Source organism: Alosa pseudoharengus, unplaced genomic scaffold (assembly GCF_046254945.1).
Source record: "Alosa pseudoharengus isolate Yale_2024_CS ecotype anadromous, Long Island Sound unplaced genomic scaffold, YU_APseudo_1.1 YU_APseudo_1.1_scf_16, whole genome shotgun sequence".
NCBI lineage: Eukaryota > Metazoa > Chordata > Actinopteri > Clupeiformes > Clupeidae > Alosa > Alosa pseudoharengus.
Genome location: NW_027468630.1, coordinates 18454098 through 18577427, shown reverse-complemented (window position 1 = coordinate 18577427; position 123330 = coordinate 18454098). Strand labels below are relative to the sequence as shown.

General features: G+C 41.1%; 3 protein-coding genes and 1 long non-coding RNA gene across 4 annotated transcripts; all 4 read left to right on the top strand.

Annotated features, from left to right (window-relative positions):
* Nucleotides 1-3570: 3570 nt before the first annotated feature.
* On the top strand, nucleotides 3571-35352 carry LOC143125243 (mucin-5AC-like). Its single transcript, XM_076286584.1, has 41 exons — nucleotides 3571-3649; nucleotides 3816-3869; nucleotides 4284-4545; nucleotides 5221-5335; nucleotides 5662-5749; nucleotides 5857-5963; nucleotides 8500-8716; nucleotides 8798-8923; nucleotides 9024-9141; nucleotides 9384-9522; nucleotides 10705-10797; nucleotides 10913-10930; nucleotides 10974-11043; nucleotides 11148-11285; nucleotides 11371-11535; nucleotides 11635-11729; nucleotides 13364-13490; nucleotides 13814-14069; nucleotides 16191-16243; nucleotides 16426-16526; nucleotides 16735-16886; nucleotides 16978-17116; nucleotides 17268-17378; nucleotides 17483-17662; nucleotides 17765-18004; nucleotides 19110-19266; nucleotides 20159-20287; nucleotides 20936-21086; nucleotides 21175-21218; nucleotides 22808-23077; nucleotides 23242-23340; nucleotides 23501-30090; nucleotides 30288-30396; nucleotides 31601-31848; nucleotides 31957-32140; nucleotides 32552-32735; nucleotides 32867-33045; nucleotides 33153-33222; nucleotides 33910-34038; nucleotides 34720-34795; nucleotides 35176-35352. Exons 1-41 carry the CDS (start codon nucleotides 3571-3573, stop codon nucleotides 35350-35352), a joined length of 12039 nt encoding a protein of 4012 aa, XP_076142699.1.
* Nucleotides 35353-36118: 766 nt separating this feature from the next.
* On the top strand, nucleotides 36119-36802 carry LOC143125654 (uncharacterized). Its single transcript, XR_012987304.1, has 3 exons — nucleotides 36119-36166; nucleotides 36314-36425; nucleotides 36515-36802. It is a non-coding gene; the product is annotated as an uncharacterized LOC143125654 (long non-coding RNA).
* Nucleotides 36803-52418: 15616 nt separating this feature from the next.
* On the top strand, nucleotides 52419-77787 carry LOC143126053 (mucin-5AC-like). Its single transcript, XM_076287976.1, has 45 exons — nucleotides 52419-52459; nucleotides 52660-52670; nucleotides 53205-53466; nucleotides 53778-53892; nucleotides 54113-54203; nucleotides 54303-54409; nucleotides 54641-54857; nucleotides 54939-55064; nucleotides 55165-55282; nucleotides 55612-55750; nucleotides 57173-57280; nucleotides 57492-57561; nucleotides 57667-57804; nucleotides 57890-58054; nucleotides 58154-58248; nucleotides 58351-58477; nucleotides 58592-58847; nucleotides 59535-59599; nucleotides 59772-59872; nucleotides 60117-60268; nucleotides 60373-60511; nucleotides 60871-60981; nucleotides 61086-61265; nucleotides 61373-61612; nucleotides 61710-61866; nucleotides 62341-62469; nucleotides 63090-63240; nucleotides 63329-63372; nucleotides 63475-63657; nucleotides 64455-64581; nucleotides 65315-68028; nucleotides 68169-68337; nucleotides 68597-71726; nucleotides 72568-72745; nucleotides 72903-73150; nucleotides 73284-73467; nucleotides 73940-74123; nucleotides 74255-74433; nucleotides 74531-74600; nucleotides 74975-75032; nucleotides 75304-75444; nucleotides 76731-76859; nucleotides 77188-77230; nucleotides 77380-77491; nucleotides 77583-77787. The coding sequence occupies exons 1-45, from the start codon at nucleotides 52419-52421 to the stop codon at nucleotides 77785-77787; spliced, it is 11709 nt and encodes a 3902-aa protein (XP_076144091.1).
* Nucleotides 77788-90519: 12732 nt separating this feature from the next.
* On the top strand, nucleotides 90520-93108 carry LOC143126052 (uncharacterized). Its single transcript, XM_076287975.1, has 6 exons — nucleotides 90520-90629; nucleotides 90725-90851; nucleotides 90958-91582; nucleotides 91675-91842; nucleotides 92039-92493; nucleotides 92654-93108. The coding sequence occupies exons 1-6, from the start codon at nucleotides 90520-90522 to the stop codon at nucleotides 92906-92908; spliced, it is 1740 nt and encodes a 579-aa protein (XP_076144090.1). The 3' UTR covers nucleotides 92909-93108.
* Nucleotides 93109-123330: the final 30222 nt, after the last annotated feature.

The following is a 123330-nucleotide window of genomic DNA, read 5'->3' as shown; positions in this document are numbered from 1 at the left end:
AACTGAAACTAATCTATAACGTTGGTATCAAAGCTCCGCTTCAACCTGTTGGAAGGCTATTTATTTATTTAACAAAACTTAATAGAACGACGTTGTTTTTTGGAACTTCCATAGAAACAGAGCAGAGACTGTATAATACACTTTATAGCATTGAGTATTGTATAGTCAAATTTCAATATAACGTGGCCAAAAGCTATTGTAGCCTTCTTTCTGGGTACATGTACTGTAGATGAGCCCTATGACCCCAAAGTCTGCCATGACCGGGCCTCAGGTCAAAGAAGTTTGAGAAAGGCTGGTCTATATAACCTGCATCAGAATGAGGTTTGCAATTGTGCGCCTGAAGGCACGGGTTGAAGACCCAGCCAGTTACGTCACGATATGCACGAAATTTGTGTAAATTCATTCCTATGTAATCACCATGACCAAAATTTTACTTTTTTTTTTACTTTGAATCTTGAAAAAAAAAATATTGACCTACCTACCGACCCATTTTTATTTTTTTTTGGCTGTTACTGCAAACAAGAATATTTTTAAGGATGGCCTTACAGTATAACACCCAGATTTTTAACAGAGTCCTTTGCTTTAAACCAGAAGAGTGGTAACTCTAATCCTATCATCCCTCTTGCTAAATATAATTACTTCCTTCTTGTCCTTATTCAGCTGGAGAAAGTTGTTAATTACATTGATGCATTCACATAGAGTCAAGGGGATCATAGTCATTTGGTGAAAGGGCTAGGTCAATTTCGATGTCGTCAGCATACCTGTAGTAGGAAATCTCATTGTTCTTGATTATTTGTCTGAGTGGGAGCATATAGAGGTTGAACAACAGAGGCCCCAGGATCGATCCCTGAGGGACACCACAGGTTGAAAGACGTCGTGATAGATGCAAAGTCACCAATAGGAACAAAGAAACTCCTATCCTGTAGGTATGTCTTGAGCCAGTTTAAAACTGTACCTGAGAGGTCATTCCAATGTGTAAAAGTATGTTGTAGTCAACAATATCAAATGTGCTGAGGTTAACTTCTCAACTGTAGAGAAAAGCACACAAAGTGTTGTTAATGTTATTGCTGATTATGTTAGAGAACAAATTCTGTCTTGCCTTGCATATCTCAGAATTATATGTATGGAGCATTTCTTTATGGATCTGATAATAGTTTTGGAGTTTATATTTGTGCCATTTTCTTTTAGTCTTCCTGCATTCTCTTTTAACAAGCTTAACAGTTGGATTTAGTGTCCAAGGAGCTGTCTTTTTTTCTCTGACTGTTTTAAATTTAAGTGGGGTGACGTCATCCATGATTTTCACTACTTTATCACATTTATCATGTACTGGGCCTGATAATAGGCCAGGGTTCTGAGAGAGTTCCTGCTCAAAAAGAGCACAAGTGTGATCATTCGCTTTTGAAACCTTATGCATCTCTTCTGAGTGTCAGGTGACATTAAAACATCAAAGTAAACAGAAATGGTCTGGTAGGGCCTGGTCTTTAACAGCTGATGTAATGGTGAAACTCCTTGTGATCACAAGGTCCTGGGTGTGGCCAAGAGAGTGTATTGGCCCCTGTACTTAGGTTGAAAGTGTCCAATAGTGCAATTAAATCTGTAGTTTTCAGAGACATCGATATGGAAGTTGAAATCCCCTGATATAATGCCACAATAATAATTATATACATATAATTCACAGGAGGTTGTTCAGCTCATCAAGAAAAACTTTAACTGACTGTTTGGGGGAGAGCTATAAATAGTTGCTGATAAAATCTCTGTGTGCCCTCATCAAGAACACTTGATGAGGGCACACAGAGGTATTCAAAAGATAAAAAGTCACCAAATGATAACCGCATGCAATGAAAGATGCTCTAAACAAAGTGGCAAGTCCTCCTCCTCTTCTGTTTATGGTTTTACTCATAAAAAAAACAAAGTCTGGAGGCTGATTCAGTGAGAGTAATGTTGCTAGTTTGAGCCAGCCATGTTTCAGTTAAAAGCAGAAAGTCCAGTTTGTGTGTGCGGATAAGATCATTATCTAAAAATGACTAATTTAAAAGGGACCTGATGAAAAAAGAATAATGTTCATAAGCATGTTCATCTCAACAGAATAGCAAAACCACAGTGCATTTTAAAACAATTAATGGTGGAGCCGTGAAAGGATCATCATTAATAAAGTTTAAGAATGGATTATAAACATAGATTACTGATTATTACTCATCAAATTTAACCAAAATTCATTTGCACTTGCAATGAATCCTAACACCATACCATGTTCCACCCATGACTGGGTTGGTCATGGTACAGCACCAAAGTGAAATGAGTGTATTGTACCTACTATCTATGACCAGACTAGTAGAGGTGATTAGTAAAAAAAAAGAAAAAATGGTGTTAGGTGTTGTTTCACATTGACTCAAATACCAGAGCCGCCTTGCACATTAGGAGTTGTGATTGTATAAGATAAGAGACAATAGAATAGGCACACACTTACTGACAAAAGAAGGGAAAAAAAACCTATGCAGCAGTCTGAGTGTACGGTGGAGTCAAAACAAGACAAGTAAACAAAAGGTTCCCCTTCCAAAATCCATGAACTGTAGATTAGTTCCTATTTGCCTTTACTTTATTAAATTAAATTAAACAGTCAACATTCTCCAACCTTCCTGAATGTGTTTACATTGGCGCTTTGTAGAATTAAATTTCCCCCTCCTAATGAGGAGGAAGTCTCTGAGATCTGAACAGTCACATTATTATCATTCCATCCACCCTTCTTAAGTCTTTCTTGTCTACAATTTTGTCTGCTATCACACATGTAAAACCAAAGCTTCACTCATTTCAGGTAGATTTCATGTTACATTCAAAAAATTTCAGATTTATATCAATCAGAATTATAGTTTTGACTTTACTTGACTTGTAAATTATCAGCTTTACCTATTCTTACCCCCTATTTCTGTTTGGATTTCTGTATGCCCCTGTAAAACCTTCAGCTTAATCTGTCCTAAACTAAACTCCTAGTATTTTAAGCCAATCGAGCTGTCCCTCTAAATATTAACATCCAGCTCGGTACTTCATGAATGACCCCAGCTAGAACTGCACTGTGTCATAAGTGATGATTGACTTCACTTCAAAAAATAGCAGTGAAACTATCTGCAGCATTCCAAAGAACAGTATAATAATGCGATATTAACAGGACTAACTGCAAGTGTAGTTTGTTGCAGGTGATTTAAAATGCAGCGGCACGTCTTTAATCTGCCAAACAGGACATATGTTACTCCTCTACTACTCTTGTAGTAATAGTAGTAGCTCTTGTTTTTAATTGGTTAATTACTATAATAAGTGACCAAAATCAAAATCATAAAAAATTTAAAATAAACCTAAACATATTTCTAACATTATCTAAAATCAAAGGGAAAGCACACAAGTCATCAAAGCAAGAGAGTTGCTATGGTGACTTTGATGGGGTCAATCAAGTCAATCAAGTTCAGCTCTATTGCCACACCTTCCTCCCAGCAAATCCACGAAGACTGGTAGTATAAATTCCAGAGTTCAGGTTTGTACCTCTCTCACACCTGTGGAGCATCAGACCACAGGACCACTATGGGGACAGCAAAGGAGACACCCTTTTGGGTGCTAGTATGGATGGCTGTATGCATCGGACTTACTACCTCAGACACAGGTACAATGGCTTTGCCCATGTTCATTGTGTGGCTGGTTTAGCAGTGCACAGGGAAGGTTTTATATTTTGATATGGGTGTTGTTGTCCACATGAAAATATACACATATTTTTTCTTCAAGTATGCTCTTTTTATTGACTCTTATACATTTTTATTTTACTTTTACAGGTTCCGCACAGGTTAATGTAATTCCTACAATGACCAAAATACAAATGCTTGCAGGTAAGGTCATATCCTTACATCACATGACGCTAAAGGCTTGATAATGCCGGATTCATAAAAGTGCATCTCAAATAATCTTACAAATACAGCAGCTCTATTCATTAGGGGCCTACTGTGGCACTCCCTTCAGGGTGTGTATTAGTTTAATTCAGAAATATACAACAGAAAAGAGCTGTTTTATAAGATAAAAACCAACAATTCAACAAATTTCAGTGTTATCAATATGCATGTGTGTGTGTGTGTAAAACTGGAGAACAATATAAAATAATTTCTCCTACACACCCAAGAAGTAGAGTAAATTGAAAGTTACATTGGCATTATATTGAAGATGACTCTGAAATCAATTGATACTGATGAGGAATTCTGAAAAAAAGAACAAATGAAAATGTGAATAAATTCAACATGTATTCTTAGGAACAAGCCCAGTGCACAATGAACAGGTCTGTAGCACGTGGGGTAACTACCATTTCAAGACGTTTGATGGAGACATCTTCCAGCTCCCGTCCAGCTGCAACTACGTCCTGGCCTCTCAGTGCAAGAGCAGCTATGAGGATTTCAACATCCAGATGAGGAGGGAGCTGGAGAATGGCCTCCCGATCATCAGCAAGATCACCATGGTGCTGGAGGGCACCGTAGTGGAGCTGGTGAAGGGCTCTGTCTCCGTAAATGGAAAACTGTAAGTGGATATTCAATGTTTCCGTTATTTTCTCTTCTGTCATTAGAGATCTCGTTGAAGAATACTGGTCAATTCTATTCAGAATTTGAGTCTGGTACTGCACCATTGGGATGTGATTATGGGGCATGTTTCAACTGATACAGGGGATGCCTCTGCACACAATTGGTAGACCTAACCAATCAGAGCAACGAAATATGTGAATCCTGTAGGGAGAATGGCCAAAACATCCTTCTCGACAAATTAAATGCCTTAATTGCTGTTCATTTCTGTTCATTTTTTGTTATTACGCTTTCAATATCTTGTACAACAGACACGATAGCTAAATGTCTAGCTTCTCTAGCAACAGCCTTTTTGTTGTAAATCAAATCAACCGAAATGTGCTCAGGTGACATGAATATCCACCGTTGATCATCTGTACATCATCGCCTAAAGCCCACCCAGACGATTTAATTGGTGTGCACAGCTTTCATACGGGCATAGAATCCAGACGGAATTTTCTGACCTCAAATATTCTGGGCGTGATCAGTTCAGGCCTGCTTCCATGCTACTGTCAGATATGACCCAAACATAGATCCTCTAACAAAGGATGTAATCATTTCAAATAGTAAGACAGCATGGTTCAAATGAAATTGGTCTGATGTGCATTTCCTTGGGGACATTTGTTTGTGTTTTTAGTGTGATACTGCCATTCAGTGAATCAGGGGTTCTCATTGAGAAGAGCTCATCCTACATCAACATCAAGGCAAAGCTGGGGCTCTTGGCCAATTGGAATGAGGATGATGCCTTTATGGTATGAAACTCTGCACCTCATCTACGACCTTCATACGTTTTTTTATATATTTTTTTAAATGACAGGTTATCATTTCAATAGTTATCTTAAGAGAAAAGATTAAAAGAAATGTAAGTGAGTATTTAAGATTTGGGGTTTCATCTTAATTCCTTTTTACCATGTTTTAAGAACTGTATGGGTGATTCTTCAAAAGTATTGCAAAACTATTCTATCTAGTAGCATATTAATTTGACCTTCAAGAGCTTGAGAGCAGTGTCATAGAGTCAGTACTGTGTTCTGGTCAACTTTCAACTCTTAGCTGACACAGAGACTCTTTATGCTCATAGGTGGAACTGGACAAGAAATATGTAAACCAAACTTGTGGGTTGTGTGGAGACTTCAATGGTGTCCAGACACACAATGAGTTTGTCACAAGTGGTAAATCATTTTCGTCATTATAACATTCTGACTTGTAATGATCAAGTTATTTGTGTGGAGAACAATGGTTGATTATACACAATATGGTTTTCTTTTTAATTCAGAGGGTGTGCCCATTTCTAATCTTGACTATGGAAGCCTCTGGAAGCTGGATGGTCCAACTGAAACCTGTACAGAGCCAATTACACCTGAACCAACGTGCAAAGATATGGTATGACTGGATCATAGAATTGCTACCACATTCAAAATAATTTTAGAGGAATACACTACTCAGTGCCATAAAGAGTGCAGATTTCTTGTTAATTGTTTCTTATTAACGATTGATAAGTAAGTAAGTAAGTAAGTAAGTAAATTTAATTTATAGAGCACATTTAAAACGGTTTCCACTGACCAAAGTGCTGTACAGAGGATATGGCTAAACATAGAAAATAAAAGCAAATCAGAACAAGCAAAATATAAAAGGCAAGCACAGAGAGAGTAAGCAAGACAAATACAGAAATACAATAGACAAATAGACAGCCCTAAACAAATAAATAGCAACAGTACAGAAGACACTAAAATATGAAGAAGAGAGGAGAGAGATGGACAGCTAGGAAGCAGGGAAGGCCAAGGAGTAAAGGTGGGTCTTTAGTCTTGATTTAAAAGTGGTGATGGAGGGAGACAGTCTAACATCTGGGGGCTGACAATTCCACAGACGTGGAGCTGCTACCGCAAAAGCTCTATCGCCTCTTTGCTTGAGGCGGGTGCGGGCCACAGAGAGAAGACCCTTGTCAGCAGATCTAAGGGACCTGGATGCTGAGAGGGGATGGAGGAGGTCTGAAATGTATGAGGGAGCCAACCCATGCAGTGCCTTATAAACAATTAGAAGGACTTTGAAGTGGACCCTAAAGCTAATGGGGAGCCAGTGTAAGGAGGCCAGAACAGGGGTGATGTGTTGGTATTTCTTGGTGCCAGTAAGCATCCTAGCAGCTGCATTTTGTACCAATTGCACACGAGAAAGTTGGGACTGGGGGAGACCAAGATAGAGGGAGTTGCAATAATCTAAATGTAACAAATGCATGAATTACTGTTTCTAAGTCTTTGGGAGACAAAGAGGGTTTGAGATGGGAAATAATTCTCAGCTGATGGAAGCTACTCTTGATAACAGAGCTAATCTGCCTTTTAAAACAGAGCTCTGAATCAAGGATGACACCTAGATTTTTGGGATGTGGCTTGACAAAAGAGGAGAGGTGGGCTAATTTCCCTTCAATCAGGGGTCTAGCTTTAGAAGGACCAAAAATTATGACCTCTGTCTTATTATCATTTAGCTGAAGGAAGTTATTATTCATCCAGCACTATAATCCTGGAGACAATCCAGAAGAGGCTGAATGGAGTTATCAGATTTTAAGGGCAGGTATAGCTGGGTGTCATCAGCATAGAAGTGAAATCATATCGCCGGATGATGTCACCAAGGGGGAGCATGTATAAACAGAACTGCAAAGGGCCCAAAATGGAGCCTTGCGGGACCCCATAGGAAACAGGAGCTGAGGAGGAAGAGAAGCAACCAAGGGATACTGAGAAAGTTCTGTGTCTGAGGTAGGAGCTGAACCAAAGTAGTGCTTTCCCTTTTATGCCTACCCAGTCCTCAAGACGGGTAAGGAGGGTGTTGTGGTCCACAGTATCAAACGCTGCGCTGAGGTCCAATAGAACCAGGATTGCATTTTGACCTGAATCTAGAGTGAGAAGCAGATCGTTGGTGACTTTTAGCAGAGCCGATTCAGTACTGTGGAGTGTTCTAAAACCTGACTGGAAGGGCTCAAGGATGTTATGCTCAGTCAGAAAGGGAAGCAACTGGGCCAGCACTACTTTCTCCAGTACCTTGGAAAGGAAAGGGAGTTTAGAGATGGGGCGGTAATTATTCAAAGAATTTGCATCCAGGTTGGGCTTTTTAAGCAGGGGTTGGACCACCGCATGCTTTAAGCAGGCAGGGACAGCACCAGATGTCAAACAGGAGTTGATAACTAGCTGTATGGAAGGGCCCAACATATCAAAGGCCTCTTTCAAGATAGGAGAGGGGACAACATCACCAGGGGAAGATGTGGGTTTCATACAGAGGACTATGTCCTTGAGATCTGCTAGCGATACATCAGCAAAGTGACTGAAAGTAAATAAAGGGCCTGAAGACACCTTAACTGGGGGGGAAGGCAGAAGAGGGGGAGAGAACAGTGCTCTGATGTTTTCGATTTTATCAATGAAAAATTTCTTAAATTTCTCACAAGCATCAGCACTTGTGAAGGGAGCAGGTGAGAGTGGAGGGTTCGTGATTTGATTAATAGTGTGAAACAGAATTTTGGGTCTGTTAGCATGTTGATTAATAATATCAGAGAAGTATTTAGCTCTGGCTGCTTTGGCGGCTGCCTGGAAGGATGCTAAAGTAGATTTAATGTCAAATGTAATGTCATTTAAATGTCATGGGAGACTGTAAGACGGTCTTTTAGCCATTTCCTTTCAGCTCTCCGGCAGGTCTGCCTGAGTGAGCGGGAGGCATCATCTAACCAGACTTGAGAAATTTCGGACGCTTGTGACAAAGAGGAGCCACCATATCAAGAATGATATGGTGGCTCCTCTTTGTCAGAATTATTGATTAAAAAGTATACCTGCTGATATTTTAAAAAGTCTCCATGACCCTTGTGTTTCTTGAAATAGAATGTATGAAATAAATACATTTGGTAAAGGTTGTGATTATTCTGTTTGTTTGTCTTTATTAGACGTCTGTATGTGAGCAGCTGCTCTCCAACCATGCCTTTGAAAGCTGTAAAGCCGTAGTGAATGCCGACTCATTCATCAAGGCCTGTGCGAGGGACCTCTGCCTGTGTGCCAACAGCTCTGACTCCTTCTGCCTGTGCGGCACCATATCTGAGTACTCACGTCAGTGCATCCATGCCGGAGGGAAACCCGGCGAATGGAGGACAGAACAGTTCTGCTGTGAGTACCTCCTGTTATCTCCGTCAGTATCCACAGGGATGAGGTGAGCAGCAGTAACTAATATGCCCATATGTCCTCCAGCAAAATCATGCCCCTCCAACATGGTGCACCAGGAGTGTGGAAGCCCGTGTGTGGACACCTGCTCAAACCCTGACAGAGGACAGGTGTGTGAGGAGCACTGCATGGATGGATGCTTCTGCCCACCAGGTATGAATCTCTGACAAATCGGTCTTCTGTTTCATTTATTGTTGGTGTCCCTGATATATGAAGTTACTCAGTAGCTCAAAACCTATTTACCTTTATATAGGCACTGTGTTTGATGATGTCACTGGGAAGGGCTGCATCAGCTCAACAAAGTGCTCCTGCAGCAACAACGGAAACATATACCAACCTGGAGAGTCTTATTCCAGCAACTGTAAACACTGGTAAGTACTCTGGAATGTTGCATGTAGCAGTATGCACAGTGGTGCCTGAGGTATTTTGAAGGTAACTAGTTTTTATATGTTCCTAAAGTTGCTCATGGTGAAATGTAAGAACTGTTTTTCCACAATGATGCCACCATGTTATTAGTGTTTGCAAGGCATATCTTTTGGCTTTAGAATTTTGAATTGCTTGAATGATAATTTGTTCAAATTAACTAAATGTACTCAATTGTGTTTTTAACCAGTACCTGTGGTGGTGGCCAGTGGAGCTGTATAGAGAAGGACTGCCCAGCAACATGCTCTGTGGAGGGAGGCTCCCACTTCTTCACCTATGATGGGAAAGCCTACACTTTCCATGGGGACTGTACCTATGTCCTCACCAAGGTCAGTTTCCATACACAACTCCGACAGGTGCTGAGATAAACTCCAGTACTGACATTTCTTTTATTTTAATGATTTAGTCCTGATAATCCATATATTCTGATACAGTTTGAGAATCTTTACTGATCAAAGAAATACATACTTATATGTTCATGCTTATTCTAAGCTTATAAATTAAGCTTGGCCTTTGCCTTTCCCGGCAGCACACCCAGCCAAATCATCGTAGAGAACTTAGATGAGCATTTATGCTGGGGTGCTAGATAGATAGATAGATACTTTATTGATCCCCATGGGGAAATTCAAGAATGTTGGGAAGTAAAGTGTAGAAGTGTGTAGAAGTGTTTTTCTTGTCATTCATCTTGAAGTACTGTGAATTCTGTACACTCTTCTCTTTGAGAAATAAAACGACTTTACCATATTTCTGTTAATTTGGCCAAATGTCTTTGCCATCCTGCATACCATAAATTAGCGTTTTTTTGTCTTTCTTGTTTGGATTGCACAACTTATTGTGTCAAATGTGCGTCTTCAAGACGCATGCGACCTATGCTCTTTTACTTCATCTTGCCCAAAGTCTTGTCAAATGTCATGTCATTATTCCACATCAGGCTACCAGTCAGGCTCAGCAGTCAGGAATACACAAACACATTTTTTTGACAATTATGGAATTCAGTCAACAGTTTTCACCGATTTAACTTTTTATTTAAAACGCGTTCTGTGTTGTTCATCCCGTGATTCCGTTTCTTCTTTCAAAGGTTCATTCATTTTGTGCAGCTTGAGTCTAACTTCAAATTGATGTCTTTATCCCTTCTGGGTCAGAAACTAATGACGTTCTGCAGTCGTAATGGAATCAACTTTTATCTCGTATATTACCCCACTAATAATGCCCTGAATGGTATGAAACTTCTACAGTAGTACAACTATGACCTTTAGTCCAATAACGAGGCATTAGAAAGTTTGTAAGTGCACCAGGAGTTTTAAGGAGTTTATTTAAATAACACTTGCCTGATTATCTGCTACTATACCGCTGTGTCGACGTTTCTTCCGTGATTTGGGAAAAGCCCGTAAAAGTAATAATGGTGTCTGCACCTATGATTAGCAGTGACTGGTGTGGCCTGAACTGTGTTTTGATCTAGACCCCAAATATACATGAAAAACGTCTAATATTTTGTATATATGTTTTTGCAGCAGTGTAATGGGGCCGACTTCACAGTGCTTGGGGATCTTGTCAGGTGTGGTTTGACAGACACAGAGACTTGTCTAAAGGCTGTGACGCTGGCAGTTTCTGGAGATACTGTGAGTACTACTTGCTAATGTTGACATATAAAACTTCTCCACTCATGGTTGACAATACCAAATTTGTTTAATTTTGTGGAAAATTTGTATCTATTTTTAGATCACATCAAATTCAGTAGTTACATACATGTCATTTAAATGATTTTGTCTTCATTTTCTAGGTGATTAATATCCAGCCCAATGGAAAAGTTTTTGTTAACAGGATGTACTCGCAGTTGCCCCTGTCTACAGGTTTGTTGCTGGCACATAATGCTGGAATTAACAGCCTAAAATGGTCATGACTGGTTTATTTGGTAATGCATTCATAACATGGCGTTCTTTGATTACTTTTATAGCTGGAGTGACGATTTTTGAAGCATCCACATTTTTCATCATTGTTCAGACCTCAGTTGGCATTCAGTTGGAAATTCAGCTGTCCCCGATCATGCAGGTGTACATCACAGCAGATTCTAAACACAAGCAAAAGACATGTGGTATGTACCAATGTAATGAAACGCAACAATGTCCAACAAAGACCTTCAGATGGGCCTAATTCAGTTACTCTCAATGCACCCACAGGTCTATGTGGAAACTTTAACAACATTCAGGCTGATGATTTCTTGGCGATGAATGGAATTACTGAGGGAACAGCATCAGGCTTTGCCAACACCTGGAAAACAAGAGCCAGCTGTCCTGATGTGAAGAGCAGTTTGGAGAACCCCTGCAGCCTGAGCATCGACAATGGTAAAAATAGCATGACAAGCTTGTTGATGTGTTTGCAAAATGCATGCTAAGGAAGGCCAGGATAATAAGCTGATGAATACGGTTTTCTTATCATTACAGAGAAGTATGCCCAGCAGTGGTGCTCCCTGCTCACAGACCCTGACGGCGTGTTTTCCCCATGCCACAGTGAAATCAACCCAGACATCTACAAATCGGTTTGTCCTTAAGCATACTATGGGGCATATTTTTTATCTAAAACGCATGATCTGAAGCATATTGTTTAAGTGCATTTAGGGTGTGTCCAGGCCACATTTGATAATTTGACAGTGGAGCAAGTGATCGGATTCCAAGTGTTCAGATGCCAGGCACATGGTTCAAATAGGCTGTTCATATGATCAGATTCCAAAAATAATTCAGTGGAAATGCATGGATTCCAGTTGCTGCTACTGGAAGAAACTGGAATCCATGCATTTCCACTGAATTATTTTTGGAATCTGATCTCTTATCATACCTGTTCATTCTTACTCGTCGCTCGACTTATCGTGACTAAATTCAAGATGGCTGCAAACGCTAAACTTCGTGAAGATACTGTCTGTATAAATCGTCTTGTAAGTAAACTACCAGTGCTTTTTCAAAGTTCTCAATGTCTCATTTTAAATGTCAGGGCCCTCGGAAGTCTACCAATGAAGTGTGGAGATACATTGAGCCTCGTAAATGGTGTAAAACAGTGATTTATTTGCATGGCTAGCCGAAGCACCACCATTGAAAAAGCTGTTGGTAGCATCGGCTAACTAGCGCCAGATTTTGGAGTGCAGGGGACAAGCCGAGATGGGCTATGAGACATACGTTCACACTCGGTATCATGTTTCAATACACTTTAGGTCAATATCACACCGGAATTCTCCTTTAAGTCATAAGCAACGACAAAACAGTGTCTTACACACTGTTATTTTACGTTTACAGTACTGACTGATGAGGTTATAATCGAAAACAAAGCAACACTTACCCTAATAATATTCAAATGACTGCATAAAAAGCCTAAGGACTTTCATCCAAGCACAGTAGTAGAGTCTTTGTGTTACGTTGTGAGGGGGTCGTTGCTAAAGGGCAGATCACTAGTTATACTTCTTGACAATGCACTCTGAAAAAAACATTGTGATACTGCACATGTCATTTTAGACCAAGTTTTTCTTGGTCAGTGGCATTATCATTTTCAGTGGTGCCAAAATAGCAATTTGTGATCATGCTGTTGACCACACATTGTGCAAAGACAGTTGCGTCACGTCTGGCACTGCGATGCACCAGGTGTAAGATAGGGCCCTAGAGGTTTTGTCAACTAGTCGACTAGTTAAAAATCACTAGTCTGTGCTGTAAACAGCAATCAACTAGTTGTGGGCAAATGTAGGGAAGTATTTCACCAAAAATGAAACTTGTTTCACAGTGACATGTTAGTTGTGTACAGCTGTACTTAAGTACAATAAGGACATGTCTGCTATGGATCTAAGTATCTTGCTTAAGGCACCAAACCCCTTCAGCCGTTTCTACTGGTCGGGGTTCGAACCGGCAAACCTCCTGTCTGAAGTCTAAAGCCCTAACCAGTAGGCCACGGCGGCCTAATGCATAATGTTAGCGCTAGCATGGTGCAAATATGCATGGTGCATACTGGTGCAAAACGACTAGTCAACTAGCCAACAACTATTATGAAAAACTTGTCAACTAGCAAATATCAGCAGTCGTGAAACCTTTAATACACACGTTACAACATCAACTGCAACAGTTATGATCACTATGAGTAGAGGCATGGCAAACCAAATTTGATTTAGATTTTTTTGGTGATTTTCTGCTGTAGAACTGCATGTACGACAGCTGCAACTGTGAGAAAAGTGAGGACTGCATGTGTGCTGCTCTCTCATCCTATGTGCATGCATGTGCAGCTAAAGGCATCCAGCTGAACGGGTGGAGAGACACAACCTGCAGTGAGTGAGAACACAGCATCCAACACAAAACAGTAATTTACCTGTGTAGATATTGCTCTCATGACACCATGCTATGCGCAGTTCACGACAGTCACCTTGGCCCATGGACATTTCATTTTGAATGCAATCTCTGAACTAATTTCACTTATGTAATGTATTTTTTGTTATTGTTTGTTATGTCTTAATGTCTGTGTGTAGAGAGCTTTGTGTTATACTCTGTGCATGACAAATGCACTATATAAAGAAAGTACTTACTTACTGACCTACTCATTGTATTATATAATGCAGAAATTGGTGCTGAAAACATCTTTTTTTGTCTTCAGAGAAATATGCCAACAACTGCCCGAGCAACATGGCGTATGCCTACAGCATACAAAACAGTGACCGCACATGCCGTTGCTACAGCGATCCTGACTTCACCTGCTCAGCTACATTTGCACCTGTGGATGGATGCATCTGTGAAAAGGGAACATATCTGGACGAAGGTGGGACATGTGTTGCACCAGCCAACTGCTCCTGCTACTACAAGGGCCAGGTGATTCCTCCAGGGGAGGTCATCAGCAAGGACAAGGCCACATGGTAAGAAGCTGTTTACTTCTTTTTGTGAAAACATCATGAAAAACGTGTTAGCTTTGCATTCTGATCCTTTATCTTCTGCAGAGTATCCCAGTACTCTGCAAAATGCTATAGTCTTTCTGTTGGGGTTTCCACTTCATATTAATTGATTGTGAAAGAAGATTCACTATGATGGGGAAATCCCAAATATTAAAGCATTTCTCTATTCACTATCTAACTTTAAATTACATAATTTCATAAATGAACAGGAGAATCCGCACTTCATCAAACCATTGGATCTCAGAGCAGGGACAGGGACATATTTTTAATATGGTGCAAACAGACTAACGTCAGGACTCGTAGCCAGGAAAAAATAATGTATGAATGGCACCTTTAAATGGTCAGCCTACACGTAATTGCCAGTCTCTTATTGTTCAACATGTCAATACACACAGCTTGTTTGACACCACAATATAAGAAACAATTAATAGTTATCCAAAAGAAATTGCATACAGAACCAAATACACAAAGTCATGGAAAACAAGACAAATTCATTTCTTAATGTAGACCATATGGCTCTATGGTGTTTTGTGTAAATATCCAGCAAGTTTGTCTGCGGAGGAGTTTGTTAACAATATCACTGCCTCTTGACAATGTGGAGATTGTCTCAATGCCCTGAATTTTGAGAGAAGCATGATTATTATTCAGCCGTGCCCTTGTGTAAGTTAGATTTTTTGATTGAACTGCGTTCTTATGTTCGGCTTGTTTCGTTTGTCCAACATACAATAAACTACACGTACGTACACTATGTGAGTGCTGCTGCAATTGATGAAATTATTGATCTTCAAGCTTTTGCTTGTGTGCGGATGTTTGAGGAATTGACCGATCGGAGCAATGGGCACAGTGACCATATTAGTAAAACCCTGTAAGGGGGGGGGGGGGTGGTAGGAAACCAGGAGGGGGGAGAAGAGGGTGCATGTCTGTCTGAGTGAACTATGTGGTCTCTGATGTTATGTTACCTGCACATCTGAAGATGATCACTGGCGGTATAGCAGAAATTTCTTAGAGGGATGGATTTTAGAAATATCCCAATGTAAATAGTGTGTTTGATCTTGCTCACTCTTACTGTATGTTAAATCCTGTAGAGAAGCAGGACTGGGGAGGAGCGTGAGACTTGAGTTTTTTGGTTCGAAGGAAGTGTCAAAGAGCCTGCTGCTCGTTGAACGGCTATCTGTAAATACTGTTCTGAATAGCCTCTAGCTGTAAAACGTTCTTTCATAAAACAATGGCTTTTGGATGAAAATCACCAGGCCTATCTGAGCTACAATTTCTGTGCTATCTTAGAAACTGGCCAGTGAGAATATTTTTAATGGAATGTTTAGGTTGGTTGCTGTTGTAGTAGTAGTAGTAGTTTGCAGTTGCCCATTTCAACCTTTGTAAATGGTTAGATCTAGAAAATGTCCATGTCCACAAGGCTGTAGCTACTTCTTTGCAAATGTCAAATTATCTGTTGTAGAGTTCAAATACTGAAAAAAATCATTAAGTTTGTTTGCAGTTCTTTTCCTTTTTTGTTTGAAGTTTTGTGAGTGCCCATACAAATTGAAGGCCATAAGTGATCTCATCTGACAGACATTAGGCATTGAAAGATTGCACCAGAAAATAAATGACAAATTTAGCACACCTGCAACAATTCTGTCTTTAATAAGCAGTTTAGCCTCATTTTCTGAAGATAAATAAATAAATATTTGAGGTGCATTATTTGCGGGCCACCTTCTGCTAAATATAATACCCTATGGCCTTGAAACACATGTTTGATTTAGGGCTGAGAGATACAGAATATATTTGTCTTTCTTTACTTTACTTAACAGTGGATGTTGCAGTGGAACGGAAAATTTCTGCATTTTTGATTGAGGAAAAACAAATATACAAGCTGGTGTAATTTCCCAATTTGTTGAGTTGATACCGCCTAGCCCTATAGCCATGACCCCTCCTCAAGACTGTGTAACATTTACACAGATTTCTGGATGATTTTTTTTCCAGAAGAGTGCCTTTAGTTTGAAAGATGGAGACTTTTTGTGTATACTCCGTTGTGGTCATTTAAATTTCTCATGAAAATGTTTCTTCTTCTTCTTCTTAATATTTCAGCACATGCAAAGCTGGTAAACTCAGCTGCATGGGAGAAACTACACATCTTACTCGTAAGTCCATTTTTACAGCCATTACAAATGGTATACAGTCAGAAATATATGGTGTGATTTTGTGACAATGCCTATACCAATAACAGTAAATCAGATAGCTGACCTTAACCGACCTCATCATACACTGAAATAAGTGAGAAAGATCATGTGAATGTGGGATAACATCTCTAATCTGTCAACAGCATGCCCAGCCCCCATGGTGCATTTCAACTGCTCTAATGCTGACGCGGGAGCCAAAGGTGCTGAGTGTCAGAGGAGTTGCAAAACCCTGCATATGGCCTGTGTGAGTGTTGGGGAATCCCTTGCTAGTTCTTACTTAGGTTTAACCTGAGAGTGGTGATCTCCCACTTTACACCCTTGAGAAAATCTCACCCATCCCCAGCTTCTGTCTATCAGAACTATACTTTGTTCTTAGAGTCTGTACCATTTCCCCTCACTTAGGAAAAGTAATGTACTTTGTCTTAGTAATGTACTTTTGTTTGTTGAAACAGATCAGCGCTGAGTGTGTCTCAGGCTGTGTGTGTCCTTCTGGTCTGGTCTCTGATGGAAAAGGTGGCTGTGTAAAGGAGGACCAGTGTCCCTGTTACCACAATGGAGCTCAGTACAAAGCTGGAGACAGCATCAAGGTTGACTGCAATGAATGGTATGGTTGTAAGTCCACCTTTTATTATCGATAACAGTACAACTGTTTGGAGACTTTTTTTCTCTAAATATCTTCCCTTGTTTGGAAACAGCACTTGCAAAGACACAACATGGGACTGCACATCGAACTTGTGCCATGGCACCTGTGCCATCTATGGAGATGGACATTACATCACTTTTGATGGGAAGAGATTCAACTTTGATGGGAGCTGTGAATACATCCTAACTGAGGTGTGTTGTTGTGTCCCTTGTTTTGAGTGCAAGCGTTGAACAGACAAAGGGGCATGAGGAGCAGTTCACTAAATTTGACAAAGTGTGTACAAAGGGTTTACAATCACAGACCGCACCTTTAACGCATTTTACAATTTTTTGCTGTTTGCAGAATTATTGTGGACATGGAAGTACTAATGGAACCTTCAGAGTCATCACTGAGAACATTCCATGTGGAACCACAGGAGCGACATGTTCCAAAGCCATCAAACTGTTTTTGGGGGTGAGGACACATTTAAATGACTGTAATGGTGAATGGCTGCTATATGAAGTCCAGAAACCTGATGATGTTTGCTGTCCTCTTTTTGAATGCTGTCCTGTTTGTAGAGCAATGAGTTGATACTGACAGATGGAGGTTACCAAGTTGTTAAAAGAAATTCAGGAGCAGAGGTGCCCTACCAGATCCGCACAATGGGGATCTACCTTGTGATTGAAGCTAACAATGGTCTGATTCTCATGTGGGACAGAAGAACAAGTCTCTTCCTTAAGCTGAGTCCAGATTTTAAGGTGAGGATCACTAATATTTGTGTAATTTTTGGATAGTGTCAATAAATGGAATGAATAAATGACAGTTTTTGTTTTTCACTGATCACTTTATTCTTTTTAAAGAGTCATGTTTGTGGCCTTTGTGGAAACTATGATGGCAATGCTAACAATGACTTTGGCACAAGAAACCAAGGACAGGCCATTCAGTCTCTGGAGTTTGGAAATAGTTGGAAAGTTTCTCCAAGCTGCCCTGATGCAAAACGGATCCAAAGTCCCTGCACATCCAACCCTTACAGAAAATCTTGGGCTCAGAAAAAGTGTAGCATTATCATAAGTGAAGCATTTGCATCATGCCATTTTCAGGTAAGATGAATGTAACTACCGTAAATCCTCAAATTGTGACTGGGGTCTTTTATTTACTTTACGCAAAGTACAGGTCTTTATTTGGGGCAGGCTTATATTCAAGGCAGGCCTTTATTTCTTATTAGGCTTCTGTTGTAGAATTTTATTCTTAGAAATAAAGTAGGCTAAAAGGCTACTCATAAAATAACAACTTGCCAGACACGCCTTCATGAACAATAACAAATTAGCGTAAATAACAGCAAGTTAAGGATATTTTTTTTTCTAACACGTTTTTGTTGTGAGACATGCGTTTCGTTTGGAGCGTATACAGGCTATTAAAAGCAGAAGTTTTTCGTTTTGGTTTGGGATTTAATTTACTGTTGGACTGTTTGATATTGCTAAATGTTGGGACTGATGGACACTGACATCTGGGGGGTATTTGAAGGTTCACTATTAAGTTTCATGTAGTTGAAAGAGTGTCCACAGGATTTCCAGGAAAGGCAGCCGTTTTCATTTTATTGAACGTGCGCTGTGCTTTAATGAAAATCTTATTGCGTAGCCAAGTAACTTAAATTGAGTTAAATTGAGAGTAATTTTTTAATGATCTATGATTTAGGCCTACTTGTTGTATTAAATCCATAGGCTGGAATGCCTCAAGGCAACAACTGTGTTTAAATGTAGTAGGCCTGTAACTGCTTCAGCCTCTGGCAAGCTCAGAAGGGGGTGGCAAGCTACTGGTAGATTGACAGCGACATGATGGAGACTTTTCATTGGCAACAGTAGGCTTGCAACCTTAAGGCCGACAGCCTATTAAACCAACCAACAATATAAAATATTAAAAAGAGCTAGTTTCTTACATTGAGTTAAATCGAAACAATATCTTCTAGTGCTCGTGGACTGATAGCCCTACTAGTCGGCAATTATTACCCCGGCTTGTATTTGGGGCCCGGCCTTTATTTGTCCGAATCGACCATGACCCGACTATTATCCGAGGTCCGGCTATAAATACAATCCCGGACATAATTTGAGGATTTATGGTATTGCTGCTTCTTGGATCTTTAATGAGCCCCTCTTGTTCTCCCTGTGCAATTCTTGTGTGCTTAACTGGCATATCTTTCCTGACAAGGTGGATCCTTCTCCATTCTATGATGCCTGCGTGAGTGACTCATGTGCCTGTGATAGTGGTGGAGACTGTGAGTGTTTCTGCACTGCAGTGGCCGCTTATGCAGCCGCCTGTAATGAAGCTGGAGCCTGTGTAGCCTGGAGAACCCCAAAGATCTGCCGTAAGTAATAACAACATATCTCTAGAGTACTCCCACAGTTATATAAGTATTTTATACAAGTTTTCAAATGGTAAGTTCAGAGTGATCTTTGGACAGTGACACAATTGTTATACTTTTGTTTCTGTAAACCACCAGAATGGATCTGAAATTAAGCACTCAGGAAATGTTTGATGCGTAGATTTTCAGCTTAAATTCAACGAGCTGAACTAAAATATTACATGTACATTAACCATTTAAGAATAAAAGTAATTTTTAAACATTGTCTCCCCATTTTTGAGGCTCAAAAGTAATTGGACGAACAAACATTACTATAACTAGATGTACAAAATATGACCACTGCCAGTCCTGAACATTATCTCCCCAATAATAAATCATACTTGTCAATTTGTCTCAATCTCCTACTCCATCCCCTACTCTTGCAACTTTTGTGTATGTAAATTAGTGTGTACATATGTACGTTTGTGTGACGCCCCTCTGCTCCCCCCCTATATGCCGTTTTCCGTGGTGGCCACACGGGCAGGTTGCTGGCTTGCAGTGGGGAGACTAATTAAGGGAGATTGGCCTCACCTGGCGCAGTGAGGAGACTAATTAAGGGAGATTGGCGACGGATCAAAATGAAAAACAATGGTTCCCTGTCATGCTTGTGGGGCTACATGCCCATCAAGTTTCGTGTACCCAGTCTTTCAGTGTCCCGGGAATCGTTGACACAAAATTTTTGAAGAAAAAAAATCCGGAAGACATAATAATAATAACTATTACATTTTTGTGAAAATCCATTTGCACTATTTATGCAAATAGTAATCTATGAAGTTGAAAATGGTGTGGCCCTGACCTGTGATCATTTTCTAATCCTGTCTAAATAATTTCCCAATGGCTTGTCCTCTCATTGCAGCTCTCTTCTGTGATTACTACAACCCACCTGGTGAGTGTGAGTGGCACTACAAACCCTGTGGAGCTCCATGCATGAAGACCTGCAGGAATCCCACTGGGCAGTGCTCTCAGCAGATACCAGCGCTAGAGGGTAGGAAAGACATCACACCACACACATTTAACATACTGTGTATGCTTGAACGTCCACTTTCATAAAGGTGTTGTACTCATTTTAGTGTAGCTTCCCAGTTGTTTACTTAATTGAAACAGGCAAAATATCAATTAAGCGTTTTCTGGTTCACACTCCATTTGTTGAACCGTTCAGAACAATTCGACCTAAGATAAATCAGTTCAAAACCTGAAAAATTATGTTTGGAGCTGCTACCAATAATAGTTGTTTTTTCCTGTGAACCGAAGTGGGTGTGTCATTCGACAGGTTAGTTATGCATGCTACACCCTCTGTTGATGCATCCTGGGTTCCATTCAAAACTAGTGGAAATGCAGGCTGGTTCACTAGATAGCACCAAGGTTCAAATAATTTGGAATAGAACCGGTTCAAGAACCAGAATTAAAAACGACTAGTAAGAGCTGATTTATTTCTTGTGGGACAAAGAATGACGTCCAAAAGATCACATTTGAACGCATCATTGTGCATTGGGAAAATACTTTTTTCAAGACAAGAATTTTTCCTTTGGGTCAAAACAATTGTAATCACTGTTAATAGAAGGGCATTTTATCTTTGATCATAAGGATCTTCCAACATTGTATGAAAAAGTTTATTCTGCCCCTTCACCCTCAGGTTGTTACCCTCAATGTCCTGCTGATGAGCCCTTTTTTGATGAAGACACCATGAAGTGTGTACAGAGGGAGAAATGTGGTTGTTTTGATAGTAATGGCAGACACTACAGCAATGGAGAGAAAGTCCCTTCCACAGCAAACTGTGAAACATGGTATATAAGACAAAGTATATTAAACAACAAATGCACATGAGACGACTGGATAACTTAGACATTAAACTTATCTTTTATCTTTCCACAGCCAATGCATTTCCACAACCATCAGCTGCAAATTTGATGCCGCAGGTGAGAATTGCTTTATTGAATTGTACACTGCAAAAACTGCTTATCTAACAAAATCTAACCAAGTGTTATTAATCTTATATCAAGATAAGAAAAACTAGTTGGTATTGTTTTCAGTATAAAGAGACTTACCTAGCGCTTTCTTGTGAAATCATTTGACTTAATTCACTAAAAATAATTCACTTATTTTAAGATATCTTATCTTGAAAACAAGCAAATTTGTCTGCCAGTGCGTTAAGCAAATTTGTCCTAAAAACAAGCAAATTTGTCTGCCAGTGCGTTGAGCAAATTTGTCTTGATAAGACTCCTTAAAATAAGTTAAAGACTTCTTAAATTAAGTCAAAATGATCTTTTGAGAGGGCTCTAGGTAAGTCTTTTCATACTAAAAACTAGATTTTAGATTTAAAATTAGATTTTTTAATCTTAATATAAGATCAATAACACTTGGTTAGAATTCATTTTTTGCAGCGTATTGAGTCTCTGTTGTAAAAATGCATTACTAGAGCCAGATTTTGATCAAATAAAATTATATTGTATTTGCAGCTTGCACCTGTCTATACCATAATAAGGTTTACCACATTGGCGAACATATATATAACACTACCGATGGAATGGGTAGCTGCTTCATAGCTGTTTGTGGAGAGAATGGGACTATTATTCGGTCAATTTATCCTTGTCCCACAACCCCAACAACAACAGTGCCATCACCAGTGTTTACCTCCACTACTCCAGGTAAGTGCACATACTGTATACTAAAGTTCAGCAGTTTTTTCCTGCAAAATATTGTTAATAAGGGGCAATGGAACACATATACATTTGCATAGAAAAATATACATATTTTGATGGTCTATTTTTTTAAAAACTTGCTCAACCAAACCATTGAGTTGGGTGTAATGGGTCACTATTGTAAATAAATGGGCATGAAGGAACTATAATTTCAAACACTGCCAAATTATAGAAATTGGAGATTAAGGACACAAAAATGCTAATTAAAGCCACTAGAGATGACATAACAAGGAATTACCAGTGCATGAAAAATATAGTATATTCATTGTTGAGATATAGCATTCACAAGAATGGGCCTTTTTTATGGTTACAGTGAACTTGAACATTAACCTTTTATCATCATTTTTCCCCATTGTTTTTTTCCTACAAAGGGCTAAACAACAAATCATAGATTTTTTTTAAAACATTGAGTGCAGTTCAAGTAATACCAGAATTACTAGATTTGTGTTTTGTAATCAATTATGCTTCTTTTATGTCAACAGAAACAACAGAATATATCTCAACTGACTACACAACACCCACTGTCCCCCCAATAACATCAACCCCATATTGCAAAGTATGTACTTGGTCAAAATGGATAAATGTTGATTATCCACAATTTGGCCCTGGAGGAGGTGACAATGAATCAATTAGTAATATCATTCAGAAGGGTTACAAAATATGTGAAAGACCAGTTAATGTCAGTTGTCAAGCAGCCCATTATCCAAAGGTCCCTCTGTCAGAACTGGATCAAAAAGTGACCTGCAACACTGAAGTGGGATTAATTTGTAAAAACATTGATCAAAGCCCAGTACCGATGTGCTTAGATTATGAGATAAAGGTTGAGTGTTGTAAGATGGAGCCATGTCCAACAACAACAAATACTCCAGCTCCAATGCCAACACCAACAACAACATCCACCACGACCACAACAACAACTCCATTAACAACACCTCCATTAACAACACCCAGTACACCTATCCCACGCTGTACCTGTGAGTGGTCTGACTGGATTGACCTGGGACCCCCAACACCTGGCACTGATGGAGGAGACTCTGTATCAATCTCACAACTCATTAATTCTAGACGAATTGGCTGTGAGCAACCCAGAAATGTTGAATGCAGGGCCAAGCTGTACCCAACTTTACCACTCTCTCAAGTGGGACAGGTAGTCACATGCAATCCATCTGTTGGACTTGTTTGCTTGAACAAAAACCAAGGGCTCCAAAAGATTTGCTTTGATTATGAAATTCGAGTGCAGTGTTGTGGGCCATGTCCAACAACAACAACAACAACAACACCGTCAACTTCAACAACTACTCCCACGACCACAACGACATCTACTACATCTACCAGCACCGTAACATCGACAACACCTAGTACACCTATCCCAATTTGTACCTGTGAGTGGTCTAACTGGATTGATCTCGGTCCTCCATCATCTGGCCCTGATGGAGGAGACTCTGAATCAATTTCTCAACTCATAAATTCCAAACGTATTGATTGTCCACAACCAACAGAAGTTGAGTGCAGGGCTAAGATGTATCCAACATTGCCACTTTCCCAGTTGGGCCAAGATGTCACTTGCAATCCATCGGTAGGAGTTGTTTGCCTGAACAAAAACCAGGGAATTAATCAAGAGTGTTTCGATTATGAAATCAGAGTACGCTGCTGTGGACCATGCACAACCACTACCACTACAACACCCACAAGTACATCAACTCCTTCTACACCTACAACTCCAACATCAACAACAACCTCCACAACAACTACAACCACTGAAACACCCTCAACAACTGTACCAACGACACCGTCAACTTCAACAACTACCCCCACGACCACAACGACATCTACTACATCTACCAGCACCGTAACATCGACAACACCTAGTACACCTATCCCAATTTGTACCTGTGAGTGGTCTGACTGGATTGATCTCGGTCCTCCATCATCTGGCCCTGATGGAGGAGACTCTGAATCAATTTCTCAACTCATAAATTCCAAACGTATTGGTTGTCCACAACCAACAGAAGTTGAGTGCAGGGCTAAGATGTATCCAACATTGCCACTTTCCCAGTTGGGCCAAGATGTCACTTGCAATCCATCGGTAGGAGTTGTTTGCCTGAACAAAAACCAGGGAATTAATCAAGAGTGTTTCGATTATGAAATCAGAGTACGCTGCTGTGGACCATGCACAACCACTACCACTACAACACCCACAAGTACATCAACTCCTTCTACACCTACAACTCCAACATCAACAACAACCTCCACAACAACTACAACCACTGAAACACCCTCAACAACTGTACCAACGACACCGTCAACTTCAACAACTACCCCCACGACCACAACGACATCTACTACATCTACCAGCACCGTAACATCGACAACACCTAGTACACCTATCCCAATTTGTACCTGTGAGTGGTCTGACTGGATTGATCTCGGTCCTCCATCATCTGGCCCTGATGGAGGAGACTCTGAATCAATTTCTCAACTCATAAATTCCAAACGTATTGGTTGTCCACAACCAACAGAAGTTGAGTGCAGGGCTAAGATGTATCCAACATTGCCACTTTCCCAGTTGGGCCAAGATGTCACTTGCAATCCATCGGTAGGAGTTGTTTGCCTGAACAAAAACCAGGGAAATAATCAAGAGTGTTTCGATTATGAAATCAGAGTACGCTGCTGTGGACCATGCACAACCACTACCACTACAACACCCACAAGTACATCAACTCCTTCTACACCTACAACTCCAACATCAACAACAACCTCCACAACAACTACAACCACTGAAACACCCTCAACAACTGTACCAACGACACCGTCAACTTCAACAACTACCCCCACGACCACAACGACATCTACTACATCTACCAGCACCGTAACATCGACAACACCTAGTACACCTATCCCAATTTGTACCTGTGAGTGGTCTGACTGGATTGATCTCGGTCCTCCATCATCTGGCCCTGATGGAGGAGACTCTGAATCAATTTCTCAACTCATAAATTCCAAACGTATTGGTTGTCCACAACCAACAGAAGTTGAGTGCAGGGCTAAGATGTATCCAACATTGCCACTTTCCCAGTTGGGCCAAGATGTCACTTGCAATCCATCGGTAGGAGTTGTTTGCCTGAACAAAAACCAGGGAATTAATCAAGAGTGTTTCGATTATGAAATCAGAGTACGCTGCTGTGGACCATGCACAACCACTACCACTACAACACCCACAAGTACATCAACTCCTTCTACACCTACAACTCCAACATCAACAACAACCTCCACAACAACTACAACCACTGAAACACCCTCAACAACTGTACCAACGACACCGTCAACTTCAACAACTACCCCCACGACCACAACGACATCTACTACATCTACCAGCACCGTAACATCGACAACACCTAGTACACCTATCCCAATTTGTACCTGTGAGTGGTCTGACTGGATTGATCTCGGTCCTCCATCATCTGGCCCTGATGGAGGAGACTCTGAATCAATTTCTCAACTCATAAATTCCAAACGTATTGGTTGTCCACAACCAACAGAAGTTGAGTGCAGGGCTAAGATGTATCCAACATTGCCACTTTCCCAGTTGGGCCAAGATGTCACTTGCAATCCATCGGTAGGAGTTGTTTGCCTGAACAAAAACCAGGGAATTAATCAAGAGTGTTTCGATTATGAAATCAGAGTACGCTGCTGTGGACCATGCACAACCACTACCACTACAACACCCACAAGTACATCAACTCCTTCTACACCTACAACTCCAACATCAACAACAACCTCCACAACAACTACAACCACTGAAACACCCTCAACAACTGTACCAACGACACCGTCAACTTCAACAACTACCCCCACGACCACAACGACATCTACTACATCTACCAGCACCGTAACATCGACAACACCTAGTACACCTATCCCAATTTGTACCTGTGAGTGGTCTGACTGGATTGATCTCGGTCCTCCATCATCTGGCCCTGATGGAGGAGACTCTGAATCAATTTCTCAACTCATAAATTCCAAACGTATTGGTTGTCCACAACCAACAGAAGTTGAGTGCAGGGCTAAGATGTATCCAACATTGCCACTTTCCCAGTTGGGCCAAGATGTCACTTGCAATCCATCGGTAGGAGTTGTTTGCCTGAACAAAAACCAGGGAATTAATCAAGAGTGTTTCGATTATGAAATCAGAGTACGCTGCTGTGGACCATGCACAACCACTACCACTACAACACCCACAAGTACATCAACTCCTTCTACACCTACAACTCCAACATCAACAACAACCTCCACAACAACTACAACCACTGAAACACCCTCAACAACTGTACCAACGACACCGTCAACTTCAACAACTACCCCCACGACCACAACGACATCTACTACATCTACCAGCACCGTAACATCGACAACACCTAGTACACCTATCCCAATTTGTACCTGTGAGTGGTCTGACTGGATTGATCTCGGTCCTCCATCATCTGGCCCTGATGGAGGAGACTCTGAATCAATTTCTCAACTCATAAATTCCAAACGTATTGATTGTCCACAACCAACAGAAGTTGAGTGCAGGGCTAAGATGTATCCAACATTGCCACTTTCCCAGTTGGGCCAAGATGTCACTTGCAATCCATCGGTAGGAGTTGTTTGCCTGAACAAAAACCAGGGAAATAATCAAGAGTGTTTCGATTATGAAATCAGAGTACGCTGCTGTGGACCATGCACAACCACTACCACTACAACACCCACAAGTACATCAACTCCTTCTACACCTACAACTCCAACATCAACAACAACCTCCACAACAACTACAACCACTGAAACACCCTCAACAACTGTACCAACGACACCGTCAACTTCAACAACTACCCCCACGACCACAACGACATCTACTACATCTACCAGCACCGTAACATCGACAACACCTAGTACACCTATCCCAATTTGTACCTGTGAGTGGTCTGACTGGATTGATCTCGGTCCTCCATCATCTGGCCCTGATGGAGGAGACTCTGAATCAATTTCTCAACTCATAAATTCCAAACGTATTGGTTGTCCACAACCAACAGAAGTTGAGTGCAGGGCTAAGATGTATCCAACATTGCCACTTTCCCAGTTGGGCCAAGATGTCACTTGCAATCCATCGGTAGGAGTTGTTTGCCTGAACAAAAACCAGGGAATTAATCAAGTGTGTTTCGATTATGAAATCAGAGTACGCTGCTGTGGACCATGCACAACCACTACCACTACAACACCCACAAGTACATCAACTCCTTCTACACCTACAACTCCAACATCAACAACAACCTCCACAACAACTACAACCACTGAAACACCCTCAACAACTGTACCAACGACACCGGCAACTTCAACAACTACCCCCACGACCACAACGACATCTACTACATCTACCAGCACCGTAACATCGACAACACCTAGTACACCTATCCCAATTTGTACCTGTGAGTGGTCTGACTGGATTGATCTCGGTCCTCCATCATCTGGCCCTGATGGAGGAGACTCTGAATCAATTTCTCAACTCATAAATTCCAAACGTATTGGTTGTCCACAACCAACAGAAGTTGAGTGCAGGGCTAAGATGTATCCAACATTGCCACTTTCCCAGTTGGGCCAAGATGTCACTTGCAATCCATCGGTAGGAGTTGTTTGCCTGAACAAAAACCAGGGAAATAATCAAGAGTGTTTCGATTATGAAATCAGAGTACGCTGCTGTGGACCATGCACAACCACTACCACTACAACACCCACAAGTACATCAACTCCTTCTACACCTACAACTCCAACATCAACAACAACCTCCACAACAACTACAACCACTGAAACACCCTCAACAACTGTACCAACGACACCGGCAACTTCAACAACTACCCCCACGACCACAACGACATCTACTACATCTACCAGCACCGTAACATCGACAACACCTAGTACACCTATCCCAATTTGTACCTGTGAGTGGTCTGACTGGATTGATCTCGGTCCTCCATCATCTGGCCCTGATGGAGGAGACTCTGAATCAATTTCTCAACTCATAAATTCCAAACGTATTGGTTGTCCACAACCAACAGAAGTTGAGTGCAGGGCTAAGATGTATCCAACATTGCCACTTTCCCAGTTGGGCCAAGATGTCACTTGCAATCCATCGGTAGGAGTTGTTTGCCTGAACAAAAACCAGGGAAATAATCAAGAGTGTTTCGATTATGAAATCAGAGTACGCTGCTGTGGACCATGCACAACCACTACCACTACAACACCCACAAGTACATCAACTCCTTCTACACCTACAACTCCAACATCAACAACAACCTCCACAACAACTACAACCACTGAAACACCCTCAACAACTGTACCAACGACACCGTCAACTTCAACAACTACCCCCACGACCACAACGACATCTACTACATCTACCAGCACCGTAACATCGACAACACCTAGTACACCTATCCCAATTTGTACCTGTGAGTGGTCTGACTGGATTGATCTCGGTCCTCCATCATCTGGCCCTGATGGAGGAGACTCTGAATCAATTTCTCAACTCATAAATTCCAAACGTATTGGTTGTCCACAACCAACAGAAGTTGAGTGCAGGGCTAAGATGTATCCAACATTGCCACTTTCCCAGTTGGGCCAAGATGTCACTTGCAATCCATCGGTAGGAGTTGTTTGCCTGAACAAAAACCAGGGAAATAATCAAGAGTGTTTCGATTATGAAATCAGAGTACGCTGCTGTGGACCATGCACAACCACTACCACTACAACACCCACAAGTACATCAACTCCTTCTACACCTACAACTCCAACATCAACAACAACCTCCACAACAACTACAACCACTGAAACACCCTCAACAACTGTACCAACGACACCGTCAACTTCAACAACTACCCCCACGACCACAGCGACATCTACTACATCTACCAGCACCGTAACATCGACAACACCTAGTACACCTATCCCAATTTGTACCTGTGAGTGGTCTGACTGGATTGATCTCGGTCCTCCATCATCTGGCCCTGATGGAGGAGACTCTGAATCAATTTCTCAACTCATAAATTCCAAACGTATTGGTTGTCCACAACCAACAGAAGTTGAGTGCAGGGCTAAGATGTATCCAACATTGCCACTTTCCCAGTTGGGCCAAGATGTCACTTGCAATCCATCGGTAGGAGTTGTTTGCCTGAACAAAAACCAGGGAAATAATCAAGAGTGTTTCGATTATGAAATCAGAGTACGCTGCTGTGGACCATGCACAACCACTACCACTACAACACCCACAAGTACATCAACTCCTTCTACACCTACAACTCCAACATCAACAACAACCTCCACAACAACTACAACCACTGAAACACCCTCAACAACTGTACCAACGACACCGTCAACTTCAACAACTACCCCCACGACCACAGCGACATCTACTACATCTACCAGCACCGTAACATCGACAACACCTAGTACACCTATCCCAATTTGTACCTGTGAGTGGTCTGACTGGATTGATCTCGGTCCTCCATCATCTGGCCCTGATGGAGGAGACTCTGAATCAATTTCTCAACTCATAAATTCCAAACGTATTGGTTGTCCACAACCAACAGAAGTTGAGTGCAGGGCTAAGATGTATCCAACATTGCCACTTTCCCAGTTGGGCCAAGATGTCACTTGCAATCCATCGGTAGGAGTTGTTTGCCTGAACAAAAACCAGGGAAATAATCAAGAGTGTTTCGATTATGAAATCAGAGTACGCTGCTGTGGACCATGCACAACCACTACCACTACAACACCCACAAGTACATCAACTCCTTCTACACCTACAACTCCAATATCAACAACTAACTCCACAACTACTACAACCACTGAAACACCCTCAACAACTGTACCAATGACACCGTCAACTTCAACAACAATATCGACAACAACTGCCCCCACGACCACAATGACATCTACTACATCTACCAGCACCGTAACATCTACAACACCCAGTACACCTATCCCACACTGTACCTGTGAGTGGTCTGACTGGATTGATCTCGGTCCCCCTACACCTGGCCCTGATGGAGGAGAGTCTGTATCAATTTCACAACTATTCCATTCTCGACGTATTGGTTGTGGACATGCTACAGAAGTTGAATGCAGGGCAAAACAGTTTCCCAATATGCCACTGTCCGAAGTAGGCCAGGACGTGATATGTATTCCATCTGTTGGACTTGTTTGCTTGAACAAAAACCAAGGGCTCCAAAACATTTGCTTTGATTATGAAATTAGAGTCCAGTGTTGTGGACCATGTCCACCAACTTCAACAACGACCACAATCACAACACCTTCAACCACAACAATGATTACAACAACTCCATCAAGTTCAACAGGTACAACTGTACCTACATCTACCACCCCATTTAATGTGATTACCGGCACAACTAGCACCTATGTTACACAACCTCAGTGTACTGGATGTGAACTCCAAAATGGAACAATTTACCAACCAGGCAAGAGATTTTTTTTATTTATATATCAAGCACATACTGTATGTGAGAATTTCTGCCATTTAATTTTTTTAACCAAAGTTAATTTTTTACACAGATTCTGTTATTTATAGTCATACCGATCTTGGAGGATGTACTTACTTTGCCCATTGCCTTAAAAACTGCACAATAAAAAAGGGCATGTTATGTAGCTCCACCAGTGCTCCATCCACAACTCGTTCAACTTCAACAACAACTCCTTCAACTTCAACAACAACTCCTTTAACTTCAACGACTCATTCAACTTCAACAACGACTATTTCACCAACAACTCATTCTACTGACTGTTATCCCAATATAAAGGTATTGTCAATGAAATCAGTCTGTTCATTTTCTTGTAAGGATTTTCGACTGTCAATAGACTGACTGTAATTTTTCCCTATTATTTCTGTGCAGAGTGGAGAAACTTGGGTATCCGCCACTGATAAGTGTATGCTAGAAACATGTTTCAATGGTGAAATCATCAAGCACCCTAAGAAATGTCCACCTCAACCACCGCTTACATGTGTTAATGGCCTCCAACCAAAGACTGTTCCTGATGGATCAGGCTGCTGTTTCAAACAGGAATGCCAATGTGAGTATTTCCAAAATCAAAATCAAATCGGTTAATGATAATAATCACCCAGATAGAAGAAATACTCTTTTCTGATTGGTTAGTAGGATGGCTATTAATTCTGTATAATGGGACACCTATGAAGTAGATCTGATAAAAAAAAGATTAATCACACTTCCATATCAATGCTTTGCAACAATGGAATCAACTGTAAACAAGCTAACTGCCCACCATTACTGAACTGATCAAGTCTTCTTTTTAAACTAAACCGCTTGTTTACTTTGCATGCTATAAAGGCATGACTATTGCCTATATTGTGGCAACTCTGTTTTGTCCGCTAATTCCGTATATTAGGATTCCTCAGCTGCCGTGATCCCTTACATATACTAGGAAAAGCTGGATTGTACAAACTTTCTTATAAAATGGTTCATACAAGCTACTATATTGTTACTACATATCCAAAACCAATGACTGACATAATTCATACGTCTTATCTATTGTAGGTCACTGCTTTGGCTTTGGAGATCCTCATTATGTGACATTTGATGGAACATATTATAATTTCCAAGGAAATTGCTCTTATATATTGGTTAAAGAGATCAAACCAATATACAACTTCAGCATCATCATTGATAATGTGTATTGTGATGCACCAGATGGTCTTTCATGTCCTAAATCACTGACTATTTATTATAAATCTTTTGAAATTTATATGAGTCAAGATTTCTCTCCAGGAAATGTCACAAACTTGGTAAGAAAATATTGTCCTGATTATCAAACTTCTTTTAAAACATATCTGTTATATTATTACTATTATATGTGTTTCTTAATGTAAACACTTATTTCATTTTTCTCATAGATTTATGTCAATCACAAGCGCATCTACCCAGCTTACAGGAACAGTGACTTCGAAGTCACCAACACTGGCATTGATGCTTTCGTGACAATACCAGCCATCGGCGCTCAAATAATGTTCTCTGGGCTGCAGTTCAGTGTTGAACTCCCTTGGAGTATATTTCATGGCAACACCGAGGGACAGTGTGGTAAATGCTGTTTTCAATTGTTGTTCATAGAACTGGTAATGAGGAAGTTATCCCTCATTTGATGAATAAGAATGTTAGAGTTGAAGTTTTGCATTTTTTTTAAATTTATGCTTGTTAGCAGATTGTAAAATTCAAATTGTAACAATATACTGTATATTTGTTGTATTATTATATCTAATAATAATTACCATTCAACATTTAAAGAACAGAATGAATATATAGCTGTACAGGAAGTAGTAAATCAAATCAAATATAGCTAGGTTAATCATTGGGCTACCCTATCAATTAGAGTTGGAACAATATTTTTTTTTATTTTCAATCCATGGTTAAGCATGACTATTGTGTCCATTTGTCAAATGCAGCACTGTTATCCTCTGATAAAATTCAAGTATGTTCTCTTATTTGTCACAGGAACATGTGACAACAATAGGACGGACGACTGCCTCTTGCCCAATGGAAAAATTGATCCATCTTGCCCAGATATGGCCCACCAGTGGAAGATTAATGATAGCAACTGCCCAGTACCCCCAACCCCTATCCCACCTACAGCCTGTCCACCAGAAACTTCAGCCATCTGTAAAATCATTGCAAGCAAGTAAGAAAGTGACAAATAAGATGACGCATCGTGTTGGAAAAAAATAATTTATATACTTTTAATGTAATTTGTAATCAGTTGGACAAAATCTGAAATGTGCTGTTGCTGATTATGACATATCTCCTTCCAAGGGTCTTTGAAATGTGCCATGAGGTGATCCCCTATGATGTATTTATTGAGGGATGCGAGTTTGACATATGCTATACAAGAAATATCTCTATTGGTTGTGCCAGCCTTCAGTCTTATGCTCAGCAGTGCGCTTTGAATGGCATTTGCATTGACTGGAGAGGTGCCACAGCTGGAGTGTGTGGTAAGATTTGTAGAAATCTATTTTCTAATCTCACAACTGAAATTATACCTTATTATACATACCTTATTATGCCTTTTCATCTTATAATATGTGCCCTGTTTACACAGATTTCGAATGCAATGCACCCCTGGTCTATCAGGCCTGTGGTCCACAAGTTCCATCCACTTGTGATAGAAGGTATACTGAACTAATGAGACTAGAGTGTGTTTAATCTTTTCAAATACAAATAGGAAGTCATCTGATTTTATATCAACTTTCCCTTATAGCTATAATTACAAATTCATTCAAGAGAAAACTGAATTCACCTATTCGACATCTATGACATGGGAAGGATGCTATTGTCCAAATGGAACTACTTTATTGAGCCCTGATTCTAATGAATGCGTTAAAGAACCATGTGGTAAGAAAATGAAACGAAGGACAAAAAACATCTGGTTTTGTTTCAAGCAGTTCACAACGTAGATGCATTACTTGTTGTATGTACCAAAGAAATGACCAGGGCGCAATCTGTGTAGAAAATGTTATTTCTAAATGAACATTTTCTGTTATTTTTTTTCCTTTTAAGTTATTTGCCGCCTACCAAATGGAAAGTGGAAACAGGTAAAGAAAACTCTCCAATATTAGAGCTCTAAATATCTCAGATCCTTTTCTCTGTGAACAGAAAAACAACCATGATATTCATGTAGACATTAATTGTGAAAACAAAATGCACAAATGCGTGCCTTTTGGGGTCGAAAAAAATCAACATTTATTTTACATGGATTTTAGGTCAATTTTTTCGTCCAACGTTAAATTGATTGATTGATGTCTACATTTTTTTTTACTTGTTCTTCTGCTCTGACATGTTCTTTATTGTTAAATCAGGGAAATTCAACTTGGATCGATGGCTGTGATCTTTGCACATGTGATGCAGACAATGAAAGAGTCTACTGCAATCCTTTACCATGCCCATCTGAGCCCCCTGTCATCTGTGATCAGCCTGGCCAGATTAAAGTGACTGAAAAAGTAGGATGCTGTGAAATAAACAAATGTGGTAAGTAACCACTGACAGATGTTGACAGTCATTGGTAGGGAAAGAAGACTGCAAGTCCCTATGTAACCTTTTTTGTTTTTGTAGATTCAAGGTGCAAAACCAAGTTCCCTTTATTTTTGACAGTAATTTAAAATAACAACAGAACACAGACAACAAACAGTAAACATCTAAAGAGTATAATTTGAATATGCCTGTGGTTTTGTCATTATAGTATGTGATGTCACCACATGTCCAACCCACTCTTGTCCCATTGGCTACATTCAAAAGACTGATGTGGGGGCATGTTGCCCTAAGTGTGGTAAGGATTTATCTAGTGCAAAATTTCTGGTCCTAAAACGGTTGCTCCTTCATGGCAAAAGTTAATTACAAAAGGTATTTCTGTTTTTTATTTACTTTGCAGTTCCTAAACCTGTTTGTGTATACAACAACACGGAATACTTGGTAAGAACTCGCATGAAATCTCATGTCTATGCAGTCATGGTTAACATTTAGCATAGAACTTATTGTGTCGTCATATTACTTGGTCATATACAAGAAAAAATCCTACAAATCTGAATGATTTTTATAAAAAAAATGTTTCCTGTCCTATTGCAGCCAGGCAGCAGTGTGCCTATGAGACATTGTGAAACCTGTCTGTGTAGTGACAAACTGGAAAATGATGGCGGCTTACACAGGATCCTATGTGCGCCTATTATATGTGACACTTACTGTCCACAGGTAAGAGGCTTCCTACATAGTCAAAAAAACAACAGTGAAGTTGTAGGAATTTACACACACACACACATTTGACCTGAGCTGAATTTTCAAAATCATTTTGGAGGCATGCTGAGTATGTTATGATGTCTTCTTTTCCTAAGGGCTTCGAGCCAGTTTTGCCACCAGGAGAATGCTGTACAAAGTGTGTGCAGACCATGTGTGTGGTTGTGTATTCAGGAAACCTCACACACTCTATTCCTGTGAGTTAATAACCAAAATATTATATGTTGCAGCCAGCCAATATCAAAGCTGTGTATGTAATGCAGTTAAATGTATATTCAAGTGCACCCACTCACAAACAAAACTAAACACTATTATATGGACTTTGTTGTTTTTGACAGGTCAATGGTATCTGGAGTCCACCTGGGAACAAGTGTGTTAAGTATGAGTGTGTGAAGGTCGGGAGCACGTTCATCACTATGGAGGCCAGGACACTCTGTCCTCCCTACAACCCCAATGACTGCATTCCTGTAAGTGTGGAACGACTAAATGTGAATAGGCAATTTGATCATGTTTGAGCCATACACTAGAGAAATTAAGTACTAGTTAAATGTAATCACTGTGTAGGCTTAAATAATCTTATTAAAAACTTAAAGTAGATCATTTTGTAATGTTCTAAGTGCCCCTATCCATATTGTAACAACTGGGGAGAAGGCTATGCTATTTAGTTTGTACACCATCATCACATACTGCCAGTCACTGTGGTCTTATGATAGCATCACCTATATCACCTACAACCGCTACAATTGGTCCAGAACGCTGTGGCCCGTCTGGTTTTCTTTATATATATATATATATATATATACTTTATTGTGTTTATTTCATTTCATCATTTGAAAGTAATTAAAACAATCATTTCCATGACCGTCTGGTTTTCAATCAACCAAAAAGGGCACGTTACCCCACTTTTCATTGAGCTCCACTGGCTTCCCTTAGCCATCCGCATCAAATTCAATGCTTGCATACAAAGTGGTTGCTGGGTCTACACCCACTTACTCTCATAAAGGCTTATGTTACCCCTCGGCCACAGCACACCTCCAAAAAGCGTCATCTGGCACTGCCTCCCCTACTCCCACGGCAATCCAGACTTTTTTCATCTGTGGCCCCCTGATGGTGGAACAATCTGCCGAACTCCCTCAGAGCAGGGGCGTCCCTCTCTATCTTCAAAAAAACTCTTGAAGAGACACAACTCTTTCAAGAATACCGCTTTGGACAAATGTATCAAATGAATAAATGTATATATATGTATATATAGATCTTATTTTTTATCTTCTGTGTGATCTGTACAGGGGACAGAGGTCATGGCACCTGATGGTTGCTGTCATTTGTGTGGTAAGTTCTTTTGTTAAGGTTTTATTTTAATCATCAGATATTGTATTGATTTGTATTGATATCAGTAATTGGAAATGTACTAATCCACTGGGAGATGTTAAACATTGAGAGCAGTGCTAAAAGCTGCATGTCTGTTTCTTTCTATAGTAAGGAAATGCAACCAGACAACGGAATCTACATACCTGCAGCATAATGGCTGCACATCCTCCCAGAAGGTTGACTTGACGACTTGTCAAGGTCTTTGTCCAACATACTCCTGGTAAGTAGCAGATCAGCAGAACAAAGAAGATCTTGTCAAATCTATAGTAACAATAACTTTCTCTAACACTTCCATATGCTGTCTTTCAGGTTCTCTCCGAGTACAAGCACGTTTCAGCCGTCCTGTTCCTGTTGCCAGGAGATTACAACTAGCAAAAGAGAGGTGGAGATGGTCTGCCCTGATGGCTCAAAGTTCAGTTATTCATATAACTACATTGAGCAATGTGGCTGTCTTCAGTCAACATGCACCACCATGGAAAACACAGCGACTAAAAAGCTTAGAAGAAGACGTTAATGAGTTAGTGCATCATTGCACCTCTTATTATAAATCACCTTCTCCATTTATGTCAGACGTAAAGTAATCAGCAGTTTCGTATGGTAGGAGCATGAGACTGCTTTTGTATCTTCCTAAATTTTATTTTAATAAACATAAGTATGCATGCATGATCGTGTCTTGACATTATTATTTATCATAAGTGCTGCTACATTTGATAATTTTGCATGTAACAATCATGATGAATTTATTTGTAGCCACTTTTAATGCACTGGAAAAAATAAATTGCAGTTATGTAATGCAACCACTACAGAATTACACACAACCATTCATAATACTGTAATGCCTGACCCAGCTAAATGATGACCCAGAAGTGCCACAGGTTGCTCTTAAAAAATATAAACATTGTTAACCACTTTTTTAAATGCTGACTTGCTGTAAATGAGATTTCTCTCTCCATAAATTATACTGCTGACAAGAGTCTAGAGGAGTCCAGTGGTTCTTGGACAGAAATTAAAAAATGGCATGTCCAAAATTATTCATACCCTTTTTAAATAATAAGTGTAAACATTTTTATTTGCATTCATAGCTCTCACAATGGTTCTTATAATACCTACCAAGCCTCTCCATGTCTCCACAATGAGTCTAGACCTTTTTAGCAGCAATTCAGGTTTTGAGGCAGGAATGATTCTTTGCTATCAGGGCTGGACTGGGACAAAAAATCGGCCCGGGACAATCGGTTAGGCACACTCACACTCTCACTGTGTAGCCTAATAATTTAAATATCAATATGATGTATTTAAATTACTAAATATGTTTAGCTATTAGTAATTATGCAGATCATAAAATACTATAAATTTTTAATTATATATATTAAGTTTATATGCATTTCATAATTTTAGGGGCAAGGCCACTTGGCCTTCAGTTGGGCATATTTGGTGGGGGACACAAGGGCCACACGTCAGGGCACCAAATACGTTGTACATTTTAGGACATCCTCAGCTGTCAGAGTCAGGTTTCAGACATCAGATAAATAGGAGTCAGGTTTCAGGAAAACAGCTATTTCTGTTAACTGGTACAAGAAGCAAACTTATTTCTGATATAATAGGCTACGAAATAGTTGTTTGAACTAGCTTGTTCTGTAGACAGTGTAAGCAGTAACACAGTGGGCCAGTGGACAGCCAGTACAGTCAGAGGTCATGGAAGTGTAGAGGAAGGTGTAGAGGCAGATTCAGTATGCAGAGAAGTCTATCTCTCATCTTCCCTTAAGTGAAGCATTGAAGAGCTGTATGGCCCTGGGGACAAATTACTTCCTCAGTCTGTCAGTTGTGCATGGCAGTGAGTGTAGTCTCCAACTGGTCAAGCTCTTATGCTTTATGATGGTGCTGTGGAGTGGATGACAGTCATTGTCCAACATGTTGATCAGTTTGTTCAGAGTCCTTTTGTCTGATATTGAAGTGATGCACTCCAGTTCAGCTCCCACAGCAGAGCCAGCTTTCCAGCCGGTCCAGTCACCCAGCATCTCTCTTCTTAGTGCTTCCTCCCCAGCATACCACAGCATAGAAGAGGACACTATAGCAACACAACAGACTAATAAAACGTCCAGAGGAGCTTGCTGCAGACGTTGAAGGACCGAAGCCTCCTCAGGAAGTACAGCCTGCTCTGCCCTTTCTTGTAGAGTGTTGACTGACCAGTCCAGTTTATTGTCCAGGTCAGGGATGGATTACTGGCCTACCGGGCCCAAGCCTTTGCATGGAATCATTGCCTCAATATCAACAAATCAGGATGTAGGCTATGAATCTGATTGAATTTAGTATTGGCCATCCTCAAAATGGCCATCCTCAAAATCCCCCCCCGCACACACACACACACACATATACGACAATAAATGGGGGGGCCTTAATACATCTGGGCCCAGGGTCCCAAAAGTTCATAATCCACCCATGGTCCAGGTGTATCCCTAGATACTTGTAAGTGTTTACCACCTCCACATTGACCCCCCTTAATGGTGACTGGCAGCAGAGCAGGCTTAGACCTCTGGAAATCCACTACCATCTCCTTGGTCTTAGCAGTGTTGAGTTGTAGAGGCATTTCCCCTCCTGTATAGAGCTCAACAGTAACAACCCACTCAGGTTTCAGAAGTAACAATCTAATTCACATTGTCCACTGAGAAGTGGATCATAAGACATACCATCCTAACCACTCAAGGTAGACAATCAGCTATGGCATGATTAAGCGAGTATCCTGTATATGCTCATATAGATGCCAAAAGTTTATGGGGCATCAACCTTGTTTTGACTTTTGAGGAAAAACATATTTTATTTTCAATTTCATGGAAAAATACCACACTACCCAAAATCTGAATCTGAGTCAAATGTGTTATTTATTTGTTATTTAAGGTTTATTTAAACATAGACAGTGCACATACAGTAAATAAACATAAAGAAATGTAAATGCGCCAGAATTAGCCAAAATGGCTATTTTACATCTATTGTCATGGGCCGATGTTAACAGGCCAGATGTGCCTAAAAGAAACTTTACACACATCATTGCAGACCTAAAATGACACTTTACACATAAAACGTATGGTAGCCTAACACTTTACTTGACAGTATCGACATAAGAGTTTCATGACACTGTCATGAACACATGACACTGGAATCCTAACCCTAACCCTAATTACCCTAATCCTAACCCTTACCCTAACTCTATCCCTAACCCTAACCTTAAACCTAATCCTAAATTGTTCTGCCAAAAACAGAATGTCACTTAATAACAGAAGCGTTATGTCATAAACTTTTATGACTTGTTTATGACATGTTCATGACAGTGTCATGTCACTCTTATGTCGATACTGTCAAGTTAAGTGTAACCAAACATATTATGAAAATATTACAAACATATGAAAATATTAATCTAATAAAATGAAGGAAAGAAAATAAAAGAGAGCATGGGGCAGGAATGGTAAGTGTGCAGTCACTGATAAAACTGACAAGCAGAGTCGTTAGCGGTGTGTTATTGTGTTTGTTTTGTTCAATGTTGACAGGTCTGGTTGCTGATTAACCACTTCTTTAGATCAAGGCCGTAGTCATGATGTCAACATTGGGGGGGACCAAATCTGTGGTGGGGTCTGAGGGACCCCCAAACAGAATTTCCTACAATGCAAAAATATTATTAAAAATCACAAACAAGTCGTTAGTTAGGTCAGTCAATTAGGTTATTCCAAACTTTTGACGGACCCCCCCCTGTGAAAAGAGAAGGGTGGAGAAGAAGCAACTTCACTGGTCCGTCCCTGGACCCGTGACTCCATTTGTGTTCAAAATGTATACTTTAAAAAGAAATTACAAACTAGAGTATCTTATGATAACCTCTATATTACACAGAATCAAGGCCGTAGTCATGATGTCAACATTGGGGGGGACCAAATCTGTGGTGGGGTCTGAGGGACCCCCAAACAGAATTTTAATACATTTCCTACCATGCAAAAATATTATTAAAAATCACAAACAAGTCGTTAGTTAGGTCAGTGAATTAGGTTATTCCAAACTTTTGACGGACATAGGCATGGCATGGATGGATTATGAACCCCTGGACACAGATGCCCCCCCCCCCCGCTGGTGAGTTTTGTGAAAAGAGAAGGGTGGAGACAGAGGCTTGGGCTTCAGGGCCCCCTGAGCTCTTGGACCCAGTAAGCCCATTCAGTAATCCATCCCTGGACCCGTGACTCCATTTGTGTTCAAAATGTATACTTTAAAAGAAATTACAAACTAGAGTATCTTATGATAACCTCTATATTACACAGAAGATTTTTTTAAACTAAGGCTTAGACTCATAGGTTTGGAGCCTAATACGATTTTGTCTTTTAATTTAGATTTTATTATGCTGGCGGCTAATCACACCATTTTAACGTAGTTTGAAAGGGACAGGATTCAGGAATAGGCTACTAAGACAGGCCCCTCTTCTGTCTGACTAACCTCATGTTACCCCTGTATGCATTATAGACTGGCTTCTGACAGAAATGACGTTTTGTGCCAACATGTAGAAACACTAGGCCTACTACAGCGTTTAATTGGTGAATGGAGGTGCAAATTCCTTTCTTTGGTTATTGTCCGCGATTCACATTAACTGTAGGCTATCACGTATTGTAAACGTTTTTTCCAACTTGTGTGCCGTCGCCACATTTGATCACGTTTTGCCTGCATGGATGCGCGATTGAGTGCGCATCTAAATAATATGCAAGATGCAACAATCATTTCTAAGAGGCCTATACACGGTAATTTCTGGCACTACTACTAGCATATGAATGCATTGTTTATGTTGAAAGACGGGAAAGAAATGACACAGGCTTGCACAAATTCATCATTTAAAATAAAACGTTTCACTTTCGCTATCATTGCGAGAATAGGCTATGGAAAATGTTTCCTTTCAGTCTGATCGGCTCCAAACATGTATGGGATTTCCTTAGCCTGTGCGACACCTTTCCAAGAAGTTTTGTGAAAATTGTACCGGTAGCTTTTGCGATATTGTTGACAGCCCTACCTCACCGCAGTAGGGTGCAGTAAATGGAAGCTTTTGAATGCGCACACCACTAACGAAAAACGGAAAATCACCAGGACAAACCACTCAGGGGTGTAGGCTACTCTGGAACCAGAGGTCACTAATTTGTGCGTTATTTACGTTTGATTACATTTCAGATGCGTGTTGGTTTCCTGTAGGCCTAGTATAGCGCTTTATTCTTTCTTTATTTTTCTATGTCCGTATATTGGGGGGGACATTTTGGTCATATTTGAATATTGGGGGGGACACGTCCCCCTCAATGTCTATGGTGACTACGGCCCTGCACAGAATGTGGTTCTTTGACTTATTACTTACACCTGAAGATTTTTTTAAACTAAGGCTTAGACTCATAGGTTTGAGATTTTGTCTTTTAATTTAGATTTTATTATGCTGGCGGCTAATCACACAATTTTAACGTAGTTTGAAAGGGACAGGATTCAGGAATAGACTACTAAGACAGGCCCCTCTTCTGTCTGACTCACCTCATGTTACCCCTGTATGCATTATAGACTGGCTTCTGACAGAAATGACGTTTTGTGCCAACATGTAGAAACACTAGGCCTACTACAGCCTTTAATTGGTGAATGGAGGTGCAAATTCCTTTCTTTGGTTATTGTCCGCGATTCACATTAACTGTAGGCTGTCACGTATTGTAAACGTCGCCACATTTGATCACGTTTTGCCTGCATGGATGCGCGATTGAGTGCGCATCTAAATAATATGCAAGATGCAACTATCATTTCTAAGAGGCCTATACACGGTAATTTCTGGCATTACTACTAGCATATGAATGCACTATTTATGTTGAAAGACGTGAAAGAAATGACACAGGCTTGCACAAATTCATCATTTAAAATAAAACGTTTCACTTTCGCTATCATTGCGAGAATAGGCTACAATATGGAAAATGTTCCCTTTCAGTCTGATTGGCTCCAAACATGTATGGGATTTCCTTAGCCTGTGCTACACCTTTCCAAGAAGTTTTGTGAAAAGTGTACCGGTAGCTTTTGCGATATTGTTGACAGCCCTACCTCACTCACCGCACTAGGGTGCAGTAAATGGAATCTCTTGATGCACGCCACTAACGAAAAACGGAAAATCACCATGACAAACCACTCAGGGGTGTAGGCTACTCTGGAACCATAGGTCACTAATTTGTGCGTTACTTACGTTTGATTACATTTCAGATACGTGTTGGTTTCCTGTAGGCCTAGTATAGCGCTTTATTCTTTCTTTATTTTTCTATGTCCGAATATTGGGGGGGACATTTTGGTCATATTTGAATATTGGGGGGGACACGTCCCCCTCAATGTCTATGGTGACTACGGCCCTGCTTTAGATTGGATTTGAGTATGAATGGAGAAATTAATTTACTTATTTCTGGAGCCTGACTGAGCCATCGCAGAGGTGGGTGGTGACTGTTGAGCTCTATTGGTTGAAACACGCCCCGTAACTACATCCCAATGGTGCATCTCTTCACTTGTCAAAATGTCTGTGCACCAGAAAAGGTTCTGGAACCCAATATCAACAAAGTCTATCTGCCAACAAGGTCTATCTTTTGAAATGTCAATTATTATTATTTTTATTACTTTTTTTTGATAGTGTACACATTTTTTTTAATGGAGGAAAAAGGGCAGGGGCTCATGCCCCCTCTGATGTCTATATGCCTGGTCAATTCAATTCAATTCAAAAAACTTTATTTATCCCCGAGGGGCAATTTTCTCTATGCAGGCATAGTGACATATAATACATAACACAACATATAAGACAGGACAAAAGAAAGAACAGGACAGACAGGAGTGTAAGGGGGGGGGGGGGGTAGTCCCAGGAGATGGAGGACGAGGGGGCTTGAAGCATATTCAAGTTCAAAAGGCCAATAGCCTCAAAAGTAAAGGTTGCCTTCCTCCTGTTAGTCCTAGCCAGAGGACAGCGCAGACGCCTGCCAGAGGGCAGCCATTCAAAAACTCTGTGTAGGATATGGGTAGAGTCTTCTAGGATGCAGTTGGCTTTCCTTAATGTTGCCTTGTCGTGCAGTGATGTCAGAGACTGAAGAGGGTGGCCAATGATTTTAGAACATGTGTTCACAATGCTCTGGAGGTGTTTCTTATTTTTGACTGAGAGGGAGTGAAACCAGCACATGGATGAAAAGGTCAGTATACTTTCAATAAAGGAGGTGTAAAAAATGCTGAGAATCTTCCTGTTCACTCCAAAGGAGTAAAGCTTCCTCAAGAAATACTGCCTCTGTTGACGTTTTAATAATCACCTCTGTATTAGAGTCAAAACGCAGTTTGTCATCAATGACAGTGCCCAGGTATTTATATTCATGTATAACTTCCACTGGTTCCCCATGGATTGTAGTTTCAGTCCTGCTTCCTCCATGCTTAGTGAATGAACATCTCCTTGGTCTTTGTAACATTTAGCTCCAAAAAGGAGCTATCACACCATTCCACAAACTCACTGAGGACAGGCCCGTGATCTTGGACAGAACCATGTAGCAGGGAAAGGAGAACAGTATCGTCAGCAAACTTCACTAGATGACGATCAGCATGGCGGCTTCTACAGTCATCTGTGTACAAGATGAAAAGTAGTGGTGAGAGGACACAACCCTGGGGTGAGCCAGTGGACGTGTATCTGATGTCAGAGAACCTCTTGTTGACCAGCACTGTCTGTGTTCTTTGGGTCAGAAAGTCTGTAATCCACAGAATTAGCTGATGATCCAGGTTGAAATAGTCCATAAGTTTTTTAGCCAGCATGTGAGGTTGAATGGTGTTGGCAAAATAATTTGGGCTTTCTACATGTTCATGGATGGCATTCAATATGTAGATTTTGGCATCAATTCAATCATTGGTCAATGGCTGCAGGAGCTGGGGACGTTTTTGTACATTTGTCACACTTACAACCCCATTTTCAAAAAGGTTGAGGCACTGCGTAAAATGTTTACTATAAACAGAATGTGACTATCTTCAATCACAGAAACCCATATTTATTTGCAAAAATAACCAAATGTTGAAACTGATAACTTAAACTGATAAACATTCTGTTTTATGAAAAACGTGCACTCATTTTGAATTTGATGCCAACAACACGTCTCCAAACAGTTGGGACTGGGCAACAAAAGGCTGGGTAAAGTTGTAATGCGAAAGAAAACACACGGAAAAACATTTCAGAACTCATTAGGTTAACTCACACCATGATTGGGTGTAAAAAAAGCATCCAGAGGCAGAGTATTTCAGAAGTAAAGCTGCAGAGGCTGTCATCACTGTGATAAACTGGGGGCAAATAATGCAACAATATAAGAATAAGAATATATTTTCATCAGAACATATTATCATTACAATATTCAGAGAATCCAAAGAAATCTTTGTAATACAAGTTTGTATACAAAGGACAGGCCTGAAAAACAATATTGGTTGGCTGTGGTTTTCAGGGCCAGGTTTCAGGTTTTCATGGCTTCTATAATGAAACCACTGTCATTGTTAACAATAATAATCTTCCAATTACCGTTCGTCCTCTTGGAATTATAAGGTTCTATCTGCATTCTGAGTAGAGATATTGAAAGTGTTATAATTCCATAGAGTTATATTGATAAGTGGAACACTCATTTTCGGATATAATGTCCAAAAAATGCATACAACTTCAAACACCTCACCTCACCTTAAGTTGTCACAGAACATATGTCAATAACTCAATTTTGACCAAAAATGTTTGATAGAACCTTGAAATAAGGGGAGGCATTGTCTATGAACATTATTATGATGACCGCCGCGCAGCGAAGCGGCGGTCATATAGGTTTAGTCAGATTTTTCTTTTTTTTTTTTCTTTTTCGCATGTCCAAATTTCCGTCAATGATTCCCAGGACACTGAAAGACCGGGGTAGACGAAACTTGGTGGGCATGTAACCCCATATGGATAGCATGGAACCATCGTTTTTCGTTTTGATCTGTAGCCCCCCCGCTGGACTGCACCCCCCGAAAGGAGGGTAGGGCAGACACAGTTTTCTGTGAATATCTCGAGAACCGTAAGGTTTAGGAGGACCATTTTTTTTTTGTATGTTGATCTCAAGGGGCCATGTCAACCCATTCCATAACCACTCATTTCATGTATAGCGCCACCTAGTTAAACACAAAAAAGTAAAAATGAGGTGTTGTAATCGCAGGTATCTGTTACCTAACATAGTCAAAACTGCACGAAATTGGAAGTTTAGGATCATTATGACACCCTCTGAATGCACGCCAAGTTTCGTGGAATTCCGTTCATGGGGGGCCACACAATAAATTAATTTATGTTACTATACACCAACTGGCCTGTAGGTGGCCGGAGACAGTTTTCTGTGAATATCTCGAGAACCGTAGGGCCTAGGAGGTCCACCTTTTTTTTGTATGTTGATCTCAAGGGGCCATGTCAACCCATCCCATTACCACTTATTTCATGTATAGCGCCACCTAGTTAAAAATTAAAAAGCAAAAACTTAGGTGTTTTCATCACAATATCTCTGGCTGACATGGTCAAAACTGCACGAAATTGAAAGTGTAGGATCATTATGACACCCTCCGAATGCATGCCAAGTTTTGTGTACTTTCGTTCATGGGGGGCCTTACAATAAAACAATTTATGTGTACATTTAGTGACGTACACCAACAAGGATTCCCGGGACACTGAAAGACCGGGGTACACAAAACTTGGTGGGCATGTACCCCCACATGGATAGCATGGAACTGTCATTTTTCGTTTTGATCTGTAGCCCCCCCCGCTGGACTGGACCCCCCGAAAGGAGGGTAGGCCAGACACAGTTCTCTGTGAATATCTTGAGAACTGTAGGGCCTAGGATGACCATTTTTTTCGTATATTTGCCTCCAGGGGTCATGTTAACCCAGTTCATGTGCACACATGTGCACAAACAGATACACACACACACACACACACATTCACAGTAATCATACGTATGACCAGGGCCGGCCTGAGGCATAAGCGAACTAAGCGGCTGCTCCTGGCCTGGCCACCAGGGGGCCCCCAATCGAGTTTCTTTTTTTTTTTTTTACATAATAAATAACGTAAACAAGTGACATCAATGAATGAAATGAAACAATTATCATTCAAATCAAGAAAATTATGATTTCATGATCAATATGCCTGCCTACTGCTACTGTGTCTGCCAGCCTTTGAGTCACGCGCATAAAGTAGACACCTCGGGTGCATATACAATTCGTGCAGACACTGCATCAAGTTCAACAATCGGAAGAGACGGTAATGTTAAGACAAGTCACAAAAAAGGACGTATCCCTCTGGTGCCGAAAACAGAACGAAGAAAAATGACAGAGGAGGAGAAAAACGAGCAAGATACAGGTATGTTTTGCATGATTATTTACAGTATGTTTTGTGCTTGAGGTAGCTAGCTAGCTGTCATGATCTAATATAAGCCATCACCAGAGCTAAATCTCCGCCATCAACAGAGAAATGTCTCCCATTAATATATATTTATCTAGATGTATTTCAGATGTCAAGGATATTGGGATTGTTTTGGATGTTCAATCAAGCATGTACCCTAGCTCTAGGTGGGCTTATTATGTCGTAAATTAAAGTTAACATTAAAGTTTAAAGTGGACATTAGCACTACAGTAGCTACATGAAAACGTAGCTGAAGGCAAATTTACCACAGAGGGATTGTTTCTGATTTCGCACCTGAAAGTGTTGATAGTTTATTACTGCTCTATAATATGTGACATAGTGGTAAGTCTGATAGCAACAACAGACTAAGCCCAGGCTCCCAGTCCCAACCCAACCCAACCCACTGACGCGACTCTGGGCATCGGTAACGTTCCAGCTTCATAGGCAAAGATGGAACAGTACGTGCGCTCTGCTCTAAGATCTTTGGAGAGAGATGGTAGTGTTTGAGAAAATATACCATGTTGGGTGGGGAGACTTCTGTGACGAAAATAAACTTACATTTGATTAAGATAGTGGCAAGTGATGTAGCGGTGCTACCCTAATATTTAGGCTGCAGTAGATCACCATGTTAAGCGTTCACCATACTGCAATTAAGTATACTCTTTTGATTATGCCTCATTTGCCAATAGAATATGAATTGTTACATGTGGAATTGCTTGTTATTTGAGTGTAAGTAATGATAGCAAAATAAACTCATTCTGCTCGATCAACTATGCACTTATGCAATATTTTTTTTTTTTTCAGAGACACTGTTGAAGTCCTTTGGAGCACATCTCTACCTCTACCTAACTCTACCTACCAGAAGGTGAGGTTTTCTTGATGGCAAATGGTTACATAGCCTGTTAATATGACATGACACGTTTAACATCGTTTTTTTTAAATTTATTTATGTATTTATTTAATCATTGCAGGTTCGTCCACTGCAGAGTTGCAGATGCCTAAAAACCAGGAACGAAGTAGGAATAATTATCTATTTTTTGGGACATTTTATTTTTGATTATTAATGTTTGTCTATTTTGTTTTTATTTTGTAGTTGAAAATTGCTCATTTAATGCACATTTGCGGATTTGTTCAGCAAATCTGTTGAAAAACAAGTCATTAAACTGATGTACTTGTTTACAACAAATACAATTGCTGTTGTATTTTGTTATTTGTCAATTCAACTTCAGTAAACCACCCTTAGTGCTTCACTTTGAATATGAATGTTTCAAATAAATCTGTGATTTTAGTACCCTCTAAGATTAAAAGGTGACAGGGTTGGTGTAAATAACAACTATATTAATACATTGGTTTACCAAGCACATGGGGCCAGAAGTCTAGATTGGAGCCCCAAAACATTTTTGGCATGTGAGCAAGGATGGATTACTGAATGAGCCTACCGAGCCCAAGAGGTCAAGGGACCCTGAACCCCAAGTAGTTGTGTGAATTCACTACCAATAAGTCAAAAAGCAAAAGGCTATGAATCTGAACAAATTTAGGTACTGCCCTTCTCCAGCTGACCATCCCAAAAATACACCAGAATACAGGAAATCACATCTAACCCCCCCCCCCCCCCACACACACACACACACACCCGTTTGTACCCACATTTGCACAAACAGGGTAGGGGGAGAGGGTCCTTATGCATCTGTGTCCAGGGGGACAGTAGTTCATAATCAGTCGCTGTATTAATACATAACCTCACTGTATTAATTTATAATATGACATTATAGTGTGAAGTTATCAATTATCGCCAAGCACAGGTGACTGCGTTGTGGGAGGGGGCCCCCAAATCAAATTCTGCTTAGGGCCCCCAAAAGGCTTGGGCCAGCACTGCGTATGACACATACTCACACAGTAGACATATGTACGCTTCCATGCACAGGCACATACGCAGGCACGCACACACACACACACACACACACACACACACACACACACACTCACACACACACACACCCACACACATAACATAAACATAACACAAACAATCAAGAATTTCTCATAATTATGAACAGGCAAGATGGAGGTGGGGTTGTATAAAATGAATTTTACATGTGAAATCTATGAACTAATCATGTTTTGGTACTTGTTGTCTAGCAGATACCAGTGAGAATTGAGTGTGGATAATGCAATTTAGTGAGACAGTTAGAATCATATAGGCCTTTCAGCGTGATTTCTTTTTGTGGAAAAAATGTGCTGGACTGGGCGGCGGTCATATTTTGTACCGCTCTGCGGTACATCTAGTTTGATGCTCTATCTATGCTGTTTAAAACTGCCATGCAAAGAAGAAACCATATATAAATATGACGAATGCCACCATCTCTGGGCCCAAGCTCATTTAATATGGACCGAGGCAAAGTGGAAATATGTCCTGTGGTCAACCAATCAAAATTTGACATTCATTTTGGAAATCATGGACTTTGCATCCTCCATGCTAAAGAACCATCCAACTATGTAGATATGAAACATTTAGATGTGACAAATAAGCAAAAGCAAAGGGTAAATACTTTTTCACAGCACTAACTCAAAAACTCAAGTGATAAACACAAGTAAATAAGATCAGTTGTTTTTATTTCCCAAAATATTTCTGAACTGTGTCTCATTTTGTACAACAATGACGTCTGCCATCAAAATGATGCTATTTTTGGACACAACAAAAATCATGCCTAACACCAATTCATGCAACTGACTCATTTTGGCGGAGACTACACTGCTTTTGTTCGTCACTAATTGATTATCCATCTCTAAATATGAACACACCTGCATTGTTAGGAGACTACCAGGATAAACAAAGAAGTGTTTTAACACTGCAATGATTCACCTTTAAATCAAACTGTTGGCAGGCCTTCCAACCTCACATCTGAACTGCCCCATGCCATCCACACTACCGCTTAATTACTTAATTTAAACTTTCGTCATTATTGCTGAACTTAAGAGACAGAAAAATACTGGTCAAAATGGAATGTTCATACGCATGCTAATTTGTATGAACTATAAAAACAAAAAAGAAACTAAGCAGGGGGCCTTTGGTGTTCTTCAAGTGGAAAAACTCAACACAGCAACACAGCAAGAAGGTGAAAGGCGTGATAACAAAAATATGTTCTATTATGAAATAAACCTTTTCTTTTTATAACAAGAAGAGTGCCTTGGTTCAATCTCTTAGAGAAACAACAATGTTAGACAGAGGAAATCTAATGCCACTGGTTTAAGTGACTTTCTTAATAAATATGTCAGATACCTTAAAACAATTATTAGGCCTGATAAATCAATTATATAGGCCTGATCATAACATCAAGAATTGATATTACCTTGATATTGAATGGCCAGTGACCACATATAATAATGTAGCTTAATTCATAAATCATAAAATATAAGATTGTATTATTGTTGCATTTTTACAATGACCCTGTGCAGATATGTTGTTATTTAGCCCACCTGATCACCTGAGCAACAAACAAACACTTCAATGACGTTTGGGATGGTAGAGGTAATTGTACTACGCAATTTAAATGATCTACATATTGAAACAATGATTAGGTGTTGCTCCACAAATAACTAAATATGGTCATTACACACACACACACACACACACACACTCACACACACACACACCCACACACATAACATAAACATAACACAAACAATCAAGAATTTCTCATAATTATGAACAGGCAAGATGGAGGTGGGGTTGTATAAAATGAATTTTACATGTGAAATCTATGAACTAATCATGTTTTGGTACTTGTTGTCTAGCAGATACCAGTGAGAATTGAGTGTGGATAATGCAATTTAGTGAGACAGTTAGAATCATATAGGCCTTTCAGCGTGATTTCTTTTTGTGGAAAAAATGTGCTGGACTGGGCGGCGGTCATATTTTGTACCGCTCTGCGGTACATCTAGTTTGATGCTCTATCTATGCTGTTTAAAACTGCCATGCAAAGAAGAAACCATATATAAATATGACGAATGCCACCATCTCTGGGCCCAAGCTCATTTAATATGGACCGAGGCAAAGTGGAAATATGTCCTGTGGTCAACCAATCAAAATTTGACATTCATTTTGGAAATCATGGACTTTGCATCCTCCATGCTAAAGAACCATCCAACTATGTAGATATGAAACATTTAGATGTGACAAATAAGCAAAAGCATAGGGTAAATACTTTTTCACAGCACTAACTCAAAAACTCAAGTGATAAACACAAGTAAATAAGATCAGTTGTTTTTATTTCCCAAAATATTTCTGAACTGTGTCTCATTTTGTACAACAATGACGTCTGCCATCAAAATGATGCTATTTTTGGACACAACAAAAATCATGCCTAACACCAATTCATGCAACTGACTCATTTTGGCGGAGACTACACTGCTTTTGTTCGTCACTAATTGATTATCCATCTCTAAATATGAACACACCTGCATTGTTAGGAGACTACCAGGATAAACAAAGAAGTGTTTTAACACTGCAATGATTCACCTTTAAATCAAACTGTTGGCAGGCCTTCCAACCTCACATCTGAACTGCCCCATGCCATCCACACTACCGCTTAATTACTTAATTTAAACTTTCGTCATTATTGCTGAACTTAAGAGACAGAAAAATACTGGTCAAAATGGAATGTTCATACGCATGCTAATTTGTATGAACTATAAAAACAAAAAAGAAACTAAGCAGGGGGCCTTTGGTGTTCTTCAAGTGGAAAAACTCAACACAGCAACACAGCAAGAAGGTGAAAGGCGTGATAACAAAAATATGTTCTATTATGAAATAAACCTTTTCTTTTTATAACAAGAAGAGTGCCTTGGTTCAATCTCTTAGAGAAACAACAATGTTAGACAGAGGAAATAATAAATATGTCAGATACCTTAAAACAATTATTAGGCCTGATAAATCAATTATATAGGCCTGATCATAACATCAAGAATTGATATTACCTTGATATTGAATGGCCAGTGACCACATATAATAATGTAGCTTAATTCATAAATCATAAAATATAAGATTGTATTATTGTTGCATTTTTACAATGACCCTGTGCAGATATGTTGTTATTTAGCCCACCTGATCACCTGAGCAACAAACAAACACTTCAATGACGTTTGGGATGGTAGAGGTAATTGTACTACGCAATTTAAATGATCTACATATTGAAACAATGATTAGGTGTTGCTCCACAAATAACTAAATATGGTCATTATACGTATCCTGAGTCAGAGGCGGTTATGAGTTCTGAATGTTTGAGATAAGAAAGACAATAGAGCTTGACACCTACAATGTACACTCAGTGGATATAATGAGTATTTCATCTATGGAACACGAAACTCCCCTGTGCACCTGTGTGAGTGTAAGAAATGAGTCAAAACAAGACAAACAAATTAAATGGTCCATTCCCAAATTCCATGAATGGTAGTTTCAAATTCCCCACAATTACAGGATTTGTTTAATTAAATAAAAAAAGTTAATTAATCACACACCTTATTTAAAACACATCTTAAATTAAAAGGAAAAATACAAAACAAGACAAAGCAAGAGAGTTGCTTTGCTGCCTTTGATGAGGTGTTGATGACCCAAGTAAATCAAGTTCTGCCACACCTTCCTTCCATCAAATCCACAAAGACATGGTAGTATAAAGTCCAGAGCCCAGGTGTGCACCTCTCTCAGACAACTGTGGAGCAGTGTTCTATCCACAGGACCACTATGGGGACAGCAAAGGAGACACCCTTTTGGGTGCTAGTATGGATGGCTGTATGCATCGGACTTACTACCTCAGACACAGGTACAATGGCTTTGCCCATGTTCATTGTGTGGCTGGTTTAGCAGTGCACAGGGAAGGTTTTATGTGTTGATCTGGGTGTTGTTGCCCACAGTTGTACCCACAGGATAGTAGGGATGTCTTGGCATGGCAAAGGGATAAGCTTTCTAAACAATCAACAGTTCATGGTTACATGTCTTATAAAATCTCTTTGACTCTTGCAGGTCCCACAAAGGTAAATGTAATTCCAACAATGACCAGGATGCAAATGCTTGCAGGTAAAGTCATATATTTACATCACAGATGATTCCGAAAGTTTGACAGTTTCATACCTGACAGATATATACACATGTCAAAAAATTACACAAATTCAGCTGTGCAGTTCATTGATGCAACAGTCCCCATGTGAATGAATGTAGCCTAATGGATAAATTGAGCTAGGTAAAACTTAGTCAGCCAATTTCATGTTTGTTTATGGCAAATCTATTTCTAAACTGTATTAGTCTTCTGTTTGCAAATGTTTTTATAGGTTGCAAACCAGTAATTCAATTTCAGTGTCATTAATATCCACATTCCTATTTTGTGATTTAAGGTTTTCAAACCTTCTGATATGTAGCCACTCTATTAAAACTGGAGAACAAAATAAAAGTATTACTCCAAGTAGAATAACAAATGAAAAAGATACATGCACAACATTGAAGAGGACTCTGAACTCAAATGGTAATGATGAGGAATTCTGGACTAATACACTCACAACATATATTCTTAGGAACAAATCCAGCACACAACGAACAGGTCTGCAGCACATGGGGTAATTACCATTTCAAGACGTTTGATGGAGACATCTTCCAGCTCCCGTCCAGCTGCAACTACGTCCTGGCCTCTCAGTGCAAGAGCAGCTATGAGGATTTCAACATCCAGATGAGGAGGGAGCTGGAGAATGGCCTCCCGACCATCAGCAAGATCACCATGGTGCTGGAGGGCACTGTAGTCGAGCTGGTGAAGGGCTCTGTCTCTGTAAATGGAAAACTGTAAGTGGATGTTCAATCTTTCCATTTTTTTCCTTAAGTCATCAGAGATCACAGTGAAGCGTACTGGCAGATCTGCGACTTTGCATGTGTTTAGGTATACGCTCAGTAAAGTCCTTTGTGTATGCTCAGTAATGTCCTTGTTTTAATATGTGAGGACATGGCTTTGTAAACCTAGATCCTCTAAGGAAGGATGAAATAATTTGAGATTAAGACAGCGACAGTGTCTGTCCTTTCGTAAAAAAATGGCACGTTTGAAAAATGTTTCAGAGTTAAAGAGTCTGATGTGCATTTCCTTGGGCACATTTTTTTAGTGTGATACTGCCATTCAGTGAATCAGGAGTTCTCATTGAGAAGAGCTCATCCTACATCAACATCAAGGCAAAGCTGGGGCTCTTGGCCAAGTGGAATGAGGATGATGCCTTCATGGTATGGGACTCTTTGTATCATTTACAACCTTCATTAAGCCATAGATATTTTATTTGGCATAGTTACAGTATCTGTAGCATGTAACATGTTATCCTTTGGAATTATGTTGTCTGTCAAATCCAAAATAAATCAAATCAACAACAACAACAACAAAAATTAAAGGCAAGTACATTTTCAACTCTTAGCTGATTGACTACAACAAGACTCTTTATGCTCATAGGTGGAACTGGACAAGAAATATGTAAACCAAACGTGTGGGTTGTGTGGAGACTTCAATGGTGTCCAGAATTATAATGAGTTTGTCACAAGTGGTAAATACTTTTTTCCCCTAACACCATTCTGTGTCTCTGTGGTTTGAGTTGAGAACTACTGCATGCTTAACTGTACAATATGATTCTCTTTTTATTCAGAGGGTGTGCCCATTTCTAATCTTGACTATGGAAGCCTCTGGAAGCTGGATGGTCCAACTGAAACCTGTACAGAGCCAGTTACATCCGAACCAACGTGCAAAGATATGGTAGGACTAGATCAGACAACTGGCACTATAGATACACTATTTTGAGGCAATTCAGTGGCATAAAGAATAACATGTTGTTAACAATTCTCTTGATACAGTACACTCTGATATAAAAAAAAATCATGGCCCTCCCTTTATTGCATATGTATACATTTTATATATTCAATACAATGAAATGCAAATACAGTATTTAGTAAATTCGTGATCATTCTGTTTGTTTGTCTTTATTAGACGTCTGTATGTGAGCAGCTGCTCTCCAGCCCTGCCTTTGAAAGCTGTAAAGCCGTAGTGAATGCCGACTCATTCATCAAGGCCTGTGCGAGGGACCTCTGCCTGTGTGCCAACAGCTCTGACTCCTTCTGCCTGTGCGGCACCATATCTGAGTACTCACGTCAGTGCATCCATGCCGGAGGGAAACCCGGCGAATGGAGGACAGAGCAGTTCTGCTGTGAGTATCTCCTATTATCTCTGTCAGTATCCACAGGGATGAGGTAAGCAGCAGTAACTAATATGCCCATATGTCCTCCAGCAAAATCATGCCCCTCCAACATGGTGCACCAGGAGTGTGGAAGCCTGTGTGTGGACACCTGCTCAAACCCTGACAGAGGACAGGTGTGTGAGGAGCACTGCATGGATGGATGCTTCTGCCCACCAGGTATGAATCTCTGACAAATCGGTCTGCTGTTTCATTTATTGTTGGTGTCCCTGATATATGAAGTTACTCAGTAGCTCAAAACCTATTTACCTTTATATAGGCACTGTGTTTGATGATGTCACTGGGACGGGCTGCATCAGCTCAACAAAGTGCTCCTGCAGCAACAACGGAAACATATACCAACCTGGAGAGTCTTATTCCAGCAACTGTAAACACTGGTAAGTACTCTGGAATGTTGCATGTAGCAGTATGCATATTTTAGTGGTGCCTGAGGTATTTTGAAGGTAACTAGTTTTTATACGTTCCTAAAATTGCTCATGGTCAGAAACCCAACAAGAAATGTAAGAACTGTTTTTACACAATGATACAATCAAATGTAATGTTCACCTGAGCCAACTATATGCAGTCTGTTGCTATTAATGTTTGCAAGGCATATCTTTTGGCTTTAGAGTTAACCTACAGTAGTTTTGCACAGAAACATCTTACTGGTGCTTGAATGATAATTTGTTCAAATTGACTAAATGTACTCAATTGTGTTTCTAACCAGTACCTGTGGTGGTGGCCAGTGGAGCTGTATAGAGAAGGACTGCCCAGCAACATGCTCTGTGGAGGGAGGCTCCCACTTCTTCACCTATGATGGGAAAGCCTACACTTTCCATGGGGACTGTACCTATGTCCTCACCAAGGTCAGTTTCCATACACAACTCCGACAGGTGCTGAGATCAACTCTATTACTGACATTTATATAATTATAATGATCCAGTCCTGCTAATCCATGTATTCTAATAATACTGTTTGAGAATCATTACTGCTCAAAGAAATAAATACCGGTACTAATGATTCATGCCTGTTCTAAGTCACTCTGATTATATGTCAAACTCTGCTATGCCAGGTGCATAACTTGCCTAGATCTGCCTAGAAATTAAATGATCATTCATATTGGGAATGTTTTTAGGTGAAAGCGTTTTTCCAGTACTTTTGTCTGGAGATACGGTGTCTTGTAGAAATAACGTGCTTTCTGTGCACTCTTCTCTTTTAGACACATAATGAGACTTCATCTTAATTTCGTTCATTTGACTGAATTTCTTCCTTCACTTGGCTACATCATCCTGCATACCATCTATTATCATTGTTTTCTATGAACGCATCTTTCTTATTTGGATGGCACAGCTTACTTTGTCAAATTAATATTGTCAGCCCTGTAATGAGTCAGAGTTTGCGATCGGTGCTCTTTTACTGGGGCTCGGTCACAATCGTTTACTTTCTCAGTAAAGCAATACTGATTATTTCTTGCATCCTCTTGGAGTTTACCACGGAAAGACCACACGCATAATTTCACCGTTAAAATGCTTCTGGTCCACTTCCATTTTAAACTCATGTCACAGTGGTCTTTATATATTTCTTTTAATATTTTATTTGATATCGTTATCACTTTAAGAAAAAAATGGAAAATTATTCAGCTTGTTCATTTGTGTTACAGTCCAAATCATATCTAGCCTAGATCAATAAAATAGAACCAAAAAATGTTTCAAGTAGTCTCTATAGAGCCAGATTCCCAGCTACAATTCAACTCAGGAATTTGAGGAATGTTATCTGACATTTCAGTTGACAATGTAGTCATTAGTGCTCAGGCAATTTTCTTTTCGTGGATCACTACTGTATGTGTTTCATTCACTAATTGGTTATAAGGATTCAAGGCAGTCCACTGCCTTTATCCTTATCCATTCTGTGACTTCTTCCTTTTAAAGGTTCCCTTAATTTGTCAGATTGCATGTGCATGTGCAGGTTGAGAGTACATTAAAAATGTATTTCTGTATCCCTTCCAGTTTAATGTCCAACCATTATTTACCTAAATTGGCTTTCACTTTTTGCCTTTATTTCTGGAAAAGTATTCTGCCTATATGATTACTTAATGTAATTCAACTTTTATTCTTCTTTCATTCATAATTTCCATGGTATTTCAATTGTTATCCTTTTTGAGAAGCTTTTTTCAGAATCCACTCATATCTTTGTTCCATCTTGGTAATGGTGTGATTGGATTCAGTGTACACTCACAAAATACCTGAAATACACCTAATATGTTATCATATTCAAACATGTTTTTGCAGCAATGTAATGGGGCCGACTTCACAGTGCTTGGGGATCTTGTCAGGTGTGGTTTGACAGACACAGAGACTTGTCTGAAGGCTTTGACGTTGGCAGTTTCTGGAGATACTGTGAGTACTACCCGCTAATGTTGATATAAACCCTCTCATGGTCAACTGTGCCATCAATTTGTTTATCAATTAAATTTGTATCTGTTTTTAGATCACATCACATTAAATATTAAATGTAAATTCAATGTTTCAAATATTTAAATGTTATACATTTAAGAATACATTACCAGTGTAGTTAATACATACATGTAACTCTTTCTTCATTGCCCAGGTGATTAATATCCAGTCCAATGGAAAAGTTTTTGTAAACAGGAAGTACTCTCAGTTGCCCCTGTCTACAGGTTTGTTGCCGACACAGAATACTGGAATTTAACAACTTATAATTCTTATGACTGGCTTATTTGCTAATGCATTTATAATATGGTGTTCTTTAATTACTTTCACAGCTGGGGTGAAAATTTTTGAAGCATCCACATTTTTCATCATCGTGCAGACCTCAGTTGGTATTCAGCTGGAAATTCAGCTGTCACCAATCATGCAGGTGTACATCACAGCAGATTCTAAACTCAGGCAAAAGACATGTGGTACGTACCAATGTGGTGAAACACAACAATGTCCAACAATGACCTTTAGATGGGCCTAATTCAGTTACTCTCAATACACCCACAGGTCTGTGTGGAAACTTTAACAGCATTCAGGCTGATGATTTCTTGGCGATGAATGGAATTATTGAGGGAACAGCATCAGGCTTTGCCAACACCTGGAAAACAAGAGCCAGCTGTCCTGATGTAAAGAGCAGTTTGGAGAACCCCTGCAGCTTGAGCGTCGACAATGGTAGAGATAGCATGACAAGCTTGTTGATGTGTTTGCAAAATGCATGCTAAGGATGGCCAGGATAATAAGCTGATGAATACGGTTTTCTTATCATTACAGAGAAGTATGCCCAGCAGTGGTGCTCCCTGCTCACAGACCCTGACGGCGTGTTTTCCCCATGCCACAGTGAGATCAACCCAGACATCTACAAAGAGGTTTGTCCTTAAGCACACTTCACAAACTGCAACAAATAGACCACCATGAGAAGAGGCATGGCAAACCAAATTTGATTCATTTTTGGTGATTTTCTGCCGCAGAACTGCATGTACGACAGCTGCAACTGTGAGAAGAGTGAGGACTGCATGTGTGCTGCTCTCTCATCCTACGTGCATGCATGTGCAGCTAAAGGCATCCAGCTGAACGGGTGGAGAGACACAACCTGCAGTGAGTGGCAACACAGCATCCAACACAAAACAGTCATTAATCTTTGTGGATATTACTCTCATTCTATTTTACAATGCAGGAATTGGTGCTGAAAACATCTTTTTTTGTCTTCAGAGAAATATGCCAACAACTGCCCGAGCAACATGGTGTATGCCTACAGCATACAAAACAGTGACCGCTCGTGCCGTTGCTACAGCGATCCTGACTTCACCTGCTCAGCTACATTTGCACCTGTGGATGGATGCATATGTGAAAAGGGAACCTATCTGGACGAAGGGGGAAAATGTGTTGCACCAGCTAACTGCTCCTGCTACTACAAGGGCCAGGTGATTCCTCCAGGGGAGGTCATCAGCAGGGACAAGGCCACATGGTAAGAAGCTATTTGCTTTTTTAGTGAAAACGTTATGAAAAATGTGTTAGCTGTGCAGTTAGCTGTTAGCTGTGCTGTTATCCCTAGTGCAGTGAGTTACCACTTGGTAGTTGACTTTCAGTTGATGGCTACAATGGCTGCTTTCTGATACTACAATAACAGTTTTACTAGTACAGCAGGAAGGAAAATCCTAGTTGGACATTCTTAATACTTTTTGAGGGGTGGATGTTTAAACTTTCAGAAAAGCTCAATCTGTCACAATGTGTTTATTTAAGGAGCCGTATGTCACAGATTTCAATGAATTTTTCGGTTTCTATAATCAAAATGACCAGTATCACATAATTTCTAAGTAGTGTTATGAATAGTCGAACTTGCTCTTCAATTTAGGCAAAAACTGTGAATGACCCTGCCCCTTCTTTAAAAGTGTCTGTAACTTCACAGAGAAGCTGCTTTAATATTTGGGATTTCTCCATTATACTGTTTCGTCTTGCCAAAAGTTGGTTGAGTTGACACTGAATAGTCAGAAGCTCTTCTCAATACTGTAGCATTTACATAGATTTCTTAGAGAAATTTCGTTCAGAAGATTGCCTTTAAGTTTGAGAGATGGAGACTTTCCCCATATAAGTAACCTGAGCATGAGTATAGACATTTTTCTCTTTTTTAAAATAAATATTATTATTATTTCAGCACATGCAAAGCAGGCAAACTCAGCTGCATGGGAGAAACTACATATTCTACTAGTAAGTCCATTTGTACAGCCATTCAAAGTCTTGCTAACATTATACAGTCAGAAATAGTTTTTGGCAATGCCTTCACCAATATCAGTAAATCAGATTGATTCTGACCTCAACTGACCTTATCATACACTGAAATAAGTGGGAAAGCTCATGTGAATGTGGGATAACATCTCTAATCTGTCAACAGCATGCCCAGCACCCATGGTGTATTTCGACTGCTCTAATGTTGACGCAGGAGCCAAAGGTGCTGAGTGTCAGAGGAGTTGCAAAACCCTGCACATGGCCTGTGTGAGTGTTGGGGATTCCCTTGCTAGTTCTTACTTAGTATGTTTAACCTGAGAGTGGTGATCTTCCACTTTACACCCTTGAGAAAATATCACCCATCCCCAGCTTCTGTCTATCAGAACTATAGTTTGTTCTTGGAATCTGTACCATTTCCCCTCACCAGTGCTAGCTCCTTATGATGATTCATGAACGCATACAGTATCTCTCCTGTCTTAGTAATGTACTGTATTTTGCTTTGTTGAAACAGATCAGCGCTGAGTGTGTCTCAGGCTGCGTGTGTCCTTCTGGTCTGGTCTCTGATGGAAAAGGTGGCTGTGTAAAGGAGGACCAGTGTCCCTGTTACCACAATGGAGCTCAGTACAAAGCTGGGGACAGCATCAAGGTTGACTGCAATAAATGGTATGGTTGTTAGTCCACCTTTTGATATTGTACATTATTATTGTATATTAGTACAACTGTTTTGAGACTTTTTTCTCTGAATATTTTCCCTTGTTTGGAAACAGCACTTGCAAAGACACAAAATGGGACTGCACATCGAACTTGTGCCATGGCACCTGTGCCATCTATGGAGATGGACATTACATCACTTTTGATGGGAAGAGATTCAACTTTGATGGGGGCTGTGAATACGTCCTAACTGAGGTGTGTTTGAATGTAATTTTGATAAAACTTTTTGTAATATGTATCCTAAACTTCAGTTTCAGCCAGTCAAATTGTCTGCACTGTGTTTGTTGGGTGATGTTGTCTACAGTACTTGACCCAAACCACTATGTTTGTTTCACTTCTGTTGTTTTGAATGCAAGAACTGAACAAACAGAGGGGCACTAGCAGCTGTTCACTAAGTTTGACAAAGTGTGTACAAAGGGATTACAATCACGGACCACACCTCTAATGCAGTTCAGAGCAGAGTCACACAAGAATCCCAGTGTCACTGAACCTTATTATATGCATCTGTACAGTTTGAAAAATCTACTTAATTTACAAATTTTTGCTTTTTGCAGAATTATTGTGGACATGGAAGTACTAATGGAACCTTCAGAGTCATCACTGAGAACATTCCATGTGGAACCACAGGAACAACATGTTCCAAAGCCATCAAATTGTTTTTGGGGGTGAGGACACATTTAAATGACTGTAATGGTGAATGGCTGCTATATGAAGTCCAGAAACCTGATGATGTTTGCTGTCCTTTTTTTGAATGCTGTCCTTTTTGTAGAGCAATGAGTTGATACTGACAGATGGAGGTTACCAAGTTGTTAAAAGAAATTCAGGAGCAGAGGTGCCCTACCAGATCCGCACAATGGGGATCTACCTTGTGATTGAAGCTAACAATGGTCTGATTCTCATGTGGGACAGAAGAACAAGTCTCTTCCTTAAGCTGAGTCCAGAGTTTAAGGTGAGGATCTCTAATATTTGCGTAATGTTTGGATAGTGTCAATAAATGGAATGAATAAATGACCCAGTCAAAAATCCTTTTCACTGATCACTGTCTTCTTCTTAAAGGGTCATGCTTGCGGCCTTTGTGGGAACTATGATGGCAACGCTAACAATGACTTTGGCACAAGAAACCAAGGACAGGCCATTCAGTCTCTGGAGTTTGGAAATAGCTGGAAAGTTTCTCCAAGCTGCCCTGATGTAAAACAGACACAAAGTCCCTGCACATCCAACCCTTACAGAAAATCTTGGGCTCAGAAAAAGTGTAGCATTATCATAAGTGAAGCATTTGCATCGTGCCATTTTCAGGTAAGCTGAATTGCTGCTTCATGGATCTTTTAATGAGCCCATCTTGTTCTCCTGGTGCAATTCTTGTGTGCTTAACTGGCATATCTTTCCTGACAAGGTGGATCCTTCTCCATTCTATGATGCCTGCGTGAGTGACTCATGTGCCTGTGATAGTGGTGGAGACTGTGAGTGTTTCTGCACTGCAGTGGCCGCTTATGCAGCCGCCTGTAATGAAGCTGGAGCCTGTGTAGCCTGGAGAACCCCAAAGATCTGCCGTAAGTTTGTGCTCATATTAGATCAAAGTAACTCAAGCGTAGCCTCACTTGCATGTCTTGAAATGATAAGATATGTTAAGATCAGAGAACAGTAAAATAGGTGCACAGACTATTTTGGGAAGATGCACTGTATGCATAATTAACTAATATATAACTACCAAAATAATACATTGAATTTTGTCTAAAGAAGTAGTTGATGCTAGTGTCGAGTTTAGGGTTGGGTGTAGTTATATGTATACTAGGCTTGGATGGTATCTATTTCCTCAAAGATTTCTACTATTATACCCTGACTGCATTGTGAATTAATCAGAAATATTATTCAGCCTACATTTTAATTCAATATGATCTAATGATTTATTTAGGCAAATAGTAATCCATGGAAAGTTGAAAATGAATCTGGCCCTGACCTGTGATGAAAGACTTTTTTGTAATCCTGTCTAAATAATTTCCCAATGGTGTGTCCTCTCATTGCAGCTCTCTTCTGTGATTACTACAACCCACCTGGTGAGTGTGAGTGGCACTACAAACCCTGTGGAGCTCCATGCATGAAGACCTGCAGGAATCCCACTGGGCAGTGCTCTGAGCAGATACCAGCGCTAGAAGGTAGACACCACACATATTTAACATACAGTACTATTAAACATCCATTTTCATAAAGGTGTTAGACTCATTTTAGTATGGCTTCCCAGTTCTCAACTTAATTGCCATCAGTCCCGAGTAAGCCTCTGTTGAGATTGTAGTCCTCAGATTCTAAAATCATAACTCACTATAATTGTCACTCAGGATTTTGAAGATAATCCTAAAACAGGCAACAGTCCTAACGAAAGATAAAATGGATCAGTAGGATTTACACATTTCCTCCTTGAAGAAGTGAATTTCAAGGGTGTTAGAGGGTGAACTTGGGTGGGTTCCACGAACACATTACATCCGTTTGTAATCGGATTCATGGCTCAATCGAAATAAAAATGACTCGTACAAACACCTTGATCAGAGAGAAACTGCCTACTTCACTTCCTGTCACAGTTCACCATTCTATCTTAAGAAAGGAAACTATAACAAAGGAAACTATATATGAGAGTGTGATGTTGCAATGACACTGCTGGCATGTATACTAAATGTAGCCAACCTCTAGACCTATGTCGCTAGGAAACCTTGTCTCCAGCCAAGGTCACTGTATTTAATCCTGCATACAGAAAAGGTTTATTCTGCCCCTTCACTCTCAGGTTGTTACCCTCAATGTCCTGTCAATGAGCCCTTTTTTGATGAAGACACCATGAAGTGTGTACAGAGGGAGAAATGTGGTTGTTTTGATACTGATGGCAGACACTACAGCAATGGAGAGAAAGTTCCTTCCACAAACAACTGTGAAACATGGTATATCAGACATAGTACATTATACAACAAATACACATGAGACGACTGAATGAGTTAGACATTAAACTTATCTTTTATCTTTTCACAGCCAATGCATTTCCACAACCATTATCTGCAAACATGATGCCACAGGTGACAATTATTTTACGGAGTCATATTGAGTCTTTGTTGTAAAAGCATTACTAGAGCCAGATTTTGATAAACAAAAATTCTATTGTACAATTCTACCTGCAGCTTGCACCTGTACATACCTTAATAAGGTTTACTACAATGGTGAACATATTTATAACACCACCGACGGAATGGGTAGCTGCTTAACTGCTGTTTGTGAAGAGCATGGTATTGTTCGGTCCATTCATCCTTGTCCAACAACACCAACATCAATCCCAACAACAATGTTTACATTCACTACACCAAGTAAGTGCACATACTGAAATGATAGACTTTAAAAAAAAGAGTCCACTTCAGTCAAGAGCAGTATTACTAAATATGTGATTTAAATTAATTATGCTTCTTTTATGTTAACAGAAACAACAAAATCTATCCCGACTGAATACTCAACGTCTCTACACACAACTACATGCCAAAATAAATGTGTCTGGACCGAATGGTTTGATACTACGTTCCCCCTACCTGGAGAATCTGGAGGAGACTCTGAAATCTATAACAAAATTAGGGCAGAAGGACACCACATCTGTGAGAGGCCCACGGAAATAGAGTGCAGAGCACAAAAATACCCTGACAAAGACATAAACAGTCTAGGCCAAATTGTTCAATGTGATGTGGCAAAAGGTTTATCGTGTAAGAACAAAGACCAAACAGGCCCTTTCCAATTGTGCTACAATTACAAAATCCGTGTGCTTTGCTGTAGTGATGAGCATTGTACGACTCTACCACCAACTGTTCCACAAACAACATCAACTCCGTATTGTAAAGTATGTACTTGGTCAAAATGGATAAATGTTGATTATCCACAATTTGGCCCTGGAGGAGGTGACACAGAATCCATTAGTAATATCATCAAGAAGGGTTATAAAATATGTGAAAGACCGGTTAATATCAGTTGTCAAGCAGTCCGTTATAAAAATGTTCCTCTGTCAGAACTAGATCAAAAAGTGACCTGCAACACTGAAGTGGGATTAGTTTGTAAAAACATTGATCAAAGCCCAGTACCGATGTGCTTTGATTATGAGATAAAGGTTGAGTGTTGTAAGATGGAGCCATGTCCAACAACAACAAATACTCCAACTCCAATGCCAACACCAACAACAACATCCACCACGACGACAACAACAACTCCATCAACAACAACTCCTGTACCCAGCACAACACCCTGTACCTGTGAGTGGTCTAACTGGATTGACCTGGGACCCCCTACACCTGGCACTGATGGAGGAGACACTGAATCAATTTCACAACTCATTAATTCTGGACGTATAGGTTGTAAACAGCCAACAGAAGTTGAGTGCAGGGCTAAGATGTATCCATCATTGCCACTTTCCCAGTTGGGCCAAGATGTGATTTGCAATCCATCGGTAGGGTTTATTTGCCTGAACAAAAACCAGGCCAATAAGCAAGAGTGTTTCAATTATGAAATCAGAGTACGCTGCTGTGGACCATGCACAACCACTACCACTACAACACCCACAAGTACATCAACTCCCTCTACACCTACAACTCCAACATCAACAACAACCTCCACAACAACTACAACCACTGAAACGCCCTCAACACCTGTACCAATTATGTCATCAACTTCAACAACTACATCAGTCCCAACAACAAGTCCTGTACCCGGCACAACACCCTGTACCTGTGAGTGGTCTAACTGGATTGACCTAGGACCCCCTACCACTGGAGCTGATGGAGGAGACACTGAATCAATTTCACAACTCATTAATTCTGGACGTATAGGTTGTATACAGCCAACAGAAGTTGAGTGCAGGGCTAAGATGTATCCAACATTGCCACTTTCCCAGTTAGGCCAAGATGTGATTTGCAATCCATCGGTAGGACTTGTTTGCCTGAACAAAAACCAGGCCAATAAGCAAGAGTGTTTCAATTATGAAATCAGAGTACGCTGCTGTGGACCATGCACAACCACTACCACTACAACACCCACAATTACATCAACTCCCTCTACACCTACAACTCCAACATCAACAACAACCTCCACAACAACTACAACCACTGAAACGCCCTCGACACCTGTACCAATTATGTCATCAACTTCAACAACTACATCAGTCCCAACAACAAGTCCTGTACCCGGCACAACACCCTGTACCTGTGAGTGGTCTAACTGGATTGACCTAGGACCCCCTACCACTGGAGCTGATGGAGGAGAAACTGAATCAATTTCACAACTCATTAATTCTGGACGTATAGGTTGTAAACAGCCAACAGAAGTTGAGTGCAGGGCTAAGATGTATCCAACATTGCCACTTTCCCAGTTAGGCCAAGATGTTATTTGCAATCCATCGGAAGGACTTGTTTGCCTGAACAAAAACCAGGCCAATAAGCAAGAGTGTTTCAATTATGAAATCAGAGTACGCTGCTGTGGACCATGCACAACCACTACCACTACAACACCCACAAGTACATCAACTCCCTCTACACCTACAACTCCAACATCAACAACAACCTCCACAACAACTACAACCACTGAAACGCCCTCGACACCTGTACCAATTATGTCATCAACTTCAACAACTACATCAGTCCCAACAACAAGTCCTGTACCCGGCACAACACCCTGTACCTGTGAGTGGTCTAACTGGATTGACCTGGGACCCCCTACACCTGGCACTGATGGAGGAGACACTGAATCAATTTCACAACTCATTAATTCTGGACGTATAGGTTGTATACAGCCAACAGAAGTTGAGTGCAGGGCTAAGATGTATCCAACATTGCCACTTTCCCAGTTAGGCCAAGATGTGATTTGCAATCCATCGGTAGGACTTGTTTGCCTGAACAAAAACCAGGCCAATAAGCAAGAGTGTTTCAATTATGAAATCAGAGTACGCTGCTGTGGACCATGCACAACCACTACAACTACAACACCCACAAGTACATCAACTCCCTCTACACCTACAACTCCAACATCAACAACAACCTCCACAACAACTACAACCACTGAAATGCCGTCACCGACACCTGTACCACTTATGACATCAACTTCAACAACTACATCAGTCCCAACAACAAGTCCTGTACCCGGCACAACACCCTGTACCTGTGAGTGGTCTAACTGGATTGACCTGGGACCCCCTACACCTGGCACTGATGGAGGAGACACTGAATCAATTTCACAACTCATTAATTCTGGACGTATAGGTTGTATACAGCCAACAGAAGTTGAGTGCAGGGCTAAGATGTATCCAACATTGCCACTTTCCCAGTTGGGCCAAGATGTGATTTGCAATCCATCAGTAGGACTTGTTTGCCTGAACAAAAAACAGGCCAATAAGCAAGAGTGTTTCAATTATGAAATCAGAGTACGCTGCTGTGGACCATGCACAACCACTACCACTACAACACCCACAAGTACATCAACTCCCTCTACACCTACAACTCCAACATCAACAACAACCTCCACAACAACTACAACCACTGAAACGCCCTCGACACCTGTACCAATTATGTCATCAACTTCAACAACTACATCAGTCCCAACAACAAGTCCTGTACCCGGCACAACACCCTGTACCTGTGAGTGGTCTAACTGGATTGACCTGGGACCCCCTACACCTGGCACTGATGGAGGAGACACTGAATCAATTTCACAACTCATTAATTCTGGACGTATAGGTTGTATACAGCCAACAGAAGTTGAGTGCAGGGCTAAGATGTATCCAACATTGCCACTTTCCCAGTTGGGCCAAGATGTGATTTGCAATCCATCAGTAGGACTTGTTTGCCTGAACAAAAACCAGGCCAATAAGCAAGAGTGTTTCAATTATGAAATCAGAGTACGCTGCTGTGGACCATGCACAACCACTACCACTACAACACCCACAAGTACATCAACTCCCTCTACACCTACAACTCCAACATCAACAACAACCTCCACAACAACTACAACCACTGAAACGCCCTCGACACCTGTACCAATTATGTCATCAACTTCAACAACTACATCAGTCCCAACAACAAGTCCTGTACCCGGCACAACACCCTGTACCTGTGAGTGGTCTAACTGGATTGACCTGGGACCCCCTACACTTGGCACTGATGGAGGAGACACTGAATCAATTTCACAACTCATTAATTCTGGACGTATAGGTTGTATACAGCCAACAGAAGTTGAGTGCAGGGCTAAGATGTATCCAACATTGCCACTTTCCCAGTTGGGCCAAGATGTCATTTGCAATCCATCGGTAGGACTTGTTTGCCTGAACAAAAACCAGGCCAATAAGCAAGAGTGTTTCAATTATGAAATCAGAGTACGCTGCTGTGGACCATGCACAACCACTACCACTACAACACCCACAATTACATCAACTCCCTCTACACCTACAACTCCAACATCAACAACAACCTCCACAACAACTACAACCACTGAAACGCCCTCGACACCTGTACCAATTATATCATCAACTTCAACAACTACATCAGTCCCAACAACAAGTCCTGTACCCAGCACAACACCCTGTACCTGTGAGTGGTCTAACTGGATTGACCTAGGACCCCCTACACCTGGCACTGATGGAGGAGACTCTGTGTCAATTTCACAACTCATTAATTCTGGACGTATTGGCTGTGAACATCCCACAAAAGTTGAGTGTAGGGCCAAGCAATACCCAACTTTACCACTTTCTCAAGTGGGCCAGGATGTCATATGCAATCCATCTGTTGGACTTGTTTGTTTGAACAAAAACCAAGGGCTCCAAAAGATTTGCTTTGATTATGAAATTCGAGTGCAGTGTTGTGGATCATGTTCATCAACTACAACAACAACAACTCCGTCATCAACAACACCAACAACATCCACAACTACCCCCACGACCACAATGACAACATCCATGACATCTACCAGCAAAAAAACATCTACAACACCAACAAGTCCTGTACCCGGCACAACACCCTGTACCTGTGAGTGGTCTAACTGGATTGACCTAGGACCCCCTACCACTGGAGCTGATGGAGGAGACTCTGAAACAATTTCACAACTCATTAATTCTAGACGTATAGGTTGTACACAGCCAACAGAAGTTGAGTGCAGGGCTAAGATGTATCCAACATTGCCACTTTCCCAGTTGGGCCAAGATGTGATTTGCAATCCATCGGTAGGACTTGTTTGCCTGAACAAAAACCAGGGAAATAAGCAAGAGTGTTTCAATTATGAAATCAGAGTACGCTGCTGTGGACCATGCACAACCACTACAATTACAACACCCACAAGTACATCAACTCCCTCTACACCTACAACTCCAACATCAACAACAACCTCCACAACAACTACAACCACTGAAATGCCGTCACCGACACCTGTACCAATTATGTCATCAACTTTAACAACTACATCAGTCCCAACAACAAGTCCTGTACCCGGCACAACACCCTGTACCTGTGAGTGGTCTAACTGGATTGACCTGGGACCCCCTACACCTGGCACTGATGGAGGAGACACTGAATCAATTTCACAACTCAGTAATTCTGGACGTATAGGTTGTATACAGCCAACAGAAGTTGAGTGCAGGGCTAAGATGTATCCAACATTGCCACTTTCCCAGTTGGGCCAAGATGTGATTTGCAATCCATCAGTAGGACTTGTTTGCCTGAACAAAAACCAGGCCAATAAGCAAGAGTGTTTCAATTATGAAATCAGAGTACGCTGCTGTGGACCATGCACAACCACTACCACTACAACACCCACAAGTACATCAACTCCCTCTACACCTACAACTCCAACATCAACAACAACCTCCACAACAACTACAACCACTGAAACGCCCTCGACACCTGTACCAATTATGTCATCAACTTCAGTAACTACATCAGTCCCAACAACAAGCCCTGTACCCGGCACAACACCCTGTACCTGTGAGTGGTCTAACTGGATTGACCTGGGACCCCCTACACCTGGCACTGATGGAGGAGACACTGAATCAATTTCACAACTCATTAATTCTGGACGTATAGGTTGTATACAGCCAACAGAAGTTGAGTGCAGGGCTAAGATGTATCCAACATTGCCACTTTCCCAGTTGGGCCAAGATGTGATTTGCAATCCATCGGTAGGACTTCTTTGCCTGAACAAAAACCAGGGAAATAAGCAAGAGTGTTTCAATTATGAAATCAGAGTACGCTGCTGTGGACCATGCACAACCACTACAATTACAACACCCACAAGTACATCAACTCCCTCTACACCTACAACTCCAACATCAACAACAACCTCCACAACAACTACAACCACTGAAATACCGTCACCGACACCTGTACCAATTATGTCATCAACTTCAACAACTACATCAGTCCCAACAACAAGTCCTGTACCCGGCACAACACCCTGTACCTGTGAGTGGTCTAACTGGATTGACCTGGGACCCCCTACACCTGGCACTGATGGAGGAGACACTGAATCAATTTCACAACTCATTAATTCTGGACGTATAGGTTGTATACAGCCAACAGAAGTTGAGTGCAGGGCTAAGATGTATCCAACATTGCCACTTTCCCAGTTGGGCCAAGATGTGATTTGCAATCCATCAGTAGGACTTGTTTGCCTGAACAAAAACCAGGCCAATAAGCAAGAGTGTTTCAATTATGAAATCAGAGTACGCTGCTGTGGACCATGCACAACCACTACCACTACAACACCCACAAGTACATCAACTCCCTCTACACCTACAACCCCAACATCAACAACAACCTCCACAACAACTACAACCACTGAAACGCCCTCGACACCTGTACCAATTATGTCATCAACTTCAGCAACTACATCAGTCCCAACAACAGGCCCTGTACCCGGCACAACACCCTGTACCTGTGAGTGGTCTAACTGGATTGACCTGGGACCCCCTACACCTGGCACTAATGGAGGAGACACTGAATCAATTTCACAACTCATTAATTCTGGACGTATAGGTTGTACACAGCCAACAGAAGTTGAGTGCAGGGCTAAGATGTATCCAACATTGCCACTTTCCCAGTTGGGCCAAGATGTGATTTGCAATCCATCGGTAGGACTTCTTTGCCTGAACAAAAACCAGGGAAATAAGCAAGAGTGTTTCAATTATGAAATCAGAGTACGCTGCTGTGGACCATGCACAACCACTACAATTACAACACCCACAAGTACATCAACTCCCTCTACACCTACAACTCCAACATCAACAACAACCTCCACAACAACTACAACCACTGAAATACCGTCACCGACACCTGTACCAATTATGTCATCAACTTCAACAACTACATCAGTCCCAACAACAAGTCCTGTACCCGGCACAACACCCTGTACCTGTGAGTGGTCTAACTGGATTGACCTGGGACCCCCTACACCTGGCACTGATGGAGGAGACACTGAATCAATTTCACAACTCATTAATTCTGGACGTATAGGTTGTATACAGCCAACAGAAGTTGAGTGCAGGGCTAAGATGTATCCAACATTGCCACTTTCCCAGTTGGGCCAAGATGTGATTTGCAATCCATCAGTAGGACTTGTTTGCCTGAACAAAAACCAGGCCAATAAGCAAGAGTGTTTCAATTATGAAATCAGAGTACGCTGCTGTGGACCATGCACAACCACTACCACTACAACACCCACAAGTACATCAACTCCCTCTACACCTACAACTCCAACATCAACAACAACCTCCACAACAACTACAACCACTGAAACGCCCTCGACACCTGTACCAATTATGTCATCAACTTCAGCAACTACATCAGTCCCAACAACAAGTCCTGTACCCGGCACAACACCCTGTACCTGTGAGTGGTCTAACTGGATTGACCTGGGACCCCCTACACTTGGCACTGATGGAGGAGACACTGAATCAATTTCACAACTCATTAATTCTGGACGTATAGGTTGTATACAGCCAACAGAAGTTGAGTGCAGGGCTAAGATGTATCCAACATTGCCACTTTCCCAGTTGGGCCAAGATGTGATTTGCAATCCATCAGTAGGACTTGTTTGCCTGAACAAAAACCAGGCCAATAAGCAAGAGTGTTTCAATTATGAAATCAGAGTACGCTGCTGTGGACCATGCACAACCACTACAACTACAACACCCACAATTACATCAACTCCCTCTACACCTACAACTCCAACATCAACAACAACCTCCACAACAACTACAACCACTGAAACGCCCTCGACACCTGTACCAATTATGTCATCAACTTCAACAACTACATCAGTCCCAACAACAAGTCCTGTACCCAGCACAACACCCTGTACCTGTGAGTGGTCTAACTGGATTGACCTGGGACCCCCTACACCTGGCACTGATGGAGGAGACTCTGTATCAATTTCACAACTATTCCATTCTCGACGCATTGGCTGTGAACATGCTACAAAAGTTGAATGCAGGGCAAAGCATTTTCCCAATTTGCCACTGTCAGAAGTAGGCCAGGATGTGATATGTATTCCATCTATTGGACTTGTCTGCTTGAACAAAAACCAAGGGCTCCAAAAGATTTGCTTTGATTATGAAATACGAGTGCAGTGTTGTGGACCATGTCTACCAACTACCACAACGACCATAACTCCAACACCAACAACACCCACAACTGTGTCTTCAACCACATTCAAAGTGCACACAAAACCTACAAATACATACCCTACACAACACCAACATTCCGCATTACCAACACCTTGTATCGGATGTTATGAAAATGGAATACTTTACCCTCCAGGTAAGTCACACTTATATATATACATACACACACACACACACACACACACATATATATACACATAATATATATATATATTATGTATATTATTATGCATGTAATGTTGGGTATCAAATAGAATGTCTTAACCAAGGTTTTATTCTTTTTACACAGCTACTGTGATTTATAATAAAACCGACCATGGCGGATGTAGTTACGTGGCCATTTGCCTTGAAAACTGCACCATAGGAAAGAATGTCTCTTGTAGCCCTACAACTCCATCAACTTCAACAACTCCTTTAACTTCAACAACTACATCAACTTCAACAACAACTCCTTCAACTTCTACAGAATCTCCTGACTGTTATCCCAGAAAGGTATTGGCAATTAAATTAAAATGAATAGATTCATTTAAGTTGTTTTAGACAGACTGTCAGACTGAATGTTTTGAAATTTATTTCTGTGCAGAATGGAGAAACGTGGGTGTCCCCAACCAATAAGTGTATGTTAGAAACCTGTTACAATGGTGATATCCTCAAGCACCCTAAGAAATGTCCAACTCAACCACCGCTTACATGTGTGAATGGCCTCCCTCCAAAGACAGTTCTTGATGGATCAGGATGCTGTTTCAAACAGGAATGCCAATGTGAGTATTTCCAAAGTCAACATTAAAACAACTGATGAAAACTATCAGTCTACTAGGAAAAGTGGGCTGTGCAAACTTTCTTATGGAATGGTTACAAGCTGTTATATTATTCTTATTATGACTGACATAATCCATACTTACATACCTATCTATTTAGGTCACTGCTATGGCTTCGGGGATCCTCATTATGTGACATTTGATGGAACATATTATGGTTTCCAAGGAAATTGCTCTTATATATTGGTTAAAGAGATCAAACCAGTATACAACTTCAGTATCATCATTGATAATGTGTATTGTGACGCACCAGATGGTGTTTCATGTCCTAAATCACTGACTATTCACTATAAATCATTTGAAATTTATATGAGTCAAGAGATCTCTCATGGAATAGTCACAAACTTGGTAAGAAAATCTTTTTCTTTGGATTCTTTTCAAATCATCTAATCCTTCGATATTTTTAAAAACACATCTGTTTAAAAGTACTAAATGTAGAGTGCCTTTCATAATATAAACTGTTGTTTCCTTTTTCTCATAGATTTATGTCAATCACAAGCGCATCTACCCAGCTTACAGCAACAGTGACTTCCAAGTCACAGACAATGGCATTGAAGCCTTAGTGGTAATACCTGCCATTGGCGCACAAATAATGTTCTCTGGGCTGCAGTTCAGTGTTGAACTCCCTTGGAGTAAATTTCACGGCAACACGGAGGGACAGTGCGGTAAAAACAATTTTTAATTGTTGTTCAGTAGTAGCACTTGTAATGATACATTTGGCAATCTCTGGAAGAAGACAGAGGAATTGTCTTAAACCCCTTGCTCTGTATTCTCCCACTTAATGAGAAGTTGTCAGAGAAAATTACAAGCTGTTATTGGCAAAGGGAGGCATGACAAAGTATTAAATACAGGGGTGCCAATAAATGTGGCACGTCTTTTTGAAAAGAAAAGAAAAAAATGCTTCCTTTCAAGGTTGGGTTATTCCTCATTTTTTGCATTGTGACACCGAGACAACTTGCCAAAAGATTGCTCGATATATCTATTTTTACTCAACTTTACCATGGATACTAAAAAAGTTATAGATTTTATTTTTTATCCGATGGTCAAGCCTGGCCCTTATGTCCATTTGACCATTTGCCAAAATGCAGTACTATTATCCTCTGATAATATTTAATTTTGTTCTCTTATTTGTCACAGGAACATGTGACAACAATAAGACAGATGACTGCCTCTTGCCAAATGGAAAAATTGATCCATCTTGCCCAGATATGGCCCACCATTGGAAGGTTAATGATAGCAACTGCCCAGTACCCCCAACCACAATCCCACCTTCCACCTGCCCGCCACAAACTTCATCCATCTGTAAAATCATTGCAAGCAAGTAAGAAAGTGATAAAGTAAATGACACATCATGTTGGATTTTTTTTTAATTATTATTTATTTGTACTATATTTTTAATCAGTGCACTATCTGAAATGTACTGTTGCTGACTGTGACGTGTCTCCTGCCAAGGGTCTTTGAAAACTGCCATGAAGTGGTCCGCTATGAGCCATTTATTGAGGGATGCGAGTTTGACATATGCTATACGAAGAAACCTTCTATTGGTTGTGCCAGCCTTCAGTCTTATGCTCAGCAGTGCGCTTTGAATGGCATTTGCATTGACTGGAGAGGTGCCACAGCTGGAGTGTGTGGTAAGATTTGTAGAAATCTATTTTCTAATGTCACAGCTGAAATTATACCTTCACTCTGCTGATTTTACATCTTTTAATATGTGCCTTGTTTACACAGATTTTGAGTGCAATGCACCCCTGGTCTATAAGCCCTGTGGTCCACAAGTTCCACCAACTTGTGATAAAAGGTATACCGAACTAATATGACTCGAGTGTGTTTAAAATCTTTATGAATACAAAAAGGAAATCATTTAATTTGATAAAAAAATTCCCAATTAGGTATAATTTCAGATTCATTGAAGAGAAAACTGAATTCACTGCTTTGACATCCATGAGATGGGAGGGATGCTATTGTCCAGATGGAACTACTTTGTTGGACCATGATACTAATGAATGTGTTTCACCCTGTGGTAAGAAAATGATATGAAATATGTTAAACATCTGGTTTTATTTCAAGCAATTCACAACATAAATGCATCACTTGTTGTATGTAAAAAATCTGTCTTACAATCTGTGTAAGACGTTATTTCTAAATGAATATTTTCTGTTTTTTTTGTTTAAGGGCCTATTTGCCACCTACCAAATGGAAAGTGGAAACAGGTGAAGAAAACTCTCCTTCTGTATATTAGATCACTTTATATCTCAGATCCTTTTCTCTGTGAACAGAAAAACAACCGTGATATGCCTGTACACATTAATTATGAAAACAAAATGCACAAATGTATGCATTTTAAATCAACATTTATTTTATATGGATTTTAGGTACATGTTTTCGCTACACACAACCCTACCCGACTTTAAATGTCTGTCCAACATTAAATTGATTAATTATTAATTTACTGTACATTTTGTATTACTTGTGCTCTGACATGTTCTTTATTGTTAAATCAGGGTAATTCAACTTGGATCGATGGCTGTGATCTTTGCACATGTGACGCAGACAATGAAAGAGTCTACTGCAATCCTTTGCCATGCCCATCTGAGCTCCCAGTCATGTGTGATCAGCCTGGCCAGATCAAAGTGGCTGAAAAAGTAGGATGCTGTGAAAAAGACAAATGTGGTAAGTAACCACTGACAGATCTTGACAGTCGTTGGTAGGGAAACAATGCAAGTCCTTACAGAACCTTATATGTTTTTGTAGATTCAAGTTACAAAACTAAGTTCCCTTTCTTTTTTACAATAACTTAAAATAACAACAAAACCCAGACAACAAACGGGGAGAATAATTTGAACATGCCTTTGGTTTTGTCATTACAGTATGTGATGTCACCACATGTCCAATCCGCTCTTGTCCAGTTGGTTACATTCAAGAGACTGAAGTGGGGGCGTGTTGCCCTAAGTGTGGTAAGCATTTATCTAGTACAAAATGTCTAGTCCTACAACTGTTGCTCCTCCATGGCAAAAGTTAACTGGAAAACATATTTGTGTTTTTTTTTATTAACTTTGCAGTTCCTAAAGGTGTTTGTGTATACAATAACGCGGAATACTTGGTAAGAAATCGCATGAAATCTCATTTCTATGCAGTCATGGTTAGCATTTAGCATAGAACTTATTGTGTTGTCACATTACTTGGTAATATACAAGAAAAACACCTACAAATCTGAATGATTTTTATATTAATTTCTTTTTCCTGTTCTATTACAGCCGCACAGCAGTGTGCCTATGAGACATTGTGAAACCTGTCTGTGTAGTGACAAACTGGAAAATGATGGCAGCTTACACAGGATCGAATGTGAGCCTATTACATGTGACACTTACTGTCCACAGGTAAGAGGCTTCCTACATAGTCAAAAAAACAACAGTGAAGTTGTAGGAATTTACACACACACACACACACACACATTTGACCTGAGCTGAATTTTCAAAATCATTTTGGAGGCATGTTGAGTGTGTTATGATGTCTTCTTTTCCTAAGGGCTTCGAGCCAGTTTTGCCACCAGGAGAATGCTGTGCAAAGTGTGTGCAGACCATGTGTGTGGTTATGTATTCAGGAAACCTCACACACTCTATTCCTGTGAGTTAATAACCAAAATATTATATGTTGCAGCCAGCCAATATCAAAGCTGTGTATGTAATGCATTATGCAGTGAGGAGTTCATTGGGCCGAGTTTGGGGCATTGTTTTATGATAAAGAAAGAAAAGGATGTGGAAGCAAAGGAAGAAAATAGTGTTTTCTCTTAGTAGTAAGAAAATGCAGGACTTTGTGATATGTTTTCAATGCAACTAGTTTTGGTATAATTCAGTTAAATGTATACTCAAGTGCACCCACTCACCAACACAACTAAACACTATTATATGGACTTTGTTGTTTTTGACAGGTCAATGGTATCTGGAGTCCACCTGGGAACAAGTGTGTAAAGTATGAGTGTGTGAAGGTCGGGAGCAGGTTCATCACTATGGAGGCCAGAACACTCTGTCCTCCCTACAACCCCAATGACTGCATTCCTGTAAGTGTGGAACGGCTAAATGTGAATAGGCAATTTGATCATGTTTGAGCCATACATTATAGAGAAATTAAATAGTTAAATGTAATCAGTGTGTAGACTTAAGTAAATAATCTTATTACGATATGGGAAAACATATACACTAGATAATCTTGCAATTGTGTAAGTGCCCCAATCAATAATGTAACAACCAGGGAGAAGGCTATGCTATTTAGTTTGTACACCATAATCACATACTGCCAGACACTGTGGTATTATGATCTTCGGGTGTTAGCATCACTTATATATTGCCCTTATTTTTGTATCTTCTGTACTTATGTGATCTGTACAGGGGACAGAGGTCATTGCACCTGATGGTTGCTGCCATTTGTGTGGTAAGTTGTTCTAAGGTTTTATTGTAGTCAGATATTGTCAGTAATTGTAAATGTACAAATCCACTGGGAGATGTTAAATATTAATAGGAAGTATTTCCTTTGGCTTGTGAGAGCAGTGCTAAAAGCTGCATGTCTGTTTCTTTCTATAGTAAGGAAATGCAACCGGACAACGGAATCTACATACCTGCAGCATAATGGCTGCACCTCCTCCCAGAAGGTTGACTTGACGACTTGTCAAGGTCTTTGTCCAACATTCTCCTGGTAAGTAGCAGATATGCACAACAAAGCAGATCTTGTCAGAGCTACAGTATCAATAACTGAATTTAACACTTTCTCTTTACTAATTTTTCAGGTTCTCTCCGAGTACAAGCACGTTTCAGCCCTCCTGTTCCTGTTGCCAGGAGATTACCACTAGCAAAAGAGAGGTGGAGATGGTCTGCCCTGATGGCTCAAAGTTCAGTTATTCATATAACTACATTGAGCAATGTGGCTGTCTTCAGTCAACATGCACCACTATGGAAAAAACAGCGACTAAAAAGCTACGAAGAAGGCGTTAATGAGTTAGCGCTACATTGCACCTTTTATTACAAATCACCTTCATTATTTATGTCACAGACGTAAAGTAATCAGCAGTTTCGTTTGCAAGGAGCATGAGACTGCTTTTGTATCTTCCTTAATCTTATTTTAATAAACATTATTATGCATGCATGATCGTGTCTTGACATTATTATTTATTATTAGTGCTGCTACATTTGATCATTTTGTATGCAGCAATAATGATGAATTGGTCACAGGAAAAAATAAATTGCAGTTCGGTATGTAATGGAAACACTACAGAATTACACACAACCATTCATACTACTGTAAAGCCTGACCCAGCTGAATGATGACCCAGAAGTGCCACGGGTTGTTCTTTAAAATATAAACATTGTTACATAGCATTTTAAATGCTGACTTGCTCTAAATCTTCTCTCCAGAAATGATATTGTTGACCAGAGTCTATAAAAGTTCAGTGGTTCTTAGACAGAAATGAATAACCACATAATACAGCACTTCCCTCTAATAATTAGCTGGTCTGTCTGCTCACATTTACACACTGAAGTAGCTTCGTCAGAGTGCAAACTTCATTGTAGACCATTGTTTGACAGACTGGTGCTGCTCTACATAGCCCCTGCTAAATCAAGACACTTCAGTATGTGTGACCAATGCTAATTGAAATATGGAAATTAGGTCCTGACCTACAGTATACAGTATGCAGTGATGATCGTAACCACTTTGACTTCACTCAGTAATAGGCCTATCAGCAAGCAACAACTTTACCTATAGACCACACAATTGATACTGTGTACAGCTAGTTAAAAATGTAATGATCAAATAAGTAAAAAAAACACAGTAACATAATCTATAACGCCATGCAACCCTTTAAAACGTATGGTTATGAGTAGCCTACATCACGGGTGCTGTGCCTTAACCATTGTGTGTGCGTGTGGACACGTGTGCTGGGACACGTGTGCTGTGGTGTGACCTCTGTAAGCCTCTCCATAGGTAGGCCTCAGCTCCAGTGGTCCCTGTCTTCCTCTTTCCCTTACTGTATGTCTGGTGTGAATGGGAATTGTGTTTTAATTTGTTAATAAAACTATTTGTATTTGGATGAAACCACGTCTCATGCTCTCTCAGTTAACAGACCTGAGTGCCTGTTCATCTGTAATTAGTTCAAACATTTCCCTGGGTGAGATTCCCAGGGTGGCGTAGTCACAGTGTTCACGGGTTTACACCCCCTACAGACATGACAGACATGGTATATAATTAAGGCTACCTATTTCCTACCCATTAAGGCCAGATATCATTATGGGCATGCTTACATTCCCTCGAGCTATTTGATCAAGGAAAAGCATAGGCTACTCAACGCTTATCTACCCCTTAGCCATACCCACATGCATTTCATAAAAATAAGTGAATATACATTCCTGTTTTCACACAGCTTCCCTGTCAGAAAAGATTCATTAAAAAAAAAAAAACTAAATATGAGGTAAGGAGATAAGGCTTCATTGACATTGGGTTCCGCTACCCTCAGTCTCCACGTCAGACAGGCAGGCAGGACTTCAAAGCACCCAGCCCAGTTGTGGTGGGTTTCTTTGGCTTGTGTGATGGTGAGTGGGGATGAACAGAGGACTAAACTACCAGTGCCTCGATATAGTAAATATAACCTCTCCTGTGGGGGAATTATTCAATTGACACACAGACAGGGAGGGGTTTAAAGGGTTTTGCAGCAGTGTGCTGCATTAATTCAAAATAGATAATTATGACAATCAGTGTGAATGGAGAAAACATATCCAGCTCCACTGTTATGAATATGAAGTTTTAATAGAAAAGACAGGAAATATTTTAACAAATAATGTAGCAATGTTACCATGAAGCCTTCTTTTACAAACATTTAAATATGTATGAGTTCATTTGTAGATGAAAAAGCAATGGATCCTAGAAAAAGGTTAATAAAGTTATATCAGAGATTTTTCTAGAAAGACATTCGAAGATTGTCCACGCATCCCAGCAGGCACTCCTATTGATATAATTTTAAATGTTCCTATGACGATTGAGGGTGTGGTCTACACACTTTATCACACTTTCTCTCTACTGTCCTTCAGATGACACTTTTAGCTCTCTGGTCTCAAGATTTTGGTATGGATTTGACACTCGCTTGGGGGTCTACTCTTGGGTATGTACACTCCTCTTCAATATGTGCCAGACATGGAGTTAATCAATATAAGCTCTTACGCTGTGTATATTGGACGAAGTCTCAATTATCATGTGTTAATCCTAATACAGTACTAACACACTATGCGACAGATGTCGGCAGCACCATGGTGCACTTTTGCGTATGTTCTGGACATGTCCCTCCTGACGTGTTTTGCAGACACCACTGGAGCCAAGCCCACTCACGGCCCTATTTGAGGTACCAAACACCATCAAGCTATCCAGCTCAAAATCAGACTTTGTTGCATTTCTTTTTCTTATTGCAAGACATTTCATTTTATCACTGTAGAGCCCACCACCCACCCTCACATACGCTTAAGGGATGTGTTAATGTTTTCAAAGCTTGAAAAGATGCTGTACATAATGCAAGGCTCTAAATTCAATAAGCAATGGTAGCCCTTCCTTTTGTATGTTGAAACACTCAACCTGCAACCCCCAGATCCTTCATGAGTTGACTTTGCAATAACTTGGTAATACTTGATTTCCATGACAATACTAGTGTACAGTAGCTCATCAACGTCTGCATTTATCTCTGATTGTGTTGGAGACCTCTTTGGAGGCACTATACGCATGATGTGAGACCTTTTTGTTTGTTTCTTTGTTTGCCCCCCCCTGTTTCTTTTCTCAGTTTCAGTTCACTCTTCTCTATATTTGTTGATTAGCACAGCCTGGGAGGGGTGGGGAAAGGGTATGAGAAAAAAAAAAACTCTGAAAACAATCAGTTTTACCTAGCCCGAGTTGCTACAGCCAACAGTTATAATCAATCCCAATTCTCTGTCTTGGTATCTACCCCTTTCCCTTAGTTTTGTGCGTTCATGTGAGAGGAAGGGGTAGGCTATCCCAAATCTCTTTTGGATCAAGGGGTAGGGCTAAGGGGAAGGGGTAGATACCATAGATATTACAAAAGCTAGATACTGCATTGGGCTCCTGAACGTACGTTGCCATCATGGTGGGGGCAACGATCACTGGAGGCCAATGGAGAAACAGGTGTCTGATTGGAAATCAGACAGGTGTCTCTGATTGCCAGCAAGTGTTGCCCATAGACAGTAAGGTGTTAGCTCCCAGCAATATGGCGGCCGCGTTCACGTATGCCACCTAATAGGAATCGACGGACAATGCAGTATCTAGCTTTCTAATATCTATGGTAGATACCCCTTAAAAGTATATCCGCAAGCTTACTTGAAACCGAGGGGTAAGAGAAATACCCAACATACACCACTCACACCAGAAAAACAAGCACACCGAGAGACTCATTAATGTAAAATTGTGGCATTAATAAGGATTCTAAAATTAAAACGATAATTGTTTTATGTTGCATTCGAACTTCTGTTCTTTATAGGGAAGTTTTCAAAAATCGCTATTTTGTTCACATTAACAGCACATCGTTATTGCCGATTTGCACGAAAGTCACGCATTTCACATATTTCCATGTCTGACTCTGACTGCGAAATGGCAGCATACCATGTCCGAAATTGATGCAAAATATTAAAATAATCGCATTGGACTCTGTGTGTACACTTTTGAGTGTGAATTTTCCCCCCACATTTTCACACCGTCATTTTGAATCGTATCTGGTGTGTACGGGCCTTTATATTGATAAGTGGAACCAGCCTCTTTAGATGTCCAAAAATGCTTCAAGAAACACCTCACCTCATCTTATGAGTTGAAGGAGGACTAAAATCTAACACTCTATCGTAAACAAACAGACAGGAATTCCATCCTTCATGGACATTCATATCACCCAGTGCTACTTAAAAAGAGTTTACCCATCTCACAGTTCAGCCGGATCAGACGTATTTGCAGCACAGACAAAGACTACAACTTGCAAGTTGAGGAGACCACCCAACCTAAGGAACATGCTGGTGAGGGCCCATCATCCCCCACAGACTGGACACTTCTTGCGTAAAATACCTAGTGGGAACTACAGATGTGGCAGTTGTACTCGGTGTAATTTCATACAAAACCAAGAATTTTAATCATCCTCGTACAGGAAAATTGTTTCATATCAAAGGCACCATATATTGCACGAACAATGCAATCTACATGCTCAGATGCCCGTGCGGGTTAGTTAACATCGGCAAAACAAGGCCTCTCAAAACGAGGATTTCAGAACACCGATCAAACATCCGCAACCACAACACTAGAAGCCTAGTCGCATTACACTTCACACAGGCCTCTCACAATGTATCATCACTGAAATATATAGGAATTAAACAAATAAAACCACGAGTCGTGGGGGTGATATCAATGTGATCCTTTTAAAGAAAGAAGCATACTGGATTTATATGTCAAACATACTCTCTCCATATGGTCTAAACGAGGATTTTGACCTTAGGCCATTTCTGTAGTAACTGCCACGAGTAATGATTGAACTATGTGAGGTATAGGCCTGAGAAGTTATGCTTAGCCTGTTACTGTTTTGTCATGTGTGCTCTGTCTTCTGGGTTGAAATTCCTGTCCATCAGCCTAAACATTAGTTAGCTATGTCCGTCAAACCCAGGGGTGTCAAACTCATATCAGGCAGTGGGCCGGACATGCTGTCATATACCGCTATTTTCCTTTTAAAATGCTCTCCTTCCAAGTCAGTTTTTTCTGCTACTTCCTTCTTGAGGATGGTTTAATCATTTTATCATATCATAGAGACATCGCTTATTATGCATTATGCAAAACAACTGGATGTGAATATTTGTTTCTCTAATTTTCTCTTCCTAACCAAAACATCTGGGGGGCCGGGCCTTATGTTTGACACCCCTGGTCAAACCAGACCCTTCATGTTTTTTGTATATAGGGGACGTTTGTATCTTGTATATAAGTATATAGTTTTTGTATGAGGGTAGATTTCTGTATTGTCATTTGGGGGGGTTTACTTGTGTATACATAGAGACATGTCTATTTTTATATAATTATATATTCATGTATTTATATATGTATATATTGAGATTTTTGTGCAATATATTGTATCCAGAAGTGCAATATGAAGATGTAGGTTTGATTTGATCTGCAACTGAATTGTATGTGCAATACACTATCTATTTTTTGATGTATTTAAAATTCATATGTAATCCCGTCTTTTGCCCAAACCTTTTGCATTTCTAAAGAATGCCTTTTGCAGTTACAAGGCCAAGATTTCAGAACAAAGCTGCAGAGGTCTGCCACATACTACCCCCACAAATGAAATTCCTAACCCCCCAGGGTGCCAGTCCAAACTAATTATCATACAGTATTGGTTACCTCTGAAATCACTGTCTCTGTAAATATGTGTTGTGAGAATAATACATTCATGTTTGGTCTTGAATCTGTGCATAGTTGTAGACTAAGAACTACACTGTAGCATAAAGTTATGATATCCACCTGGGCCACACCCATCCTCCTCAGACAACAAAGGCTCTGATGAGTCGGGAGTAGCCCAAGTGAATGATAAAAGTGGAGGCCCTTGTCTTCCTCGGTCTCTTCTCTTTTTTTGACTCTTGGTCTTGACTCTGAACCGCTTCTCTTGGTCTTTTCTTGGACTGGCCAGGCATGGCATGGCATACTACGAGAATTGAAGTATACGATTAGTAGGCAAATGAACAATTTACTTAGTGCCAAATAAATTGTTCATTTGCCTACCAATTGTATACTTCAATTCTCGTAGCATGCCATGCTATGCTCTTCCATAGCTGATAAAGTAGTTACTTGGTAATTGAATGGTGATACAAATTATTAATTAAATGGAGTCAGATTAAAAGAGTTTGTATTAATATCATTGCCATTTAACTCTTCACTCTATTTGTCCACAAGTGCACTTTCAAGTGAGGATAGCCCGACGTGTCTCAATGTTTCCGAGGCTATTTCTCACCTTTCACATACATGTGACGTGCTAGTCTGGAGTGGAACCATCCAACTATGTAGATATGTGTAACAAGTGATCGATGACACAGGAGGTAGATGCAGGTTTCTTTTATTTTGAAGTCACACCAGTCAACTTACAGCAGTAGTAAAGCCAAGAGTACCAAAAATAACAACACAACTACAGTCCAAACTGTTTAGAAAACAAACCACAGGACAGGGCTTCGCACTGTGTAGCATTACAAATGCTGCTCAAAGAAGAATTGAAACAAAGGAGTTTAAGTACCAAAACATGTGATGACTACAACCAATAGGGAGTCCCAGAGTTCAGGTGCTGCTCGTTAGGGTGACAAGGAAAAAACAAGGAAATCATTCAATCAATAAGTGGGTGATGAGAACCTAATTGGGGCTACAGCTGTTTGAGTAGGCCCAGGAGTCGTCACATTATGAAACATTTTGATGTGATACCAATTCATGCAACGGACTCATTTTGGCAGAGACCACACTGCTTTTGTTCGTCAATAATTGATTAATCATCTCTAAATATGAGCACATTGTTAGGAGGCTACCAGGATATACTAAGAAGTGACTGTAAATAGTATTTTTAACACTGCAATTATTCACTTTTAAATCAAACTGCTGGCAGGCCTCCCAACCTCACATCTGAACTGCCACATGCCATCTACACTACTGCTTAATTACTCAAATTTAAACTTTCGTCATTATTGCCGAACTTAAGAATTGTTAAAAATACTGGTCAAAATAAGCATGTTAATTTAAATGAAATACAAAAACATTGTTTAAAGAAACTAAGCAGGATGCCTTTGGTGTTCTTCAAGAGGATAAACTTGTAACACAGCAAGTATGTTCTATTATGAAATAGCCTACTACTGTAATAAAGTTTTTCTTTTTATATCAAGAAGCATTGGTTCAGTCTCTTAGAGAAACAACAATGTTAGACAGAAGCAATCTAATGTCATTGCATATACCTTAAAATAGCTAGATGTACCACATAGCAGTACAACATAAGACTGCCGCTCAGTCCTGTACATCCTCTCCGCGAAAATAAATCATGCTTGTCAATTTGTTGCCATCTCCTACTCCATCCCTTAGTTTTGCAACTTTTGTGTGTGCTTGTATGTGCATGCCTGTGTGTGTGTGCATGTGCACGTGCGTGCCTGTGTGTATGTGTGCGTGTTTGTGTGAGTGTGCGCTTGCCTGTGTGTGTGTTTATATGTTTGTTTGTGTGTGTGTGTGTATGTGTGTGTGTGGCCCCCGAAGATTTTTCCATAAAAGTCTAGTGGGGCTACATGACCACCAACTTTCATGTGCCCCGGTGTTTCTGTGTCCTTGGAATCGTTGACCAAAAATTCAGTTAGTTGATGACGGGGAAAAAAACAACTTTGACAATCCCTATATGACTGCTACGCGGCGGTCATAATTATCTTGCCTGATAAATCAATTATAGGCCTGATCATAACATCAAGAATTGATATTAGCTTGATATTGAATGACCAGTGACCACATATGGAATATTAATGTAGCTTTAATATACTTATACTGATGGAAAAGTCTATTTACTTGTACAGAATACTTACTTGTAACCAGAGACTGATCTTTGAGAGGCTGCATGACAGATTTTCATTTCATTTCATTTTTTCACGTAGAAAAACAAATGTACCTCCGCGCTACTGCGGGTCACATCTAGCGCATCAACGGGAGAGGACCGAATCCAGTGTGAGAGAGAGAGAGTTCACCGGAGCGACAAAGATGTTGAATTATAGCAGTGTTTCTCAAACTTTTTTTCTGGGGACCCACTTTTTAAAAATGATATACTATCGCGACCCAACTCGTGACTGTGGTAGTTAGTTTTTATTATTCAGGTGCCAACATAAGGACTAACGTTTTGACTCTGACGAAGACGTGACACACGTCAAAACGTTATCCTTATGTTGGCACCTGAAAAATAAAAACTACTATAATTCAACATCTTTGTCGCTTCAGTGAACTCTCTCTATTTCATTTTTTCACTTAGCACATTTTTTTCACTTAGACTTTTTCCACTTATTCTAATATTACCCTTCCGGTAAACTTATTAGACTGAGGATATACTTTAAGTATCACGAAGATGAGAAATTGGGCGCCAGTGGCTCAGGACAAAATACTTAACCCCAAAAGTGCCCCGATGTGCCGGTTGGTGCCATGCATGGCAGCCTACACCATTGGTAAACCTAAACGTTTACTACTGGTACACCTCAAAAATACTTAACTTATACTAAAATGAACTAAAAGTTGTGCTAAAAGTATATAACTAGTATCTTCACTAGTTTACTTACAGTATAGTTTTCAGTACTTACGAGTTTACTATTATAAACTGAAAGTGAGCCAATTTAGTCCGAAGTAACATAGTACATACAAGTGTACCACAAGTACATTTATACTAAATAAACTTACTACCTAAAGTAAACATTGGAATTATACTTCAACAGCACTTCAGTTTTCTTGATAAAATGAACTTTAAAGTATACCTTTTTTTGAAGGGGAGGTCTGTATGCTTTCAGGTTTACATATCCAATACAGTAGTTGAATTGTCACTTACATAAGCAGAGACAAATTCTGTAGGCAATGAAAGGCTGGCAATTGTCCTTCTTTTAGGATTTTTATCTCAGACTGAATAGCCATATTAAAGCAGCACCATATTAAAGCAGCATTTCGGTGTCCCGGGAATCGTTGATCAAAAATTCAGGAAGTTGATGACGGGGAAAAAAACAACTTTGACAATATATGACTGCTACGCGGCCATAATACGCGGTCATAATTATCTGGCCTGATAAATCAATTACTCTGGGTCTGATAAATCAATTACTCGGGGTCTGTAACACCCACTAACGTAATAACTTCCCACCAACGTAATAAAAATCTGCACATTTTAAACGTAATAATCCTGCCAACATAATACGTATAAGTAAGTATATATAATAATTATGACCGCCGCGCTTTTTTTTTCTTCTTTTTCGCATGTCCAAATTTCCGTCAAGGATTCCCGGGACACTGTAAGACCGGGGTACACGAAACTTGGTGGGCATGTAACCCCACATGGATAGCATGGAACCTCCTGTTTTCGTTTTGATCTGTAGCCCCCCCGCTGGACTGGACCCCCCGAAAGGAGGGTAGGGCAGACACAGTTTTCTGTGAATATCTCGAGAACCGTAGGGTTTAGGAGGACCATTTTTTTTGTATGTTGATCTCAAAGGGCCATGTCAACCCATTCCATAACCACTCATTTCATGTATAGCGCCACCTAGTTAAACACAAAAAAGTAAAAATGAGGTGTTGTAATCGCAGGTATTTGTGACCTAACATAGTCCAAACTTCACGAAATTGGAAGTGTAGGATCATTATGACACCCTCTGAATGCACGCCAAGTTTCGTGGAATTCCGTTCATGGGAGGCCACACAATAAATTAATTTATGTTATTATACACCAACTGGCCTGTAGGTGGCCGGAGACAGTTTTCTGTGAATATCTCGAGAACCGTAGGGCCTAGGAGGTCCACCTTTTTTTGTATGTTGGTCTTAAAGGGGCATGTCAACCTATCCCATTACCACTTATTTCATGTATAGTGCCACCTAGTTAAAAATTAAAATGCAAAACATTAGGTGTTTTCATCACAATATCTCTGGCTGACATGGTCAAAACTGCACGAAATTGAAAGTGTAGGATCATTATGACACCCTCCGAATGCATGCCAAGTTTCGTGGACTTTCGTTCATGGGGGGCCTTACAATAAAATAATTTATGTGTATATTTAGTGACCGTACACCAACAAGGATTCCCGGGACACTGAAAGACCGGGCTACACGAAACTTGGTGGGCATGTAACCCCACATGGATAGCATGGATCCATCGATTTTCGTTTTGATCTGTAGCCCCCCCGCTGGACTGGACCCCCCGAAAGGAGGGTAGGGCAGACACAGTTTTCTGTGAATATCTTGAGAACCGTAGGGCCTAGGATGACCAATTTTTTGCGTATGTTTGCCTCCAGGGGTCATGTTAACCCATTCCATATGCACACATGTGCATAAACAGATACTGTACACAAGCACAAACACATACATTCACAGTAATCCTACGTATGACACATACTCACACAGTAGACATATATACGCATGCATGCACATGCCACACACACAGGCACATAAACAGGCAAACACACAAGCACATGCACATGCACGCACACACACCCACCCACACACCCCCACACACATAAACATAAACATGTACACGCACACATGCACACAATTCAAGAATTTCTCAGAATTATGAACAGGCAAGATGGGGGTGGGGTTGTATAAAATGTATATTACATGTGAAATCTATGAACTAATCATGTTTTGGTACTTGTTGTCTAGCAGATACCAGTGAGAATTGAGTGTGCAAAATGCAATTAAGTGAGACAGTTAGAATCATATATGCCTTTCAACGTGACTTATTTTTGTGGAAAACATGTGCTGGACTGGGCGGCGGTCATATTTTGTACCGCTCTGCGGTACATCTAGTTAAGTATATAGTAATAATAAGTATATAGTAATAATTTCCCACCAACGTATTAACTTTTGCCTAAAAATATGCTCTAACTGTAATATCTTGCTGTATGCTGATGACACTGTTATTTATTCTGCTAAATGCGATATTAATTTGATCAAGTCTTCATTGCAATCAGATTTTGACAACATTCAAAAGTGGTACGCAGATAATGGGCTCATACTTAACAAGCTGCTGCGGGAGCCAAAGACGGCCTACAGAGAAGGTAACATCATGGCATAATGACAACCTAATGCAGAGCTTTTGCTGGCTTGTTCAGTAAGGTAATAAAATGTCTCCAGCAAAAAAGCGCTGTCACATTGACAACCCTACGGAGGCCCAGTACCTGGGACAACTGGTCCTGACATTCGGCTGGTACTTTGGGAGGAGCTTCAAGTGGTTGATCGAGAATGATGTTGGCTACATCAAATAGTAAGTACATTGCAGAAAACATTAAAGAAAACCAAACAGCATACGTTTCTTAAACTAACCATGACGTGTGTGTTTGTGTGTGTGTGTGTGTGTGTGTTTCAGTGTTCTTGACCGCCACTTGGAGGAGACCCAGGACCCAAAGAGAAAAACTCCCATCAATGACGGGTGGCTGAAGGACAGCCTGATGAGCTATGTGACGCTGTTCCCCCCCGTCTCTTGTCACCTTGAGGTCAATGTGGATCGGGCCATTTACGGCCAGGGGCAGTTCAAGTCCTTCACCTTCTTTGAAATGTGGAGCTGGTACAGCCTGCATAAACGCTACCAGGCTGACCCACAAGCTGGGAGTGAACAAGAAAGAAAGAAGGCGCGGGATGCTCATGCCGCTGTGAAGCAGTGGCTGCTTAAAAAGGAGGGTGACATCACCACCAAGTCCCTCAAGCGCTTCCGGGTGTACATTTTGGAGAAAGAGGTATGCTTGTTGAGTTGTCCTAATTCTCCTAATAACACTGTAACATCTGATGCATAACAGAAAACATAAAGCTGATACCTACCTGTGTTTCACAGAAGTCTCAGTCGGGCGCCGCTCGTCCTGCTGCCACTCCGTCGTCTGCTGCTGCGGCCACTCCGTCTGCTCCTCCTACAGCCACTCCGTCTGCTGCTGCACCTGCTGTCGCTGCTCCATCTTGCGCGTCGTGGTGTGATGATGATGACCTCATGCTGGATGCCCTCGTCACCTTTGAGAGTAGTCAAGGGAAGCCAGCTGACGAGCTGTCCACTAGCCAGCCACAGCCTGCTCCTCCTGCCGCTGCTCCTCCTGCGTCTCCTGAGCCTCCACTCCTCACTGGGAAGCGGGCCAAGAAGTCTGCCAAGAAGAGTCAGAAACAGCAGCCTGCTCCTCCTGCTGCCGCTGCTCCTCCTACTCCTGAGCGTCCACTCCTCGCTGCATCTGAGAAGCGGGCCAAGAAGTCCGCCAAGAGTCAGACACAGAAGACCACACCGGCCTCCAAGTCCGCAAAGAGTCAGACACAGCCGCCGCCGTCGCCCAGTCAGCCTACACCCAAACCGTCCTCCAGGTCCGCAAAGCGTCAGACGCAGCAGCCAGCGCCATCCACCGAGCAGCCTGCGCCCAAACGGCCCTCCAGGTCCGCCAAGAGTCAGACACAGCCGCCGTCGTCGCCCAGTCAGCCTGCGCCCAAACGGCCCTCCAGGACCTCCAAGCGTCAGACGCAGCAGCCAGCGCCATCCTCGCCCAGTCAGCCTGAAGCGCAGCAGCCCGAGACGTCCATCAGCCAGGTTGCTCCTGACGCTCGCCCTGAGCCGCAGCTGTCACCGTCGCCCTCCATCAGCCAGTCTCAGCCTGCCTCTCGGTCTCAGCCTGCCTCTGCCACCACGTTGTCGCAGAGCGACTCTCCTGTAAGTGTAAAAATGACAGTGTGGTGCATGCATCTTACAAAATACCTCAGTCACAATCTAATTATGCACTGTTTATATATATATGCTGTTTGTGTTATGTGTCTTTTAGGTGGAGCTGGAAGGCTGGGTGAGGCTATGGGAGGACCCTAGCGGCATCCCAGCGGCAGCCGTCACCTGGTTGAAGGAGGACAGCGAGCGAGGGCTTTTCACTTCGGTGCAGACCTTCAAGGACATCAGGGGGCAAATCAAGAGGCGGCGGGTCCTGAAGTCGGACCGCATGTGGTTTTACCCACCCGAGCCACCTGGCTACCTCGGCGGCGGCGTTCCCTCTCCTCAGCCCTTTTTCCGGAGCCGCTTGTTCTTCTGGCGCCCTGTTGGCGTGTGGCGGTGCTCCATCAGCTGCCCGCGTGGTGACGCGTGCGCGGGGGCCGGACGCAACACCCATCTGGCCACGGAGAGTTTCGGGCGCCTCCTCCTCCCAGAGAGCTTCCCTGCGAGCGGCTCCTGCGGCACGCCTTTCTCCTGGCGGAGGCCAACAACGTCCAGGATTACCGGAGCCAAATTCTGTCCACGTTTGGCACGGTCCTGAAAATGGACTCCACAAAGAAGGCAAGTTAACCAAGAGTGTGTTGCACGCATACAAGTACTCACAGGAAAAACACCACATCACGCAAACCTAAACTGTACTCGTATTTGTTTGTTTGTTTTGTCGTAGGTGGTGAAGAAGCTCTCTGGGGAGGGCAAGGGCTCGGCCGAGTGGTTCACCAGCATCGGCAACAAACTCTCCCAGATCGTGTCCTTTGTTCTCACCTGCGAGGAGTCCGTGGAGAAGTTGGAGCCCATGTGCCGTGGAGTTATGGAGAGATTCCACCTCGCCAACCAGCCCGTCCCCCAGATCCTTTACATCGACCGGGGATGCTGCAGGGCGCAGGGTCCGACGGCTGTGGAGACCCTCTTCCAGCCTTGGGTGGACAACGGGATGGTGGTGAGGCTGGATATCTTCCACTGGCTCCATCGCTTTGACGCCGCTCTGCGGACAGAGGCTCACTCCAAGTACCCCGCCTTGAAATCCGCGCTGGCCGGGGCGGTGTTGGCCTACAACCGCCAGGACCTGGATCTGCTCATCGCGGCCGTCAGGGCCAGAGACTCGTCCGTCATGGAGGCCGTGTCGGACGAGGATGTGGTCCGACGCTACATCTCGCGGGAGCAGCTAAAGCACCACGTCCGACGGGTCACCCTCGGCGCCCATGAGACGTTTCGCCTCATTCACCTCATCATCGAGGAGCTGAAGGGTCCGGCTGGGCTCGACGAGAGTGGCGTCAGCCTCTTCAAGTCCACTGGTACGACAAAACACACACACACACAAACACACACACGCTCAAAGTCAATTATGTGCTAAATGAATGCATGTTTGTGTGTTTTGTGCTTACAGCTGCCATCAATGAGATGTGGGCCAGCCAGCAGCGACACCTGGAATGCATCCAGGACCCACCAGGCATGAGCATGTACCGTGTTGCCCGCACCACCACCATCAACAAGTGCCTGCGTGGGAGCAACAGCTTGGAGGGGTTCCACCGCTCGCTCCCCCACATGATTCCAGGTGACCTAGAAAACACAACAAATACTTGCAATAGCGCTCATATCAACAATAGCGCTCATATCAGCAATAGCGCTCATATCAGCAATAGCGCTCATATCAACAATAGCGCTCATATCAGCAATAGCGCTCATATCAACAATAGCGCTCATATCAGCAATAGCGCTCATATCAGCCTGTTGTTGTGATGTGCCTGCAGGTCCCCACTGTGCGGCGCGGCCCTACCAGGTGTACTTGGTCAGCGGCATCGCACGGTGGAACGCCGAGAGGAGCTCGGCGGCCGTGTTTGGAGGTCGGCAGAGGTCCAGCGTCTACTCTGCGCCGCTCGTGGACCGCCTCAACGCTCGCTGCCAGCTGCTCTTCGGGGAGGCCGTCGATCAGAATTTCCGGCCCCCGGCCAACGTTCAATCCGACGAGCTGCTCGGGCTCGAATACTTGTTTTGCCAGAGCACGGGGAAGTCTGAGGCTTTCTCCCTCGACGGTCTCGTCGACGATGGCCCGGCCCCCGAGGAGGAGGTGTATCAGCCTGGTGAGGATGATCCCGGCGCCGAGGCAGACGAAGCCTACCAAAGCGACGAGGACCTGGAAGACATAGATGCTGCCCGCATCACGCTGACCAACAACGAGACGGCCACTGTCCATCCGCCAGCCTTTGTGAGTCTCACCGACATGCTGCTGAACCACAAAGACATTTTTATATACACATTTATAGACATATACAGACATTCATATTAGACATTTATTTTAGAAAGAACATTGTTTACATTTCAAGTGACACTCTCTCTCTCTCTCTCTCTCTCTCGCTGTTTTGTAGGAGGACGCCTGCAGTGCCAATCCCCTCCCTGGGTTCCAGGAGCTGGAGGCCTTCTGCTCTACGCTAGTGCAGCTTGGGGGTGCTGACCAGAAGCTCCAGCTCACCACCACAAGCGCAACGCCATCCTCGACGCCTGGAATGCGGTGGAGGAGCACGACAAGCAGCCACAGAAGTACCACCAGCTGTACCGCACGCACTGGGGCAACACTTTGTACTGCCGTACAAAGAGGGATGACCTCGGCGAAGCCGCCCTGATCCAGCGGGTGAAGATGGCCAGGAGGTACGCGCCGGCCCAGCAGGACATCAGCGCGCAGCACAACCGCCTCATGTACGTGCTGGTCAAGCTGCTTTGGTTGAGTGCCCCCCAGTCCTCTCGAACCGGCCCGGAAAAGGCCAGCATCCTCAAGGCCTATGAACTCATACAGCACAGGGTGTTGGTGGACGACCCGGTGCTGTCCAAGGCGGGCATCCCTCTCCTCTCCCCAAGATCAACGTCAAAACGGTCAGGGACTTTATCCGACAGCAAGAGAGGCTGGTCAACTTTCACGCCACCAGGCAACCTTCGGTGGTCTCAAAGACCACCTCCGTATCGTCCACAGAGCTTCCTCCAGCGCCACGGCAACCCGACGTCCTCCCTCCGCCCGACTTCCCGGTGATGGAGTACGTACCAACGGCCAGCACGGCCGGCACCAAGAAGCTGAGGGGACGGGCTGACATGGCGGCGCCGTCGCAGCTTCCTCCTCCTCAGCCACTGCTTCCTCCTCCTCGGCCGCTGCAGAGACCCCCCGCCGCCTTCAGCATCACCGGGTCTGTGCCCACCCCCACGCAGTCTGTGGCGGGCCCCTCCTCCACACAGACCGCGCCGACTGCTGCGCCCTTGGCTCGGCTTGTGCCCATCCTGCCTGCCCCTGCTCTCGCTGGGCCTTCCTCCAGCCAGACCCACGCTGCTCCAGCTTCCTGGTCCAGGTCGACTCATTATAAAAGGAAGCTGGTGGCAGACCAGCCCACCCAAGTTGGGGCAAAGCTTTTCAGGGTCCAGCACATCCCCAATTGCAAGGTGTGTGGCCAGCCTATACAGGGACATAAAAAATACAAAAAGAAAACGTATTGCCCTGTGAAAGACATGTCACCCTCCAAGGGCCTGGACAACAGGATCTACAGAAACTTTGCCCACTTTGTCGCCGTCATAGATGGCTTGGAGGACTGACACTGTACAAATTGTAAATAATTTTTTACCTGTAATCTGTGTTATGGTCTTACAAGTGCCCGTTATCATGGCACGTTTTTCTCTGTTGTGCACCGTTCTATTTTATGCACTTTCTAACTTGTTATCTATGTTCTGGTCTTACAAAAGCCCGTTGCCTTGGCACTTTTCGCTGTGCTTTGCAGTGTTTTGACTGTACAAACTGTACAATAGTTTCTAACTTGTTATCTATGTTCTGGTCTTACAAATGCCCGTTACCTTGGCACCGTTCGCTGTGTTTTGCAGTGTTCTCCTATTTTATGCACTTTCTGACTTGTGTTTTGCAGTGTTCTCCTATTATGCACTTTCTAACTTGTTATCTATGTTCTGGTCTTACAAAAGCCCGTTGCCTTGGCACTTTTCGCTGTGCTTTGCAGTGTTTTGACTGTACAAACTGTACAATAGTTTCTAACTTGTTATCTATGTTCTGGTCTTACAAATGCCCGTTACCTTGGCACCGTTCGCTGTGTTTTGCAGTGTTCTCCTATTTTATGCACTTTCTGACTTGTGTTTTGCAGTGTTCTCCTATTATGCACTTTCTGACTTGTTATCTATGTTCTGGTCTTACAAAAGCCCGTTGCCTTGGCACCTTTCGCTGTGCTTTGCAGTGTTTTGACTGTACAAACTGTAAAATAGTTTTTGACTTGTTATCCATGTTCTGGTCTTACAAATGCCTGTTGTCTTGGCACCGTTTGCTGAGTTTTGCAGTGTTCTCCTATTTTATGCACTTTCTGACTTGTTATCTGTTTGCTGGTCTTACTGAATAAAAATGGTAAATGAGTAACAATGCCTTGTTGAGTGTCTGTACATTTATTTTACACACACACTAGAACTAGAACTAGGTTTCTAAAGGGTCAAAATCTTAAATCTAAATTAGTTTAAAGCCTTAAAAGTCTTTTATTGTGCACTAGGTCAAAATACATTTAGTGTCTGTCATTTCAGGTTTTTAAGGAGAAATAAAGTTGGTATTTGTTGTCTATACCAAAAAGCGTATGCTTAAAATTTCAATCACAATGGTCATAAAAGGTCTTCAAAAGTCTTACATTTAACTTCTTTAAACTAAACACTTTCTTTCTTTAAATTTAAACACTTTTCATAATAGTTGAAAGCATAAAGGACATAGGGTGGGGGAAAAAAACTCATCTCACACAAGCTGGCATTTGTGATAAATCCAATACTTTATTGAAAGAAAGGGAGCAAACTAACTACAATTTTTTTTTTTTACTAAAAAACGTTTCAATATCTTGGGACTTGTGTACAACAAAGGTGAATAAAAGGCATTAAAATGAATGCGGGGGGGTTTATGCTTGGTGAAACTGTGTGATTGTGTTATAATCTAGCTATAAAAAACCTATTTGCAACAGCACCTTTTCAGGTGATGTTCAGTAAAACACACGGGATTCACTTTCCTGCGCTGACACAAGTTTGTTTGTTTTGAATGATGTCAGAGCCACGTGTAGCGCTCCCTGCGGGATTCCTCCTACTTCCTGGTCCAGCAAACCTAGGGGAAGGCATAAGATAATCATATGCTAATCAGGATTTTGACACAAGCATCGATCTGACATCTGTAGACTCTCTGCCAATTACCTGTCTAATCAATTGCACTTCAGTCCTGCGCACCCCCCTTGGCGGAGGTCTGCACTCTCGGAGTGCTTTTCTAGTTTTGCATGGCACACTTAATTTCTTAATCTGTCTGTCCATAGGTCAACACTGCCTCCTTACCAAGTTTCTTAAAGGTTTTCACCAACTCACCCAACCAAGTACACGTGTTTACCTTGGAAAAACAATTTTGAGCCTGGCTTTATCACACTATCTGCTTTTGTGTGTATGCAAATTAGAACATTTTTAATGAGATAGGGCCTCATTTGCATATGTAAACATTAAAATATAAAAAACATGCAATACATTTTTTTCTCATCTTAACATAAGTAATCAACTAAGAAAGTTTCATGGTGATATCTATTATTTAATTTTTTTACCCTATTCACCTGTACTGCCTCGCCTTAATTGCCTATTTATGCTAATTATGCAAATTGTCCAAAGTGCAACTTTAGGCAACCAAGTTGAATTCCACCCACTAGGCCTATAGATGACATTTCTGCAATAAAACTTTAGGGTACTCAACATTTCTGGGTTCATGAAATCACGCCTACATGCTGCAACACAGGTATGAATATTATGTTTTAGTGAGTGTCCAAAGGGGTGAAAGCCACTTTAAATCGGGTCACATTATTGACTGTTGTGTGTCCGAGAGTCAGTTTGTGGGTTTTGTAAGGGTCAGCAGCAGAATGAGGGACAAGACCTACAAAGTGGTGAGTTAAGCAGGGAGGTTGGTAACGTTAATGCTGCTAGCAGTGCTAGTTAACATTAGCTAGGCTACTGTAGCCTTCATACTGTATGATTCATATCAATCATTAACCTAGGAATACTTCGTGCATTTAATGAACATTTTGTGCAATAATTCAAGGCAAATTAATAAACTGAATATGGTGGTCCAAGAGCAGACCATGCATCAGCCCGACTGAGCAGTGATGACAGCATAGGATGAGTCAGGTAACGTTAAGAAGCACTGCCGTTAACGTTAACCACTTTCACACACACGATATAAAATACACGATGATAAATATAAAATTAAATATCAAAACACTATTATTTACACGATTACTCCTGAAATAACTGCTATTAACTGCACATTCACTATATAAAAATCACTGTTTGGAGGAAAGGGTTCGCGTACTGTCGCCGTTTTGAAATGATTTCGCGCTGGTTTGTGCATTGCTTATATATTATCAGAGAATGTCTAATAAGGGGAGAACCGCCACTCTCGGGAAACTTCCGGTTTCTGAACTGGTTGCAGTTCCTGTTCTGGTTCCACATGAGGGCGCTCATAGATATATACACTAGATGTCGCCTTCTGCTTCTCAGCATGCGTCAACACCGCCGCCATCATGGTACAGGGATCTGAAGCGCTAAACTAGTTCTCCTGTATTGTCAGCGTTACCTATTTAGCGACGTTTGGCCATCCCCAGCGATAGAAAACCTTTTTAGCGATTAACGACACATTTGGGAACTTCTCACGGCTTCTTTGTTGTTGAAACGTAAGAAAATCACCTTTCTCATGGCTTTGTCATTTATGAATTCAGCTACATCTCGTTTGCCCATGGCACTGACCCATGCATATAAAAAAGTAACGACTGGCGTAGCCTATGTAGTAGCAGAGGTAAATGTTCTACAGATATACAGCAACTTCTGGTGAGATTACAACTTACATGAGTAAACGAGACGAGGGGTATGTGGCCTCAACCAGAGCCTGTCTACGAAGAGCCTGTTTACTTTCATTGTATCGAACCTGGTTGCAGTTTACTCATTGTTCCTCTAGGGGCCGCCGCTAGCTAGTGCAGAATGAATGGGAGTCTATGGGGCTAGACGGGTAAAATGTATCTTTATTATCGTCTTAAGCTTAGTTTTCTCTAGACTCAACCATAAATACATGCCTGTCAGTTGGAACGACCCAAAAAACTAGATAATTGCTTGAGATTTTGACGATTTATGGTGATTTTATTTTCGCTAGATCTTTGCCCAGATTGACGCTAATGCATTATAGAGGAGTGGATCACTGAAGCAAGATGGCGTCTCGATTGACGCATTCGTTCCAATGAACAGCAGTAGTCAAGGCGACATCTAGTGTATATATCTATGGAGGGCGCTCACGAATAAGTGCAGAATGAATGGAGGTCTATGGAGCTGTACCCCTCAAATCCACTTTTCTCGGGATATAATTTTTTGGCCAGAAATTGGAATGTTGCATGCGAAAGAGGGGGCAGAGAAAATATACACCGCTGAGTATTATATTTTTGGAGTCACTTATTTGTTCTAAAAAGCCTTTCAAATGCGTCAATGACATCATTCATTAGCAGAAAGCTAGTGAGTTGTGGGCAACAACGACCCAACCTGTAAGAAATCGAAAGGACGTAAGTACTCGTTCATTCAACTTTTGACCTATAATCCATATTGATCTTGCACTTCCCCATTGTTTTTGCACTTATTCAAGATCGCCCCAAGCGGAACTGCAGCAGATTGCAGGTACAATGGAGTTAATAGGGAGTGATCCGGCTCTCCCTAAACGGGCTCTGATATTATTCAGTGAGGCGCGGTGGTTTATGGGATGAGTAGTTCCTTCGCTCGGAAATGAAAATATGTACACAGTCTTGTACCTTTGACTTTTTTTGGATTTTCTCTTCGTTTTTTCACTCGAAATGATATGTTATGAGTTATGCCGTAGCTGGTTAGCCTAAGACATGCTGTAAAACTCTTTAGATACGGATTTTTCCAAACGTCAATGGGACAAATGAATGGGAATCTTACATCCGGCACCTAACCGCGTTTTGGCTGTGGGCGGGTGCAGCTCTATTAGGGGTTTGCACCGACGTCACGTTCTGGCCGGTAACTATGGCAACCCAACACGCGCGGCCATATTGGCGATACTCAGTGAATTAAGTACAATGGAGTATTATGCACTTTGGATATCTTACGTGATTGTAGCCGTGTCTAAACAACAGAAAAGCTCATCAAAATGCGTCTAAGATGCAAAGGCATATAGGGCAGGATTTGGACCACAAGAAAAGGTGCGTTATTTCGAGAAATTACGGATTATTGGCGGCGCAGATCCATATGAGTTGGGTGAGGGAGACGAAGTACTAAGTTCAACCACAAGCGCCCCTTCCTCTGATAACTTCTGGCATTATTGTCCCTTCTCCCTGGTCTTTTAATAATTTTTGGTCGATACCTACACCAGATGTTTTTCTCAGTCTGACCTATTGGTACAACCTAAAACACGGCAATAATTAACCATTTTCCTTGACGATGTTAGGGATTTACTTCAGTGCCTAATGCTTTCTAATGAGGCGAGTATCTCCAATATGGCGATGTCCAGATCTGATGACACGCCGTGCAAACCCCTAATAGGGTACGTGAGAGGAGAATCGATGAGCTTTGATTCCAACTTGGTCATAGTCTACTATGCGATTAAAAAGCATGCCCACATGTGTGTACATAGTACGGTAAGCTATCCAAACAAACCTAGAACAGCTTGCGAATTATTCTCCCGAGCCTAGTGATGGCGAGATGAAGCTTCTTGAACCCTTGAAGCTTTCCAGCCAAATGTGTTGAAAAGTGGTTAATTTCTCGAGGCTTCGAATGCACCCTAGGACACCTACTGGTCAATAAAAATACAACACATAAAAATTCCACACAAAAGAGCAATACAAAAAGCGCCATTTGGTCTGCCTAACAATTAAAGTAGTAGCTATAGGCGATCTCTGAAAGTTCATGAAAATCGAGACAAGGATCGAACCCAAGTTGCAAGATCCCTAACCTAACGCCTTGCCCAGTGTCCCAAAGAGTGACTTCATTGTAGTGAAATATTTTCTCTTTTTGTAACAAATGAAGTAGAAGGTGATCCGCGAGAATATATAATCTCGAGGAAGGTTTGAACCCAGGACGCGCGATTTCTAGTCCAACGTCTTACCCAGTGTCCTATCCTACAATCAGCCTTCTTCCAGAGAAAAAGTCTATATTAAATTGTAGGCTGACGTTGGGTAAAATGACACAGAAGAGAGCAAAGTGCTTTTGTAACAGTATGTTTGAAGAACAGAGGGCAGTGAAAGTGCTTTGGTAACTGGGTAGTATTTTAAATGAACAGAGAGCAGTGATATATAGGCCTACAACCAACCAACGAATGACAACTACCCGCGAGTAGGCTACGTATTCGAGTATGGGGCATCTTAGTCGAAGCGTCCTGCCTAAAGTGAACCACAACTCGAAGCAGTGGAGCCAAACGAGGCCTCGAACGTCACGCCTGACGTCAAATTACCAATACAACTCAAGCCTCGATACTGGGCTTTGCTGGGAATGGCTTGACGTTCTCGACACATGCTTCGGAGCCTCAATATCAACCGTAACTTCACTAACCGAGCCCACCAAGTGTTTTGCCTAAAGTGAAAGTGTCTTCGCGGGCCGAGGTGCATTCTTCAGATCTCTGTAAACGTCTATGACAATCGCCTTGTTCCTTTTTTTTTAGTTTAAAACGAACTGAAAACCCAGACACCACAATTCAAGGCCGTAGTCATGATGTCAACATTGGGACAAATGATTGTCAACATTGGGACCAAATCTGTGGTGGGGTCTGAGGGACCCCCAAACAGAATTTCAATACATTTCCTACCATGCAAAAATATTATTAAAAATCACAAACAAGTCGTTAGTTAGGTCAGTCAATTAGGTTATTCCAAACTTTTGACGGACCCCCCCCTGTGAAAAGACAAGGGTGGAGAAGAAGCAACTTCACTGGTCCGTCCCTGGACCCGTGACTCCATTTGTGTTCAAAATGTATACTTTAAAAGAAATTACAAACTAGAGTATCTTATGATAACCTCTATATTACACAGAATGTGGTTCTTTGACTTATAACTTACACCTGAAGATTTTTTTAAACTAAGGCTTAGACTCATAGGTTTGAGATTTTGTCTTAATTTAGATTTTATTATGCTGGCGGCTAATCACACAATTTTAACGTAGTTTGAAAGGGACATCAGGAATAGACTACTAAGACAGGCCCCTCTTCTGTCTGACTCACCTCATGTTACCCCTGTATGCATTATAGACTGGCTTCTGACAGAAATGACGTTTTGTGCCAACATGTAGAAACACTAGGCCTACTACAGCCTTTAATTGGTGAATGGAGGTGCAAATTCCTTTCTTTGGTTATTGTCCGCAATTCACATTAACTGTAGGCTGTCACGTAGGCTATCGCCACATTTGATCACGTTTTGCCTGAATGGATGCGCGATTGAGTGCGCATCTAAATAATATGCAAGATGCAACTATAATTTCTAAGAGGCCTATACACGGTAATTTCTGGCATTACTACTAGCATATGAATGCACTATTTATGTTGAAAGACGTGAAAGAAATGACACAGGCTTGCACAAATTCATCATTTCACTTTCGCTATCATTGCGAGAATAGGCTACAATATGGAAAATGTTCCCTTTCAGTCTGATTGGCTCAAACATGTATGGGATTTCCTTAGCCTGTGCTACACCTTTCCAAGAAGTTTTGTGAAAAGTGTACCAGTAGCTTTTGCGATATTGTTGACAGCCCTACCTCACTCACCGCAGTAGGGTGCAGTAAATGGAAGCTTTTGATAGCGCACGCCACTAACGAAAAACGGAAAATCACCAGGAAAAACCACTCAGGGGTGTAGGCTACTCTGGAACCATATAGGTCACTAATTTGTGCGTTACTTACGTTTGATTACATTTCAGATACGTGTTGGTTTCCTGTAGGCCTAGTATAGCGCTTTATTCTTTCTTTATTTTTCTATGTCCGAATATTGGGAGGGACATTTTGGTCATATTTGAATATTGGGGGGGACACGTCCCCCTCAATGTCTATGGTGACTACGGCCCTGCCACAATTCAGTTAAAACGTCACGTCAAAGAAAAAAGTCTGCTGACAATGTTCGCTTCTATCTGTCAAATTTGAACCCAGTTCATGCACAACATAACACTAGTCTTGCTTACTGGGCCTAGTTCTTAAAGCTGCAGTTGGCAAGATTTTTTAAGATTTTTGGCAAGATATATTCGATATATCAAAATCGACACTACAGAACAACATAAATCAGCGGGTTTTAGAATAAAACCCGCACTTCTACCTCCACATAGAGCCTGTTATTTGTTTTGCAAAAATCCACAGCTCCCGCTTCTTCTGGTCCAATCAGAGCAGGGCTGTGTGAGATCTGACTGTCAATCACAGTCTGGTGCAGTCTGGTGCGCACTGACGAGCACAAAATCGATGAGAGGGTGCTCGGTAGTAGTGGGGGAGGGGCATGAGAGTTGTAAACATTCAACATTTTGGCTAAGTCCCCTAAATCTGTCAGACTTGCCAACTGCAGCTTTAAAATAGCTGCCCTTGAGGGTCCCTGTGAGCTTGAGAAAAAATGGTGAATAGCTGGTGCCCAGAAAAGAGGCCAAAAACGGTGAAAAAGGCTAAAAATACTTAAAATGGATAAAATAGCTGGCCAGAAAAGAGGCTAAAAATGATTAAAATGTTTACAATACCTACCCAGAAAGGTGCCTCGAAGCTGGGGGAAAAAATGGCGAAAATGGCTAAAAAAGCTCAAAATGTATAAAATAACTCGCCATAAAAGCCTAAAAATGCTCAAAATGGATAAAATGTGTGAAATAGCGCCCCCCCCCTGTGGGTTAGGGTTAGTGAAAGGAGTTAAAAACTACCAATCGAACCCCCTCCGGTTAGGGTTAGGTTTAGGAAAGAAATCCACGGCCCCAACAAAGTTGGAGCTCACATTAGGCACGGTCCTTCCTGGAATGGCTCAGGTTCCTCACCGTTCACTAAGACCTCCCAATTATTGACATAGGTTTGGCAAAATGGCCTTAAATAAACTCAAAGATTGGGACTGGGTTTGGGGTTAGGTTGGGGTTAAGGTATTCGCTCCAAATAGGCATCGAAATAAATATTTATGGCATGATCTCAGGAAAGTATTATTGGTTTTCTCAGATAAGTATTATTTGGTTGTGTGTCCTTGTTTTTAATCTCTTGTCCCCACTGATTTTAGGATTGTTAGCATTCAAAATTGCTTTTGTTAGCCTCAGATATTGCTTTTCAGGTAAGTATTGTTTGGTTGTGTCCTTGTTTGACAATTCTAAAGCGGATAGTTCCGGTAGATTATGATTGGCCATTCTAAAATCCAGCACAAACATACACCTTGACCGCATTTAGTTTTATATCACTGTGTTACCATATCTTGATACAAAAATGTAAGTAGCTGCGTCTTGACGTTGCTTGGCAACCATTCAGATAGAGGAAATATATTTCTTGCCAGAAGGATAATTATCTATGAATAAATTGTTACATTTCTCGTTGCTGTGCTTTTTTTAAAAATGAAATCTTGCGAGATATATCGGAACGTCACATATTACCAACCGTCCTGTATGTCCAACCTCTTACGTGTAGGCCTATGTGTCACTTAATATTAGTGTTGTCAGTTAAACGCATTATTAACGGCGTTAACGTAAACCTATTTTAACGGCGTCAATTTTTTTATCGCAAGATTAACGTTCTTTTTGGTGTAACAAACTTTGTAGTTTTTTCACAAGCTGTTGCAACAACTAGTAACGTTAGAACAACTACAACACCACACTGGATCTAGCTAGACCGTGCTGCATGTACACGCCCCCTTTTAGGGGAAAGGGAGCTGTTTGGATAAAGGAAACCTATGCTGCATAGAAGTGGGGAGCGAAAAGGGGTTATACTTACTAAATCTTGAAACAAACGTGAATAAAAGGCACAAAATAAGGTTGGTGTAAGAGTTATCTGTGTGTTTGTGGGATTAATGTGACCATTACGTTCGGATATCGGTATCCGTTTTTAACGTGTAAGATACGGCTACATCGATACGTGAAGCCCCGTATCGGAAAAAAACTTAAATGAACCGGTCGTTATATCGATTTACTTGTTATGAATCGGTTAACAACGTTTTCTGCTCGCGAGACTCTCATTTACGTTCCAAGCAGCGCGTTCATCCCACTTCCGGTTTTGAAACTATACGTGGTACGGAATTGTGGGTAATGCAGTTCGTTTTTGGTTACATTCATTGCCCAAAGTTGTCAAATGACCTCATTACCCATACATCTACTGCAATTTAAGCATGTAACAACTTGCACTCTGTCGGCTTTTGTTTTTCGAAATCCAGCGCGAAATTAAACACTTATAGCATTCCTAAACAGCAACGATAGTCTGTAGAGTAGCCTAACCTTTGATGAAGGGATTTAATGTTAAATAATAATGAAATTTTCATTTCAATACAGTATATGAAACAAACCTCAGTTTAGATAATCATATTCACACATTTTTTTTGCCTAATTGACAACCATGACCATGATAATTGATAATATAAAATTAATGTGCATCATGAGCAAATTATAAAAAATCTTTCAGAATGCTTTCCATTCTTGAACTGCATCGAATTGCATCGAATCGAATCGCATCGCATCGAATCATACATCGTTTTTTATAAACACGTATCTTTTCTTGTATCGAATCGTGCCCATGTATCTAGATGCGAATCGTATCGTCTTTTACATGAGAGATTCACACCCCAAAGGCACAGTCAAACTGCCCGTGGCTGACTATAACTAAGTTCGGCAAGCTTAACTTTACATGTCATAACATCAACTAAACATAAGTCACACATTCATTCTATCACTTGTAATATGAACGTAGCCTTTTTCCTACAAATAGGTGAGATAATTGGCTATGCCTGTTATACTGAAGTTCCACAGTTAGCTAGCTAGCAAGCTAACCGTTTTACATGGGATATGGTAAGTGTAGCTATACGTGCTGAATGGGTTGTAATGTTGCCTACATCGTTTCGATATGAGTAAGTTACATACACATAATTCTTTATAACTGCCGTATTAGTAAAATTATTGAATGGCCTGCAAATTAATAACTAGATGTAACGTCAAGGTGTAATTAGGCTATCTGTCTTTCCCATTAGAATCAATGATATATATGTATGTTAACTTGTTTTCTGCTAAAATGGGGCGTGATGCAGATTAAATGTAGCCTATATGATGATGCGCCTTTAGTAGGCTACGTAAAGGCATGCTGCACACACTTGTTTGGGCTTACGAGCCGGCCAAAGAGTAGATTCGTACAATAAACACCAACGCAGTTCTGAACTCCCGGTCAGCTGAATGGTGTTTCAAATTGCTGTGGACACCGATGCCGACATGAGTGCGATGCACTCTGCTTTCGACATTCATGAACTGTACATTAGATTCCATTCTTTTCAATACAACTCTGCACACCAGCATCGCATTTTGCCACTGTGTAAATCACGATTCAGTTATATTTGGTCGACGCCGCTCCATAAAATCCATTGTTCATCCAGTGTTTGCGTGTTAAAAACTTCGGTGCTGATGTGTGTGGCAAGATAATGAATATAGTATTTTATGTTTGTTATGCCCTTTATAAGCTATATTTCTGAAGAATATATTGTGTTGCCTCAGGTCTGCACATCTTTTGAAATTTGATTTGAAATAATCAAATAGACCTACGTCTTAAAGTTAAGTTAATGAAGTAACTTGCTTTGCTTTCATTTGAATCCTAATCAAGATACACAATAATTGCTTTATATTGTTAACATGGACTACTGGAAAGTTCAGAAATGCAAAATAATAGAATTTGAATCATGCGATAAAATATGTGATTAATCGTGATTAACTATAGGAATTCAGCGATTAATCGTGATTACATTTTTTAATCGTTTGACAGCACTACTTAATATTAATTTCTATACAAACCAAGATGGATTCCTAAATAAATGCAAGCACCCCCATAAGTGTATTTAAATTAGCTATGTACCAAAATTTACATTTTACCGTGACTCAAAGATCTGTAAAGAGTGTTGTAAGGCTGCGTGTACAAATCCGCTTGGAGCTCCAGTGGAATTTTGAATTGCGACGAGAATTCTCGGGCTAACCGTTGATGTGCCGTGAGAAAGGTTGGGAATAGGCACCCACCAGCCCAGAACTTAACTCTGAGCGTGGTAAACAAAATTGGATATATCAGGCAGTAAAAGCCCCAGTGAGAACTAGATTTTGTTCAAATCTATACACCTATTGCTACTGAAAAATGTAAGGTTCCTTTATTAAAAGTTATTTTGAAGTATTAAAAAACATCGTTTTAGAATTTTCGAACGAAATGATTGGTAATTAGCACGTTTACGATATGTAGTAACCGTTTTAGAAAAGCAATATAAGCCACTTGAGTCCGTAGGTTAGGCCTACACTGAATTTAAGGCCCTGTTTAGGCAACGAAAATGCAACCGGTGATGTTTTTCTGCATTTAACCCTGTCCTTTAGACGCAAACGGAGGTTTTATCCCGCCACAAAAACTCCGGGCTGATAGTTTTCTTGGGAAAACTCTGCTTGTTCGTTTGCGTCTAAAGAGGTACAAACGGAGATTTATGTGACGAGGCGGAGATTTTCAGTTCAAAAGAGAAAAAGGAAGTGATTCGTTGCTGTTGTTGATATTTTCGGGATTCTGATTGGCTAACATGGGCTTGAGCTTCTCGTTACACTGCCACATACAGGTTTGGCATGCTCTTGAAGGCATATACCAGGGTTAGTGTAAAGGAAAACTTTTCTGAAAACTGACAGGTGTGCACGATGTTATTTTTGAAAATGGAAAGGGTGAAATGTCCGTTTATGAAAATAGCCGGCCACGTGTAAACGTAGCATGAAACAGTTAAGGGGTTTTCAACGCCCCATCTGTTCTAAAAAATATGGCCTCTTGGGGCTTATTGCTTAATTATTACACGGCTCTTCACAATGCAAGTAGAACGCTCCATTTCCCAAAGTTCTAGCGGTCATTATTTTCGACTAAAGGACCTCTGAAAAAAATTATTGACCGCTGTCAATGGCAACAGAGTTTGTGCTTCTAATTCAGGTCTTTCATATCACTCCGCAACTATTGGAACTTCATTCAAAAGCATATACTGACTGTCAGTATATATATCTATGATTCAAAAGTGAAAAGCATACGGTTGATCAGCTGTGTGCTAAAGAATGTTTGATTCAAGTTCAGCGTGTGTTGTTGCGAACTATTTGATTCTCAGGAAAAGCCACGATGAACGGTAACAAATAGGCTAGCCTAGGCTATGTAGGCTAAATTATGGAAGCCTGTTTCCGATACCTGAAAAAAAAAATTGCCAGACACTAAGTCAAAATTATGAGATTTAAAGTCATAATTATGAGATTTAAAGTTGTAATTATGAGATTTTAAGTGATAATTATGAGATCTAAAGTCGTAATTTTGAGATTTAAAGTCGTAATTATGAGATTTAAAGTTGTAATTACGACTTTAATTAAATCTCAAAATGACGACTTTATTTCTCATAATTAAGAGATATAAAGTCGAAATTTCGAGATTATTAACTGTTGCTGTTCTGCTCAGTTTAGCTAGTTGTAGTTTAGACATAAAACTAGTTTAGACATAAAACTGTTAGCTACTGTACTTTGCACACTGTAGCCTTATAGTTTGTTTCAGCAATGTCTTTAGAGGTAAAATCTCATAATTACGACTTTAAATCTCAAAATTACGACTTTATATCTCATAATTATGACTTTAAATCTCATAATTTTGACTTTTTTTTTTTCCAAGTGGCGGAAACGGGCTTCCATACTAAAGAGTCATATCGTGGGGAGTTTATTGTTTCTTGTTTCGTTTTGGCAAGTAGCCGTGTAATAAGCGGGATAATGTATAGAATGCTAGTCATTATTGGGAAAATAAATCCCTTCAGGGCGGAACAAGACCCCTCCGTTGCGTGTCAGGGTTCAATAATTCTATACATTATCCTTTACCCGTAGCCTAAAACTCCAAATAATAGCCCGGGCTTTTCCCAAATCGCCAAACTGCACCGGCTACTATTAGAGACAGGCGTCTATATGAGACAGGCCTTTAATTCCCTTTACACAAAACATTTCCTCTGGTATTATTATTATTATTATTATTATCGAATTCATTATTTCAAACACACTGAATGTCTACCCATATGACTAGGCTATCTGATGACAACGGATCATCATTAATTTAGTGTTGAGATGTTCATTGAGTGAGATAAGATCCAAATAGCAGGGATAAAATCAGATGAAACACGTTTTAATCAAACGTAATTTAGGCTACGACACTGAAAGCTCATATTTTGTCACTAGCAACCTAGCCTATATCGGTCCTTTGTCAAATGCATTATCAGCCAAGACTAGAGAGAAACATGCAGGAGAGAGACCAGGGCCTTCACAATAGGTCAAAGATAAAAAGGGAGTTTAGAGTCTAATCCAAGTAAGGGATAGTAAAGTGGTGAGCTAGACAGTACATCTTAACACTTTGAATGCTGCACAGTTTACTATGGCTCGTTTGAAAGGTGAGACTTTAAGCTCTCAGTGGGGTGGCTCTACATGCATCTGTTCCTGAGAAATCCCAAGCTAAACAGTGCTAGTTTTAATCAAAATCCCTGTTTTTGTTCTAGAAATGGAGATATAGTGTCTTTTATGAAATATGCGCTGTTTGAGCCTGTCACTCTTCTCACACACACAAGTCCATCACTGGGTCAAAGGACTTGTGTAAGATAAATATAGTTTTTCTGTTAAAAAAACACCTTTACTGCTGTCGGGCTCCATAATTCCTCCTCCTCTTGGTCGGTAACGTCTGTGTCACTATCACCGACATATTTGACACTCTGGCAAGGACGTGCCCTCTTGCAAGTGCAGCTCGGCCTCTCACCCACTCAGTGCCGGTTCAGACCTCCATGCAGCAAAATTCTGCTAAGGGGCCCCTCCTACCTGAACTCTGAGCACCAAAATGTACATGTAACCATTTTTTTGCAGTATCATCTGACACCTCAGTGCTCCCAATACAATCATCCCACCCCATTTTGGATGTCTATGGAAGTTACCAAATATAGTGTTTTTCCCTATAAAGGACTAGGAGAAAGAAACTGTATCTGGGCTGTTTGCTTTTGATGCTTGCTACATATCCCCTTGAAAAAAATAACTGCAGTTTTTTTCAAAGTACAGTTCAGTTATACCACAGTAGGCTAGTGCAGTATATCCTAGTATTTTCATGTCCAAAATACTGCATTTCTGTAGGAAAGTACAGTACTATGCACAATGCAGTTTTTTGCGTCTAAAATACTGCATTCCCTGCATAAGAACTGCAAATATTTTCTCCAAAACTGAGGTTTTCATACTCAGAAATATGCAGTTTGACACTTGAAGTAATGCGGGTTTTTTTTGTGTAAGGGTCTGGTTGTAGTACCTACTGGCTGACTGTTCTTCACCTGTAGTAGGCTTCTTGCCAAAGACATAGACTATATGAACTGGCTCCCTGATTCTCTCATTATTTCAATATATTTTCAAACGTGGACTATTTTAAACAATCATTTTAATACTTCATATAGTCCTAATTTACGATGTGCATTTATTGTGCATGCAGCACAGCGAATCAAAGTTAGGCTAATACATTAGGCTACTTTCCATTTTGCATACGTTCAGTTTTTTTTATTTTTATTATACCTTTATTTAACCAGGGACGAAAATCACATTGAGATAGGTATCTCATTTACAAGTGAGCCCTGGCCAAGGTAGCAGCACACAGTGAACATAATAGAGACAGACAAAGTAAAAATAAGTACATAAACAACAGTCACAACACGCACATACACTAACACGCTCTCACACACACACACACCCACACACACACACACACACACACAACAATACGACAATGAAACAAAATTAAAAATTAGGAACAGGTGCAGACAGTTTGGAATGTTTGGTTGAGATATGACTTAAATTCATTGATTGAAATAAATACTGTAAGTTTCAACGATCTTTGAATGTCATTCCAAGCAGTTGATGCACTATAAATAAAAGCAGTTTTTCCAAACTCGGTCTTCATTGAAGGAACTTTTAAAAGAATATATCTACTTGTACGCAGATTATACCCTTGACAGTTAAAAGACTAGTCATATACAGAGGAAGCTGGCCAACTATGGCCTTGTACACAAATGTAAGCCAATGCTTGTACCTTCTTAAGTGAAGTGAGGGCCAACCTACCCTTTCGTACAGTGCACAGTGATGAGTGAAGTAATGTGTACGAGTTATGAATCTTAGAGCAGAGTGATAAACAGAATCTAATGAATGTAAAAGAGCATTAGTGGTGTTTCTGTAAAAAACATCTCCATAATCTAAGACAGGTAGGAAGGTAGCTTCCACCAACTTTCTCTTGGCTGACTGTGAAAAACAGGCACTATTCCGAAAGTAAAACCCCAGCTTTAGCCTTAACTTAGATAGTAATTGTCTAACATGTAACTTGAATGATAAGTCCTCCTCCAACACAAAGCCTAGGTATTTGTAGAAGGAGACCAGTTATATAGCTTTGCCCTGCAAAGTGTAAAGAGGTGGTAGAGAAGATTTACATTTATGTTTCCTAGAAAAGACCATGCATTTTGTTTTCTTATCATTCAGAACTAGTTTTAAAGAGAGGAGATTGCGCTGAACTTGTAAATGCTTCCTGCAGCTTTGAAATGCAACTGTCAATAGACGATGCAGGGCAATAAATGATGGTGTTGTCTGCATATAAATGAATACTTGCGTCTGATAGGTTATCACCAAGATTGTTGATAATGTAAATAACAGTGGACCCAAAATGGACCCCTGTGGCACACCAGATTCAATACTGAGACTATCAGAAAGACACCCCTTAATTTGCACCCTTTGGCACCTATTCTTTAAGTAGTTCCTAACCCAACCTAATGCGGTTTCAGAAAGACCAATACTGTATAGACGCGATAGAAGAATACTATGATTGACAGTATCAAAAGCTTTAGTCAAATCAATAAACACTGCAACACATGAACTTCCATTGTCTAGGGAGCAGGTAATGTCATTTAGAACTTTCATAGTGGCAGTTACCGTACTGTGATTCTTTCTAAAACCGGACTGAAACCTACAAAATGCTGTTGCTAACCAAATATTCCTTCAGTTGTTCGCTGACAATCGATTCTAAGATTTTGGCTATAACTGATAGCTTAGAAATTGGTCTGTAATTATCTAAGCTGGTTGGATCACCACCTTTCAGTAGGGGTACAACTAAAGCAGATTTCCAGACATCAGGGACAACATTCTGTTCTAAAGATAAGTTAAAAATATAAGTTAGTGGCCCAGCAATGATCTCAGCAGCTACTTTCAAAAAATATGGCTCAACTTAATCAGGCCCTGCAGACTTCTTGATGTCAAGGTTTTTCAAGGCTTTTAAAACTTCACTTCTTGAGATTGGAGAAAAGCAAAAAGTAGGACTATCTTCACTCAGAAGAGGAGATGGGTTGGGTATATCACTCACAGAAATTTCATTAAAAATAGAACCTGAAGAAATGAAATGCTTATTAAAGCTATTTACCATATCCGTCCTATTAGTAATGATACTATCTTTTACTAAAATTTGGTCAGGGAAATCATTAGATAACGTAGAAGGAGAAAGTGATTTGATGGTTTTCCAGAATTTAGTAGGATTATTTAGAATTTGTGAGGTTTCATTTAGATAATATTCAGATTTTGATCTGCGTATAAGAGCTGTACATTTATTTCTCAGTACTCTAAATGCTACCCAATCTCTTTCTGTATCCGATTTCCTGGCCTTGGCCCAAGCCAAGTTTCTTTCATGAAGGAGTTCAGATAATTCATTTGAGAACCATAGATTATCACGGCCTTTTACTCTGAATTTCTTAACAGGTGCATGCCTATTCACGATCTTCAAAAATAATGTGTGAAAATACTGCCATGCTATGGTCACATCAGGTATTAAAAACAAATTAGTCCAGCCAGGATATTGTCATTTAAAAAGTGAAGTTGCAGCCCTCAACTGTTGTTGATGTTGTGTTTTGTCATGTCATGTTGTGTTTTGGCCTGATGCGCCACCCTCCACCTATCTACTAATCACGAAGTCAGTAGTGTTTCGCCATCACCGTGTGCAACCTCGAGTCAGGGGGGAAGGGGGAGGGGATACACCGCTCTTCAGTATTTTGAAAGTGATTGCAGTACCAGTTTTGGCCACAATCTTACATATGGTTCCTTTAATATAAGATCTATTAGAGTGGACTTGCTTGGGTTCTTATGATTAGGTCGTGTAGGTGAATCAATAAGTTGAATAAGATTCACAGAATCACAATATGCTTTAAACTGATCTGAGTTTGATGTCAACCAATTCCAATTCAAATCACCCAATAATACAATATCTTTAGAAAGCAGGTCAGTTAAGACAGCTGACAGTGAGGTAAGAGCATCACTCAGGGCCGTAGTCACTAGACATTTAGGGGGACGTGTCCCCCCCAATATTCAAATATGACCAAAATGTCCTATCATTATTTTTTACTCTTATGAGACAAGGGAAGCCTACATTTTCGTTTTTTTTGAGGCACTGACTCTGCTATGACGCTCTTATTCATACACTGAACTGATTAATTAAGTTCGGGAGAAAAGAGATCAATTAAAGCCCGCCATTTAGGAAACAGGCCAATCAGGATGCTCTCTCTCTCTTGGATGCGCTCAGGCACACACGCACCACCTCTCTCTCTCTAGCTCTCTCTCTTTCTCTCTCTCTCCCGTCGTGTGCGCGCTACACTCAGATGCACACGCGGTCTCGAATGCTCGCTCTTGATCGCTCACTCTAGATTCCGGGAGATTTTATCTAATTTGCGGGCGTCAGGGAGCCGCTATCAATATACGGGAGACTCCCGGAACTTCCGGGAGACTTGGGATGTCTGCTCTTTCTAATGTTTTTGACCTGGCGTGTGGTCTCCCCTGATTGTGTGGCGATCCTGGTCTCCCCTGATGGTCGTGGCCAGAGTCATCTTGTCTTAGAAAGGTGGACTCATCCAGCGTTGTCTGGCGAAAACCCACCTGCTGCAATATCTTTTTCTTTAACTTTTTCATTTTCCCCTTCAGCACCTGAGAAGTGTTGCCTGTGACGTTTCCGGGAAGTGACCTAACAAGACTGCCACCTAGTGATAAACCCACGAAAATAAATGGCCTGATTTTGACCTGACGTGCATGCGTCACTGATTCGACCCAAAGCGGCAACCAGTTATGATAAAAGGTCCAGATCAAATGTCCAGATCGTGCGTTTTCATGAGTTTTCGATCGTCATCTATTTCAGTTCTATTCATCGTAGAGTTCCTAAATTCGCATATAAGGTGTGTGTGTCTATTTTCGTAATTAAAAAAAAAGCTAAAAACGCAATGCGTTTTGCAAAGTGTTAATAAGTGCTCTGCAGGTGACCCTGCACATTTATAGATAATTTATCCATGGTCTCTTCTCTTCTCTGTGGCTTTGCTAGTCTACATCTTCTCCCTTTTTTTCTTCTTGTCAGACACACAAACGTATGCATGTTATCAGGTAAATGACAGACATGGCATTAGGCTACCTATTTCCTACCCATTAAGGCCAGATATCATTATGGGCATGCTTACATTCCCTCAAGAGCTATTTGATCAAGGAAAAGCATACTCAAAGATTATCTACCCATTAGCCATATCCACATGTTATGTAAGGTTACGCTGTTTTTTTGGAGTGCATTTCATAAAAATAAGTGAATATATATATTCCTGTTTCCACACAGCTTCCCTGTCAAAAAAGATTAATTAAATAAAACAACTAAATATGAGGTAAGGAGATAAGGCTTCATTGATATTGGGTTCCGGTACCCTGTCTATCTATCTCCCACCCACGTCTCTTGTGCAATGGTGACAGTCAGTCACAGCCTGGCAGTCTCCACATCAGACAGGCAGGCAGCACCTCTCAGCACCCAGCCCAGTTGTGGTAGGTTTCTTTGGCTGGTGTGATGGTGAGTGGGCATGAACAGAAGACTAAACTACCAGTGCCTCGAGTTTAGGCATAACTAGCTAAGACAAAATATAGTAAATAAGCTCTTCTGTGGGGAAATTATTTAATTGACACACAGACAGGGAGGGGTTTAAAGGGTTATGCAGCAGTGCGCTGCATTAATCCAAAATAGATAATTATGACAATCAGTGTGAATAGAGAAAACATATCCAGCTCCACTGTTCAAGAAAATATAAGTTTTAATAGAAAAGACAGGAAATATTTTAACAAATGATTTAACAATGTTACCATGAAGCCTTCATTTAAACCAGTGTTTCTCAAACTTTTTCAGACCAAGGACCACTTAACCAATTAAACAAAAACTCACAGACCACTTAGTTAAAAAAAAAAAAGAGTAAACCTGTACACAATATGCCTACTAAACCACCTGCTTATTGCCTTTGCGCCTTGCTTATTGTGTCAGAGGATTCATATGATTTAAACTGGCATAGCTTACTATAACTGTTTGGATTAACATACAAGTTGGTTCAACATTGCAAACAACTCATCTATATGATATTTTACCACGTCTGTTCGCGGACCACTTGGGAAAGCTTGCGGACCACCAGTGGTCCCCGGACCACACTTTGAGAAACACTGATTTAAACAAACATTTAAATACATATGTATGAGTTCATTTGTAGATGAAAAAGCAATGGATCCTAGAAAAAGGTTAATAAAGTTATATCAGAGATTTTCCTAGAAAGACATTTAAAGATTGTCCACACATCCCAGCAGGCACTCCTATTGATACAATCTTAAATGTTTCTATGACGATTGAGGGTGTGGTCTACACACTTTATCACACTTTCTCTCTACTCTCCTTCAGATGACACTTTTAGCTCTTTGGTCTCAAGATTTGGGTATGGCTATGACACTCGCTTGGGGGTCTATTCTTGGGCATGTGCACTCCTCTTCAATATGTGCCACATGGAGTTATTCAATGTAGCTCTTACACCGATATTGGTTTCAATTATCCTGTGTTAATCCTAATACTAACACACTGTGCGACAGATGTCGGCAGCACCATGGTGCACTTTTGCATATGTTCTGGACATGTCCCTCCTGACATGTTTTGCAGACACCACTGGAGCCCAGCCCACTCACTCACGGCCCTATTTGAGGTACCAAACACTATCAAGCTATCCAGCTCAAAATCAGACTTATTGCTAGACATTTCATTTTGAGACACTGTAGAGCCCACCACCCACCCTCACATACGCTTAAGGGATGTGTTAATGTTTTCAAAGCTTGAAAAGATGCTGTACATAATGCAAGGCTCTGTATCTTAATTCAATAAGCAATGGTAGCCCTTCATTTTGTATGTTGAAACACTCGACCTGCTACCCCCAGATCCCTCATGAGTTGACTTGGCAATAACTTGGTAATACTTGATTTTCATGACAATACTATAGCTCATCAGCATCTGCATTTATCTCTGATTGTGTTGGAGACCTCTTTGGAGGCACCATACACATGATGTAAGACCTTTTTGTTTGTTTGTCTCCCCCCCCGTTTCTTTTCTCAGTTTCAGTTCACTCTTCTCTATATTTGTTGATTAGCATAGCCTGGGAGGGGTGGGGAAAGGGTATGAGGTGGGCAAACTACGGCCCATGGGCTAGATCCTACCCGCCAGACAATTTTCAAAATCCAATGTGGCCCCTGAGCCAGAAAGTTTGCCCACCCCAGGGTTAGATAAACCCTGCAAGAAATCCACTCGTATGCCTGCACCTCATCCATTAATTAGATATGCAGATACTTTGATATCCCTAGTCATTTTTCTGTGTGAGAAATACAAGGTGTGTCATGTGAGCGTGTGAACTGGTTGATTCTCGTTCCCATTGTGTGAGACTTGAGAACTCTGGCACCAACACAATTGTTACCCACTATGACCCAAGGCTGTAAGTCATCTGTGCCAGGCAGTGTGTTTTACTGATCTACGGTTAAACCTAAACCTACATACTGTCAAGAGGAATAAAACTGTATACATAAGGATTTTTATTGTAAGCTTAAATAATAATAATTATTGTAAGATTTTTTTTCTCCTTTGTTAGTTGTGGTCAGTAGAAAAGTAGAATTAAAGTTTCACTGGGGGCAGCTTGCAAAAATCAGAGCAGAAAATATGCAGCAGTGCACCATGCCAGATGTACTAACGCTTTTGCGCCCACCACACTTACACCGCAGGCCAATAAAAGCACAGACAGCCTGTTGCAGGAGATAAGAATGCAATTCGCGTTTTTTCTGTGTCATGCATATGCATTCATAGGAGGGTCAGGGGAAAGTGGGAGTTCCGTGTAAAAAAAAAACCAAGCGTAGCATAAAATACGCCTCATTATTCCTCAGTATGTACAAAAACTGCCCAATAAAGTGCACGTCTGTTTTGCAGTGAAATATTTCCACATCATGGTGTGTTGTGAAGACATCGTGCCAATCATGTGTTGTGATCTCGCCGCTGGAGCAAGATTGGTGTCGTGAAGCCTTGCACACGCGCAGTTCGACCCAAAGACTGTGCCCGATGAGTGCCCATACAACGTTGGTATATGGCCGCCGAGTGGAGGGACTTGCCTAAAAGGACTTTGGGTTGATGGAATACCCCCCTGGACTGTTAGTTTTGTTCCCCCCTACCTTTCAATTGACCTCTCCAGAATAAGTCCCGCCTCCGTAACCATCCAACTTCCGGGCGTGGATTGTCTATGGGAAATAACATGGCGTTTCGAAATATCATACCGGTAAAACATCTGTAGGTAGCGAAGTTGAAAAAGCTGGTGGGCAGATTGGCCTACACACTTCTGCCATCTAGTTTCCACTGGATTTTTTGATTGTCGGTGCCGTTTAAGTAGTATACTATAGACTATACTACTTAAACGGCACCGAAAATCAAAAAATCCAGTGGAAACTAGATGGCAGAAGTGTGTAGGCCAATCTGCCCAGCAGCTTTTTCTACTTTGTCACCTACAGAGTTTGACAGGTACGATCTTTCAAAACGCCATGTTATTTCCCATAGACAATCCACGCCCGGAAGTTGGATGGATACGGAAGTTAGGAGCGGGACTTATTCTGGAGAGGTCTATGTTGTGACCATGGAGGTATTATATATAACTGGAGAGAGTGACTAAGTCCCGCCCTCCATACAAATGAATGGTGGAGGCTAGGCTAGTAAATCCGGCCAATTCATAGTCAACGCCATCTTGAACACTGGGGTTCGGATCCAGCGCCAGTCGACTCTGACCATGCGCCAGTTACAAAGCTGGAAATGACGCATGGACCAACGTCGATTTTTATTGGATATTCTGTAAAAAGAGTGTCATCCTCCAGTAAGAGGGTGGCGATAATGCACATAAAGTCCTTGCCTCATAACAAGAAGAAGAAAAAGTTGCTCGGGAACGCGCATGGAGTCCGAGTGGAGTCGCCCTGAAGCGCAACTTAATTTCATTGGATAACACAGCGGCTCTAACTAGGAGCGGTCTGCTTGCTGTCCTGCTGCAAATATGCATTCGAACTTGACGTGAAATATCCGTAGTCGAACTATAAATAAACTATTCGGTTTTTAGTGCCAAGTGTAGCGCATTTTTACAGTCTATGATTAGTTTGTTTTTTATTTTATTGTTTGCCATCTCATAGCGGGTGCTCTAAACGTATTCTAGCGTTGGCCCATGACCAAATCAAGCCAATAATAGCCAGTAGCCACAATAATGACTGGAGCCAGAGCCCTCAATAGCCACCCTGTTTTGAAAATAATATTGAAGATAGTATTGAAGATAACGCACAAAACGGTCAGCCTGAGCGGACAATTATGTCCCCAACTCATCTAAAATGTGGAGTCTTTACTTTGAGTTGTACACCGCAGATGGTAAAGTAACGGTTAAAGAGAATATTGTCTGCGGACTCAGCAAAAAACAGTTTACTTACGCATCCACGACGTCCAATCTTTCCGCTCACCTGTGGAGTTACCATCCAAATGAAGCAGCGGTGTCAGAGGCACAGTAGACGGCCAGAGCATCGCCAGGCGTCCAACATCGTATGATTGCATTTCCGTAAATCCTAAATTATGTCCAGGGTCTGCTATTTACTTAGGCTGCAAAGCACAAGTATTTATTTGAGGTATGCTTATTCGAGGCAGACCTTTATTTCTTACATTGTACGTTATTGTGAGACATGCGTTTTGTTTGGAGTGGCATACCAGGCTATCAAACGCAGACGATTTTCGGCTTTGGTATGGGATTTAATTTACTTTTTGACTTTTATTATATAGTTAAATGTTGAGGCTGATGGGCATTTAAATATAGAGGGTATTTGATGATCACTGTAAAGTTTCGTGTAGTTGAAAAAGTGTTGGAATTTCCAGCTGTTTGCGAGACAAGGCCATTTTCATTGAACGTGCGCTGTGCTCTAATGGAATCCTTATTGCATAGAGAAGTAGCCTAAATTTAGTTTTTTTTTTTTTTTAATTATGCATGGTTTACTTTTTATTAAATTCGTAGGCTGGAATGCCTCGCGGCAATAATTGTGTTTAAATGTAGTAGCCTAGTGCTTCAGCCTCTGGCAAGCTCCAAAGGGGGCGGCTAGGTTGAGAGCAACGTGTTGGATGGTGTAACGAGACAAGGTCTTTATGCCGCTGTTCATATGTTTAGGCTACGTTTGTTCGGGACAAACAACAACGAAACAAGATCAATACAATTTTCTTTATTTGTTTATTTGTCATATGATGGATAAACAACCATAATATGCACGTCTTCTCATAGGATCCTCAAGAAATACGCACTGAATAACGTTTGGCTGTAGCCGCCGGATAGGTACCTGCCCACCAACATGTACGCGCATGAGAGCTCGTGCCCAACACGGATTTTCGTGCATGGAGCTGGTTCCAAATGCTCCATGCAGCGCCATATTTGAAAATGGCGTATGCTAACATGCCGAAGCTAATCTGCACGCTCTTGACCCCCTGGTTGTGACCATTCTTGTATGTTTTGTTGATCTATCTTGTGCCATGTGCTTTTTTTTGTGCCTGTCACCTGTCGTTGTCCCGCCCATCTCCTTAAATGGTCCTTAGACTTAGACTTCCTGTCTCTTAGTTTCCCTCCGTTTCTGCTTGCACCTGTTCCCCGTTATTGTCTTGTTGGTCTCGTCCAGTCCTCTGTCTTTCTGTTAATTAATTTGTGTATTTCTACCCCCCTGTTCCTCTGTCCTTTGTCGGTTCGTCTCTCTGTTTTTTCCTGTCGGAGTCTTGTAGGTTTGTATGTTTGGAAGTTTGTAGTTTAAAAATAAAGTGTGTTTGTCTGAAATACTGCCTGGAAGAGTCTTGCACTTGACAATAACAATATGAGCATCCACACTGACTAACGATAAGGAAAGTCTCACCTCATGTTGATGTGATATCTAAAATTTGATGAAATCTGATTGACTGTCTGCTTTTTATCATTCTCAAAATCCCTCTGAAAGAGATGCCAGATCATGTAGTTATCGTTATAGTTTGGATGGACGTTATCATTCATATTTACTACAGTGATACTTTTTTTACTGCATAATTGTATTGTAATAGTTATTGTTCTTTATGTGAGCGGCTCTTAAGTCTCAGATGCTAATAGATGAGAAGCGAGATGAGTAGGCTACATTAACATTGACAGTGTCAAATGCACCACCCACAGGAGAGCAGTCTCTGATGTGTACGGAAACCAGATTGAAAGGACTAGGAAGTTGTAAAGCAATCACTCTTTCCACCTTAGCTAAAAAGGGGAGTTTGGAGATGAGATGACAGTTTGGATTTGAATCAGGCTTTTAAGATGGGGATAACTACAGCAGTTTTAAGGGCAGTAGGAACAATGCCAGAGGTCAGAGAAGAATTTATCAATTAGCCAATTGTTTTACAAATGGCCAAAGGACATGCCTTGAGTAAAGAGGTTGGGTCAGAGTCAAGCTGACAGGTGGGATTTGACTTAGTGATATCACAGACAGAAATGGAGTCAACAGGTGTGAAATGAGTATGTTTTGGGCCCAGAGGAGAAGAATAGAAGGAGAAAGATAGAGCAGTAAATCAAAAGCTACAATAGATTTGGTAAATATTGTTTTCACAGAAATGTAAGAGAGCCCTACACTGCTTATCTGTCTTGGAAAAGGCTAACACAACAGTTTTTCCAACAGTCCTGAAGAGTTTTCAGTCGACACTTAGTACCATTTACAATTGGACGAATAGTAATTGGAACAGGCAGCATTTAGGGTATTCCTATACTTTTGGATGTGCTCAGTGTATAACAAGTGGACTGTAAGGCCAGTACCGGTATTCTTATAAGACGCTGGCCAGTCACCTTCATTAGTCATTAGTAGAACCCTGAAGTAAACCAGGGACATAAGTGGGTGGCAAGGCCACGCCTATTCTTTACAGGGGCCCCAGTCAGTAAGCAATCCAGTAAGAGTGTAATTCTATATGGCCTGAAATTAACAGATCTCACACAGATCTCTGTTTCTCGAGGTCACTTAGTACTCGAGGTGCTGCATCCAACAGCTAGTCAGGCAGCTACAGTGCTACACTTTGGGGGCATCTTTAAAATCATGCCCCTAGAGTGTACAGGAGTTTTCCTGTAAGTCTCACCAATTGACTGTGAGACACAACTGACAGATCTCACACAATCTCACCCCACACATGCCTTTTCCCACTCTTTTTGTCTTTGTTTCCTCGATGTAGCGTCATAATTTCATTATTAAATAAGAGTTGAACTGGCGAAGGTATCCATTCATTTTGTACATGTAGCATATGCACATTAGCTATGATACACCTAGCGTTTCAAGATACAACAGAAAACCTTGTTATAAAAGCAATAAGCCACTCGAGTCCGTAGGTTACACTGAATTTGAAACCGCTAAGGGGGTCTCAATGGCCCTTATCTGTTCTAAAATCAGTGTAACCTACGGCCTCTCGGGGCTTATTGCTTAATTATACCAAAGATCCTTGATTACTAGCTTTAACCCTCTCTGATTATAGCCTACTACTGTATGTGCAAATGTAATAATGGATGCATTACCTTTTTCATTAGTATGGCCTAAAATGCCCTGTTATCAAATAGGGGCCAATCAAAGGGCCTTCACAAGAGGTCAAGAAAAAAAGGGAGTTTAGGGTCCTTCAAAGTAAGGGATAGTGAAGTGGTGAGCTAGACAGCAAAGTATGTATTCATGTTATCAGGTAAATGACAGACATGGCAAATATTTAAGGCTACCTATTTCCTACCTAAGGCCAAATATCATTATGGGCATGCTTACATTCCCTCAAGAGCTATTTGATCAAGGAAAAGCATAGGCTACTCAACGCTTATCTACCCCTTAGCCATACCCACATGCATGTCATAAAAATAAGTGAATATGCATTCCGGTTTCCACACAGCTTCTCTGTCAGAAAATATTTATTAAATATATATATAAGACTTCATTGACATTGGGTTCCAGTACCCTGTCTATCTCCCTCCCACGTCTCTTGTGCAATGGTGAGCAAACAGTCAGTCACAGCCTGGCAGTCTCCACGTCAGACAGGCAGGCAGCACCTCTCAGCACCCAGCCCAGTTGTGGTAGGTTTCTTTGGCTGGTGTGATGGTGAGTGGGGATGAACAGAGGACTAAACTACCAGTGCCTCGAGTTTAGGCATAACTAGCTAAGACAAAATATAGTAAATATAACCTCTCCTGTGGGGAAATTATTTAATTGACACACAGACAGGGAGGGGTTTAAAGGGTTTTGCAGCAGTGTGCTGCAAAATAGATAATTATGACAATCAGTGTGAATAGAGAAAACATATCCAGCTCCACTGTTCAAAAAAATATGAAGTGAAAATATGAATATGAAGAAATATTTTAACAAATAATTGAGAGTTTCCTTTGCTGTATGCTTTGGATCGTTGTCCTGCTGGAAGGTCTAGCCACGTCTCATCCTCATCATCCTGGTGAATGGCAAGATTCTCCTGGAAAAAAATTACTCCATTCATCATTCCTTTAACTGTATGAAGTCTGCCAGCCCAGTACCATGAGATGAAAAAACGCTCCACACCATACATGTAATACCTCCACCTCCAAACTTCAACTAGTATTTGTAGAGTGACATCCAAAAAGTGGTTTGTAGTATGACATCCAAAAAGTTTATATTGCTCTTGTCTGACCAGACTACTTTCTCTCAGTATTTCATAGGCTTGTCCAAATGTGTGGCAAATTCTAAGCAAGCTTCAACATGTTTTCCTTCAGTAATGGAGTCGTGCGGGTGAGCGTGCTGTCATGGCCACCTGGCTCACAGTAGCAATGACATAGGGGAGACCACACCGTTTGTAAAGTTAAATCCAAAATAATTTATTAAAACATTAACTTATATCATGAAAACATAATTAACATAAACCAGTGTATCAAGTCAGTAAATGAAAAGCAAGAGAAAGCTAATTCAAAGTGTAGTGCAGATCAGTAAAGTGTAGACTATGTGTAATGCAAAAAGGCAAAAAGGATGAGGCTACCGCCAGCATGGAGGCCAGAGCTAAGCCCAGTGAAACAGAGCTGTGCATGGCCGAGCATGGCAGAGACCGAACTACTGGCAGGAGATGGTTTTTAAACAGTCCCGCCAATCAGCTACTGTCTAGACTTGATGGCCTGAACAGACAGCTCCCCCTTCAGACTGGGGGGAGAGACCGCCAAACATATTATCTAAAAGGTGGAGTGAGCACACCCAGCACGGCAAAGCCTGGCATGACATCACTCCCCCCACAAGACAGAGACCCATATGGGACTCTGTAAAACTAAATTCCACCCATTACACCATTTCCCATAATCAATACTAAGAAAAGAAACAAACCCAATAACAAACTAGACCCAAAATTACAACTCATTACCCTTTTTAACCAGTTAACCCGAAAGACTAATGTTCGGCTAAAGCAAACTCTCATCACCCTTCAACCACACCCTCAATACAACAGCCACCACTAGAAATGACCAAACTCCACCCCAGCAATTTAAGAATGGAAAGACAGGAGACAGGAGGAAAGAACCAGAGACAGGAGAAGAGATAGACACCCCTTAACAGTCATCAACAGCCCGCGACAAGGCATCGGCCATAACGTTCTCAGACCCCTTGATGTGCCTAATAGACAGGTTATAAGGCTGAAGAAAGAGAGCCCAGCGCATAAGGCGCTGGTTAGTGTTTTGAAGAGAAGAGAGGAAAGTAAGAGGGTTGTGATCGGAAAAGACCACCACCGGGTGTAACCCACCACCAACATAAACATCAAAATGTTGGAGTGCCCAAATAAGGGCCAGGGCTTCCTTTTCAATGGTGGAATAGTTGAATTGGTAACGATTAAATTTCCGAGAAAAATAGGAAACTGGTCTATCTATACCATTGTCATCCTTTTGTAGGAGCACGGCACCTGCCCCTACCTGGCTGGCATCTACTTGGAGCTGAAAGGGCTCCTCCAGCCTAGGAGCAGACAGGACAGGTGCAGAACTCAGGAGAGACTTGGCGTTGTCGAATGCGTGTTGACAATCAGCAGTCCAATTGAACTTAACTGAACCCTTCAGCAGGTTAGTTAGTGGGGCGACAACAGATGAAAAATTACAGCAAAAACTCCTGTAATACCCTATCATACCTAAGAAGCGCATTAATTCTTTCTTAGTGACAGGACGTGGGAATTTATCAATTGCTACGACTTTCGCTCTCACTGGCCGAACGTTCCCCTGTCCAACCACCTTTCCCAGATACACCACTGTAGCCTGAGCAAACTCACACTTTGCTAAGTTTACAGTGAGGTTTGCAGCCGCAAACCGCTCAAATAATGAACGTATCCGGGCCAGGTGGATTGTCCAAGTGTCTGAAAAGCAGACCACATCAATATACACAGCGCACCCCTCCAGTCCCGCAACGACTCGATTCATGAGTCGCTGGAAACTGGAGGGGGC

Excerpts from the sequence above, each read along its gene's own strand:
- LOC143126053 (XM_076287976.1), top strand. The coding sequence starts at position 52,419 with ATGGATGGCTGTATGCATCGGACTTACTACCTCAGACACAG. Across the intron at positions 60,512-60,870 it reads GTGAATACGTCCTAACTGAG|AATTATTGTGGACATGGAAG; the intron begins GTGTGTTTGAAT and ends TGCTTTTTGCAG. Across the intron at positions 71,727-72,567 it reads GCACTGATGGAGGAGACTCT|AATGGAGAAACGTGGGTGTC; the intron begins GTATCAATTTCA and ends ATTTCTGTGCAG.
- LOC143126052 (XM_076287975.1), top strand. The coding sequence starts at position 90,520 with ATGTGGTTTTACCCACCCGAGCCACCTGGCTACCTCGGCGGCGGCGTT. Across the intron at positions 90,630-90,724 it reads CGCCCTGTTGGCGTGTGGCG|AGAGCTTCCCTGCGAGCGGC; the intron begins GTGCTCCATCAG and ends TCCTCCTCCCAG. Across the intron at positions 90,852-90,957 it reads AAATGGACTCCACAAAGAAG|GTGGTGAAGAAGCTCTCTGG; the intron begins GCAAGTTAACCA and ends GTTTTGTCGTAG.
- LOC143125243 (XM_076286584.1), top strand. The coding sequence starts at position 3,571 with ATGGGGACAGCAAAGGAGACACCCTTTTGGGTGCTAGTATGGATGGCT. Across the intron at positions 17,663-17,764 it reads AGCTGAGTCCAGATTTTAAG|AGTCATGTTTGTGGCCTTTG; the intron begins GTGAGGATCACT and ends TTCTTTTTAAAG. Across the intron at positions 33,046-33,152 it reads TGCCACAGCTGGAGTGTGTG|ATTTCGAATGCAATGCACCC; the intron begins GTAAGATTTGTA and ends CTGTTTACACAG.